The sequence below is a fragment of the Apodemus sylvaticus genome, chromosome 9 (genome assembly GCF_947179515.1).
Source record: "Apodemus sylvaticus chromosome 9, mApoSyl1.1, whole genome shotgun sequence".
Lineage (NCBI taxonomy): Eukaryota > Metazoa > Chordata > Mammalia > Rodentia > Muridae > Apodemus > Apodemus sylvaticus.
Window position 1 is genome coordinate 50,116,813 of NC_067480.1, and position 144,179 is coordinate 50,260,991.

General features: G+C 43.5%; 1 protein-coding gene, 1 long non-coding RNA gene and 2 pseudogenes across 10 annotated transcripts; 1 reads left to right on the top strand and 3 right to left on the bottom strand.

Annotated features, from left to right (window-relative positions):
- Positions 1-16,580: 16,580 nt before the first annotated feature.
- Positions 16,581-21,270, bottom strand: LOC127692035 (uncharacterized). Its single transcript, XR_007979408.1, has 2 exons — positions 18,123-21,270; positions 16,581-16,753 (listed from the first exon to the last, which is right to left on the bottom strand). It is a non-coding gene; the product is annotated as an uncharacterized LOC127692035 (long non-coding RNA).
- Positions 21,271-25,229: 3,959 nt separating this feature from the next.
- On the top strand, positions 25,230-86,873 carry Ino80d (INO80 complex subunit D). 9 transcript variants are annotated; one of them, XM_052191915.1, is made up of 13 exons: positions 25,651-25,710; positions 33,349-33,455; positions 33,872-33,975; positions 44,650-44,741; positions 44,849-45,095; positions 52,350-53,080; positions 59,118-59,226; positions 63,678-63,902; positions 70,301-70,410; positions 73,033-73,166; positions 78,084-78,301; positions 79,142-79,299; positions 82,017-86,873. In XM_052191915.1, exons 5-13 carry the CDS (start codon positions 44,878-44,880, stop codon positions 83,177-83,179), a joined length of 3,066 nt encoding a protein of 1,021 aa, XP_052047875.1. In that variant the 5' UTR covers positions 25,651-25,710; positions 33,349-33,455; positions 33,872-33,975; positions 44,650-44,741; positions 44,849-44,877; the 3' UTR covers positions 83,180-86,873. The 9 variants fall into 9 exon arrangements, with proteins under 9 accessions (XP_052047874.1, XP_052047877.1, XP_052047881.1 ...); XM_052191914.1 differs by lacking the exons at positions 25,651-25,710; positions 33,349-33,455 and adding an exon at positions 25,230-25,315; XM_052191913.1 differs by lacking the exon at positions 33,349-33,455 and having other exon boundaries at positions 25,621-25,710.
- Positions 86,874-103,439: 16,566 nt separating this feature from the next.
- Positions 103,440-111,049, bottom strand: LOC127692697 (40S ribosomal protein S13-like; annotated as a pseudogene).
- A 4,186-nt stretch (positions 111,050-115,235) lies between these two features.
- On the bottom strand, positions 115,236-115,351 carry LOC127693159 (uncharacterized; annotated as a pseudogene).
- Positions 115,352-144,179: the final 28,828 nt, after the last annotated feature.

The window sequence follows — 144,179 nt, forward strand, 5'->3', positions numbered from 1 at the left end:
CTACGCGCATGCCAAGGCCTGTGCTTAGACACACATAAGCACAGATACATTAATTTTAAAAAGTATAAGATGTCAATATGGAGCAGGTATGGCACATGCCTGACACTTAAGGAGAAGGTGGGATGATCCTGTGTTCAAGGCCATCCTGGAACACCACAATAAGAAAAGAATGTCACTGTGGACAGTTCTTCCCATAAACATGTAACATGTACCACAGTTAAGCAGGTAGATGAAAAGAATATGGATTATAAAATGAAATATTTTCAATTTAGCTCCTGTAAATATTTTCTTATTATATACTAAACTTCATTGTTCTTGTGTCTAGTATATAAAATCTACAAATTCCCACGTGAGTATAGGATAAGGTTGAGGCCACTCTTGGTTTTTAAAAAATATTTTGTTAGCATATAGTACTTATATATAATGAGTTTTACTGTGACATTTTCATACTGTACGTAATGTACCTTAATCATAATTTCTATTACCCTGTCTTGACCTCTTACACTCCCATTGACCTTCTCTCTAACTAGATCCTCTTCTATTTTTATGGTACTAGCATACGTGCTTGTGTGGTGTGTGTGTGTGTGTGTTTGGGGGTTGTATGCACACCTTTGTTCAAAGAGGCCAGAGGAGATATCAGGCTTTGTAAGTGTGTAGTTTAAAAAAAAAAAAAAAAAAAAAAAAAAGGACCCAGGCTAAGTCTGGCTGTGTGCCTACCTAGGTGGTGTCTGTTCCTAGCCCAGCCAATGCCTCTCCCACAAGGCGGGAGTGGGAGGAGGCAGGATGTAGACTGGATCTATTAGACCCGTTTGCGACCTCCACCACTGGAAGATTTCCAACATAGAATTGAAGAATTTAGTATGATAGATTCTGCACGCAGCAGTTGTGTCATCTGTTGATTTTAAACTAAGATTGTCTGGCGTTTTCCATTTGCAGCAACTCAGGTGGGCAGGAAGGAAAGAACAGCCAGGATAGAATTTGGCCAGGCTTTGGAACGGGAAGATTGGGTAAAGGACTGACTTGAGGGGAAAGGTGTCCACAGCAGAGTGCAGCTGGCGAGAGCACACCCGCAGTTGGCCATGATGTGTGGACTGGCAAGAGAGCGATCTTGGAGCTCTGGAGAGGCAGAGCCAGTGTATGTGGGAGAGGCATTGGCTAGGAGAAACACCCGGTCTTGGGCTGTGCACTAGGGTAGGATTAGACAGAGACGCTGATGTTGGCACATAGCCTGATTTATGTGGGTTCATTTTTTAAAGCTACGTTCTATAAGGCGTCCTCTCATACACTTTATCTAGTTCCTTTGAGGCAGAGACTCTTCCCAAAGCAGAAGCGCATCTGGGCTGCCATCCATCAAGCCCCATCAGTTCTTTGTCTCCACTGCACAGCACTGAGCTTTGGACATCCGTTCAGGGTCCCATGGCTGTGCAGCAAGCACTCTCAACACTGAGCCATCGCAACAGTCTTTTTTTTTTTTAAGATTTATTTATTTTTTATGTATATGGATACACCATTGCTCTCTTCAGACACACCAGAAGAGGGCACCAGATCCCATTCTAGATGGTTGTGAGCTACCATGTGGTTGCTGGGAATTGAACTCAGGACCTCTAGAAGAGCAGTTATCTTTCCAGCCCCATCTCTCTAGTCTTTTAAATAGATCTAAAGGAAAACGTGTTTGTTTTTATTTTTTTTTTCCCAAAGAAAGTCTTGCTTTGTAGCCCAGGCTGCCCTCAAAGTTCCACTCTTTCTGATTTTGTCTCCCAAATGCTGGAGCCACAGGCACCACCACACCTGGCTCAAGTCAACAGCTTTTTAGGAGATGGTTCTCTGATAGGTGTCTTAGGGATTGTGTGATCTGGGTTACTACAAGTCAACATGAATTTCAATTGAAGTAATACTCCTCAAAGAAAATGCTTAACACTTTACAAGAGTGAAGCTGCTCCATCACCATTTTATAGAGCGTAACTGCAGTGCGTGTATTAGACTCTTGGTGGAAGGAGAGAACTGACTCCCGAAAGTTGTCCTGACCTCCATGTGCAGACCATGACACCTGCACACACGTTCTCAAATATGTTTTGTTTTTTGTTTTTTCAAGACAGGGTTTCTCTATATAGCCCTGGCTGTCCTGGAACTCACTCTGTAGACCAGGCTGGCCTTGAACTCATAAATCCGCCTGCCTCTGCCTCCCAGAGTGCTGGGATTAAAGGCTTGTACCACCGCCGCCCGCCTAATATGTTTTGTTTTATTTTGTATTTGTTTTCTTGAGCCAGGGCTCTATGTAGCCTGGTTAATCTGGAACTCATTGTATAGGTCAGGTTGGTCTTGAACTCAGAGATCTACCTCCCTCCATTACCCCAGTGCTGTGATTAAAGGTGTGCACCTACATGTCTGGCTTATAATAAAAAAAGTTTAAGCCTTTTTCTTCCCCAATGCTGGGAGAAAGTTGTTTAGCTGAGGTGTGTCATTGCAATATAAATAATAATAATAATAATAATAGAGCAAGTCACTTCCTGTAGCCTTCCAGGCTATAATAGCCATAAAGCAGACAGTGGACATTTTTTGTTTTCTTAGCAAGAAGTACACAGCCACGCCTTTTTATGGGGTAGGGCTTCTTTTGCATCTGCAAACCTCAGAGAATGGTCAGTTAAGGGATAAAAGTATCCCTGGACAGTATTGTTCCCTTAGGAATTGGGTTTGTTTTTCCGGGTCCTCTATGATACACGCCCTTCATTACTGGCCAAGTATTTGTCCTTACTATATTCAGCCCATCTCTTTTCAAACCTCTGTTCTCTGGAGGGGAGAGGCGTCTTCCTTGTCTCCCCAGCACTGTCTCTGGTTGCTTTCCTCTACTGTGCTTCCCTCACATTTCCCACTCAGTGTTGCCATCTCAAACATTATTTAAGTGATTGTGGCCAGTAGTGGAGGTGCACATCTGTAGTCACAACACTTGAGAGATTGAGGTGAGCTTCTGCATAAATAATAAATAATAAAGCATCTATCTAACATGTACCTTTTCTATTATGTGTTTAACTTAGGTTCAGCTTACAAAATATATTACTCTTTGGTAAAAATAGAATGCGTCCCATGGCATAATCAGGTAGTAGAACAAAGAGCATGATTTTAGGAAAATCTGACATTCTGCATAAATCACTGGGTGCCAAGGGAGATATCTAGTGTTTTGTAAAATTTTTATGTGTATGAGGTTTTTGCCTGTGTGTATGTACTTGTGCCATGTGTATATGCTGCCCAGGGTAGCAGAAAAGGGCCTCAGATCCCTGGGACTGGAGTTACAGGTTGTTGTGAGCCACCATGAACTACCATGTGGATGTTGAGAATTGAACCCGGGCCCTCTGGAAGAGCGACTGCTCTAAACTGTTGAGGCATCTCTAGTGCCCTCTAATTCTTAATATTTGGTGCTGGGTATAAGAGCACACTCTTGTTTGTAATGCCGGCACTCAGGAGGCTAAGACAGGAAGGAAGAGTGTAGAAGTTGGAGGCTTACAGGAACTTTGTAACAAGTTCACAGCCAGCCTGGGATGTATAATAAAACTATCTCAAAGAGCAGCAAAAGCCACCCAAAGAATCCATATCTCATCCCACTGTAAACTTTCTGACTGGACTTGGTTCTTCCACTCATGTCTCTGCTGTAACGTCCACATAAAGTAACGTTCATGTAAGGTACACGTGCCAAAGAAGCTGTCCTGAGAGACTAAATGAGAAACAACCTGCAATGGGACAGAAACCTTTGTGCTAGAACCACCCAAAAGATGCCTAGGGACTTTCACTGCTTCTAATACAACAGCCTGCTATTACCGCCAATAGCTTAAATTGGCCACTAGGTAAGGACTGTGCCAACTCAGGGTTATATTCCAGGAAGTGTCTGGTGTGCTCTTAAATGGGAACAGCTATGCTAACTTTGCTCTTCATGCCTGGTGCCAGTGTTGAATAGAAGGAGCAAAATGCTTACCCCCAGAATAAGGTGATTTCTCCTAGGCATTAAACTGCTGGGTAAGGGACTGAGCAAGGAATTTTAAATAGGCTCTTCTGTCCAGGAAGAGGTCATTCCTCCCTCAGTGAGAACTCTTCCTTCATGCCTTCTGATTCAGCATAGTTACACAAAATTAAGTTGCTAGTCTCTGATACAGGCTAATTTATGTACACATAGCTGGCAAAAAGGATCCATGCATCCATTCCCTATCATTCATTATCTAAGGCCCACAGTTAGTCCTTAGACCTCTTCTGATTCGTCATCAAGCTAATACATCAAAGATGTATTCTTCCCAGTTCATTTTCTTCCCAGTTCCCTTTTCTTCCCAGTTCAAATGGCAAATTCATTATCATCACAACTTCTTGGTTGCTAAGTAGGTTTGACTAAATCAGTGATATTCTTAATTGATTACCTATGTTGTACTTTATTTTTTTTTCCTGGTAAAGCACTTGCCTTGACAGTCAAGGCTCTGGGTTCAATTCCTAGCTTCAGAAAAACAAAACAAAACAGACATGTTTTTCCTCTGGACCAGTTTCCATACTCATTAACTTTCTCCATTCAACCACCGTAATACCCAACCCATGACTCATTTCAACTTGGTGGCTGCTCTGTGAGTCTCATTCAGTTGTTTTTGTTGTGATATTAACTATTAAGTTATACAATGCAATTTTATCATATAACACAATTTCTTGGTTCATTTGAATACTACCTTTGATTTCTTTAGATAACCAAAATTGATAGAAAATCAGTTGTAAGCATTAGCAGCCCAGAGTAAATTATGTATAGTTATATGCTCATAAAAATACTTTCAAGGAGCTGGAGAGATGACTAAGCAGTTAAGAACACTGGCTGCTTCTCCAAAAGACCCAGGTTCAATTCCCAGCATCCACATGGCAGCTCATAGCTGTGACTCCAGTTCTAGGGTGTCTCATCTTCACACAGAATACATGCAGGCAAAACACCAAAACACATAAAATAAAAATAAATCATAAAAATAAAATACTTTTGCTAGGTGGTGGTCATGCACACCTTTAATCCCAGCACTGGGGAGGCAAAGGCAGGTGGATTTTTGTGAGATCAAGGCCAGCCTGGTCTACAGAGTGAGTTCTAGAAACAGTCAGGGCTACACAGAGAAACCCTGTCTTGAAAAACCAGAATTTAAAAAAAAAAACAAAAAAAACAAAACAAAAAAAAAACTAACATCAGCCAGGCATTATGGGAGAGACAAGTCTGTAATCTCAACACTCACATGAGGCCTCTGCTAGTTTCAATTTATTATATAGCAAGACCTTGACTCAAAATGCAAACAAGTAAAAAACCCTACAGACTTGTTTTGAAAGGCTGGGTTGGTGACTCAGTGGGAGGGAACCCTTGCTGAGTAAGTGTGAGAACCTGAATTTGAATCTCAACAGTCACATAACCCAGCCACAAACACCTGTAGCCCTAGTATTGTGTTTAGGAGAGGGGAAGGTTGCTGCTGTACTGCCCATCAGGCTAATTCCAGGGTTAGTGAAAGGTCTTACTTCACATTGAGACAGGAGAGACAACATACCACACCCTCCCATAGCCTTAAGGGTGCACTTGTGAGTGTGTCTCCATATACCACATGCACATATATACACACACAATTTTAATATATTTTTAGATTATGTATATTTTGACTTGAAAGTCATATTTTTGCAGGTTTGCTATTTTCTAAAACTTTTAATTATATTGAGTAATATTCCTTCTTACTATATTTCAAATCTCAAAGACTTCTACAATTATGAATTAAAAAAATTCTTTTTCTTTTCACATTACATGAGGTTTCATTTTGTTATTTTGCAGTGTTTGTTTGTTTGTTTGATTGTGTGACATAGGGTCTCACTTTGCAGACCAGACTAGGCTGGCCTCAAACTCATAAGAAACTTGCTTGCTTTTGTCTGGAGTGCAGCGATTAAGACATTCCATACTGAATTTGGTCTGGGTTTTGTGTTTTATTGTTTGTCTGTTGTTTTGAGACAGGGTCTCATATAGCCCAGCCTGGCTTTGAACTTGCTCTGTAGCCAAAGACAACCTTGAACTTAAGACTGCTGTTTCCATTTTGTAAGTGCTGTTTACAGGCATATCACAGCATATCTGGTTAGGGTCTCTCTTTCTCTCCTTCCTCCTTTTTCTCCTTCTCTTTCTCTTCCCTCCTCCTTCCCCCTCTTCTTCCTTCACTCTTTTCTACTTTTGAAGAAGGTTCACATTATGTAGCTCAAGCTGACCTTGAGTTCTTAGCAATTCTGCCTCAGCTCCTGCATACTCAGATTATAGACAAGTGCCTCCACACCCTTTTCATTCTGCGGGTTTTTTTTTAAAAATGTCGGAGGATTGGGCCTGGGAGATGACTAAGACTTCCACAAAAGGATGAGGACCCCAGTTCAGATCTCCAGAATTCACATAAATGCTGGGTGGTATGGTAGCCACCTGTAACCAGCCTTGGAAAGCTCAAGACAGGATCCCCAGAGCAAACTGCTTAGCAAGGCAGGTCTGGATTTCATTGAGAAACCTGACCTTACTAAACAAGGTAAAAGAGCCCTCACGTCAACGCAGGCCTCCATGTGCGTGCTTATACATACATGTGCTCCCCACCCCTGCACATGTGTGCACACATGTCCATCAAATACAAACACATTAAAAGAAAAATGACATGTAGGACTGGGAGACTTGTTTTAAGAACACAAGGTGTGTGGTAGCTCACACCTTTAGTTTCAGTTCTCCACAGTTAGAAGGATCTCTGAGTTCAAAGCCAGCCTGGTCTCCACAGCAAGTTCCAGGACGTCCAGGCCTACACAGAGGAACCCATGTCTCAAAGGGGGAAAAAATTAAAAAGAGGTAAGAAAGAAAAATAAAACATACCCTTGAGATCCTAGAGTAGGAAAACAAGTTTCTATATGAAAACTGTTCTAGGGTTAGAAGGGTAGCTCAGCTGGTGGCCCTGGGTTCAAACCCTAGCAACTGCTTAAAACTGGGCATGGTAGCTCATATTCCCAACTCTCAGGAGGGTTAAAGTTAACGTGTTCCCCAAGTACAGAGCAAGCTTGAGGCCTGCCTAGGACACGCAACACCCTGTCTCAAAAAGCACCTTCGCATATCAGCAGGATTTTGATGTAAATATAGGTCTGTGCAGCATTTAGTCTATTTCTGAGATTTTCATCCTGTGTATTTTCTGCCTGTTGAAATTACAGTTTTTCAATTCTGACAGAGCTAGGAGAAATCGCTAAGCTGTGAACAGAGTTTGGAGACATTGTGACATCTAGCACTGCTTGCTGGGTGGCAACACTGTGATAGATCCATCATTCATGTGCTCAGAGAGCTGTAGGATCAGTTCTCTAAATGGAAACTCTAGCTCTGTCGTTGATAAGCTACTATCATTTTGTTAGGCTTTTTCATCATTGTGACAAAAAGACCTGAGAAACAACTAAGGAGGAAGATTCAGTTCTGATTTTGTTTCCAGTCCATCGTATCTGGGAGGGTGCAGTAGGGCAGTGCTGTTCCTTCATGACCACCAAGAAGCAGAAGAAATGGCTTCTTTCTCCTCTCCTTTATTCGTCCGGCCCACAGACACTGAGTGGAACCATCCACATTCAAGGCGGGCCCTCTTCCACACTACCTTAGACGTGCTCCTCTGGAAGTGTCCTCACAAAAATGCGCTTTACAAATCTAAGTACATCTAATGTAACCAAGTAGGGTCTAGAGAAGTAGTTCAGATGGCCATGTGTTTTCCAAGCATATGAAAGGCTCTGGAGTCCATCCTTAGTCTTAAGGAAACATCAGCCAGGCTAGGTAGGACAGCAACTATAATTCCAGGTCCTCAGAGTAGGAGAGAGGAGGATCAGAAGGTGGAGGCCTGGCTAAAGAGATGGCCCAGTGGTTAAGAGCACTGGTTACTCTTCCAGAGGACCCAGGTTTGATTCCCAGCATGCCTTGGTGGCTCACAGCCCATCTGTAACTTCAATCTCAGGGGTCTAGTACCGTTTTCTGACCTCCATGGGCACTAGGCATGCACATGGCCTATATACACACAGGCAAAACACTCATGACAGAATAAATAAAATGCTTTAAAAAATACGCAAGGTCATCTCTGGCCACATAGCAAGTTCAAGGTCAGTCTGGGATACAAGAGAACTTGTCTCCAAAAGAAAGTTAACTGTCATGATAATACTCTATTACTATTACCTGTGAAATGGGAATGCCGGGATAACATTGGTAGAGTTAGTAGTTACTGCTCCTTTTTATTTTTGAGACACTCTCGAGACTTGAAAGCCACTGTGTAGCTAAGAGAACTGCAGAACTATTGCTGCCTCAGCCTTCAAGTTGCTGGGAGTATAGGCTCGGCCCACCAAGTGTGATTGCTAGTATCATGCTAAGCATTAAGGAGTTCTAGGACTTCCACATTTATGAACGCGTTGGCTGCCTTTGAGACAGGGCCTCCTGATGTAGCCCAGGCTTTCCTTGAACTTGTGGCACCTCTTTCTCACCCGACTGCAGGAGTGGCACATGAGCACTACCGGGGATGGCGGTAGGAACTCCACTTTAGTTTCCCTTCTCCTTTGGTACTCTTGGGGTACTTTAGTGCCTCTCCCAAACTAGGTATGTGTTCTACCTCTGAGCTCTATCTCCAGCCCTTCTAAAATAATTTTCTCTAACAGGATCTCACTAAGCCTGGCCTGGAATTTAGAACCTTCTTGCCTCATTTCCTGAAGACCTTGGATTACAGAACTAAACCACAAATTCACCCACAACAGTCTGATCTATAAAGAAAGAATGGGAGTGGGGGCTGGAGAGTTGCTCAGTGGAGCACTGGCTGCTGTAGCAGAGAACTCGGGTTCAGTTCCCAGCACCCACATGACAGCTCACAACTGTCTGTAACTCCAGTTCTGGCAGATTTGACAACTTTTTCTGAATCTCCAAGGATACCAGATACTCATGTGGTACACATACGTACATGCAAGCAAAATACCTATACACATAAAAATTTAAAAGAAGTTTCAAAGAATGAAAGTGGACAGTGAGAATCCTGTGGCTATAAAAAAAAAAGTTTGGTTTATTATATGTGCTCTGTCTGCATGCATGTGTACATGCCTAATGCCCTGTGAGTTCAGAAGATGGTACTGGTGCCTAGAACTGGAGTTGTGTGACAGTCGGAAGCTGCCATGTGGGTAATCAGGATTGAACTGGGTCCTCTGCAATAGTACCAAGGGCTGAGCCATCTCTCTAGTCCCAGAGTGATTTCTAATGCAACCAGTGTAAAGGTCAGTACTAAAATAGAAAGCATTAAATAACTTCCTTTGTGTGTGTAAGGGCACACACTACATAGTCCAGGCTATCTTTGAACTCTTTGTAAAAAGATTGATTTATTTTGTTTTTCTCTCCTACATTTATGAACTTCTGTCTATTGGTTTCAGGTATCCAGGCCTGCACAGCAAGCCCTGTTACTTACTGAGAGCCCCTATTGTTTTTGAGACAGTCACCTGTCCTCTAGGCTGGCCTTGGGGTCCTCCTGGTCCTCATCTCTCACTGCCCACCACCACACCCATCGGCACACAGTGCTTTTATACCACATACCTTATTTCTAGTCAGTTGAAACAATGAGGGGGAAACTTCACGTTTAAAACTGTTCATAGGAAGATTACTTTATCGCCTCCGATGATCCCGAGATTAAGCTACTAAAAGCAGCTTTTCTGTATTTTAAATTATGACTTATTACAACTTACTGTTTGTCACCAGTATTTACCACAGTGCTTTCCAAAGTCAGATCTTCAATAAACATTTACTTAATAAATAAGTGAGGAAACAATAAAACGCATCATAGCCAAGAGTGATGAGAACATTTATTTATTTTTAAATGTTTTCCTGTTGAGATAGGATCTTACCATGTCTTGCCTCGTCTGACTTGGAAATCTTCAGCTTCCGTGAACCTCCTGTGCTGGCTTCCCGGGTCAGTGCAGCTACCTGCTTGCATGACTATGCCTGGCTTAGATCTTTCTTCTTCTTTTTTTAATGTGGCGCTAATGATGTAATTCCCAGCCAGAGATGTGTGTGAGGCTTATAAACCACTCTTTATACAGCGGAGTAGCACACTGGAGTGGGTGAGAATCATCGCTTTTACAACTGGATGAAAACCTGTGCCGCTGGTACAAACATGAAAGAGAGGCACAGACAGATGGGTCGACAGGTTTCACTGTTGCTGGAGGACAGAATCGAAACCAGTGTCCTGGCCAGGGAAACTAATGACTTTTATTAAGGATTTAGACAAATGTACAAATACAGTTTATTAAAAGCACCAGGCATGGTCATGACTAATGTATGTAATCATAGTACTTGACTAGCTGAGGCAGGATTACTGTGAATTTGAAGCCATTGTGAGTTCCAGTGTAGCCTGGACTAGGGTGAGAACCTGTCTCCAAACAAAACACAACAAACAAGATAGAGTTGCTCTGCAGAGCGTTTGCCTTGTGCGTGTGAAGCCCGAGGCCCGGTTCCCAGCACCACAGACCTGGGGCATGCCAGCATGTGCCCCTCCTAGCACTTGGGAGATGGAAACAGATGACTAGGAAGCCAAGGTCAGCCCTACAGAGACCCTATTTATAGGAAAACAAGCAAAAGAGTGTGGAGCCTCTCCTCAGTGTAGAGTGCTTCTTACCATGTAGGAGTCCCTGGTTTAATCTACAATACCAACGACATCATTTTCTGAACAGGGCATGAGGACGCACTGCCAGCTTGAGCTTAGAACGAAACAGCTTTATGTTGGAGTGATCAGTTATCTCGTCAGAGCAAATGTGTTCATGTGGGAAGGAGAAGGGTGTCATGCTTGCTTAGACCTGTGAACAAGCCTGCATAGGAAAAGACATTTTGTACATGTTAACACATTACATTTGTTAAAATGGGGGACATGACCCTGTATTATCCAGGTGAGCCTAACAGAACCAGTCCTTAGAGCAAGCCGTCTAGATCAGAGTCAGATCTGCTGCTGCTGCTGTCTGTCACGATGAAGATGGGAAGGCTGCTGAGGAAAGGCTGTGGATAATCCCCGCTGCCTCTGGGGACAGTGGGGCCTTTCCACGATCTTCTGTTATTGTTTGCTTGTTTTGAGATGGAGCCTAACTATGTAGTCTGTCTGGCTAGAACTAGCTGTTGTGTAGACTGGGATAGCCTCCTGCCAAGTGCCAGGATAAACTGTGTGCATTAGTAGAGCATGCACGGAGGCTGGAGGTCATCACACCTCTTACTAGCATCGTAATTTTAGCCAAGTAAATACTATTTTTGGAGTTTTGTTTCCAGAATGACAAGATAATACATTTGTGTTGGCTTAGGCCATTAATTAAGCTTGTGTAATTTAAGCCAAATGTAGAGACACCTACTTGTAATCTCAGCATTTGGGAGGCTGACAACAGACCGAGCATTAGAGGCGAGCCTGAGACAGAGCAAGACTCCACGACAAAGCAGAACACACAATTAACACGTAGAAGAAAGGAACATAACAGTGAGACCATATAAGAAAAGAGACAAAACACAACATTTGCATAGACAAAAATATCTCCCTCAGAAAACTTAATTGTGCAAGAACCCCAAGATTAAACACAAAATGTAGTTAGTAAAGTGTAAAGCTCTGAGCTAGAGAGATGGCTCAGCAGTTTAGAGCACTGACTGCTCTGGCAGAGGTCCTGAGTTCAATTCCCAACATCCACATGGTGGCTCACAACCATCTGTAATGAGATCCAATGCCCTCTTCTGGTGTGTCTGAAGACAGCTACAGTATACTCACATACATAGAAATAAATCTTTTTTTAAAAGTGTAAAGCCAGCCGGGCAGTGGTGGGGCACGCCTGTAATCCCAGCACTCTGGGAGGCACAGCCAGGCGGATTTCTGAGTTTGAGGTCAGCCTGGTCTATAGAGTGAGCTCCAGGACAGCCAGGGCTATACAGAGAAACCCTGTCTCAAAAAGAATCCAAAAACAAACAAACAAACAAAAAACAAAAAACTATAAAGTACTAAGCAAAGGCCCTTCTCTAGGCCATTGTAACTGTATAGAAGTCCACCAAAGTGTATAGTTTGGGACCGGGCAGGTGCTTAAGTGGCTTCTTCTAACCAGCTGTGTAATGTTTTTTGTGACTTAATTAGAATAAAGTGATCCTGCTTAATGTACATCCTTGCCTGAATAGATATTCTATATATACCAAGTACATGCCTGGTGCCCAGGGATGTCAGAAGAGGGTGTCGGGTCTAACAGAATTGGGATTACAGATGGTTGTGAGCCTTATATGGGGTCAGAGGAATGGGCAACCAAAATGTTACCAACCTTGCTAAGTGATGATAACATTGACCACTAGTTAAAATGTTCCTTTCTGGATTTCTCCACTACTAACTTGGTTTTTTCCATTTATGATTAACAGGTTTATTTAAAAAAATAAAATAAAACCATGGCAGCGATGGCTCAGTGGTGTGTGTTCTGCTCTTGCAGACACGCAGGTTCAGTTTCCAGCACGCTGGATGGCTTCCCAGCACCAGTGAAAACCACTCTAGGGGAGACAACCATTCCCCTCCCTTCCTCTTTCCCCATCCTCTTCCTTTCTTTGAAACAGGGTCTCACACTGTGGTCTCAGTTTGTACTCCAGGTTGGACTCAAATTTGCAGCAGCCCTAAACTCCAGGCTTCCTTCCAGGCAGGGGATGGCAGGAATGCGCCGCATGCCCAACGTTCTGCATCATTTCAAACTTGAGTCTAGAAGCGGAGAAAGTGTAAGGACTGTTGGAGGGACAGCTGCCGCCTTTGTAGATGGGGTCATGTGACACTTGCATAGAAATTTCTAGTGAGTCTCACCTGCCAGCCAACAAGACAACCATTCAGCATCTGACCTCAAGGACAAGACAAGTACCTCACCAGGATGAGAAGGCTGACCAGCCAGCCCACAGAGGGACTTTAGCATTGTGATTTCTAGGTAGATGCAGAAGTTACTCATAGTTCTGAGTAACTTGAAGCTGACATGATAAATGGGTGTTGCTTTCAGACGCTAAATCTGTGGTAACTTGTTAGGGATGCAATAGAAAATGATATAATTATTAATAATGCAGTGACATCATCTACAGGTCATTACATCTGAGAATTCTTGCAAAAAATATACCAACCCTCCGCTAATCACAAAAACAAACAAAAAACACTGGAAAAAAACACAAAGTAAGAGACATTCTACCAAATTAAGAGCAGTACTCTTCCAGAGTGATGAGGTCAGGAAAGACAAGGACTGAGGAACTAGGAAAGCATAGAGCAGCGTGAAACTGAGGAGCTCTGAGGAGAGACTAACAAAGCACAGAAAACACCAGTTAGATCCTCTTAGCCTAGGGAGGGGCAATATGACTTACACCATCCACATGCTAGAATTGTTATCTTTCAATTGTTTCATTACTCTCTAAACTCCTGTGTGCCTGTGTGTGTGTGTGTGTGTATATATACACATCATGGCACACAAGTGGAGGTCAGATGACAATTTTTAGGAGTTGTTTTTCTTTCTGCCATGCAGATTTCAGGGATTAAACTCAGGTTGTTGGCTTGGTAACGGGGTGGGGGTGGGGTGGAGGGGAGGTGGGGGGTGTCTACCTGCTGAGTTATCTTGCCGGTCCTTCCAGTTGTTAAGATGAAAAGTATGTATAGGTGCTGGAGAGATGGCTCAGTGGTTAAAAGTACGCACTGCTCTTGCAGAGGACTCATCTGGTCCCAGCACCCACACAGGGCAGCTCCCAATCACCTGTAATTCCAGGTCCAGGGGACTCTGGTCCTTGAGGGCACCTTCATTCACCTGCACATACCTATTACCTGTAACTAAAAATAAAGGTTTCTTTTTTTTTCTTTCTTTCTTTTTTTTTTTTTTTTTTTTTTTTTTTTTTGTAGCCTTGGCTAGCCTGGAAGTCACTAGACTAGGCTGGCCTCAAACTCATAGAGATCTAACTACCTCTGCCTCTGAGCTATAGATTAAGTGTATGCCACTAGGTATACACAGTAAAAGATTTCCTTTTTCTTTCTCCCCCCCCCCCCCCCCCCCCCCCCGAGACAGGGTTTCTCTGTATAGCCCTGGCTGTCCTGGAACTCACTCTGTAGACCAGGCTGTCCTGGAACTCAGAAATCCGCCTGCCTCTGCCTCCCAGAGTGCTGGGATTACAGGTGTGCACCACCACCGCCCAGCTAAGAATTTCCTTCTTAAAACAAAGAGTGCGTTGAAACACTCTTAGCCGACAGCTGGAGAGATGGCTCAGCGAGGAGAGACACCTCGCCACCTGAATGTGACCCCCATGTGGAAAACAATGACTCCTTAAAGTTGCCCTTTGACCTCCACATCCATGCCATGGCCCAAGTAAACATACACACATAAACATAAAAATAAAATTGAAAAAATAATCCAGAGACAATGTCCTCTTGTTTACTATGTGTTTGTTAATGTCCTAGTTTCATTTTCTACAGCTTAATCTTTTTTCTTATTTTGCACGTTTGTTTTGTTTCATGTTGCTCAGGCTGGCTTTAAACGCTGAGTGTTGCTGGGAATCACCATGAACGCATCCTCCTGCCTCCATTTGCCAAAGGCTGGGATTATGGGGACACAGCTGCTCTGTCCAGCAGGGTAGTTTGATTTTGAAAGAGTTGGTGTGCTTCAAAAGACAGCATATACTGGGCGTGTCAGGGCCCTCCGCAGCATTCGGGAGCAGAGACAGCCTAGTTCAACAGTGTTAACTATAGATTATTGTATAATCTATACAATAGTATAGATTAAGAAGAGTATCTGTTAATAAGAATAATCCAAAGGTGAAGAAGAGGGCATTATCTTATACATTTGTATTAATTTACAAATTAATATATTTGAAAAGGATTTTTTAAAAAGCTTTACTAAGCTGTGTGGTGGTGGCGCACACCTGTAATCCCAGCACTCTGGGAGGTAGAGGCAGGCAGATTTCTGAGTTTGAGGCCAGCCTGGTCTACAGAGTGAGTTCCAGGACAGCCAGGGCTATACAGAGAAACCCTGAATCAAAAAAAAAAAAAAGTATCACCATTGTGTTTCCTGTGTCCCCTCTTCCCCCCAGGCCCATCTACCCACAGAAATCAGAAGAACTCAGAGCCTCTGGAACTAGGGTTACCGATAGCCTCCATGTGGTGCTGGGAACTGAACCTAGACTCTTAACTACGGAGCCATCTCTCCAGCCCCGGCGCTAGATGACTTCGTGCTTTGTTTCAAAATAAAGTTAGTGTGTATGTACTGTATAAGAAACGTATACATGCCCGTTATCCTTGCTTCCTGACACAAAGCTACTATGCCCTGCATAACTTCCAGATGACAGATGTGTGCACCTCCTGTGCTGATATTTGGCCATTGTCCCTGGTCCACTGAGCTCTGAAAGCTCTTGGAATTCCTGGGTCAAAAGAATATCTATCTAATGAGTGACTCTTGACCTGCCCCCAAACAATTTAGGAGTAAGTGGAGACCAGAAACACCAAACCTTGATGAGAGGCCTGGAAACTTTCTTACCCCATGGCCCCAGAGAAGGAAGAGGGGCAGGAGATGGAGTTAATAAGTAAGCATGTCTACGTGCCTGGCCATCAGTATTGCACATGCCGGGGTGTGGAAGCTTCCAGGATGGAGAACATACATCTGAGCTCAGAGACTGATGTGTCCAGAGAGGCCACTGAAACCCCGTGCCTCTCCAGCACCTCCACAGTGTCCTGGCCATCTTATTCTTCTATTTGGCTATTCTAGGAGCAATAAGCCAGGAGTGTTGCTGTTTGTATAATCAGTTCTAGCAAATCATCAATCTAGAGGTTGTAGGACAACTTGACATCCCCTGGCCACGTGGGATGGAAATGGGGGTAGCCTAGGACCTGATGCTTGGCCTAGCATCTGAAAGTGAGGGTTGTCTTGTGGGACTGAGCCACTAAATCTGTGGGACCTGAAGAAAACTCTTGGTAACTGGCGTCCCAGTGTCACTTTTGATTGAGCTGTAGGACACTGTTATATCCAGAGACTTGGGAGAATTGGTTGAAATGAGAAAACCCCGCCAGAATGTATTTTTTGTGTGTGTGTGTGTGTTTTTGTTTTTGTTTTGAGACAGGGTTTTTCTATGTAGCCCTGGCTGTCCTGGAACTCACTCTGTAGACCAGGCTGGCCTCGAACTCAGAAATCTCCTGCCTCTGCCTCCCAATTGCTGGGACTAAAGGCATGCGCCACCTCTGCCCAGCGCTTTCACTTTTTCTTACCCTCTGGTGGAAGAAGGACCCAGTTTCTTTCCTGGCACATACATGTTGGCTTACAAGGACTCTAACTCCAGACTCAGGGTCCAGCGCCAGCACTTTTGGCTTCTAAGGGCAATTGCATTTACATACATGTAGATAAAACACTCGGACACATAAAATAAATATATCTTTAAAGAATCTTAAGTTTTTCTCATCTCAGCTAAGATATTCTCAAAAGAGAACAGTAGTATACTGTTCCATAGCTGCCTGCAGCTATTACGAAGTGGGTTTCTGGAACAGAAGCTGAGGGATAAATAGGGAAGGGAAGGGGCGAAAAGAAGTATGGCTAAGACAATATTCACTGATCAAAGCCAGAAACTTTAATGGCGCCAGACCTTTTAACAGTTTGGGCAAACCCTTCCCCCCAGACTCCAGGCTGAGTTCCGGTGGAAGTTGTCTAGCTTCTCTTGGAGGTCCTCGTCTTGACTGCTCAGGCAGCTGGGTGGGTCACCTGCTTAATTCAGGAATTCCTAGACCACGAGGAACAATGAACTTAACCTTTACTTGAGCACTCCACCCTAGGTGGAGCAGGATCCTGGCAATCTGGGAGAAGTTAACCTTGACCAAAGTCAAACTCTGACCTGTGCACGACTGCCCCAATATGGCTCTGTACAGTATACTACTCCAGCAGAAAACAAAGATTCCATATTGGAATACATATGTACACTATATATGTATACACACATATGTGTTTGATCTGAAGAACACAGAAATTTCCTTCTAACAGTAGCAAGGAAGACAAATGAAGGCCAGGCAGTGGTAGCCCACACCTTTAATCCCAGCACTTGGGAGGCAGAGGCAAAGGCAGATGGATTTCTGAGTTCGAGGCCAGCCTGGTCTACAGAGTGAGTTCCAGGACAGCCAGGGCTACACAGAGAAACCCTGACTGGGAAAATCAATCAATCAAACAAACAAAAAAGACAAATGGCCCACAAGAACAGTTACATGGTATTTCTTAGAATGGTAGGGGCCATTCTATTTCCCTTCTCCCATGCCCAACCCCACATGGTTTGGGAAAGTCTCTGGGTGTGTCTGGTGAAGACCTTGAATTTTAGATCTTCTTGCCTTTATCTGCTGGGATTAAAGGTGGAGATTGCTACACGGTTTTTACAGTGCTAGGGACTGAACCCTGGGCTTTTTGCATGCTAAGTAAACATACTGTCAAGAGAACTACCCTATGCCAGCCAAGCTGGTCTTGAACTTCTGAACTCCCAGTCTTACCTGCCTGTGTACTACCAGGGCTGCCATGAACTGTTTTGTTAGTTTCTCTCAGTGGTAGGCATCCTTACTTGTGATAACTTATCTGACCACTAGTAACTACAGTTGTATAGAGCACTCAGATTTACTGCTCTTAAGTTTTATTTATATTTTATGAATATGGGTGTTTTTCACACATGTAGGTCTGTGTACCACATGCTTGCCTGGTGCCCACACAGGCCGGAAGAAGGTGTAGGATCCCTTAGAACTAGAGTTATAGATGGTCATTCGACACTGTGTGAGTGCTTGGAATTGAACCCAGGTCCTTTGGTGTGCTCTTAACGGCTGGGCTCCCTCTCCAGTCCTGCTCTTGGGCACAGGGGTACTTGCCTCTGATTCCAGTGTTAGTCAAGTTAAGATGGGAGGGTTACTGTGATTTTGTAGCCTGCGTGGGGTACATAGTATCAGGCTACCCAGAGCTGCCATGAACTGTTTTGTTAGTTTCTCTCAGTGGTAGGCATCCTTACTTGTGATAACTTATCTGACCACTAGTAACTACTATATAGTGTGATATATAGCTATATAGTGTGATAATGTCTGAAAACCAGAAACAAATAAATTTTAAGAAACAGTTCTCCCTACCTCCTCAATACAGAAACGGTGGCTACCATTTGGCTCCAGGCTGGCCCAACGGCCATCTCTGAGGTTGATGTTAACATCGTCCTGGGCTGGGCAACAGGAAGCACCTGTGTGTCCTACCACAAACGGAGGTGACCCATTGTTGCAACATCTGAAGGATAAATTCTGTTGGTAGTAAATTACATAATTGCTCCTAATACATTTAGAATAGATATACAACTCCTGTGGAAACAGAAATGGTTTATGACTATAGGAAGATTTACTTTATTTTCCCAGTTGAAAGATTGGGTCCCCACCACGTGTTGTCGCCTGCCAGCCCTAAACACCCAATGATTTGAAAGGAAACTTGTATAAGGAAAGACATTCTTTTTTTTTTTTTTTTTTGGTTTTTTTGAGACAGGGTTCCTCTGTGTAGCCCTGGCTGTCCTGGAACTCACTTTGTAGACCAGGCTGGCCTCGAACTCAGAAATCTGTCTGCCTCTGCCTCCCAAGTGCTGGGATTAAAGGCGTGCGCCACCACTGGCCAGCTAAGGAAAGACATTCTTACGAAATTTTTGTTATGTTTCAGAGCCATCTATAGTGATAGCAAAACTAGGGAAAGAAAAAAAAAGTTACCCTTTGAATCAAATTCCACTTGTACCAATATTTAAAATAAGCTATGAACAACTGGGGCTTACTGTGTGAGAAGTACTCCTCTTGGGGCTGAGGAGATAGCTTGACTGGGAACAGCAAAGTTCTCATGGGGCAGGCACGAGGCCCAGAGTCCTATCATTGGCCCTGCATCACCGGGCATGTTGGTCCACGCCAGTAACACCAGGATTCTATACATGGAGGCCAAAGGATCAAAACTTCAAGGCTAACCTTGGCTACAAATAGAGTTTTAGGCCATTGTGGGCTGTATGAGCCTGTCTCAAAATACAGCAAAGACAACGTCAACAAAACCCCCCTGACACCTTTTGTTCCTCCTTCCCTCTCTGCAGCACCTCCTTCCTTCTTTCTTTCTTAAACATTTCTCTTTAGATCCAAGCATTCTTTTTGACTCATAGGTAAACAATGTTTAGAATCTTCTTTCATGGACTTTAGGATCAACCCAGTTGTGTTTAGACTTCCTTTGATTTGCCAAATTCCAGAAACAATTGAAAAGGTAGGCAGATTTATTTTGGCTCACTGTCTCAGAGGTGTCTAGGCCATAGTGAGGTAGAGCATCATGGTAGATGGGTGTACGGGTAAAGCTGCTTATATCCAGGCAGCCAGGAACTGGGGACAAGATACATATCCTCTTGGCAGTCTGTCAGTGGCCCGCTGCTTCCAATCTGAACTCAATAATGCTATCAGATTATGAACAACCAGTGGATCAATCCACCTACAAAGTCTGAACCCTTATCATCTAATCACTTCCTACAAGGTTATCAGTGGGCAAAAAAAGCCCAGTAAGTATGATAGCGTGTGGTGTGGCATTTCGGTTAAACCACAACACCTTTTTTTTTGTTGTTGTTGTTGTTTTTTGGTTTTTTGAATTTGGGTTTTTCCGAGACAGGGTTTCTTGGTATAGCCCTGGCTGTCCTGGAACTCACTCTGTAGACCAGGCTGGCCTCGAACTCAGAAATCCGCCTGCTTCTGCCTCCCAGAGTGCTGGGATTACAGGCGTGCGCCACCACCCCCCCACCCCCAGCTGGTTTTAAGTCTTTAAAAAAAACAAACAAACAAAAAACAGCTAGACATGATGGTTAATGAATGCCGGTAATAACACTTGGGAGTCTGGGACTCAAGGATTGCCAGTTTCCAGGCCAGTCTGATTGACAGAGTTAATCCCAGGCTAGTCCGAGACCGTTTTTCTCTTACTAGAGCAAAACAAAACTAAATGGGCTGGAGAGATGGCTCAGGGGTTAAGAGCACTGACTGCTCTTCCAGAGGTCATGAGTTCGAATCCCAGCAACCACATGGTGGCTCACAACCATCTGTAATGAGATCAGATGCACTCTTCTGGAGTATAAAGATAGCTACAGTGTACTCATCACATATATAAAATAAATAAAATCTTAAAAGAAAAACTAAATAAAACAAACCACAAATATCTATAATATCACGTGACACCCAGGAGCTGCACTACATACAGAATAAAGGTGAATGGTCTCATTTGAGTCGCAGAGGTTTCCCTTTCCTCTGTACTACAATCGTTTCTGTCTTTGGCAGTCTTCTCCTCTGAGCTATGGTCAGAGTTAATCTTCATTTTACCCACAGGAGTGGATTTACCCCATCTCCCCTTACTACTGAACTTTGGCCATCTATCAAAATGGAGTGATGGGGACTCTGGAGCACAGGAGTCTAAACTTATTAGTTGCCGTGTTCCACAACATCTCTAAATTACTTGTCTGGAACCTGGAATTTATTTTCCCATGGAAATAGTGGTTACATTCCCAGCGGGTCTACAAAAGCTTGTTTAGCCAGAAATGTCACAGAAATGAACAGTGTCACCTTCCTGCTCACCCCTGCTTATTATCCTGAGGTCTCAATGGATTTCTCTCCTTACTACAGTATTTAACTAACCATCACTTTGGGGACACTTTTTTTTTCTCATTATAAATTACAGAAAAGACTGTCATTGCTAATTCTACTTAAATTCAATCTTTCATCTTGCTTTGAGGCTTTAATAAAAAAAAAAAAAAAATAAAACAAAAAACACCCAATGATCACTTAAGATGTGACTTCTGCTAGAGAGTTATTTTCTTAACATCAGGAGAAAGGATGTCGCATTCTCTGCCTGTGGATTGAAAAGGGCCTGCTGTTAGCACAGCCACTGGCCACCCAGTTCCGGAAGGGCACCTGCTGAGCTCTGAGGAGACTAAAGAACCCAGCAGGGCTCCCAGCAACTCTCAGACCTCTTTCTTATTTAGCATAAGATTAGGTAACAGTTCTCAGGTCTGAGTGGTCCTGGATAAGGGTTAGAATTTAGATTAATCTGTACTTTGACTACATTTGAATCAGAGATAGCTATATCAATCTACCTACCTACCTAAGTAGAATGAGGGTTTCACTAAGAACTCCTGTATATAAACCAGGCTGGCCTTGAACTTGAAGACATCCATCTGCCTCTGCCTACCCAGTTGCTGGTTTTGAGGATGTGTACCATCATGTTTACCTTAACATGTGTGTGTGTGTGTATTTCACACTGAAGTAATCTAAAGCCATCACCTGTCTGTCTGCTCTATTCAATGCTTATACCTCTTACAAGACCCAGTAACCACAATAAAACCCAAATCTTTGTTTTAGGTAGAAACACTACCAATGGCCATTTCTAAAACAGAAAGGCTTAGAGTGAAAGCGGCTATGGTCATGTTAATGTAGAATTTAGGCACACTACCTGCCACTTATTCACCTCAGGGCTTTTGGGGTTGGCTGCCTAGGCTGGGGTGCAGTGGATACTGATAGGCACAGCCCCTCTCCTGCAGTCATGGTGGGGAGATTACCACATAGAGCATGAACTTAGTACAGACACCAGGTCTGTGTGGTGCACCACAGTGGCCAGGCCAGCACAGGGCTTGGCACATGCTGCCCAGCCTCTGAAGTAACTGCAACTCTGTGCTTGGATGATGCCCATCCATCCATTCAACCAAGGTCTCTGGAACTTTCCATCCTCCTGCCTCAGCCTCCTGCTACTGAGAGCACAGGCATGAGTGTGGAGTCTGCTTTTAGAAGAGTTTAAATATGCTAGATGTGACACCTCATATTGGGAAGGTGAGAGGGAGTCCAGACCAGACATCTGGTCAACCTGTGTGTCCAGAAGAAAGAAGAGAGAGCAATGGTGGTAAACATCAATGATCCTAGCACTTCAAAGGTAGAGACAAGAGGATCGGCTAAATACAGGTTAAGGCTAGCCTAGGGTTCTTGAGACCCCATCTCAAGAAAGAAAACAGCACAACCCCCAAAACAAGCTCCCGCAAAACAAAAATCTCAGTAAACCTGAATAACAATTTCTATTGTCAGTGGTTTCTTTCTTTTTTTTCTTTTTCTTTTTTTTCAAGACAAGGTTTCTCTGTGTAGCCCTGGCTGTCCTGGAACTCACTCTAGACCAGGCTGGCCTTGAACTCAGAAATCCACCTGCCTCTGCCTCCCAAGTGCTAGGATTAAAGGCCTGCACCACCACTGCCTGGCCTAAAAGAGATCTTTTAAAGACAGAATATAATTCTCATTTTCTTAATAACTTCACTATAATATTCACAATGAAGTACTCTGTTTTTACAATACTAAAACCACTAGTAGCAAGAAGTAGATCTAACAAGATGCCATGGTGCATGTAATTATAACACTTGAGAGGTTATGGCAGAAGGGTTGGATTATGAACACAAGACTTCTTTGGGCCACAAAGGGAGTTCAAGGCCAGCCTGGACTCTAGAGAAGGTGCTTCCTCAAATAAATAAATAAATAAATAAATAAATAAATAAATAAAATAAAAAAAGGGTGGGGGAGATATAGTACTATATACTTTTAATTCCAGCACCCAGGCAGTAGAAGCAAGGGGATCTTTGTAAATTCAAGGCCATCCTAGTCCACATAGTGAGTTCCAGACCAGTCAGGCTTACATAGTAGGACTGACTCAAGCCAAACAGAACCAGAAGAGAGAATAAAATAACACATACATTAAAGTGTCTAGCTAGTCGGAAGGCAGAGAGGGAAGATAGAGCTCTGGGTTCGAGGCCAGTCTGGTCTACAGAGTAAGCGCCAGGCCAGCCAGGGCTACACAGAGAAACTCTCAACCCCATCCCCCTCCCGGCTGTATAAAGTAAGACACACGGAAGGACAACCCGCTCCAACATGCATGCGCCTTAGGTCTGCCGTGGTCTGAAATGGACACTTATTTTCTTGTTATGAGCACTGTGCTTTATGTCCAAGTGTGACAGAATAATGCTGGTCTGGGCGGTGTGGTGTGACTGATACTGGCACCTGAGAGGCAGAAGGCTATGAGTCCCTGAACTACATGAAGTCCAGGGCCACTTGGGTTATATAGCAAGTTCCTTTCTCCAAACCGAACTAAACCAAACCAACAACAAAACGGTAAATATCACACAACCTTACAAGTAAGGTTTCCAAGGTGAGAAGAACTAGTTCATTTTTAATGCCTACAGTTTTTTCCATCAATGAAGGAGGAAAAACTCAAAGAAGATTTTGTACTCAAATTTAGATGATAAAGTTCCTCAGACAAATACTATCTGAATTCATCTTAAAGTCATAACTCAGAAATAGGCATTTTAAACATCAATTACTCCTAAAATGCTTTGCAGTGAATTTTAAATGAAAATTCCTTATTCCCTTGCAGCATACAAAAAGCCTGCCAGGCCCTTCCTTCTCCCTCTAACCTTTGCCAGAGACTGTCCACTGCAGTTCCGTCAGTCTGTAGCAGTCCCAGGCTGCCTGCCTCCGCGCAGTCCCCGGCTGCCTCCCGGGGCCCAGAGCAGTTTTACTTTGATCCTGTTTATGTGCTAAAGTTCGATCATTAAAACAAAACAAAAATAAAAACAAAAAGGGGGAAGGGATTCTGGGGCTGGACAAATGGCTCAGTGGTTAAGAGCGCTGGCCGCTCGCCCAGAGGACCCAACTTCAAGTCCTACACGGCAGGTCTCACAACTGTCTGTAACTCCAGTTCCTGTGGACCCCAAATCCTCGCACAGACATACATGCAGGCAAAACACCAATGCACATAAAATAAAATATCATTTAAAAAAAAAGTAAACCTATGACATCTTTGCAGTGTATAAAGTTGCTCAACAGGCTGACACTACACTGGAAATTCTTAACATTTCAACACTAGGGCAAAGAAACACACCCCTCAAATTCTGTGTTCCAAGAAGCCGGCAGCAAAATATGCAGTGCACCAAAGACCTAAACATTAAATAATCTACGCAAACTAAAAGAAATTCTTTAGATATAATTTTTAATAAATAATTTTACTTGAAGAAAATTCAAGGCCTCTTTCAATCCGTTGCTAGGGTTACAGGAGTTATCTTCCTTCGTGGGCCGATAGATTAACAGGCCTGCTCAGCTGTACTGAGGGTTTAAATACACAGCACTTCTATTTGCACCGGGAAAAATAAACAGCTGTATTACCCCTTTCTGGGCAGTCAATAGATTTTACTTACATTGCTTTGAGAGAAGACAAAAGCCATCTCTTCACAATTGATTCGCAGCAGCCTCAGTTCCTCGGATACCCAAACCGCAAAATCTTAACTCTAACCCATGAAGACATAAGTACGAATACATACAACATAAACGAGCATTAAATAAGGACAATATAGTGACCTCTAAGTCCCTGAAGTGCCAATTTACAGACTGGCCACCAGATACAGAACTTGGACCTACCATAGAGAAAAGTCATTATTAGCCCGAAAAATAAAAAAGCTGCCATTGTCACCCTCGTGGAAAACGTTAACATGGAAAACAATAATATCGTAAAACCTGTGTCTTGTAAAGATTTCTTTCCATCAGAAGGTGCAGAAACATTCCCCACCACGGAGTACATGACCTCGTTTCTGTTTCTTCCCTGCATTTCCTCAAGTATGGACTTTTTCCAGAGATGAGAGGTAGACATTTGTACTTTATCCGGAGCCGGTGCACTTCTCCTCTTGGCCCCTCTCTCCTCTGCCTCCAAGATGGTAGGAAAGTTGTCGTTTCGGAGGGCAGAGGAACTGCTCTGTGGTGTTATGTCCTCGCAGTGCCTGTAGTGGTGCTGTAGGAGGCTGCTGCCTCTTCTAGTGCAGGCGGGCAGCCCTGCCTTCTTGGCTGGAGAGTATATTCAGGGATTTCCCCTTAATGATCACCGACCCTGGGAGCACTTTCTAGTTTCCAAAATAAAAATATGATCCTCACCCCTCTTGTTAGACAGGGAAAGACTCTTGCTGAAGCCCAGGGAAGGAGCAGTACCATCCGAGCTTCCTAAGTCCACTGCCAGCGCCTCTCTGATCTGTCAGCCTAGCAGAGGGAGGGGGTGGGGGAGGAAGGAGGAAAAAAAAAAATCAAAAAAAAAAAAAAAAAAAAAAAAAAGCAGCTGAAAGGTAAGCAGAGGCGGCCCCAGGCCCGGCCCACATCCCCGGGCTCCCGTAGGGCGGCGGGCTGGGCCGCGCAGGCAGGGCGGGCGGCGAGCGCGCTTACGTGAGGCCGGGGATTCGCCGGCCCACGCCAGGCCGCGGGCGGAGAATGAAAGGGTGAGTGGGGCCGGCGCTGGGGTGGCGGGGGATGGGACACCGGGGGCCTCGGGGACGCCCGCGGGCCGCGACGGCGGGGGTTCCGGCGGCGGACTGAGCGCGGCGAGCGGCGCGGCCTGCGCGGGCCAGGACCTGGGAGTGCTGCGGAAGGGGGGCGCCCTAGGCCTCGGGCCCCGCGGCGGCCGCGCCCTGCCCCCGCGCCACAGGCCTCCCGCGCCCCTGGGGTCCCCCGGGGCCTCGGGGCGGGCGGGCGGGCTGCATCCTGCGCCGGCCCCAGGCTCTCCCGCGGGACGGAAGGCTGGGCGGCGGGGACCGGGGCGGCGGGGCCTTGGAGTGGGGACTGTGTGGCAGCACCCCGTCCCTGGGCATCACGCTGACGGGGCCCCCGGATTCCGGTAACTGTTGGGTTTATTTATCTCCCGCTCCACGGCGCTCCGGGCGGCCTGGCCGGGGCGGGGCGGGCGGCCTGGCGGGCGTGGGGGTGGAGGGACGGCGAGGAGTCAGGTGCAGCCGCGGCCCGGAAAGTTTGCTTTTAGGCCCGAATTGGGGGCTGCCTTCTCTCCGGGGAGCCCCGGTCCTAGCGCCCGGGACCCCCGAGGGCGTGGGGGAGAGCACTCGGCTGGCTCGAAACTCTTTGCCAGTTCCTGTCCGTTCAAGGTACTCCGCCCCTGCACCCCTCGCCCGCGCCCCACCCCACTCCCCACGATCCCCGACGGGGCTGCCAACTCCAGCCCATTCCCCAAGAGCTCCGGGGCCCGGGGAGAAGCCTTCTCTTCCGGTTTGGAAAAGTTTTCAAGGGATTTTTCTTAGCTGTATTAGTTAGTGACTGGGCTTTCGGGGGTGGGAAAGGGAGGAGGTAAATTCAGGTGCTGTTTCTATTGCAAAGTCTGTGTCCATCGGCCTCCCCTCTTTTTTTTTTTCTTTCTTTCTTTCTTTTTTTTTTTAATCCGGTACCCCACCAAAGAGCCGTGCGGGTGCATTTATCACCTCCACCTTTCCTCCCGGACTCCTTTGGGTCCTCAGTCTCCCTGTCTGGACAGCTCCGGCTGGAAGGTAGTAAGTAGTAAGTAGAGAGCAGACTGTCAGGGAGAGGGGCAGGACCAGGCAGGCTTCCGGAGCAGTCCCCTGCCCTCAGTTGTAGGACTTTACCCCTCTTAGTTGGTCACTTGTCCGGTTAAAACCGACTGAAGCCTTGGGGGAGACCTCGGCTGACAGGCGGTTGTAAGCATTCAAAGTCGGGAGGAAGGACCTGGAGGGCTGGGCGGCTTGCAGCCAGGTCTACCTGCAGTTTAAGGAGCAATGGCTAGCTAATTCGTTCAGATACTGCTGATCGATTTATGTGATGTCCTTAGCTGTCACTCTAGAGTAGAAACCATGGGGTTTTGTGGAAACTTAAAGTTATTGCTACAGCCGGGGGTGGGGGGACGACTGTGGAGGAGTCTGAACATAGTTTGGCTTTGGCCTATCCTGTAAACGAACTCAAGTTTTGGTTCTGTTTTGGTGCCATCAGCTCTAAAACTTTTTGTTTTCTCTTTTTCTTTCGTGTAGTAAACTTAAGTTTCCAAATCAGGGACTTCTTTCTTTTCAAGGATAGGCTGTTTCTTGAGGCCACAACTGACCCCACCTGGGTGTTGTTTTATGTTGAAATTGCTGTGTGGCCCTGCCACCTCCAACCCCAGTGTGGGCATGTGTGGAGAGTTCATTTGACTTCTTTTATTAGTTCTTTTTTTTTTTCCACACTTCTTTCAGACCTTGGGGCTGTGTGTGTGTGTGTGTGTGTGTGCGCGCGCGTGCGAATGCATTCGTGCACTGGTGCTCCTGTGCCCTGCCTGGTCGCAGGTTGGAGGCTGCTGGCAGAGGTGGTCCAGTCTACAGAGCAGTTAGTGAAGAGCTACCCGCAGTTGCAGAGCAACGGGGTAATCCGGTGACTTGGTCAGCACTGGCTTCTGTCAGCCGTCACGCCGAGGCTCCTTCTTACCAAGGGTCCCTTGCTTTTGTCTGGCTAAAATAGAGCTCTGTTTTTAGATATCCAGTCATTTATAATTGTGCCTAAGAAAGTCTTGATATTTGAAGATGGTATGGATTTGGTATCAAAATGCAAATGACTTGTAATGGTTGTTTTATCATTATTGATTAATTGAAATTGCTTATTGACTAGGGTGTTTTTGTGTATGTGTGTAGCAAAAACCATTATTTCTGTTATCACTGGCCTTTATTCTTAAAGCAAACTGAATAGAAGACAAATCATTCTGAGTCCTTCCCCAGCATATTTTAAAAGTTGAAAGAAACCTTGCTATTTTGTAATATGTTTAATGCTTATCATCAGCTTCATGTTCTTAGAGTTTCAAAAATTGTATATGTAAAAGTGCTGAAAGTGTTATGACTCCCCATCCTGTCCTAAACCTTTTAATTCTGTGCTGTAATACACTTGTGAGCTATTTTATTCCTGAAGAGATGGTAAATTTGATATTTTAAAATTTAACTTCAAATTAATAAGACTTTATGAGAACATACTGAATTAGTTTTAAATTGAAAGAAAATGTCTATTTCACTATGAGTTGTTTTGTTTAAAAAGTAGATGTTAGGACTGGCAGTGAAGGCACACCTCTTTAATCCAGCATTCAAGGAGACAGAAGCAGAGGCAGAAGCAGAGGCAGGCGGATCTCAAAGAGTTCGAGGCCAGCCTGGTCTACAGAGATAGTTACAGAGCAGCTAGGACTACACTGAGAAAGCCTGTCTCAAGAAAACAAGAAAAGAAAAGAAAAAGTAAATGTTTAATTTATAAGTCTGAAATAATCAACTTTTCTCTGAAAGATTTTATGAAGAAAATTGTTTTTCCTATCTCCACTGTTCTTTTTCCAGAAAATTATATTGCTGCCATTTAAAAATTTTTATGTGTGTGTGTGTGTGTGTGTGTGTGTGTCTGCATGGGTGGTACTTTGCCTGCAGGTACCAATGCCTGTATACCATGTGCATGTTATGCCTGAGAAGGCCAGAAGAGCCTGTCAGATTCCCCAGCCACAGTGGTGCTGGGACTGACTGAACTCTGGGTCCTTTGAGAGCAACAAATGCTCTCTACTGAGTCCTCTGTCTGGCTCCTATTGCTGCTAATTTGAAAGGATTGGAAATTTTAGTTTAGATAGACTTAAACTATCTGAAGTCTTAGCACTTAAACCTATCAGTCCAAGCAAATGCTTCATCCTTCCCTGAGATCTTCTGGGCTCAGCTCTGAGTATTGAGGCCTGCAGCAGGGTGTAGATACAGGAAGCCTGGGCATCTGCATCTGGAAACAGCTTCTTCCCACACCTGGGAACCTGTGAAGCCGCAGGTGAGACTGGCTGGGATCTATCCTGAATATAGCTCTGTCTGTTTTCAAAGCCAGCCGCTGCCCCCTGCCTCAGCTGTGGCTGTATCCCAGCGGCCTCCTGTGAAGGCTGACTTTAGACAATGCTCTTGGCCATTTTGAGATTCCTGAGAAACTTAAGTTAAAATTGTTAGGCCTTTTGCTTTTCCTTCCCTGATCCAAGGTGAAGGATGCTTGGTTCTAATTGCTTTGCACGTATGTGATCTGTCTATCTATCTATCTATTTATCCATCCATCTATCTGTCTGTCTATCGAGTTAGAATTATGAGAAAGGGTCTGTTTTGGAGACAGGGTCTCACAACCTGGAACTCCTTTGATTGACAGCCACCTTCCCACTTGTGCCTTCCTAGTGCTGGCCTTCTGGATGGGTACTGCAATTCTCAGCTGGGATTTTTACTCTTAAAACTATTTCTTTGGCAGGGCGGTGGTGGCGCATGCCTGTAATCCCAGCACTCTGGGAGGCAGAGGCAGGTGGATTTCTGAGTTCGAGACCAGCCTGGTCTACAGAGTGAGTTCCAGGATAGCCAGGGCTATACAGAGAAACCCTGTCTCCAAAAAACCAAACCAAACCAAACAAAACTATTTCTTAGCTAGGGATGGCAGTGGATGCCTGGAGTCAAAGGCTAGAGAAGTTGAGACCAGAGGATCTCAAGTTCAAGTCCAGCCTGCCTGTATGACAGTATGACCCTGCTTACCCCTCTTCATCCCCCAACCCCTCTCGTGGAAAACCTACATCTCTTTTGGTAAACTCTTGCTGTCACATGGTTGTACATGATTGGACAGGGCTTTGGGTTGAGCTCTGATCCCTTTTCCTCTTAATCTTTGGTTTCTTTATCAGGAAATGAAAATAAAATTCTTTGCTCTAGGATTAGTGATTTTTCTAACCCACGGACATTCTCTAGTAACACCATCTAAGGAACGCCTTGTTTGTTTGTTATTTTTCTTACTAAAATACATACTCATAGTGTATTTGGAGAACTGAACCATCCATCCCACCCAGGGTGATAACATTCTAGTGCCTTTTGTCCGAATGGTCCATACAGCACAAGCACAATCTTAGAAACTGAAGGAAGGCAGGAGTTGTGTGCTTTCCGACGGTTAAAGTTTGGGCTTTAGTTGAGCAGTGGTGGCACCGCCTGTAATCCCAGCACTTGGGAGGCAGAAATAGGCGGATTTTTGAGTTTGAGGCCAACCTGATCTACAGAGTGAGTTCCAGGACAGCCAGGGCTACACAGAGAACCCCTGTCTTGGAAAAAAAAGTTTGGCCTTTAGAATTAAAGTGGACTTTAATCTTAGTGATGAGACACCTTATAATTAATCTTTTTTAAATGTTACTATATTTTATTTATATGTTTGTGTGTCTGTGTATGCCATAGCATGTATGTGTGTGTGTGTGGTGGTGGGGGGTCAGAGGACAACTGGTGGGAGTCAAGTTTTCTGATTCCACCAGATGGGTCTCAGGAATTGAACTCAAGTTGTCAGGATTGACAGAAAGCACCTTTATCCACTGAACCATCTTGGCAGCCCTAAGACTAACCTTACTATTCAAAATAAAAATAAATCTTAAAAGATTTCTTTTGCTCAGTGTGGTGGCACATGCCTTTAGCCCCAGCACTCTGGAAGCAGAGGCAGGAGGATCTTGGTGAATGTGAAGCCAGCCTGGTATACACAATGAGTTCTAGAGCTTAACAGGAGACCTTATCTAAAATAATAATACTGATATTTATAATTTATATTTATTATAATAATAATTATTATTATTATTAAAGAGGCAGACTGGAGAGATGGCTCAGCAGTTAAGAGCATCTCTTGCTCTTCTACAAAACTAAACTGTGGTTCCCAGCACCCACAGTGGTGCCTCATAAGCTGCCTGAAACGCCAGCTCCAGAAGATCTGATTCTCTGGACTGGAGCACCAGCACTCACACGCTTCTAGCCACACATAGATACAGGCTTGTCCACACAGTAGCCAGAAAGAAGTAAGGTGTTGGAGAGGTGGGTGACAGTGTGAGCTACTCTCCCAGGAGACCCAAGTTCTGTTCCCAGCTCTTGCCTTCCCAGCTCCTGACTGCAACTCTAGACCCTGAGGACCAGACATTACCCTCAAGTATACAACCCCAACACAGACCCACACAGGCTCTTGCGATTTGAAATAAAAAACTATTGATTTTATTAATCTTAACTTCAAGTTAGGAAGCTCGTCTGGAGTCTCAGAACTTGGGAGGCTGCGGCAGGAGTGTGGAGAGTTCACTGTCAGCCTGAACTGGGAGGGGGTTCAGGCCGGCCTGGGCCAGGGGAGACACACTCAGAAAAACCAGTAGTCTGTTTGTCTGACCTGCTGTGTAGCGTGGCTGCGGAAATTGGGCTCTACACCCTCAGAATGGCGAGTGTACTCTGCTCCTTTAATTTTGTGTCTCCTTTTTTTGGTGGCACCAAGTTTTGAACCCAGGGCCTTGAGAGTGCTTTGAATTTGACATTCTCTGCGCCTGTGTCCCTTAAGAATAGAGTTATTTTGTGGCTCTGAAGGCCTGGGTAGCTTGTGGCCATGGTAGGCTGACTCTGGAGTGGCCTGAGAAGGTGACAAGAGTCACTGAAGCAGGTGTTCATTCCTCTAGCAGATCAGCTGCCTTTGCCAGTTCTTAGCCTGACAACAACAAAAACCAAAGCAACCCTCCCTCCCCGAAAAACAAAGAAAACAAAAGGAAAAAAACCAACCATTTTTACTTGTTTTGATATAAAAAGCGAGTATCTAGCAGTAAATATGACCTTGAACCCCTGAACTTGCAGGGTGGAGATTGTAGGCCTGTAATGTTACTCTTGGGTCCCAGGTATTGCTTATTGACCCCAGGGCTTCCAGCGCATCTCTCCAGGTGCCTCCTTTCCCTCATCTCCACTCTAGTTAGGTGAAGAAGACTGAATCTATTTACAACATGGAATGGTGAGGATGGGTTACCCTGGAGTTTTCCTACTCTGGCTGGGGAGGCTTCTACAAGGCCTCACTGCCCGCCCATCCACCCGGATCTGTCCACCTTAAGCAACTGGGAGGAGTTAGGGATTTCGGGAGGTGGGACCTGCAGCTATGAAGAAGTGCCTGGGGACAATAAATAGAGTGTTCTGTGTTGCAAATTGTGGTTCTGCTTGGCCTTGGAGCAAGGGAATGTGGCTTAGTGCAGATTGCAGGCTCGTTTCTCTGCTGGTAAGGAATTTGGGTTTCTGTTAACCTTAACAGTGACCCGGAAGGGCTTTGGCCCAATACATTTACTTAAAATAGAGCAGGTCGTATTTGTAGTTGTATGGAGTAGATAGAATGAAGGAGGGCAGGGCTGCATGCCAGTGAGGGTGAGGCTGGAGACAGTGAAGAGGGTCTGGACTAGGTGACTGAGAGGCGGAGAGCAGGGGGTGGCAGAGGCTGTTCAGGGGTCAGCGGGCCTCAGTGAGTGGAGTGCAGGCTGGGGAGGGGGGCATGATCCGAGGGCAGCTGCAATGGAAGGAAGAGGTAGAGCTGACGTGGTGGATCTCAGGAAATGCAAAGGGGGTTGTGCACCGGACAGTCTGTACATTGGTTTGGAATCTGGAGTCAGATACAAATGAAAAGCGAGATTAACTCCTTAGAAATATCTTGTGTGACTTACACTTTTGTGTGTATAACAGCGATTTTGTAGATGAAACATCATAAAATAACTTTGTCCTGAATGTTTATTTAGAAATTTCAATTAGCCGCTGACCTGAAAACATGAAATTTTGTAAGAAATTTTACATTCTGAAAACTTGGAAGGTCTTGGAGGTTGGGCTAGATTTCAGTTTTTAATTTCTTTCTTTGTGTGTGTGTTGACAGGGTTTATGTAACTGGGTGGTCTTGAACTAGCTTCCCACCTAGCTTCTGGTTTGGTTTGTCTTTCTTTCTTCTTTCTTTCTTTCTTTCTTTCTTTCTTTCTTTCTTTCTTTCTTTCTTTCTTTCTTTCTTTCTTTCTTTCTTTCTTTCTTTCTTTCTTTCTTTTTTTTGAGACAGTATCTCAACACTAGTTCTATCTGGCCTGAGTGAATTCATAGACTCAAGTTCACAACAATGCTCCTGCCTCAACCTCCCTAGAGCTGAGAGTGTAGTGGTGATGAGCCACCATACCTGTGAGGTCTGCTTTTTTTTTTTTTTTTTATTCACTAACTTGCTGAAACTTGTTTGAGTTGGAGCCTTCAGAAGCGCAGCATTTGCTGAAGTCTGCCTGTGGTCCACCTCTGCCCCATCATAGGCCTTTCATCTTGTGCCGCGCGCCCGCGCTATACAGTGAAATTAAAAGACGCTTGGCCAGCATTGTGGCTGAGTGTGGAGGCAAGGGAAGGGAGGCCTAGGGCCCAGATGCTCCAGAGAACCACGAAGGAGAAAGAAAAGGTTCCTAGAACAAGAGAATCTGAGTTTAGTCACAACTTTCTCCTTAGTGGTCTTGCAGTGTAGGATTTCTGCAACAGTTGTGACATGGGCAGGGATTCAGGAAGCATTTGTTGTAAAGAATTATTAACTGGAGCTGATGACTGTTCTAACCAAAACAGTCGTGTGTGTGTGTGTGTGTGTGTGTGTGTGTGTGTGTGTGTGTGTGCACGCGCGCGCGTGCGCGCGCGCCTGGCACCAAACATTGTTCCAATATTTTTTTTTCTTTTTTTTCTTTTTGAGACAGGGTCTCACTATGTAGCCCTGGCTGTCCTGGAACTTACCATGTAGACCAGGCTGGCCTCCCATTCACAGAAATGCACCTGCTCCTGCTTCTCAAGTGCTGGGGGAAAGGTGTGTGTCTCCAAGCCTGGCTGCTGCTAGTGTTTTCTCTCAGAAGGAAATCTATACCTAAGTGCTCTTTACAAAGCTAGAAACATTCTTTAGATGTAGATTTTAAGTGTGGAGCACAGGAGAAACTTCTCAGTGCATTCTGTAACTCCAGCCCCAAGAAGGTAGGAGGGCGGGAAGTAGGGAGAATTACACTGTACCATTAGGGAACCACTAGCAGCCGAGAGAGGGCAGTTCAGCCCTGTAGATGGGAGATGAAGCGATAGTACTAATAAACTAGTACTTACTGCTGCTGATAGTAGGTAATGGTGAGTGATTACTGTGTGCTGGGCACCTTGCTAAACACGTATTCTTGAACTACCTAATTTAATTCTGCTAAGCAACTCAATGAGGTACATACAGTTATCTTCCCTTTACAGATGAGAACATTGACCAGATTGGGGCCCCATCCCTGATTCCTCCCAGAGGCAATGAGTGATCTCTCTGCTGCATAAACTACCCTTAACCCTTTCAAATAAATCAGGTAAGGGCATTTAATTAATTTAAATTTATTTGAATACAACATAACAGATATTTGATAAGCATTTATTTTTAATCATTTTGGCATGAGTTTGATCATGACTTCATATTTTTGGGAGATGGGCAGGTTTCTCTTTTAGTCCTAGCTGTTGATATATTTTCCTCTTCAGTCAATTTTTATTACATTTTACATTAATGTATGGGTATTTTGGTTTAAGAATTAGTATATTTAGCTACTTTATTTCTCTTTTCTGGATCAAATTACACTCATTCACTGTAAAAAGATCAAGTAAAATAAAATCTTATAGCTTAAAGTCTATAAGTAGGAGACTGTAATTTTAGCATTGGCCACTCTTGGATAATATTGCTGCCATCTGCACAGATTTTGTTAGAAAACAAACCTCCCAAGAGTTTACATTCATCCCATTAAGAGAGTAGCTGTGCATTGTTGGACCTGTGCTTTAAAGGTGACAGAACAGAAAGTCGCAGTGGCAGTTAGAGATGTAGCAGTAACAGGGATGGCTCCACACAGACAGGACACGGTGGTCAAAGGGAACTGTGCTCAGATCTTGTCACAGTGTTTTATGGTGCTTTCCCTGAGGTTTGCCCTCCTCGTGGCCAGGGCCTGTTCTCCTCCATGTTGCAAAGATAGAAACCCTAACAGTACGTTGTTTCACAGTTAATTTCAGAATATAGCTTCAAGGAGGACTTTTATGTTGTTTTGAGACTGTCCTACATATAGCCCTGGCTGGCCAGGAACTCAGCCTCAGTCTCCTGAGCAGTGGGATTAGAAGTGTGCGCTGCCATGTCTGCCCTGCCTGCAGCCTTTTTAGGAAGTGGGTTTTGTTTTTGTTTTTTGTTGTTTTTTTGTTTGTTTGTTTGTTTGTTTGTTTTTTGTCTTATATTAAACAGTAGAGCTTAGTTTTAGCTTTTTTGCCATCATGAATTAGAAAATCTAATAGCATTTACTTCCCAACCCCCCACCCCTCTTGTAACGCTGGAATTGAACTCAGGGCTCCAAATAACTCAAGCAAACCAATGTCAAAAAGTTTGAAGCTTCCAGTTTATACAGCTGTCTCTTTGTATTTGGCAATGGCTGTAAGAAATCATGCAGACTTTGTGAAGTACCAGTTTGGTGTTTTTAAGAATTATTTTAAGGCCCATATAGGTTAACATTACTATCTTGGCCTAGCATAGATGAAGTCCCAGACTCAAGCCTCAGACACAAGGAGGGGCTACTTAATAATTGCAGTACATGTGACACCCTTGGAATAGACAACATGGAATTAAGAGTTACTGTTTGTGGGCTGAAGAGATTAGAATCCTGAACATTGTCCTCTGACTCTACAGTGCATGACGTGGCACACACACACACCCTTCCCCCAAAATGTGGTGAAAAATAAAAATTATTATTTATTTAGATCCTATTTAGATTAATTCAGTTTCTAGTAAGAGTCTGTGTTGGGGGCTGGGAAGATGACCTAGGAAGTACAAACCTGATCCAAGTTCAGGTTCCTGGAACCCATGTTAAATACAGTCATAGCATGTGTCTGTAGTCCAAGTTCTACAAGGGGAGAGGGAGGTGTAGGTGGGACTCTCCTGGCAACTTGCAGGTCAGCTGGCCTGGAGCATGAAGTGCTGTGGAGGGTGAGGACGGATGCCAGACCTGTCCTCTGACCTCCATACACAGCCGTGACAAATATCTACAGAATAAATAGTTTATAGAACTCTGTGTGCTGAGCATGCGCCATTATGATCTGCTGATGCTTCAAAACTGTTGGCTCTGTGGAGCTTGTCTCCTAGCAAGGAAGATGGCAGGGTGTCTGGTCACCACCACAGTGTCATGGAAGTCTAAGCAGAGCCGTGCCAGAGGACCTCAGAGGAGTGGGACAGACGCAGCTGTAGGCAGGCTGTGAGGCGACTACTGAGGGGTTCGTTTGTTTATGTTTGAGACAGAGTCTTACTATGTAGTCCTTGCTTTCCCACAAGTCCCAATGTAGACAAGGCTGGCCTCCAACTCACAGAAATCCTTTGCCCTTGCCTCCTGGGTGCTGACAATAAAGGCATGTGACACCATATTTGGTGCCTGATTGTATTTTAAAGATGGACTAGTGGGACAAAGAAGTGGCTCAGCAGCTAGGAGCATGGAGCAGTGTTCTTGCAGGAGCAAGTTTGGTTTTCAGTATGATGCTGGGCTTACACCTGCCCATAACTGCAGCTACACCAGCTCCAAGGCCTTTGCTCTCCACAGACACTTGTACTCTCATGTGAAATATAATTAAAAAAAAATGGATGAGGGCTGACCAGAGAAAAGGGCACCACAGAGAAGTAAATGGGGAGACCTGGTCTATTATTCTGCATAGATGAAGCTGTCTGTTCTGGGTCTTGGTGAGCGCACAGGGGCCCTAGGTGTCCAGAGTTGTAACAGCTCACCTGAAGTATCTGGTTCTTTTGAACATATCTCATGTGTGGGTTATAATCTTCTAAAGGAAGAAGGCATGCTCTTACTGTTACAGTCGCCTTAGCTACTGGAGAGCTGGCCTTTTCATGAGGGCTTAATAGTCAGTTCTTGCCATTGAGTCTAAAAACATGAGAATTTCTTTAATAATATGTTGATTATTTAAAATTAGAAAATAGGGACTCAAGCCTCACTATGTAGCTAAGAGGGAGAAGGCACTCGCTGCAAAGCCTTGTGAACTGAGTTTAATTCCCAGAACCCACATAGAGGGTAGAAGAAAACTGACTTACAAAAGTTCTCTGACCTCAACATGAAACTTTTTTGGTATTCACATGTGTGTGAGCTTGTCTACATACACACACACACACACACACACACACACACACACACGCACGCATATGCACAGAGAGAGAGAGAGAGAGGTGAGGTAGGTGGGGGAGAGAGACAGAGGGACACACATAGAGACATACACAGAGACACAGAGATAGACACACACATACAGAGACATACACAGAGACACAGAGATAGACACACACATACAGAGACATACACAGAGACACAGAGATAGACACACACATATAGAGACACACACCCATACACAGAGACACATACACGGACATACACAGAGAGACAGACACAGGTACACACATACATAGAGAGGGAGGGAGAGGCATGATGTCACACACTGAGGTCCCAACACTTGGAAAGTAGACTTAGGAGGATGAGAAGTTCAAGATCATCCTTGGTTACATAGAGACTTCCAGGCCACATTGAGTTGTGATCTTCTCTTAAAAAGCAAAAAAAAAAAAAAAAAAAGATAAAATTAGAAAGAGATATTTATTATAAAAGTAATTGTGTTGTAAACAAATAGCGTGATGAATATTTTATTATTTTGATTGTTATTATAGGATATTAAAATATTTTAAAAGCATATTTGTTTGTGTGTGTGGTCCTGGGGATTGACTGAAGTCAGGCTTGGCAGTACTTTTTAAAAAGTAGCAAGTACTTTTTACCTGCTGAGCCAACAACTCACTGTTCCTGTTAAAGTATATTTTACTACACAGAATTTTTTTTTTTTTTTTTTTTTTTTTTGGTTTTTTTGAGACAGGGTTTCTCAGATACTCGCCTGCCTCTGCCTCCCAGAGTGCTGGGATTACAGGCGTGTGCCACCACTGTCTGACCACAGAATATTTTTTTTAAGTGGGGCCTTACTACATAGCCCTGGCTGGCCTGGAACTTGCTATGTGCATCAGGCAGTACTCAAACTCATAGAGACTGTCTACTTCTGGGTTAACCATGGTAATACACTTAAATCTGTGTTTCCCTCCTCTAAAGCAACCCAAGAAACCAAATAGAAACTCCGTGACTGCACAGCATCATAGCCAGGCAGTGAGAGTGAGTGGTCTCAAGTGTAGTGATCTTGAGGGAGTGTCAGAGTGACCGCCTCCTCCGGCACAGTAGGGGAATGGCTCTCCCCCAAGGAGCTGGTGCAGCCTGAGGGCAGACCCTGCACTCCGCGCTTGGAATGGAAGTCTGGCCTGTGGTGGACTTTCAGGTGGGCGGAGGAGGGGGATCTTAGTTGAGTCATTTTACAAGACATTGAGAATAGAGGAAGGAGAAACTGGTAGCTAGGAGCTAACAGTTGATGATTTTTGTCACTTGAAGAAAAAAATAAAGCCTAAGATTTCCTTTCCCCTGCCTCTGTCATGTGGGTGCGTGCTGTGGGAACTAGCCAGCCAGTCTCAAGGGAGGAGTATTTGTGATGAGCACTTCCAGAAACTGCAGAAAGGTGAAAATTATCATCCGGTCGCTCTCCATGGTAGGAGGTAGACGTGAGATGTTGCTCTTCTGAGGATGGAGAAAAGATGGGATAAAAAGCCCAAGAACTAATGTGAAGGCAGCAGGCATTAAAGATGGGCTGGTGCCTGAGAGTTCAATCTCCCCAGCCGGGCGGTGGTTGTGCACGCCTGTAATCCCAGCACTCTGGGAGGCAGAGGCAGGCGGATTTCTGAATTCGAGGCCAGCCTGGTCTATAGAGTGAGCTCCAGGACAGCTAGGGCTACACAGAGAAACCCTGTCTCGAAAAAACCAAAATCCAAAGAAACCAAAAAATAAAAATCTCCCCATTATACAAACAAAAAGTCACCTTTTTGTTACTGTTTTGTCAAGACAGTGTCTCTCTTGAGCCATGGCTGTCTTGGCACTTACTTTGTAGGCCAGGTTAGTCACAAACTCATGAATATCCGCCTCCCTCTGCCTCCCAAAGTACTGTGGATTCTACATGTGGTCATGAAGGTCACTTTCAAAGCAGTGGGTGATAGGGACAAACTAAGAAAACTAAGAAAGGCTAGAGAACCAAGCGTGGTGGCTCATCTGGTGATCCTAGAACATGGGAGGCTGAGGCAGGAGGATTGCATGAGTGTGAAGCCACTGCCCTGGCCTATAGGTCCATCCAGACGGAGGATGAGAGACTGGGATCTGAAGTAGAAACTTAATGGCTCTTTAGAAAGTTGGTTGGCTCGGATGGTGTTTTGCTGGTATAAACAGTTGAAAGAACATTTTGCTGAAACAGACACAGGTGAAAAGATGTTCTGCTAAAACAGATATGTAAAAGGACACCTGATGAAGGATTCTTTGGTAAAGACACCCATGCATTGGTCTGCCTTACACTGCATAGTTGAGCTGCATTTGTCGGGACTCCATAGAGAGAAACACCAAAAAACTTCCGGCAGTGTCCTGGCAACTTCTTGCCACTTGGACTGATTGACCAAGTGATGTCGACTAAGACAAACACACGTGCTGAGATGACATGGGTGAGAAAAGACCTGTAAAGAACACACAGTGTTTGGAGGCAGTGAGGTTGGTGAGGACGGTAATGGAGACTGAGCTTGGCTTGCTTACACAGCTATACAGCACTTGTTGGCCTGAGGAAGGCTTCACTGGTCTTTACTCTGCTGAGAGCTTCTCTTGTCAGCCCTCTGCCTCTTCTGCTGCCTCTCGCAGAGGTGGAGGCCTGTGGCTCTGTTAGGTAATGTCACCGATGATCCATGGTTGCTCTCCCGACTCTACTGGATTGGACTGCTGGTGAATTCCTGAAGTATTTGCAAGTGGATTGAGCTGCTGCTACTGACCTGTAAACTAAACTGCCTTTTTCCAGACAACACAGATGAGAGTTGCTCCAAAGAACTGTATCTAAACAGGTCCACTTCCCCCGTATCCGTTCTTTTCTACTACCTCTGATGGGTGGTGGGCTAGAAGGGAGGTTAAAACGTTTAAGAACCATCATTAAAAATAAGCTTTAAAAAAATTAAAGTTACAGGGACCCTAGAAACCTAGTTGATTAATAAGTGAAGGTGTCGACAGAATAAACAAGGTACAAAAACTTCAAAAAAGAAAACAAAAAGGGTTTTGAAGGCTGGAGAGATGGCTCAGTAGTTCAGAGCACTTATTGCTCTTGCAGAGGAGCCTGGTCCAGTTCCCAACACCCACATAGTGCTTCACGCCATAGTCAGCTGTAACTTAAGGTTCATCGGAGCTGACACCCTCTTCTGACCCCCGTGGGCATGCGCATGGTGCACAAACATGGATGCTGGTGAAAACTTCATATACATAAAATGAATACATCTGACAGAGAAAAGGGTTTCTTCATGTCGAGGCCTTGCTCACTATGCAGCACAGACTGGCTTTGGCTTTTGGCAATCCTGCTTTCCCTGGTGCTGGAAATACAGGTCTGCACTACCACACCTGGCTAGAAAGGTTTTCAAAGGGAAGTGGGGTGTCATGGCTCAGGCCTGTTTATTTTTTCTTTGTGCTGTGTGCATGTAGATGTAGACAGTCTTGTGTATACATTCACATGAGTGAACTCAGGTGCATGCTCCGGGAACAGATGACCACAGGGTAGGTCTTCACCTTCTGCCTAATTTGAGACAGGGTCTCTTGTGTGTTTGTTGGTTTTTTGTTTTTCTTTCTTGCTGCCCTTGCTAGGATAATGACTTGAGAGCTTCAAGGGCCCCCTCCCCCCTTGTCTGTGCCTCCCATCTTCTGGTAGGAGTGCTGTGATTACAGATATGTGCTTCTGCATGTGGATTTTCGAGTATTCTGGGGATTCGAACTCAGGTCTTCAGATTCGTATAGTAGGTGCTTTACCCACTGAACCATCATCTTGGCCATGTAAATAACTTAAAAAAAATCTTACATGTAAGATAATTTTTAATTAAATTATTTAATTAAATTTTAAAAATTACATTTATGGTGTATGTATGTGCACACATTTATGCCACCGCACAAATGTGGATGCCAGAACAGAACTTGCCAGAGCCTGCTCTTTCCCTCTGTGGTGTGAGTTCCAGGGATGGAGCTCAGGTGCTTAGGCTTGGTGACTAGTATCTCTTCCCACTGAACCATCTCAACAGCCCCGAGGGTGACTTTTTAAGAAACCGGTAGATCTTCAGCTGGACTTGAATTTGAGAGTTTGGTGGTGGATGGATGGCATGGACGTGAGCATTCTAGTCATTTGTTGACCTGCTTTCACTTACCCTGTCTTCAGTACCCAGACTTTAGGGCAAGGAGAATTTGTTTTGAGACAGTATCTCTTGTATGCCAGGCTAGTCTGTAAGCGACTGTATAGCTGGGGATGCTCTTGAATTTCAGATCCTTCCACCTCTGCCTCGTGAGTGCTAGGAATACAGGTGTGTACCAGCAGCATCTGGTTTGGGCAATTCTGGGGATAGAGCCCAGGGGTTTGTGTAATAGGCAAGACCTCTACCTCCTCAGTCCAGCCTCTAAAATTGATTGACACCCCCTCCCCCACACACTTTGCTAGGGATTTCTGGGGCCTGGAGGATGCTGTGGCCCAGCTTCCTAGCCATGTGGCACAGCTCCAACTCTGTGGAGCCTTCGAGCTTCTTGGACTACATCCTCATTCTAGAGACAGCAAAACTCACTTTAGTTCAGTTCGTCTTTCTTTCGCCCTAATAAGGTGAAAGAGAAAGCTCTTACTTTTGCTCTGCATTTGTGCATGGCTAGGTCTATTAGCCTATGTGTTTTATTAACTACACTAACAGTTTGGGATTTGCTTTGTCTTTGTGAAGTCTGAGACCCTGACTCTGCAAAATAGGCTCATTTTATTGTTACAGACTGTACGGTGCTGTGTAATCTGCATTTTATCTTCTGTGTAGTGAATGTTCTTTCTCTAGGAGCATATAGTGTCCCTTGTTCTCACTGGCAGATGGAAAGACAGTAGCTCATGCCATACAGTTAACATTTGTGAATAGTTTCTGTTTCTCCAGAGCTTAGCATGTGTTAACCATGATCCTTAGCTCAGTCCCTGTATTACCATTGGATCCTTAGAACCTAGAGATGATAGTGCTACTGCTATCCCTGCTTTGTGGATGAGAAATCCGAGATTCTGAGAGGTTAAATGTTCAAGCTAACAGTAAGTGGCAGATTTTGGACTCAAACATCCATATCTTCTGGCGCAGTCATTTGTGTGTTATCCTGTTCATTGGTGTGAGGCATTTCTGGGTAGTTAGTGTCCCCTAACTCTGCCCTTTCTTCCCTCTTGTAGCGTGGGTTTTTGTAGTACCGGGAATTAGATTCCAACTTCGCACATGCTGAGCATCTCCCACCACTGTGCTGGACTGGCAGGAACAGAGTTTGTTTCTTTTTTTCTTTTGAGACAGGATCTCATGGCCCTGAACTTTTGATCCCCTGTCGGTGTTCATCTTCAGAGTGCTGATTTTAGGCCTAGGCCTGACTGTCTCACCGTACTCTCTCATGTAGTGCTAGGATTAGACCCTGGGCTGGGTGCTAGGTCAGCATTCTGCCACCTGAACTTCATCTGCAGTCCCGGATCAAGTGCTTTATTTTTCTCCCCAAGGTAGGGGGATTTTTCAACGTAATCCTAGCTAGCTGTCCTGAACTCACTTTGTAGACCAGGCTGGTCTCGAACTCACAAACATCTGACTGCCTCTGCCTCCCCTGTACTAGGATTAAAAGCTTGTGATAGCATGCCCGACCTCATATGGTTTTAAAGGGAGAGATAAATTTGAAGTCTAAGCTGTCATCCACCATCTGGGTGACTTCCAGAAGAGTTGACGTTCTGTTACCTCACTGATGGTTGGACCTCATAAATTAGGTTCAGCTTGTTGCTATAGACTGTAGTGTTATATAAGTGCTACATTTGGTCTTTTTGTGTGTCCTAGTGTAGCAGATACTGTGTAATTTCTCTTTCATTTTCTTAGGGAGTATTGGGTTAGAAGATCTAAACCGTGATTAGTCCTTTTATTTATTTAACTGGCTAAGAGCACTGGACCAACTGGTGTGAATGTGGTCGACTAACTCAAACTTGGATGAAACTGGAAGAGTTCAGGTTTGGATGTGATGGCTATGGCACACAGAACACTAGAAAAGCAATAGCAGTGCATTGTTTTACATGTATGTATGTATGTATGTGTGTGTGTGTTCTCCCAAGAATGCCATGGTGGGTGGGCATAGGTCAGAGGATCACTGTCAGGCGCTGGTTCGCTCCTCCCACTGTGTGGATCCTTGGGATTGAACTGAGATTCAGGCTTGGTGGCAGACTTGATCAGAGTCATCTTGTCGGCCCAGAAATAGCACCTTTTAAAAACAAAATTTGTTCTACTTTATGTGCATATGTGTGTATGTATGTGTATATTTTAATTTTTCTTTTAGGCATGTGTGGTGTGTGTGTGTGTGTGTGTGTGTGTGTGTGTGTGTGTGTGAGTTCATTGTGCCTCAGTATGCAAGCCTAAGGCTGATGTCAGAAGTTTCCCTCAATTGATCTCCACCTTACATGTTGAGGCAGGGTCTTAGTCTTAGGTACACTGCTGGTCTCACTAGCCAGTTTTCTTGGGGATCCCCTGTGTCTGCCATAGGAATCACAAGAGGTCATCACATTCACCTGGTATTTTATGGGTTCTAGACAGCTGAACTTTTGTCCTCATGTTTCTATAGCAAGTGCCACTGAGCCAAATCCCCAGCCTGTCCACCCTTTTGAAAATACCCGTGTAGTCTATATTGGCCTCCAACTCCTGCTCTTCTACTGCACAAGAGCTGGAATTTTACAGATGAATACTGTCGTGTCTGACTTAAAGTTTTTATTTTATCCTGTCTATGTGTGTGCTATGTGTGTGGGCATGTGTGTTATAGTGTGTACATGGAGGTCAGAACAACGTGTGGGGAGTCAGTTGAGTCCTCCCGCATTGATGTGGTTTCCAAGGGTAGACCTGAGGGAACCAGGCTTGTGCTGCAAGCCATCTCACACCTGCTCTCTCTTTGTCCTCTTCTTCCTTTATTTTATTGCTTTTATTTCTTTATTTTTTTGTGTGCTTGTGCATGCATACATGCCATGGGTGCCTTTACTTGAAACTAGTTTGTTTCGTTGTAAATATGCTTTTCCTGTGTACCCCTGGATGGCATGGCCAGAACTCTATCTAGAACAGGCTGGCCTTGAGTTAGAAGTAATCCTCCTGCTTCGTCTTCCCAAATGCTGGCATATTAGGTATCTGACACCATAACCAACTCTGTTTTGTATTTCATACAAATATTTTTTAACAAATTGCTAAATATTTTGTCAATTTAACAAAAAATGTAACGCTTTGGAAGAAACTATTTTTGAAAATTTGTATTTTTTGTTTGTGTATGGGTGGGTATTGTGACTGCATGCGTGCCTGTATACCGCATGGGCACCTGGTGCCCTTGGAGGCCCTGGTACTGCAGATACAGATCATTGTGAGTTCTGTGGAATGAGCCCAGGTTCTCTGGAAAAACAGCCAGTGTACTTAACTGCCAAGCCTTCTGTCCAGCTCCCACTCTTTCCCCTCACTTGATACTGAGTCTTACTTAGACCAGGATGGCTCAAACTTACCGTATAGCTGAGGATGACCCGGAATTCTGGTCTTTCTACCAGCATCTCCTAAGTGATTATAGGTGTAGATCATCGTGGAATTAACTTGATAGAAGAGGCCCTAGCTTTGAGCCACCTTGAGCTAGTCACAGAATGATATGATTTGGTTTAATTTTGGAGAGTGACATAACACATTTTATAAAGCCCCCTTTTCCTGTTGGATCTGATCCTTGGAATACTAGATTCTAATCTGTCTACCAAGCTAGGAATGGTGGCGGCATGGAAATATTTTGTGTTCTGGTTGAGCTGGTTTTGTTCATGTCTGTGTTAATGAGGCCTTTGATATTTTGTAGACAATCTGCTTCTTCTTGATTGAGCAGCATTCCAAACTGTGGTACCCCTGGGCTCTCTTCACGTTGCTGTGGTGCAGAAGATTTAAAATCAGGTATGGCTGAGAGGTCACAAGCCCCTCAGTGAAATTCTCCACCTGAGTCTGCCGTACACTCTCTGATTTGTTTATCATCTGGGTTTCTTTTTGTGGTGGCCTTTTAGCTGATGTTCACAAGGAATAGAGTCACGTGATGTATGAAGGGAAACATATACACTTCTCTGAGGTTGACAATAAGCCCTTGTGCTCATATAGCCCCAAACTGTGCAAGCAGCGGCGACTCAACGGCTACGCTTTCTGTATCAGACACGTTCTGGAAGACAAGACTGCCCCCTTCAAGCAATGTGAATATGTGGCCAAGTATAACAGCCAACGCTGCACCAACCCCATTCCCAAGTCAGAGGATCGCAGGTAAGGGCTGGAGCGGACCACTCGGGTGCGCTGCCTGCCAGTCTCTCCCTTTGTCTGATACTGGGTCTTTTCAGTTCTTTTCAGGGGGTTAAATTTCAGTGATTAATCCTGGGGCTGTTCCAAAAAACTTTGGAATACTTCTGGGGTTAAGAAAGCAGTTGTTGTTGTTGTTGTTGTTGTTGTTGTTTTTGTTTGTTTTTAATAAAGCAGGACACTTTATTTTAAGTATGTTTAAATATTTTCTTCTTTTATTGATTTCATACATTTCTAGACTTTGTTTGTTTGTTTGTTTGTTTTTTTGAGACAGGGTTTCTCTGTGTAGTCCTGGCTGTTCTGGAACTCACTCTGTAGACCAGGCTGGTCTCAGATGCACAGAGATCTACCTGCTTCTTCTGCCTGTCTTTTAGATATTTAAGAAACAATTTTTTTTCCTAAAAGTTTCTGCTCACCCGTGCGGTGTCGGTCTGTCTGGTGTGTGGCCACAGGATAGGAACTAGCTAAGTGCTACTGTTAGCATTAATTTGGATTTTGGAGGGAAAATGCCTGAATGAAGGGTAATAAAAGATGTATTAGTTGGAAAAGAATTTAAAATAATGAAACCATGACACATGTCTAAGTTGTGTTTGGCATTGTTTTCTCATGTGGCCTTTTATGGTTAAAAAGAATCCCACATATATTATGTTTATGAAACTGTATTTTCACTTTTTAAAAAAGAATTATCCTCTTTATATTTTTCTTGCATTTTCATATTTAATTTAAAAAATTATTTTTAGTCAGAAAAAAGCTAATCCTTTCTGGTTTACAGGTCACCAAATAATGTCACAGACTGTCAGGGAGCAAAAATACTGCAGAGGCCTGGAAGTCATTTAGTCAGTGTGAGGAGGGAATCACGTTCTTAAGCTGGCACTGTCCACTGTGGCAAACATCTCTCATGGGTGGTTGCTCCCTCTCAAAGCTGAGCACTCGGCCTTAGCAAAGTGTTCCACAGCTGCAGGAGAGCGTGCGTGCGTGCGTGCGTGCGTGCGTGCGTGCGTGCGTGCGTTCGTGCGTGGCTCCCTTCTGCATGGCTGTGCATTACAGAACCATTCTAGTATCACTGAAAGTTATCTGAGACAGCACTGTCCTAAACATTCTGTCTCAGGGCTGAGAGCCCCTGCCCTCTTCAGTTGGCACCTCTTCCTGTCTTCATATGCTAGCTGTAGACTGCAGTCTGTCTGCATCCCCAACCTAGGGAGAAGTACAGGGGCCACATTCAGTATGTGGAAATTTCTTGGCAGATGTGCAGATACTGACCACAGAGCTAAACCTAGGGTTTAAGACTTTAAAAAGGAGCTCAGCCGCCTGAGGGAGAAGTGACCAGCTCACCAGATGAGCCAGGCTCAAGCCAGCTCTGGGAATGGGGCAGGTTCTAGGATTGCTGTGTTCTCAGCCCTCAGCAGGCGGAACTGCTGGAGCAGGGTGTGTCAAGGCCTGTGTCTGAGAAAGGGCAATTATGGGCATCACACCTTCCATTAAGGATCTTGGCTGCTTTGCTTTGTGTCTTAGCAAATGAACCCTTTTCCAAACCTCAGTGGAAGCCAGACTCAAATCTTTTTCTTCTCCTTGTCCATTCCCACACCATAGCGATGGAGAACTCCTCAGGGGTGCAAGCCGCAGGAGACTAGGGTAAGGGCTTTGGCTTTGGGAAACCTTTCCTGGGGTCATTATTACAGAATAATGATGAAAATCTGGCTGAGCGGGTGGTGCTGGAGTCATCCTGAGGGGAAGCAAGAGACCCACTTGAAGTTAGAGGAATACCTCGGAGGTCCTTACTGGCAGGGCAACGGGAAGGGCGTGTCCGGAAGCAGCCAGGCTTCACCTAGAGTCAGGCTGGCTTCTTAGGAGAGTGCCACGGTTACAGAAAGTAAGGCTGGAAGGGGCATGGACATCCTGGGACTTTAAAGGCTGCACCCTGGCAGCGCTGGCAGTGCTGGCCTTTGGGGAGGCGGGCGCTTAGTGATCGCCCGCCTGGCTCTGCGCCTGCTCCTAGACAATCCATTGCCCCCCTCGCCAGCTGGATTTATACTTTAAGGGCAGACTTATCACAAAATCTGTGAATTTATACTTTAAAAACATTGTGCTATTTCTTAATTTATATTTATTCATTCATTATTTATTTATTTAGGGGTTTTTTGTTGTTGTTTTTTTTTTCCTTTCTTTTTGAAACAGTGTTCCTCTGTGTAGTTCTGGCTGTCCTGGAACTCACTCTGTAGACCAGGCTGGTCTCAAAATCAGAGATTCTCTTTTTTCTGTCTCCTGAGCACTGGGATTAAAGGTGTACGCCACCACCACCTGGCTTCATTGTGCTATTTTTAAGAAATGAGTTGTACTTGGTTATCGTTTATATTCCTAGGAAAAATACTTCCATGTACAGTCTCTTCATACTCTTTTTCATTCTCTAGATCAGTGATTTTTTTAAAGATTTATTTATTATGTATAAAGTGTTCTGGCTGTATGTGTGCCTGCATGCCAGGAGAGGGCACCAGATCCCATTACAGGCGGTTGTGAGCCACCATGTGGTTGCTGGGAATTGAACTCAGAACCTTTGGAGTAGTCAGTACTCTTAACCTCTGAGCTGTTACACACACACACACACACACACACACACACACACCCGTCCACAGTGATCATTCTTGAACACAGTTTTAGATACTATGTTAGGACAGAAAGTTTAAACACGCACCCTCCTTCCGTGTGCTTGCCCACATTCTTTAAAGTAAGCATATGTCAACCTGCATAAATGGCCAAAAAAGAACGGCGCCTTCTTTATGTTGAGTATTTGTCGGTTTTAGTGTGAAATGGATGATCCCCATAGATAGAGAGCCTACCAAAATGAGCACACATTTGGGGTTTGGGGGTTTGGGAATTTCTGTGAGCACATGTGGCTCCGTTTATAGTGCCTGAAAGTCAGAAACATGGTTAGCAGAGCGAAGAAGAAAACGTTAACTCAGGAGTGCAAGGGACCTGTGCATGGAGCACGCAGCGCTTGGCTCCCGGGACCGAAGCTAGTCCCTTTCCCTGCCCATGCTGGGACTGCTTAGCTTGGCCACTTAGCTGCGGTGCCACAGCAACTTGACTTCAAGGCAGGCTTACTGCCTGGACCGCCTCCTGGGCCACTGCGCTGCGCCCGCCCGCTGTGCTCCTGGAGAGCCCAAGAGTTTCTGAAGCATCTATTTCACCTGACAGACTTCTTTTTTTCTTCTCAGAACAAGATAAGAAGGGGAAGGGGTTTTACATTTCTATATTGAGAGAATTAGTACTAAGTGTACATCCTATTTCAAAACTATTCCATGACTGTAACTGCAAAAAAGACTTTTATTGTTTGTTGTTGAAATACTTAATTCCGACTACACCACCTTAGACCATTTAGTTCCCTGATAAAAACCACACACAACCTTTATATTTCCAATAATATAAAGAACTGGGCAGCTGCCTGCCATCTATGTTGGAATCTACTTTCCCATCACTAACTCTGAGCTTCACTTTCTGGGCTTCTTCTGGGCTGCTCCTAACTCCAGCCCTCGGGGCCACTGCTTTTTCTTCACCCCTTCTTCCTCCTGCCTTCTTCCCCTCGTGGCTCCTCTCCCCCAAGCTCCCAAAACCTCGCCCACCTCTGTCTGTTCCGCCCTGCCATGGCGTCTTTATTCATTCAGCATTTTACGTGCAGACTCTCTTCTATGGTACAACCATTAAAATACAAGTAGCATTAGGCCAGCCCACTATAGTTGGTAGTGTTATTTGCAAATAAGCTAAATAAGAATTAGAAAGAGGTTAATACCCTGTTGTTTCAAAAATCCAGGTTGAATTCATGTAATAATATGTTTAATTTCTATATAAATGTTACTAGTTAAATCATAATTATTTGGAAAAATTAATCATTTGAAAATAAGAATTTATTTTTGTTAATACAATCATTCTTTGAAGACTGAAGAATTTGAGGTGTTCTTATTTACTATCCTACAAAACAACAAGCTTTAGCTGACAGAGTCAGCTAGGCATGTTAACAGCTCACTCCAACAGTCCCAGTACTCAGGAAGGAGAAAGAGCAAGGCCAGTCTGTCCACACAGCCTCCTTCCCTCTGGTCACTGGGAAAGTGAGTGCTGTCATATCCTATAATCTCTTCTTTCTAGAGGCTGCTGAGATGAGGCACTGCTAGTAAAGGCACTGAGGACCTAGGATCAGTCCTTGGGAAATCACATGGTAGAAGGAAAAAAACAACTCTCCAAAGTTTCTTCTGACTCTGTCGGTGGACCATGGCATGCCTGTGTGTGTCCACACAAACAAACACACACAAATTAAAATGTAATTTAAAAGTTATTTTTTAAAAAGTGAAAAAATGTTCCTTCAAGGTCTGGTGGCTCATGCATGCATAAACCTAGGACTCAGGAGACTGTGAGGGTATCACACGTTCTCCATCAGCAAGCCTTTGCACACACGCACGCATGCACGCACACGCACACAGGACAATATAGCAAGCTGACAATAAGCACTTAAGCTGCTTCTCTTAAAGAGGGAAGATTCTTCCTAACTGAACTAGAATGTTTACTTAGTTCTGCACAGCATTTAACATAAATATATAAAATGAATTTGCCACCTTGTCTGGAGGGAATGATTAATTGATTAGGCTTTTATGAGCTGCCCAGCATTGGTGTTGGGAATCCAAACTCTGGTCCTCATGATTGAGTAGCAAGCATTCTTAACCACCAAGCCATCTCTCTCGCCCTGACTTCTAACTTAGAATACAAAATTCTGCCTTACTGTTCTTTGGTGAGAAACTAATGTTTTCATCAAATGCTGAAAACCATTTGTTTTATTGTTTTTTGATGCTGTATACTGAACTCAGACTCTTGTTCTATCAGTGGCCACCTATCCTAGCCCTTTTTTAGTTGAGATAAAACCATCCCTATGTGGCCCAGGCTGGCCTCAAACTTGTTATCCTCCTGGCTTGATATTCTGAGTAGCTGGACTTGTGTGTGCCACTGTGTGTGACTACTCTGTTTTCCTCTTGATTGTTGGGTTTTGATCCCATGTTTTAAGTAGCCCAGCTTGGCCGTGGACTCCCTCCCTGTACAGGAAGGAAACTGAACTCCTGATGGCCTTGCCTCTACCTCCTGAGTGCTGGGGTTAAAGGCTGGAGCATACCCAGTACTACTGCTGCTGCTTTTTCCTCCTTCCTTCCTTCCTTCTTTCCTTCCTTCCTTCCTTCCTTCCTTCCTTCCTTCCTTCCTTCCTTCCTTCCTTCCTTCCTCCCTTCCTCCCTTCCTCCCTTCCTCCCTTCCTTCCTTCCTTCCTTCTTTCTTCCTTTCCTTCCTCCTTCCCTCCCTCCCTCCCTTCCTTTCTTCCTTTCTTCCTGCCCCTTCCCCTGACTCCTCCTCCTCCTCCTCCTCCTCCTCCTCCTCCTTCTCCTCTTCTTAGTTATTAGCTTTTCCTACCCAACACCATTTTTCCTTACTGCCCTCAGTTTAGGACTCTTTTGTTTAGGATGTGTGTGGGGTCTGGCAGAGTTGCCAGGTCTGCTCAGTTCTGTGGAGATATTGCTTGTTTGCTGCAACAATTGGTTTTGTCTTCAGATAGCTTTGGGACACCCTGACAGATGGGTACATCTCCCTTGGAACTTGATAATCACATTATTATATATAATGCTTTGAAAAGTTTTTTCAGCAGAAACAAGCAACAACAAAATCATTATGTAATTTGGGTTAAGCCGTAATTTTCCAAATTGACATGAGCGTGGAGTACTATTTTTATGGCGCACTTGTTAGCATGCTGTGGGAACAATGTAAAGAATATGGAGTGGAGACTATTCTGTTTCACAAAGCTTGACAGGTTTTCAGAATGGTTAACTGTCATAACAGGTACTTACTTTCTCCGTAGGTATTCTAGTCTTCATGGTGTTTAAGTTACAAAGGTAGCCTGCCTGTTACTGACAGGGTCATCTTTGCGTTTAGCACCTATCTCCATTTGGTCACTTTTCTCTTGGAAAGTAGTTTTGGGCAAATTCACTTTTGTAAATGTAGTGAAGTTGTCTGAATGGAGGCCATTATTTCAGTGCCTACTTCGGCTTAGTACTGGAGGAGACAGTGCTTGCTCTTACTTTTGCCTATGGAGAAGCTCAGTCCACTAACTAACTAACGCTCAGTTCCCTCCACATGGTGCATGCATCTCATGGCACAAGTCAGAACTTTGTTAGCGGATTTTGGTGACTCTCCAGGAATTTATTAGTTCCCACCCTGTGTGTGTGTTTGTGTGTGTGTCTCATGCTATAAGATCTTAGTGAAACTCCAGGAACTTAAGTGGTGTTGGATTTTTTTTTTGTTTGTTTTGGTTTTGTTTTGTTTTGTTTTGTTTTTCAAGATAGGGTTTCTCTGTATAGCCCTAGACATCCTGGAACTCACTCTGTAGACCAGGTTGGCCTCAACTCAAATCTGCCTGCCTCTGCCTCCCAAGTCCTGGGATTAAAGGCATACACCACCACTGCCCAGCTTCGTTAGAGACTTTTAAGTGATCTTCAGACTTGTGATGAATTACTTTGTTTGCTGTGAATAGAAAAACAAAGCCATGTCAGACAGTGCACGCCGCTCACCAGTGGACAGACCTGATTTTGCCTGGCTGCATCTATACTTGAGCAGTTCACTTATGTGCCTTATCAAAATTACAGACTTCAATGACAATTAGTTTTTTCCATTTTATTTTTTTGAAATAGGGTCTTGCTGGGTAGCTCAGGCTAATCTTGTATTGTGGTCCTCCTAAGTGCTGGCATTACAGGCTTGTGCTACCGTATTTCCAGCTGGCTGTCACTTTTGTTTGTTAGCTTCTTTGTTTGTGTCTGTTTTCAAGATAGGGTTTCTCTGAATAGCCTTGGCCACCCTGGAACTTGATCTGTAGTCCAAGGCTTGCTCTTATAGCTATGAACTCAGAGATCCACCTGCCCCTGCCTCCCGAGTGCTGGGATTAAAATCATGTGCCACCATTGCCTGGCTGGCTATAATTTTTTCAATATGGTTTTTAAAGGTAAGAGTCTACATGCTAGCTTTGAACGGCTGCCCCTCCTGCTTCCACCTCTCAAGTGCTCGGATGACAGGCCTGTGCCACCACCCGTGGCCTTGGCCATTCAGTTGTTAGTGTCTTTGGAGCCACATTTTGTCATTTGTACTTATGTTCTGCTTTGTGTATATGTGAAGAACTTCTTCCCATGTTTGTGTGCACTGTTGCAGGTACTGCAACAGCCACCTGCAGGTACTCGGCTTTATCCCGAAAAAAGAGAGGAAGAAAAAGAATGACCCGGTAGACGAGGTGAAGGCCAGGCCCCAGATGGACGCCATGGCCTTTAGCCTGACGGTGCCCACCCTGGCCTTGAAGATGCCCAATGGACTGGACGGCATGTCCCTCTCTCCACCTGGGGCAAGGGTTCCTCTCCACTACCTGGACACTGAGTTGGAAGACCCCTTTGCTTTCAACGAGGAAGACGATGACCTAAAGAAAGGAGTGACTGTGAGAAAAAAGTTGCAGAGCAAGTTGGCTCAGAACCGGCAACGCCAGAGAGAGACAGAGCTTTTAAAAGTTCGGCAAGAGCACTTTAGCACCCCTCCCACACCTCCACAGCAGCACGCCCACCTGTCACCTCTATCTACTTCTTTAAAACCTCCAGCGCCACCACAGGGTTCAGTCTGCAAGTCACCTCAACCTCAGAACACCAGCCTACCAATGCAGGGAGTGGCCCCCACCACACACTCTATAGCACAAACACGGCAGGCCTCTCACAAGAGGCCTCTGCCCCTCCTTTCCTCCAGCCGAGCTCCCATCTCAGACGCCCCCAGGACTGACCGAATCCTCATGAAAGCCACCGCCTTCTCTCCACACTTCTCTTGTATAAGCCGGCTGCAGAGACTGGTGAAACTGTGCACCCAGAAGCATCAGCTGCACGCGGACCTGTTTCCTCACTTAGGTGAGTTGGCCTACCTGTAACTAATGGCTGCCGTGAAATGTGTCTGACCACTCCCAGTAAACATGGTTTTGGATACTTGGTTAAGTAGCTACAGTTCCAAATTGACCATTTAGAATTTTTGTTATAGCTTTTGAAAATTAAATTCTTGAAATTTTAAGTTGTTTTTGACAGTTTCATATACACACGAAAGTATTTTCATTATATTTAATCCCCCCTTGCCTTTTCTTGTCCCTCTATTCCAGTGAATCGTTCTTTCTTTCTTACAAGTCCCTTTTCTACTTCATATTGTTTATGTTTTTGTTTTGTTGGTGTTGCACTAAGTTTAATTAGCTTTGCTTCCCTAGCATGTAGACAGTCGTAGCTTTCATTAATGGTTATAGCAGTATATAAAAAGGGTGGTTGTGTTTGCTTATAGCCTCTGTGTGTTAATTGAAGTTCTGAGTATCTTAGAGAGGGCCTTGATATGCTGCATAGGCTAGCCACTTCTTAGCTCAGGGGACGCCCCTCCCTCAGCCTCTGTGTACTTTGTTATACTATGTGGGCATTGGACACTGTGTCATTGCCCCGGTGTGGCCGCATCATTGCTGTCTGCTCATGGGTTGTCTTTTACACTCGTGGATAGCCGGGTGCAGGGCCATATAACTATTATCTGATCACTCGGGAGGCAGAGGCAGGCGGTTGTCCCAAGTTTGAGCCAGCCTGTTCCAGGAGTTCTAGGACAGCCAGAGTTTGGTAGTGAAACCCAAAAAAGTTAAAACCTGAAACCCTAAAAAAGTTAAAACCTAAAATTTCTCATTGTAGTTCATATTCAGGATTGAAAAATAAGAAAATATAAACAAAACTTATTATTTTATTTTTTAATTCAATTTATTATTTCTGTGTTTGAGTGTGTGTGTGTGTGTGTGTTTTGTAAGTATTAGTGTGTGTAGAGTTCAGAAGAAAGGCTTTTCAAGTCAGGTGGTTTTTTGGTTGGTTTGTTTGTTTTGTTTTTTTGGATTTGGTTTTTTAGAGATAGGGTTTCTCTGTGTAGCCCTGGTTGTCATGGAACTCACTCTGTAGACCAGGCTGGCCTCGAACTCAGGAATCCGCCTGCCTCTGCCTCCCAGAGTGCTGGGATTACAGGCGTGTGCCACCACCACCCGGCTCAAGTCAGGTTTTATGATAAATCTTTTACCATTAAGTCAGATAAAATTCTGATTTTTTTGTTTGTTTATGGTTTTTGTTTGTTTTTGAGACAGCTTTTCTGTGTAGCCCTGGCTGTGCTAGCACCTGCTCCATAGACCAGGCTAGCCATGAACTCAGAGATCCTACCTCTGTCTTCTGAGTATGTGATTAAAGGTGCTCTACCACTGCCTTTTGCTAGAATCCACACACACACACAATTTATTTTGTTTTTAATTATATATGTCCCTCTGAGTTTATTCACACTTGACTTCAGAGTGCCGAGAAGAATGGTGACCCTTGGAGCTGGAGTTATAGAATGCTGGGAACTGAACTCAGGTCTTCTGTAAGAGCAGTGTATGCTCTTAACTACTGAGCCACATCTTCAGCCCCTAGAGCATACTTTTGGATGTGCTGTAAGCTAAAATTCTACCTAGTAGGAAACATTCCTTATTTCCTTTATATGGTATCACTAGAAAGCCAAGTAAAGGGTATGAGTAGGAGGAGAAACGTGAGTGGTCAGCGGGCCAGTGAGAACATTAATTCCCACAATAGATTGGAAATACAGCAGTGACAAAATCTTGTGAGTAAACATGTATTATTATCCATTGCTGGTGACTAGTGTGACTATCATCTAATTACAGAATAATCATTTGGGGGCTTCTGACTCATACCTGTAATGCAGCACTTGGGAGGCTGAGGCATGAGTTTGAGGCTAGGCCAGGTTATAGAGTGAGAACCTGTTTCGTTAAAACAATACAGGGGGCAGAGAGATGGCTCAGCAGTTAAAAACACTTGCCTTTCTTGTAGGATACCTGAGTTTGGGAGACTCACAATCACCTGTAACTCCAGGTCCTAAGGACCTAGTCCCCTCTTCTGGTCTCCAAGAGGATCACACACGAGATGTGCCATACTCTTATATATATACGTACATTAAAAATTTTTATTTTAAATAAGACTATATGGAGAGAATCTGGGTTTGATTCTCATCATCCACATGGTGGCTCACAGCCATCTGTAACTCTTCCTACAGAGAATAGCCTGCACAGATATATTTCAACAAATACTGCTAGGATGGAATCCCAAAATTGAGCTTTATAAATATATTTAAGATTATATATAAACTATAAATAACACATATACTATATGTGTATTTGTATAGTTTTGTGAGGTTTTGTCTGCATGTATGTCTACGTACATACCTACTAGCCATGGAAAGTGGGAAAGAGCATCAGAATCTGAATAAAAGTTCTGGATTTTAGTAAGCAAAAATAATAAAATAATCCCAAACCTATTAAATACCCATTTGTTATGACCTTGGTAAATTCTTTAAAGTAAGTTAAATTAAGTTCCAATTATACATACTTACTCATTACCTCTTTTAAAATTTTGTATAACATGTATTTGCAAGTTAATAAATAATTTTGTCATATACAGCATAATTTATCATGGCTAAATTATTTCCAGTTTGTATTTGTTACCTTAAACTATTGTAGATGCATAGCTTTGCAGCAAAGTAATTACTGTCGCATCTTTAATTTTTTTCTTAAAATAACAAAAAATCTATTTGCATGAATCATGTGGAGGGAAGGGGAGCAGGCCAGACAGCTGGTGTATTCGTGGCCATCAGAGGACAGCGGGCAGAGTCTGTCTCTCCCACCTCCACTTGGGTTCTGAACTTGTTCATCAGGCTTGTGCAAAAAATGGCTTTAACCTCTGAGCAATCTCAGCTGTGTTTTTCTTTTTCTCTATTTAGAAAAGTGTATGTATGTATAACCGTGGACTTTACCCATGCCCCAGTTCCTGAAATAATGACTCCGAGATTAATTATATATGAATGAATGCCTAGGCCGTCCGTGATCTTGGGCTTGTCTCCCGACTATCTTGTAGCTTGATTAATCCATTTATTCTATGAGTGCCACATGGCTGGTTACCTCTTCTCAGTTTTATGCATCTATCGCCTCAGAGTTTGGGGGTGAAATCTCTTTCCGCCCTAACTATCCCAGGGTTCCTCTCTCCCTACTGGAACTACCACCTCCTATTTCTTGTCTCAGCTCATTGGCCAATAAGCCTTTTATTGATAGGTGATGCTTCCACACAGTACAGAAGAGATTCTCTCTTCGTGTATGTGTATACATGTATATGCATGCACATGATTGTAGAAGCCAGGTCTATATTGGGTGTCTACTAGCATTCATTCATTCAAACATATATACACATATACATACACATACACACACTCATATCAGTGAAAACAATTAAAAGAAAGAAAGCAAATGCTATTGAGGGGTGTAGACGTAGATGCTTGTAGCATGCATGAGACCTGTGCATGGGTTTGATTCCCAGTATTGTATAAACCTGATGTAGAGTAATACCTGTAATCCCAGTACTTGGGAGATGGACGCAGGAGGATCAAGAGTTTAATTCATCTTTTACTACATAGTGCGTTCATGACCAGCCAAGGCTACACGAGAGTTTGCCTCAAAACTAAAGTAATGTAAGCTAAACTAAATTCAATGAAGCAAAAGCATTTTATTCATGTTGCACCCAAAACTATCATCAGCCTTTCTTCACACAGCAGAGGAGCTTCATGCACAAGTCCTGTTTGGTCATACAGTATGCTAGATGGTACTCAGGGCTGAGCTGTAATAAAGCAAATCATGTTGGAGAGATAAGAATGCCTTAAGTACAACTTCCGTCTGTGTACTGCACCCTTCCTGCCCTTCCTGCACCTGTCTCACTCTGAGAGCCTCTCCATGCCATGGTTCATGAGAAGACGTAGTGGCTACCACCATGGCACCCACACCGTTGCTGTCAGCAGTCCACAGGCCTCAGTGCCAGCAGTACCTTCCTCAGATTGAGAAAGTAGTGTTGATGTGTAGACTCTGGGATGTACTGACAATATTTAGCAATATAGCTGAATGTTTCTTTATATGTTTTAAAAAAGATTTATTTCACGTATATGAGTACACTATAGCTGTCTTCAGACATACCAGAAGAGGGCATCAGATCCTGTTACATTTGGTTGTGAGCCACCATGTGGTTGCTGGGAATTGAACTGAGAGACCTCTAGAAGAGTAGTCAGTGCTCTTAACAGCTGAGCAGCCTCTCCAGCCCTTATTTATATGTTTTATGAAGCAATATTTATCTTGCATGTATTTATTTGCCTTTTCATTTTTATTGGCCCTTTTACTGATTGCTAGAGCTGTTAGCACATAACTCGTATTTATGTAAACCCCCTTCGTCAATATCTGTTCCAAATATCTGCAAGACTGTTTTTTTGAATACATTTATTTATTTATTTATTTATTTATTTATTTATTTATTTTGTGTGTGTGTGTGTGTGTGTGTGTGTGTGTGTGTGTGTGTGTGTGCTGAGTACCATGGAATATGTACAGAGGTCAGAGTACAGTTTGGAGAGTTGCTCCTTTCCTTCCATGTGGGTTCTGGAGACTGAATTCACATGAGTCTTGGCTGCATTTGCCCTCACTTCTTCAGCTCCCTGCCCACTCCTGATTGTTTTATCCTTGAATTCAGAGTGTCCTTTCTCAGTCTTCTGAGTGCTGTGCTTTACAGTCTATGAGCTACCACACCTGGTGTGTGTGTGTGTGTGTCTGTGTGTGTAAATCCAAGCATATTAGAGATCTAAGGCTCTTTGGAGAAATCAGACATTGTAGTGTTCTCAGGGTACCATTTGTAGTCCACATTCAAGTCAGTGAGAACACATTAAGAAAACTCCATTCTGTGGTTCACTCTATGGCTGCTCAGGGCTAGTCCTAAAGGCCTGCTTGACACTGACAGTTGCTTTCAAGGAGGAGAAACACATCTACCCTTTATACTGCTGACCGACCACATAGACACTCACTTTTTCTTGCCAGGCGACATTAGTTACTTTTTTCACTCCTCCCCTTTATCTCCTGAGATAGGACTTCTCTTTGTGTAGCCTGACTGGCCTGGAACTCAATTGTAGATCAGACTGGCCTCATACCCACAGAGATCCACCTGCCTCTGTCTGCCTCAGCCTCCCCAGTGTCGAGATGAGGGGCACGAGCCCAGTCGGTTTTTTCTTATCCTGTTTTCCTTTTTCCTGGTTTGTGTCGGTTTGCTTTTGGTTTTTTTTTTTTTTTTTTTTTTGAGTCAGGGGCTCCCGAATCTCAGGCTGTCCTTGAACTCCTGAGCTGAGGATAACTTTGAACTTGTGATCCTCCCACCTCCCATCTTTCAAGCACTGGGATCACAGGCATGTGGCACCATGCTTGGTTTCAGGTCCTGTTGGGGATTATGCCTAGTGCTTTGTGCATTCTAGCCAAGTGCTCCCACAGAGTAAGCCACAGCACCAGCTGTGACTTTGATGTTGTGCTTCCAATGTTTTAGTGTTAGTGTATGACGTATTGATATTTGAATGATTTTATATATTAGGAGCTCTGTCTCTTTGCTCCTGTTGTTTCTAAATGATTAAAAAGTGTATTATGAAGCCCATTCTTGAAATATAGCATAGCCTTACTGTTAAAATGTTGTAGTTTCAAGCTGAGTGTATATCAGATTCTTTTGTAAGGACAGAGGTTCGTTGGTAGCCGCCAAGTGCACTGTGGTAGAAGTGCTCTAGGTATTGCTTATATATTTTAGACAGTGTTTTTGTCAGGATTTTATTGTTTTAAAATTTTATTGCATACATTTTTTTATTGATGGGGGGAATGTGTGCCACTGCACATATGTGGTCAGAAGACAATGCGTGGAAGTTGGTGCTGTCCTACATTGTGGCTCCCTGGGATTGAACTCAGGTAGTGAGTGCCTTGTTACTATCTTGCCAGTCTTTGTGTAAATCTTAAATAAATTAGTGTTTGGTCTAACCTGTCATCTGCACTGTCTGCTGCAGGGTTGGACTGGTCTGAGGAAAGCGGAGAGGAATTGGAGGACTCAGATCAGGCTTCGCCATATCAGGTCGCATGGTCCATCCGAGAAACCCTCAGACACGAAAGACACACGTAAGCTGTCCTTAGTAATTTGCCTTTTTCCTGTCTGTTCCAATGTTGTTGTTTTGTTTTGTTTTGTTTTTTAAATTTTACTATGCTATAGGTAGGTTTAGTTAGTCAAACTTAATTCAACTTGGGAATCAATGGATTGTATTGTTCTAGCAAAGTTAACTTTGATGTTTTCTTGCTAAATATCTTTCCCTATCTTTCCCACTTGCTGATGTTTAATATAACAGAATTGAAAGGAATCTTGAAGATTATTTGATGTAATTTCATCTTATAAAAGTGGAAACCATATCCAGGAAGCTAAGGCACTTGATTGCGGTCATGCTGAGGGTTGGCTGGAGTTCCGCCATGCTGGAACTTGATCAGGGTCACTCTGAGGGTCGCCCTGAGTCCGCCATGCTTTATACCCCATGCCTGTGATAGCTAGAAATAGTGCTTTCTATTTTACTCCTCTTGTGCTAAGTGCTCTGAAGGTAACTCCTCTTAGTTGAACTTCGCTTATCAAATGCTGGTTCAGAATTCTTAAGAGGCCCACATCAGTGTTTTTCCCAGTGTCCTTTGTAAAGGAGTTATTGGTCAGAGGTCTGCAGATGATGGGTGTGTGTCTTCTTAGTGACTGCTTTAGCAATACAAAGAAAACAGTTGGTGCACTGTGAGCAAACAGAATGTCCTCTTTGGTGGTGGGGCTGGAAGATGATTGCTCTTAGACTGAGCTAATCCTTTATTTAAAGACTTGGGGTCTACATAAAAACCCAATGAAATAGAGACCAGCACATTTGATATCTGATACAGATCCATCCCTGGAAGTTCACAGCCTCCTAGTATGGACATAGAGTTTATCTTATGCCCCTTGAATTTGTAAGAACGTGATAGATTAGTACAACAGGAAATGGAAAATGATTTTGTAGAGACTGGTTATAAACCAAGACTACATGGAAGCAAATTATAGTCAAAAGCTTATTTGCACTTGGAACTGGAGCAAAGGGAGTTAGTTGGGTTTTATTAATAGGCAATGACAAGAGGTTGCAGTAGCATATGCATTCATTCCTGCTCTTGGGTTTGATTCCCAGCACAGTATTCTGAGACACTTAGCCCAGAGAGAGTGTTGAGAGCTGCAATTCCATTTCATGCTTCAGGATGGCTGCCTCCTACTTCTGTGCTCTTTGAGCTAAAACATACAATAGGGTTGTCATGCTTAGCTTCGTAGGTACAGACCCATCAGGTACACATCATGTCCACTGACTTGACTTCAGAGGTTTGAGGTCAGTGCTACAAATGGTGGATTAACCAACGGAGCACCCACCTAGTACTTGAGATAAATGACAGCAGATAGAAGCCATTTATTTCTACTTTAATTCTTGGGCCAGCCTGGGTGTCAGTTGGGGTGGATTGCTCAGTGGAAGCAGTGTGTGTTCTGTCTTTGCCTTTTTCTCTTACAGAATTGTTGAGAGACAGTGCCCTTGTTGTTTGAGGCTCACACATTCCTCAGCTCTCTCCCTTGAGACAGGGTTTCTCTGTGTAGCCCTGGCTGTCCTGGAACTCACTCTGTAGACCAGGCTGTCCTCGAACTCAGAAATCTGCCTGCCCCTGCCTCCCAAGTGCTGGGATTAAAGGCGTGTGCCACCACCGCCTGTCTTAAACTATCTTCTTACTACTTGCCCAGCTTTAGTGTAGTGTGTGTGTGTGTGTGTGTGTGTGTGTGTGTGTGTTGTGTGTACATGCATTGGCCTACTCTGGCTCGCTCTGTCTTATTCCTTTCAGATCAGGTTTCTCGATGAACCTAATGCTAGTCTGGTTGTCACCAAGACTGCTAGCAGTCCCCATGCCCACCTATTAGGGTTATAGGTGTGTGCACCACGCCCCCACCCCTTTTTGTTAGATTAATTTATTTTATTGTATGAGTTTTCATCCTGCCTCACTACATATATCCCTGGTACCCAGGAAGATAAGAGTGGGGCCTTGATACCCTGCAACTGGATGTTGAGAGCCACCCTGGGGGACTGGGAATGAAAACCAGGTACTCTAAGAATAACACACTTGTTAATCCCCGAGCCATCTCTTCCCCTCTTCACTCCCATCCTCACATGGCATGGGTTCTGGGCATCCACACTCAGACCCTCACACATACACAGCGCCTGTTCTTACCCGCTGAGCACTTGCCACCTTTTTCTTTATTTTTTTGGTTGCTGAGACAGGTTTCTGTACAAAGCCCTGGCTATTCTAGAACTCTCAATGTAGACAAAGCTGGCCTCAAACTTAGAGATCCTCCTGTGTCTCTGACTGCTGGCGTTAAAGGCAAGCACTACCATGTCTGGCTGTTATCCATTTCTGTAAATGCCTATAAAGATTCTCCTCATCTTTGAAATTAAGTTCACCTCTCCTTCAGCCTCCCCTCTTGGGAACTGAGCCTCTTGACCACTGGATGAGTGCTCTTCTGCTGAGCTGTGTGACAGCCCTTTTTGTTTCTTAATTTGGGGACAGGGTCATGCCAAGTTGCTCAGGGTGGACCAGAATTCACCCTACAGGTCCACATGGTCTTTAACTTGGGAACCTTCTGCCTCAGCCTCCTGAGCAGCTGGAAATACAGGCTGGTGCCACCAGGCCTGGCACTAAACTCTTAACTTGGCATTTAGATTTAGAAACTTGAGCTGTCCTTCCTCCCTCCATTCTGTCCCTTCTTAACTCAGTACTTACCACGTGCACTTCCCGTCCTGTCTCCAGTGCTCCATCTGTGGGAGGTCTCCTGATGTCTGTCCTCAGTATGGATACTTTCCTCAAGGCTAGCGCTCCTGCTCCTTTGCAGCTCGAGCCTTTCATTCAGCAGCGAGCCCCAGTGACTCCTTTCCATACCTCTGCCTCCAGCTTACAGTTTGTCATATTCATCGATAGGACATTCATAGCACCCATTGGCCCTGCTAGAACTCTGCAGTGTGGACCTCAGTGAGACTCTGAGGAATAACTGGAACATAAGCTCCTTCTTAGCCTCTCAGCAGGGGATCTTCCTGAAGGCCTGGGAACCTGACCTTTGAAGACACTCCTAGATTTTCCCTCCCAGACACACTCTGGCTAACCGGGAACTCACTGTGTAGTCTGAGCTAGCAGTGAATTTGGGATTGCAAACTTGTGCCACTGTACTTGGCTGGACAGCCCCCTCCCACCATGCCCCCCCCCCAATCTTAGTTTTCTGTTTTGTTGATTTTGTTTTTGTTTTTGTTTTTTTTTCAATAAAGGCTCACCATGAATACAAACTTAGCCCTGATTTCAAGGCAATCCTCCTGCCTCTGTCTCCTGAATATGTCACCAAGCCCTGAGATATTTTTTCTGTCCTGTGTTAGAGACTTGAGCCTCTAACACAAGGTCTCTCTGCCCCACTCCCTGTGTTAATTACTGGTTCTGGCCTCTTTTGCGTGATTCCGTTTGGGAATGGATTTCTCTTGTGTAAATCTCATGGCAAACTCTTTTCTGTTTGGTTCTCCTGTGGTGGTTACCATAATAGACAGACACACAGTAGATGTTCAGTAAATGAAAAGATAGAGGTATGAGCCTTAAATTTCTGTATTTATAGTAGAAACTATACTATAAAGGACATGTTTCTAGGAGATATTCTAAACAGATGTTTATACAATAGCACGCTGTGGGCTGATATGGAGTCAGCTGCCACCCTGTAACAAAATAAAAACAAATACTGAGCCGCAGGAGACAGGCAGTGTTAATGCCCTTTCTCTGGGGGTGCCAGTGTAGTGCTTATTTATAATAGAAGATAAAGACGATCATGTGACAGCAGTGTTCCAGTAAAGTGCAGTGTTCGTAACAATAAAAAATGAGGTCAAATCTGTCCTATACAAAAGTTGCCATTTTGCCCTCGATGCTGGTTGGCAATACTGTGCAAGCACAGCACAGCACTGTTGGCTTAGAAGGACGGACCCTCCGCATCCTTTCCGGAAAATACTTAAATTGGGATCAGTAGTCGGTCACATTAGCAAGGTAGGAAACTCACCCTGGCCTGTGATAACAGTGTAGATGTCTCCCCCGTCGTCGCTCCACGGCAGTTCCACGGTTCTGTGCTATACATTCTCCAAGTGAGAAGAGATGCCATAAACCAGAACATGTAAAGTGTAGCGCTTAGTGAGTGCTATTGGAAGTGACTGCTCGGTTTCTGCGGTGTCAGTTTTCATGAAGGTACAATGTCTGTATCCTCTAAGTGAGCAGGGGTAGAGAAGTGATTGGCCTTCCTGCGCCCACCGCCCGCCCTGGTGTGGTAGAGCCAGGCCTGCCAGGATGAGCACCGACTTGTGCCTGTTGTCAGCGCGCCTAGAATTTCTCCTGGTTTCCTAAGTTTGCGTTGTCATGCCACAGAAGTGCTGACCTTGTGTATTCACCCCCTTGTTTGTTTTTACGCCCCCTTTCTTACACGAACCTTCCATGTAATCAGTTTCCCCTTCACCCGCACTTTCCAGGTCAGATGACGACGACGTGGAGAGCAGGAGCTCCAGGGTGACCCAACTTTGCACTTACTTTCAGCAGAAATACAAGCACCTCTGCCGCCTGGAGCGGGCAGAGGCTCGACAAAAGAAATGCCGGCATACATTTAGGAAGGCGCTGCTGCAGGCGGCCAGTAAGGAGCCCGAGTGCACTGGTCAGCTGATCCAAGAACTGCGGAGAGCGGCGTGCAGCCGAGCCAGGTTAGCGAGCAAGCGCACGGAGGCAGGGCCTCCCTTCCCTTCTCAGGCCGTGGCTCCCACTTTGCCTTATTCACCTTTGAGGGATAGCTGGGGCACTGTGTGAGGTGAGCACTTAAGTCCCAGTAGTTGAGGGCCGTGCAGTGTTTGGTTTTGTTGTTCAGAAGGAGTGCTACCTCGGAGGTAGGTAGGGTAGCACAGTCTTGAACTGACAAATGAAAGCATTTACTAGTTCTTTGATTCCGCGAGTTGCATTAGAATTATTCATTGAAGAGATTTGAGAATGTTATTTCTCTTGCTTTTGTTAGCTTTGTGACTCTGTTTCATCCAGGCCTGCTTCTAACTCTGGATCCTCCTGCCTCTGCCTCCGCCTCCTGAGTACTGAGATTAGAGCAGACACTACTTCATCTGACTGACAATGTTAGCTATCTTAAAAAAATAAACAAAAGCAAGATATTGCAATGCTTAAATTTTTCCTGTTATTTAAATTAATAATTATTATTTTTAAAAAATCAATCTTTTAACTATAACCTAGTAGTTTTACTTTATAATAAAACACCTTTTATTATAGAAGGTATGTTAGAATGTTCTGTATTATATAGAAGTTGTGTTAGCTCTGCCTTCTTTTAATATGCATATTACCTTGTGTTCATAAGAGTTGTTGTTGCTGGTTTTGGTTTTTTGTTTTTGTTTTTGTTTTTGTTTTATTTTTGTGTTTTTCGAGACAGGGTTTCTCTTTTGTAGCCCTGGCTGTCCTGGAACTCATTCTTTTGACAAGGCTGGCCTTGAACTCAGAAATCCACCTGTCTCTGCTTCCCAAGTGCTGAGATTAAAGGCGTGCGCCACCACCACCTGGTGGTTGTTTCTTTTTGTTCTTTCTGTCTCTCTGGCTCAATGTATAAATACATACGTACATACTCAGGCCCATCTTAAACTTGTGCTTCCTGTTCTCTGTCTCAGAAGTACTGGGATTCCAGGCATGTGCCACCAAACCTAGGAAAACAATTTTTAGTGACTGTGTAATATAGAGATCATTCTTTAGACTTTTTCTCTTTTATGTATTTAAGTTAAAATTGACCTGTATTGTTGAAAAGGTCATTGTTGGTCTGTTTTTCCACCAGTGTCCCAGTTCCCCAATAATAGCTTGGACGCTTGTTATTTAATTAAAAAATGCCTACGCCATAAGCTAGGCCTGTTCCCACTAGGTTGTAAGTTATATTAACTTAACCATTTAACTATTCTATGTCTGGCATGTGGCTAGTTACCTCTCCTTAGTTTCATATATCCAACTTCCTCAAGTCCAGGTCTGTAGTCTTCTGTACCCGACTATCCCAGAGTTCCTCTCTCTTTCTGTGGGATGGTCCACCTTCTAATCCTGCTCAGCTTATTGGCCATTAGATTTTTATTGACAGGTGATGCTTCTATACACTACACAAGAGATTCCTCCTACATCATATACCTGTAATTCCAACACTGTGTGTGTCGGGAACAGAAGGCATGAACTCAACTCCAGCTAGCTGGTTGAAACTACATCCTAAACAAATAAACACCACCACCCCCAGCACAAAACATAAAGATCTGTATCCAGTTTTTCTTCTTAGAAATATATGATGACCATTCTCCTAAATTCATTTGAAAATACAGTTTAATAGCATTTATATAATATGTTAAAAAAATCTGAATATTAGAAATTATTTTTATGCTATTTTGATGTAGGAAATTTTATAATAATTAAGTTATGTATTTTTTAAAAAAGATAGTTTGTGTTTATAACCTAAAATTGTAATTTAAATTTTATATTCTCATTTATACAGGATTCTAAAATATATATATTTATTATAGTTATAACTATTAATTGGTTTTACCTGAAATACATATTTAAAGCATTGAGTTAAACATTTCTTAACATCTCACTTTAAGGAAATGTCTTTTTTTTCCATTTCTTTTGTCAGGAAACAGTCTTGTCATGTTAACTTGACTGTCTTAGAACTTGATTTACAGCCAGGCAGTGGTGGCACACGCCTGTAATCCCAGCACTTTGGGAGGCAGAGGCAGGTGGATATCTGAGTTCGAGGCCAGCCTGGTCTACAGAGTGAGTTCCAGGACAGCCAGGGCTATACAGAGAAACCCTGTCTTGAAAAACAAAAACAAAACAAAAAAAACCCCAACCAACTAACCAAATGAACAAACAAACAAAAAAACAAAACAAAACAAAAAACCAAGAACTTGATATACAGCCCAGGCTGGCCTCAAACTTAAAGTAATACCACCTCTGCTTTCAAGTGCTAGAATTACAGCACATGCCCTCCTGCCCAGCTAAGGAGCCAGTTTTCAGACTTAGAATATCAAGCTCTGATTTAAAAAAAATTATTATTTTTAGTTTGTATCATTTTAGGTGGAAACTTTGTGTGTGTGTGTGTGTGTGTGTGTGAGAGAGAGAGAGAGAGAGAGAGAGAGAGAGAGAAATAAGTTTACATACAAAAAGATGTTACTGATTTAACTATTGAATATTGAAAAATATTAGTCTATATACTCTTAATTTTTCTATTTTAGTCATGAGTCACTTGAATAAGTTTCCCACTCCACACAGTAATTTCTGTGAATACAGAAGCAATGTCATATGTTTCATTCTGAGATCTTCAGTTGATTCAGAGATGAATAGAATTTTAACATGTGGCAGTCTATTCTCTATTTGATAGTTTACTCAGTTCAACCGTTTTTTTCCTAATGCTTTAGAAGTCTGTTCACTGTATAATATCAGTAGGAATTATATCTGCAGCATAACACAGTTATGCGCGTAGGCATTGCATCCCCCAGTTGGTTCTAATTTATAATAATGATCGTATCCAAGATATAAGGGTCTGTACAGTGAGTTTGAGGCAATCTGGTACCGTAAAAAGCTGTATCTGACTTTTTCCTTGTGGGTAGTTATGTGGGCTTTAACCCGGGATCACAGTGCACTGGGGACCATCCCTCCAGCTTTTTCTCTGACTCATAAGTTGCTTTCAGAACACCTCCCAAACCAGCTTCAGTGTTTTGTTTTGTTTTTTAATTAATGATGTGTTACCAGATAATAAAATATCAAGTTGGACTGCTGGGCGATGCAGCTTAGTGGTTGAGTATTTGGATCAGGAAGTGTGAGGTTTTTTTTTTGGATTTGTTTTTTTTTCGAGACAGGGTTTCTCTGTATAGCCCACTGTCCTGGAACTCAGAAATCCGCCTGCCTCTGCCTTCCAAGTGCTGGGATTACAGGCGTGCGCTACCACCGCCCGGCTGAGCGAGAGGTTCTCAGTTCCAGTCTCGGTACTGGTACACAAAACAGACAAACAAACCAAAGGGTCTATAGCTCCCTACAGCCTCCACACTGCTTATGCCATTTGTCTTTAGTTACTTCACCCATGATTAATGACACAGGAATTCTCTGTGTTTGATTAGCACTATTTTGGTAATATTGTATTTAATACCATAGTGATTGTAGCATGTTCATAGAGATAATGAAATTCTGACTTTGGATTTATGAGACAGATGGGTAAACTGAGAGAAGGAGAGGGAGAGAGATAGATGCAAATTTGTAACCCCAGAATTTAGGAAGTAAGCTCAGGAATTCAGTCATTCTTAGCAACTTAGAGCTTACCTAAGACCAGCCTGAGTGGCATGAGACTGTTTTGTTTGTTTGTTTTAATAAAAGAAAAGAGAGAAGCAAGGAAATATATTACACATATTGGGTTTGGTAGATAGCTCAGTAGATTATTAAAGTGTTCAGTGAAATTATCTGTTTTATATTGAGTACCATGTGGTATAAAAATCTAGACCAAGCAATTTGGGGCATAGCTGCTAATATAATACAGCTTTCCTTATGGAAAATTGTGCATTTTTTATAGGCTAACATTAATAGTATAAACACCTTTTCTAGGAGTAGCGGGAAGCACACTGTCAGCACGAGCTGCAGTTGCGTGTTGCTCATTGAGGTTGTCTGTATGTCGTGGTGTTCAGCATCAATCCCAGCACCAACAGAAAAAGAAAAGAAATTTAATATTCTGTTCGTTTGTTTGTTTTGAGACAGGGTCTCACTATGTAGCTTTGGCTGACCTGGAATTCTCTATATAAACCAGACTGGCTTCAAATTAAGGACCAGCAAGATGGTTTAGTAGGTAATCGCCTGCTTCTGCCTTCTGAGTCCTGGATTAAAGGCCTGTGCCACTCTTCCCAGGAAGACATTAGATATTCCAGCCGTCCACTTTTCTACCTTTTTAAAGTCTTTTTCTACTCTAAAATTTGCACTCTAGTGCGTGTATATATGTGTGTGTGTGGGGGGGGGGGAGGGCGAGGGAGCAAATAGCAGGTTTGAGTTCTCTTCTTTTACCATGTATGTTTTGGAGACCAAACTCAGATTCTAGATTTGAGGCAAGCACACTTTTACCTAATTGAGCCATTTTGCTGGTCCTTAGAAGTCTTTGTTTTTTGGAGAGTCTCATAGCCAGAGCTGCACTGAGCTCCTGCTTCTCCTGCCTCTAGCACCTTCCTAGTGCTACCGCTGTAGCCTTGCCTCCCAGTGTCTGCTTTCGGTAGAGCCTAATTCAGACATTGCTTACAGATGAGATAGAAGTTTAAATGCTTATATAACAAGTGATTTAAGTTAAGATAGTATTCAAATAATGAATCATGGAATTGTAAGCCTTATAAGTATTTCAAAGTAAGCACATTTTGAAGGATATATGAGGAATGTATGAAGGATATATGAAACTTAAACCATTTCAGAATATTCACATCCCCTTTCCCATTTGACACTAAGGTGTTTGTAAAAATAACTTTTACCTGATGTAATTGCTGTCTCCAAGGCTTATTGCCTCTGTCTGCTAACCTAGGCCTAGTCCTGGAAGCTGCTAGCCTCTGTATAATCTTATCTAGACCTAGAATGTTTTCAACTCTGAGACTTACTGCTGAATAAACTTAAACTTTCTAGTTCTCTCTGAACTCTAGCAGGGTGGTTCAACTCAGCTGTCTGGCTCAAAACTCTTCTCAAACTGATTCAAAAAGGCTTCTCAGCTTCTGACTGAATTGTTCTGCTTGGCCTCATACTAACTTTGACAATCTCTTCTAAACTTCTGGCTCCTTCTCATTCTCTGGCTTGTTGTGTCTTCACCTGTGTCTAACTTGTCCTCTTCAGCCTGTCTCAAAACCTACCCTCTCTTCTTCCTGTTCTCTGTTAAGCAGCCTCTCTTTTCTCTCTGCTCTTGTGAGATCAGATCCTATTCTGTCAAATATTTTTCTGATTCTTCAGTTAGCCTGCCACTCAATTAGATAACACTTTCAAATATGGATGCTTCCTTCTACAAACTAACTTTACATTCATTGTTTGGGATTAAAGGTATGTACTAAGGGTGTGTCCGTATTCTAGCCATGTTGCTAGATTAAAATCCCTGTATGGGTGTCTTTGTAGATTTACTGTTCATTAGCACTAGGTGACCAAATAGTCCTGATTGTAAAAGTAGAGACTGTAACTAACTCAGCTGATTACTGTGCAGCCCTCCCCACTCTTCCTGAATGGTAAGGTGTGTCGGGTCTCTGCTCAGGCAGTCCTTCCTGCTAAAGGTGCTTACTGTCTCTGCTTCCAAAGTGAGGAAGTCAGTGAAACTTAAGAGCATCTGTGTAAGCTGTCACGTAGTGAAGAGGGTCTGTCTGCTTCAGGGGCTTCATCGACCCAAAAGCTGCGCATATGGCTTGTCCTTGTGATCCCATCACTGGGGAGTTTGAAGCAGGATTGCTATGAGTTTGAGACCAGTCTGTGTTGGATAGTGAGTGCTTTCTAGGTTAGCCTGAGCTACATAAGGAGACACTTTTCCCTAAAAGCCAAAATAACAAAAGCCAAAACAAAACAAAAATCCTAGATAGGTCTAATCCCAGCATTCAGGAGGTAAGTGGAGTAAGCCAAGTGTATGCTACAGAGGAAGACCCTGTCTCAGAAAACGAGATGAGCAGATAGGTGTATTTGAGAACCACTCTGATATCACTGCTTGCCTTGAATGTTAGTTGGTCAGTAAAGTAACACATTTGACAATTGTAATACCTGCTGACTTTACTGCATACTTGTGTTTTAGTGACTGTGTATAGTAAAGATAGTTAGAGTGAGCATGTTCAAGAAGCTTTATCCTGGGGGCCATGGAGATGGGCAGTGGGCGGTGGTGCTTGCCGTCCAACCCAGTGACCTGTGTTTGATCCCCAGAGCCTGCTTGGAAGAGGAGAGAACCAGCTCCCTGGAGTTGCTCTGACTTCCGCAGGTTTGCTGTGCTTATGGTCATGGGTGCACACACATATAAATAAGATAGTGAGATCAACATTTAAACCCAGTACCCTGATTTATTAGAGCATTTAAAATGAATTTTGTATTTTTCTGTCTTTAGCCTCAGCCAGACCAAGGTGAAGGAGGTGGAGCCAGCAGCATGCAGTGGAACAGTGAAGGGTGAGCAGTGCACAAACCAGGCCCTTCCCTTCACCAGACATTGTTTCCAGCGTATCCTTTTACCTGCAGTGATGAGCCACCGAAGCTAGTAAGCCCTTGGGGGCTGTGTGCTGGTTTTGTTTTGTTTTGCTTTGTTTTTTCGAGACATAGGATTTCACTGTCTAGCCCTAGCCATCTTAGAACTCAATCTTAAGCCAAGCTGGCGTAGAACTCGCAGAGATCCACCTACTTCTGTCCTGCACCACTACTGCCAGGCTGTGTACATTTAATCCCAGTGATTCTGGGAGTAGAACAGTCTTCTTCATGCTAGGCAAATGCTCTCCCCGGTGGTCATTGTAAAATCAAGTGGGAGCTCCCTGCCCCCGTTCTTTTTGAAGTAGGACTTCAGTATATACTTGAGGTTGGTCTCAAACTCACGATTCTCCTGCCTCAGTGTCCTCACTGTTGAGATTCCTGGTATACACCACCACCATGTCTGGCCATAAAAACTTGTAACCTAAAAGCTATTTCATGTTCAGAATAATTTTTACATAATTTCTAATTTCATATAGTCTGGAATCAGTTCCTGATTATGTCATTGTATATTTTATTTTCATTACACTGAGTTTGGAAAGGAGAGACTTGTGGGCACATCAACGTGTGTTCTTTTGCTCTTTCACCAATGGAGCAGGGACAGGCATCTAATTCTAGTTGAGGATTTGCCAGAGTGAGAGACTGGACTATTATGCAGAGCAGCAAAGTGGGTGCTCTTAATAGCTGACATGGAAATGCTTCTCACTGAAGGGGGGTGCTGGGTCTTTAGGTGCTTCCAGCTTGTAACTGCAGTGAATATTGAAGGAAAAGCAAATAGCTTTTTTTGTTGTTTTTTAGGCAGGGTTTCTCTGTGTAGTCCTGGCTGTCCTGGAACTCTCTTCATAGACATGGCTGGCCTTGAACCATGGATCCGCCTGCCTCTGCCTCCTAAGTGGTGGGATGAGGGGCTAATGCCACCAGGCCTGGCACTTTGTTATTTATCTATTTGACAGGGTTTAGTAGCCCCAGCTGTCCTTTCACTCGCTGTGTGAAGTCATTCTTTGTTCTCACCTCTGCATGTGCTTGCAGAGAAAGCTCCCCACCCCCGAGCCACCTCACTGGGTCACTGCTCTCCCAGTAGCATCGAAAATGCTCAGTTTGGTTTTCATCAGACAGCTCTTGCTCTGCAGCTCTGGTTGCCCATAAACTGGCGGCGGTCATTCCCCACTCTCCTGCGTGCTGAACTCTAACAGGCTTGTGTCATCATGCCCAGCTGGGATGGTTTATATTAGCAGTCTCTCTGATTTGCAGTCTTCATTCTGTATTTATTTATTTGAGATATAGTAAAATAGGTTACAACCCTACTATGTCACTATGCAACCCTGGGTGGCCTGAAACTTGATTCGCCCTCCCAAATATTGGAATTACAAGTCTGTAATAGTGTTTCAGGATGAATGTGTTTCTCCTTCCTTCCTTCCTTCCTTCCTTCCTTCCTTCCTTCCTTCCTTCCTTCCTTCCTTCCTTCCTTCCTTCCTTCCTTCCTTCCTTCCTCGAGCAGGGTCTCCTCACGTTTCGAGGTTGGCTTCCTGCTCTGAGGCTGGGTGGCCGCTGACCCTGTCGCAGCAGTCCTACACTTGGATTTCTGCCCTCCCTTCTGGCTTCTCGCTGAGTCTTCCCAGGCTCCCTGTAACAGTTTATATATAACGAGTCTAAGCCAGAAAGAGAAACCCAAGTGTGTTTTTTAAATATGACATAAATCTTGTATGTGTGTGTGTTTGTGTGTTGTACTGGAAATTGGATGGAAGGGCTCATACTTGCTGCTTACATGCTTGCTGACAAGCCCCGCCCTCAGCCCAGAGGTCAAACTGGAACAGTCTGGAGGAAAGGTGAATCTTTCTTTGTCTTTTTTTTTGGTTGGTCTTTTGAGGTGGTCTTACTCTATAGTCACGAGTTTTAGGCTAGCTTAGGCTACATAGCAAGACCCTGTCTATAAAACAACAAAATAAAAGGCCCTAGACATTTCAATTTTCAGTAGGGCTTTCAAGTTAATTTTTGTCATTAATTTGTGAGTTTTATTTTGGTTCTGTAAATGTGAATGAAAAATTCAACCTTGGACAGGTGGATTTTTAATTTAAATTTTCATTCTCCTTGGTGAGTATTCTAAGAGAAAGTTTTCTTTTTAAATGCTGATTTTCGGAGCTGGAGAGGTAGCTCATCTGTTAAAAGCACTTGTCCCTGCTATTCAGAAGGTCCCGACTTCCATTCCCAGAACTCACACTTACAACCATCATCCCAGTGTGGTTGATATACTTGGTGTTCATATGAACATCCAGGCAGAACACGCATACATAGTTAAAATACCTAAAAGAAAAAAAAATCAGCTGCTGATTTTAGAACAGTCTTTTTAGCAGGGATTTCAGGATGGTGTTAACAAGAAAATGATAATGCTTATTCACATTACAGAAGTTTATTCAGAATGACCATAAAGGAAATTTGCCTGAGAGCCTGTTAGCTAGATAGACTCCATCAGAATTTTTCCCTGTTGATTAGGTATAGACAGTGTAGTTTTTGCTTGTAAAACACAAGGAGAGTAACAGATTTTATTGAGACATAAAGAGTTAAACGATTTGAGTGTGTTTTCTTCCTGACTGCAAACCCCAGACATCCTCTTGAACCGCTCTCAGCAGCTGTTCTCCAGCTGCACTGCCAAGTTTGCAGACGGACAGCAGTGTTCCGTGCCAGTGTTTGACATCACACACCAGACGCCCCTGTGTGAAGAACATGCCAAAAAGATGGTAAGTTTAGCCTTTACGCCCTGCAGTTGGGGCTTTCAAACTGCCGATGACAATTTCTACTAAGAAATAAGACACTAATGAAGTTCTGTACAAACAGTGGTTTCAGTATTGCCTTTGACTAAAAATTTTCAAAATGTTGTGTTGACCCCTTGAATTTGAGGCCCTTTCATAACAAAAGCCAGACCCCCAGTGTTTCAAAGAGTACTTAGTACAGTTTGAATATCTCTAATCCAAAAACCCAAAATCTATGAGGTTCTAAGATGTAATGACGCTCAAAAAGTATATGTTTTGGAGCCTTCCAGATTCTGCTTTCTAGATCTTTGGGGTAAGGAGATCTTTTATTTTATTTTGAATATTTGTAAGTTATATGCAAATATTCAAAGCCCTCAAAACACTGTTGGTCCCTCAGTGTTTCAGATAAGAAATGCCAAACCTGTTATTACGTCGATAAGATGCTTTTTAAAAGTCATCTATACATACCCTTTCTGTCTCATTCATAAGCACACAGCAGTACAAGGCATTTTCTGATACACAGCAAGTTTTGTGAACTCCATCTTCGTCTTCAGTTTTGATTTTTTTTATATGCAGTTCTGGGAATGATATAGATATTAAATAAAGTTTAGGCAAAATACCAAGCCTAAATAATAATAAATGATAAACAAAAAATAATAATTTTGTTGAACTTAATTATTGCTTTCGTTAATGTTGGTCTCATGAACCCTAATTAATTTAGAATAATTTGGAGGAGAGACACATTTGAATTAGTCAAATGTTTGATTTGGGGTGAAGCTGTAGCTTAGCAGCAGAGTACTTGCCTGTCATGAATGAGATTCTGGGTTTGATGGGAAACAAACTCCTCAGACCTGAGCTATATTTTCATTTATCAAGTAGATGTCACAAGATACTGTGCTGTGTACCTTCTGGACCACAAGGCCAAGGAAGGCAAGGTGCAAGGTGTTCTCTGAGCACGGTGCAGTTTGAGCTTGCATGGGTGTCACTGACCGGGCAGCTGGTGTGCAGCTCTGGCTTTGCCATTAGCTAAGGGTACGGATAGGCAGAGAGGCTGACTTTCTGCTCTTTCCTTGTTAACAGTTACTCTGGTCTTACCAAGGACTTTTTTGGTTAGTTCATTTTTAGGATTATGTTTTGAAAAATTTGAATACTGTCTCAATTAGGGTTTTACTGCTGTGAACAGGCACCATGACCAAGGCGACTCTTATAAGAACAACATTCAATTGGGGCTGGCTTACAGGTTTGGAGGTTCATTCCATTATCACCAAGGTGGGAGCATGGCAGCATCCAGGCAGGCATGGTATAGGAGGAGCTGAGAGTTCTACATCTTCATCTGAAGCCTGCCACCAGTATATTGGCTTCCAGGCAGCTAGGAGTAGGGTCTTAAAGCTCACAGTGACACACCCACTCCAACAAGGCCACACCTCCCAACAGTGCCACACCCCGGGCCCAGCAAACCATCACAAATAGGAAACTTCATATAGAAAGGTTGGATTTATTTTTCTTCTAGTTTTTCAAGACTAGAGTTTCTCTGTGCAGTCCTGGGTGTCCTAGAACTCAATCTTTAGACTAGGCTGGCCTCGAACTCACAGAGATCCCCCTGCCTCTGACTCCCAAGTACTTATTTTTCTATGTAATTAAAATACATTTAAAATGAGGGCATTTTTCTTAGTTTATTCAGGCTTTATAAAAATGCAGAATAGTTTTCTGAGTTTTGTTGTTTTTATTTTGAGGCAGGGTTTCACTCTAGCCTCATAAATTATGTGCCTTAGCTACCCTGAATGTTAAGATTATCGGTGTGAGAGTCACCACACCGGCTTTCTGTCCGCTTTTGTGTATATATGTTCATGTGTATGTGCTCTTGCACGTGCAGATGCCAGGTTTGAGTTGCCATCTCTCTTAGGTCTTCTCACCCTTATTTTTGAGACAGCTTCTCCTGCTGGATCTGGAGCTCACTGATTGGCTTACCTGGCTGCTCAGCCACCTTGAGAAATATGCATGTCTCTGCTGCCCCAGTGCTGCGGACATGCATGCCTGGTGCTGTGTGTGGCTCTGTGTGTGGATCCTTGCTGTCTGATGCCTGAGCAACACCAGCTGGGCCATTGCCCTGGGCCTCTGCGTGCTTTTGAACCCTTGTGTAGACCCTGATTGATGACTCTATAGGTCCTTGTTGATGAGAGCCCAGCAGCTTTCAAAGCAGTGTAGGGCTCAGCTCATTATGTTGCTGTTATTCTGTTATTCCCGCATACATGCAAGACCGGGATCTGTTTTAGTGATTTCACAGGAATGAATGTGGGCCTCTGTTCCCTGTTGGTAGTGGGTTTGAGATCGGATCTTCTGTACCCAGGTTAGCCTTGATCTTGGTATCCAGCTGAGGATAACAACAGTGGTGGGAAGACAGGCACACAGCATCCTGCCCTGGTGTTCTGTGCGCTCAGCAGGCATTCAGCTTCTGAGCAGGCATCCTCAGCCCTGGCTTGAAAGAGTAAATCTGTGACTTCAGAGTCTATGCTTATGTTTACATGACTTACTCCTTTCAGAAGTCTTGATTTTTGTGCTTTCCTTGCCTTCCCTGATTTAAATTTGATCTAATGATATTCATTTCCAAGCACTGCTGTCTGTGGTCTTCTTAGCTTTTTAGTTAAGAGTTGTCTCAGGGTTCACAGAATATAAAGAGTGGTGTTGACGATTTAGACACTGTATTACATGTCACCAGGAAAAGGTGTTATCTTATATATCACCAGAGAAAAAATGTTATCTTAGATATCACTAGGGAAAAAATGTTGCCAGTTGTAATGGTTTTTGATAAGTAGGATAAGTTTTTGTTCTATAGCTATTAAAAGAGTGTATTAAAAGGCTGTTTAGATACAGATTTAAAATTTTCTTCCTCCTAGTCTCAGCTATATTAGTTGACATGCAAAAAAGGCAGTGTTTTCTTTGTTCTGAGGCTATAATACAACTTAATCTGCTTTGTTTTGTTGCTTTACTGGGTTGTTACTTTGAGCACACAGCTTGTTGTGGTTCATTCTTGAGTCAAAATGTCTGTCTCGCCATCATGGGTTCCATTCCCTGATGCTCTGCGTCTTTCTGATACACTGCGTGTGTGTGCATAAGGTGTACCAACAGTGTGCATAGCTGAATTCAGACAGTGGCAGCATGAGCTGTAACTATGTTTGATATGTATGTATGTAATGCCATATGACCCTCATCTCATTGATAGCCACTCACTGTCAGCAGTCACAAATACTCTTCAGTTGCAGGGTATCAAATGTATGTTGCTAGAATACAGTGTCTTGAGCGGGCAGGAGCTGTCACAGAATTCTGAAGACTGGCTGGCTTATCAACAAGAGAAATGTAGATCACACGCTTAGGGATGCTGGAACTCTAAGGATAGGAATGGAGTTTGGTTACCAGCACCCACATGACAGGCTGGGCATCTCACATGCCTGTAACCCCAGCTCTTAGAGACCCAGTACTCTCTTCTGACCTTGGTATGTGTGTGCACCATGTATACTTGTACATGCAATCATACAGACATACACATAAATAGGTAAACAATGGAATAAACCTTTTTTAAAAAAGAATTTCAGCTTGATGAGCCCTTTGCTTTTTATTTATGTTATTGAATGCTGAGATGGCCTCTGAAGGGCATTTTGCTGCCCCTACATATCACCTTGCATTTGACTTTGAGATGGAACCTTGTTTCCCTGTTCTGAAGGAGCATTGATGTCCACCCATTCATCCCTCTACATTGTTGGCAGGCTGGCTGTCTCTTAACACGTTTGTGTCATTTTCCTCCTTAAAAGGAAATGGAAAAAAAAAAAGAAGGAAAAGTCTTACTGCCTATTAAAGTTTAAAACCAGCATGTATTGAGAATCTGGTTCCAAGCCCCTCCACCAGTTAACTTGTCAGTTTGTCCTTGTTTCTGCCATTTCTTTTGGCCTAGGGTGGCCTTCTCCCTTATCTGCTGTCATGTCTTTAGAATCTGTCACTCACTTTCTGAGTGTTGTATTTATGTGTCCCTTTCTTGATGCTTCTCTATGGAAAGAGTACGTTCTTGGAGAACATAAGCTATTAGAGTGTCTTGTTTGTTTGTTGACTTTGCTGGAGATCAACCCTAAACTTGCACATTCTAGCTGGTGTTCTGCTGTCGCAGTATAGCTGGGGGTGGGGCAGGGGGAGAGAATAATGTGAATTGTGAATTAAGTTAAAAGTTTTGTTTAGTTATTATATATAGTTTTATGTATTATATAAAGTATTAAGAGAAAATTTTTGATAGTTAAGTTTTTCCCACATAATCTTAGGGGTTTAGATAATTATTTAACTTTATTTTATGTATATGAGTGTTTTCCCACACATACATATATAGACTACATGAGTGCTTCATGCCTATAAATATTAGAAGAGGGTGTCAATTCCCTTGGGACTGGAGTTACAGGCAGGTGTGAGTTGCCTTGTGGGTACTGGGAATGGGACCCTGGTTCTCTGGAAGAGCAGCCAGTGCTCTTAACCACTGAGACTTACTATCTTCAGCTATCTAGATAAATTTATTTTGACTGGTACACAAAAATTATCATTAGAATAAATAACTTTCTCTCTCTCTCTCTCTTTTGAGACAGGGTCTTGTGTAGCCCAGGTTGACCTTCTGTTGGCACCTTGTGGTACATGGCCTAGGTTACCGGCTTTTACCACCACACCTAAGGTGCTGGGGCTCCAGCTCAGGGCCCTGCACATGCTAGGCAGACAGTGCACATACAGCCCCAAATCCTCATTTCTTCGTAGTAAAAAATTTAATCTTTCTTCTGATCTTGAAGTATATAGAGGATTGACATCCATCAGTGCACTAAGGTACCAGGAATTAGGGGTGGACTAATGGTTTTTAAAAATGTTTTATTCATTTCAAAGGATAATTTCCTAAGAGGAGATAACTCCCGTAAAGTTCAGCACCAGCAACAGAGGAAACCTAGGAAAAAAACGAAGCCCCCTGCACTTACCAAAAAACACAAGAAGAAGAGACGGCGTGGGCCACGTCGGCCCCAGAAACCCATCCCCCCTGCAGTGCCCCAAGGGAACCTCAGCATGCCCACCAGCGTCTCACTGCCAGTGGAGGCCTCACACATGCGGTCAGTGGTGGCCGTGCGTTGCTTCTCCCTTGCATGGTCTGCTCTCAGAACTTCTGCCCCCGTGTGCTCATGATGCTACTAACCAACCATAGCCCCTGGGCATCTCAGCTAAAACCCTTTGAACAGTGTCATGTGCAGATTTTACTAGGGTCTTATTAAGTTTGTGCTACACATTAACCAATGTTAGTGTCTTATTATAGCAAAGAAAATAGATGCTGAAATTGATAATTTAATTTTATTCACTAAGGTTCTTCTGTTTTAACTAAAATTATACTAAAAGTTAAAAATAGAAGTATTTAATTAGGAATATGAGTTTTTAAAATTTTGGCAGACTTAAACATTTTGATTGAATGAATTTAAGTTAACTCTTGTCCATTTATTTCGTTTTTAAAGTTATTATCTTGATCAGATTTGTTTTACTAAAACATAGATACACTAAATAGTGATTCATTTTATAATTTGAAGTGGAAGTATAATCTAGTAATGATGTCTTAATCATGAGTAAAGGCTGTAGGAATTCGTGGCTACAGATAGTGAGGTGTGTCTTTCTGCAATGTCCTGCCTTCAGATTTCCCTCTCATAAAGTGAGGGGAAAAAATTTTTTTTTGAGACAGAGTCCTGTGTATTCCTAGACATCCTCACCTCACTGAGAGGTTGAGGGTGAGCTAAACTGCCAACTCTAGCCTTCACTTCCCACTCCCGTGGGGTCACAGGCATGTGTCACTACCAGCTTGGAAGGCGTGGCCACTCCTGTTTGTACTGAACACTTAGAGCGGCATCTGAGGGACGTTCGCTGAGGGCTATGTGGGAGTCTGGAGACCAGCTACACTGTCTTTACAGAAGCCCTTCCACACCAGAGCTGAGTGCTGACGAGTTGCCGGACGACATTGCCAACGAGATCACTGACATTCCGCACGACTTGGAATTGAACCAGGAAGACTTTGCAGATGTCCTGCCGCGGCTGCCGGATGATTTACAAGACTTTGATTTTTTTGAAGGTATGGTCAGCGTGTTGCTTAAGGAACTGATTTAGACATGGTTCATGAGAAGAGAAATGAATTTTATTTTATTTTTAGGTTTTTAAAGATAGGCTCTTTCCACATAATTCAGGCTAAACTTGAACTCCCAGTTTTCCTGTCTCAACTCTGGCATACTGTGATTATGCCAGTGTCACCGAACTCATCCTAGAAATAATAGTGATAACCGGTATGCACAACAATAGTAATTGTGCACAAGCTTGCACGAATGTGGAGAGTAGGGGACAGCTCCCTCCTCCCATCCTACGTGGGCTCCAGGGTTACACTCAGACTGTTAGGCCCCTGTGGCATGTTCCTTCACCTGCTTGCCCATCTTACTGGCCATTTTATTGTTATTATTTTTAATAAAATAACCTTTTGCAGCATATTTGAAATGTTTTCCCGGACATATAAATAGAAGAAACAAATATCCCTTAAGCTGTTTTCTTTTCAGAAGGTGGGCAATATGGAATTTAGTTAATCATACTAGATACTAAGTATATTTATACTTTAATAGCTATTGAATTTTATTACATTAAAATGAGTAATTTTCCTTAATATTTTGACAGTGCTTATCAATATATCTTTTTTTTTTTTTTTTTTTTTTTTGGTTTTTCCGAGACCATATCTTTTTGTTGTTGTTGTTGTTTTGTGTAAACCTGGCTGTCCTGGAACTCACTCTGTAGACCAGGCTGGCCTCGAACTCAGCAATCTGCCTGCCTCTGCCTCCTAAGTGCTGGGATTAAGGATGTGCGCCACCACTGCCCAGCAATCAATATATCTTTTATTTGTAAAGAAAAGTTTATTAAGAGTCTTTCTATAGCTTGACCTGTCTTTGGAGCCTGGCATGGTGACACAAATCTGTAACCCATCAAGTGCTGGGATTAAAGGTGTTCCCACCATGTCTGGCCAAGGAGGACACAGGAGGAAACCCAGCATACTTGTAAGGTAACTCCTGGGACTGGAGAGATGGCTAAGAGCAGGTGCCTGTTGTCTGGGACCCTTTTGGTTGTCCTTATCAGGCTGCTCACTCTCAGGGCTCTGATACCCTCTCCTGGACACCACAGACATTGCACCCACTTGTCAACAAGCATACCCAGATCATATACACATAATTAAAAAAGTAAATCTTAGAAAAGAAGAAGGGGCTGGAAAGATGTCACGGCGGTTAAGAGCACTTAACTGCTCTTCTGAAGGTCCTGAGTTCAAATCCCAGCAACCACATGGTGGCTCACAACCATCCTTAACGAGATCTGATGCCCTCTTCTGGGGTATCTGAAGACAGCTACAGTGTACTCACATATAATAAATAAATAAATCTTTAAAAAAAAAAAAAGAAAAAGAAAGAAAAGAAGAAGAAGAAGAAGAAGCCGGGTGGTGGTGGCGCCTGCCTGTAATCCCAGCACTCTGGGAGGCAGAGGCAGGCAGATTTCTGAGTTCAAGTCCAGCCTGGTCTACAGAGTGAGTTCCAGGACAGCCAGGGCTATGCAGAGAGAAACCCTGTCTCTAAAAAACCAAAAAAAAAAAGAGAAGAGAAGAAGAAAGTTAACTTATGAAAGAGACTGAGCATTTACCATTACTTTTTGTCCTCATCTCCAGTTGGAAGAATCTAGGTGCAGACAAAGTAATATATACCTTTCTTTTGTTGTTGTTGTTGTTTTGTTTTGGTTTTTTTTTTTTTTTGGATTTGGTTTTTTCAAGACAGGGTTTCTCTGTGTAGCCCTGGCTATCCTGGAGCTCACTCTGTAGACCAGGCTGGCCTTGAACTCAGAAATCTGCCTGCTGCCTCCCAGAGTGCTGGGATTACAGGCGTGGGCTACCACGGCCTGGCTAATATATACCTTTCTTGTTCTCTACAACCTTCATTTCTTTATGTCAAAGATACTAATATCATTTTAGGTGAAAAAGTATGTATAATCAAGTGGACATTGAGCTTTTAATTGACAGCCTTTTAGACTTCCTAAGAAATGAAGGCTCTGAGGGCTGGTCGGGCATCTCAGTTGAGTGGTTGCACTCCCAGAGGACCCAAGCTCAGCTCCTAGCACCCATATTGTCAACTCACTACTGTTTGTACCTCCAGCCCCAAGATCAACACCTGGGCCTCCATGGCACCTATGCATGTGTTACCAAAGTTCACACAGAAAGACTTATTCATAAATAAACAAAAGAACTTAACAGAGCCAGGCATGGTAGCACACGCCTTTAATCTCTGCACTTGGTCGGCAGAGACAGGCAAATCTCTATGTGTTTGAGGCCAGCCAAGGTTACATAATAAAATTGTGTCTGAAAACAAACAAGCAAAATAAGACATTTCACATGGTAGCTTTCTAGACATAAGTAAGATGGTAATTAAAATCCCAGGAGAGTTTAATGAATCAATATTTCATTGTCCTGTAGATCAGTTATTTCATTTTTTTCTAATCCCATCTCAAACGTTTCTTTTCACAAAGGATTCTCTTTCTCCTGTGGAGACAGGGTCTCACTATGGAGCCCTGGCTGGCCCAGAGCTCACTCTGTAGACCAGGCTGACCTGGAACTCAGAGATCCACCTGCTCTGGCCTCCTAAGTGCTGGTATTACAGGTGCGCGTCACCAAGCCTGGCACGACGGACCCTTGTGATAGTGTAAGGTACTCAGATGTGTGACTAGCTGTATAAGCTAGCTGTGAGCTCTACTGACTCATGGCTTTGGTTGATGCAGGAAAGAATGGAGACCTCCTCCCGACCACCGAAGAAGCCGAAGAGCTTGAGCGGGCCTTGCAAGCTGTAACGTCTCTCGAGTGCCTGAGTACAATTGGGGTACTTTCCCAGTCAGATGGTGTGCCCATTCAGGGGTTGTCAGATAGAGGAATGGGGGTGTTCTCCACAGGTACTGATGCTTCGGGAATCCAGTCCTTGAGTCGAGAAGTAAACACGGACCTGGGGGAGCTCCTGAACGGACGCATCGTGCACGATAGCTTTTCTAGCCTAGAGCTGGACGAGAACCTGCTCCATCCTGCCGCTCTGTCTAACCCACCCACACCCCTGGCAGGGCAGATCCAGGGGCAGTTCTCTGCCCCAGCCAGCGTTGGCCTTACTTCCGCCACTCTGCTCAGCCAGAGTGCACTTGGGGAGAGAGCCTTCCCAGGACAGTTTCATGGACTTCATGATGGCAGCCATGCCTCCCAGAGGCCACATCCTGCCCAGCTGCTGAGCAAGGCAGACGACCTTATCACCTCACGACAGCAATACAGCAGTGATCATTCACACTCCTCACCCCATGGAAGCCATTATGATAGCGAGCACGTGCCGTCGCCCTACAGTGACCATATCACCTCTCCCCACACATCTTACTCTGGTGATAATATGGCAGCTACCTTTTCAGCAGAGATGCCCATCATGGCGCAGCACTTGCTCCCCACCCAGCTTGAGGTGCCACTTGGAGGAGTGGTCAACCCCAGAACTCACTGGGGGAACCTCCCTGTCAACCTTGGCGATCCCTCTGCATTTAGCAGCCTCCTTGGCGCGGATGGACACCTTCTCTCCACTTCCCTCTCCACGCCACCCACCACATCCAACTCAGAGACCACACAGCCTGCCTTCGCCACCGTTACCCCAAGCAGTTCCAGTGTGCTTCCGGGGTTACCACAGACCAGCTTCAGTGGCATGGGGCCTTCTGCTGAACTAATGGCCTCCACCTCTCCCAAGCAGCAACTCCCGCAGTTCAGTGCAGCCTTCGGCCACCAGCTGAGTTCTCACAGTGGCATTCCTAAGGACCTGCAGCCCAGCCACAGCTCCATAGCCCCTCCCACAGGCTTCACAGTAACAGGTGCCACGGCTACAAGTACCAACAATGCATCTCCCCCGTTCCCCGCCCCTAACTGAGCAGTCTGTACCTGCAGGCAAGTGTAGCTCGGGTTTTCTATCTTTGTTTCCTCTTTTGCCCCTCTCCCCTGTTCCTACAGAAGATTTAAAAATGACAGCGGGGATTAGAGGGATGCCCTTCCCGGTTCAGTGGACCTGGCGTCCGTGTTCACGCGTGCTCCTTAGCACTGGTGCTCATTCCCTCCTGGCGGGTCCGCCGGCCTTGCGGGTCGCTCGGCCTGGCAGGCGTTTTGGTGGCTCAGCACGGTGACTGGGTAGGATTGACTATTTTATTTTTTATTTTATTTTATTTTATTTTTTTATTTCAGCAAGTCCTAGAAGTGGAAGATACCTCAGATTACCAGTGCCCTTTACTGTCTCCTAGTGTTGAGATAATGCTTCCCATTCTCTAGCCAGGTTGTCCATAGCTGTTCTGGATGGACTGGTCCTGTTGAGCCCCTGTGTAGCCGGTGGTGTGTGGCCATACATCGAAGCTCTGACTTAGCACCAGTGGCCAAACACCACAGGGAGGTTAGGATGCCCTTCCTAATTATGATGTTAGCTGAAAAGAACACGCTCTCTTAACTGCCTGTGCCTGCTTATTCACCCTGTGTGTGTTGTGTGCAGCACAGCAGCTCTCTCCTTGTGGCTGTCTTTCCTCGCTCCCCGAATGAGCGTAAGGCTCTTCCCCCTCCTTCCCTCTCATACCTAGCAAGGTTCGTCCTTCTTTCCTACTGAGTTGACTAAAGCATTCTGAACAGAGAGGGGTGGTCTCAGAGTGGTAGCACCTTGCTGAGATGAGCCTGTGAGGAAAGGGGCCCCAAAAAGCTGAGTTCACATCAGTAATAGGGAGTGTCGTCACCCCAACCCTACCCCTCTTCTTCCTTATGCATTTGTTTCAGAATTCCCCTCTCATGGAACACATTTGTAGGTAGCAATGAAAGAAAATGTTTTGGTGTGCAAAAGCAGGCTAAACCAGATAGATTTGAAAGATGGCGCCTAGGCCTGTTTGGTCCATCATTGGCTCCTAGTTTTTACATGTTTACAGTTGTGATTCTTTGGTGAGATTTGTGAACTGTGGAGGACACGTGTAGAATCCATGTACCAGTTGTGAAGTGATGTGTAATATGGGAAGAACACACAGTTCTTTCAAAGCAGAATTTGGAAATTAGATGTAATTTGACTTACCTTAGGTACTTTTAAAATAAGTACTTAGGATGAAGTAAAATTGGAAATTTTTTAGCGTGCCAAGGTTTTAGGGTAAAAATGTTACTGGGTAGTGCAGTTGGTGACTGGAGTGATGTGAGGGGCTCCCTCCTGCCCGCCTTCCCCTCCCAGAGCAGGTGGAGCTTCGCCTTCTGCTTTGCTTTGCTGATAGTTCACTGTCCCTGCAGACACCAGTAGGTGTTCGTACCTGAGCTCAGCCTCGTTCACATAGCTCTAAACTTGTGGTACGATAATTCTTTTTTCAGGGACGGTCTGATCCTAATTCCTTCCTACTAGGTAAAGGTCGGACATGTTTTCCTACTTCTGACGTGTGTGTTCTTCACGCCATGCTACTTCTAACCAGGCCCTTCTGCTGAAGGCTTCTTGTTCTCGCCTTGCGAAGGAATGATGGTGACAGCAGGCACTCTGCAGATCTACATGCCTGATGAGCTTTGGGAGGGAAAGTGTCACATGACCATGTGAAATCATGTGAGATGCCCTATTTTGTATTTACTGAAGTTGGAGAGGCAAAATATGTTTGTATTTACTTTTTTTTCCCTCAAAAATCATGTTAATTAATTGGGACATTTATTTTTAATAGCTTTGGTTTTTTTGCAGATTGAGAAATTCCTAAATTATAAATTATGCCACAAAGCAAAATTATATGTGGTATCAACATGATCTTCCCTCCTGAACTGTGAGAACAACTTTTTGACTGTTTCACCTGTGAACCATTGTTAGTAGCTTTTTTACTTTAGTGCGTTGTAATGGGGTGAGAGTAACTACCTCACCTCAAAAGTGTCATTTCATTTGCTAGCCTGTTCTCACGACCTACTAGAATCATCACTAGGTAACTGTGCATTCCCAGAAAATGCATTTTGTCTCCAGTGTGCACCAACTGAAGACTGTAGCATAGCCGCACTCAGACTTCTCCTCATCAGCTCCTCTTTGCCAGGGAGAGGAAAGTCATGAGTAGTCAATTTGAACTGTTACTGGCTATTTGTCCCTATATTAGCTGCTGAAAATTGTTTAGTTGTCAAAACTGAGTTTGCAGTAGGTTGCACCTTTTATTGTTTGCAGTTTTCTGTTTTATGTGCATTTAAAAGCCCTTCTTTGCTTTCGAGTAAGGAGAGATGAAGTGATCAGGAATGTTGCCAGTTACAGCTTCACGCCAAAAATATTGAGTTAGCTCCCTTTTGTTTAGATGCCCATGATGGGTGCTGAAGGGAGGGCAGTCTTAGGAATGCTGGTGCCAGACTGAATGACTAGCAGAAGCACACGTTCCTTCTGGTTACGAACCAACATCCAAGCCTATCATTTACTTTTCTCTTGCTTTTTTGTGAGCCCCCTGTGGGAAGATTATCTGTCTCTGAGCCTAGAGGTGTCTGTCCACTTTGTCACCATTCTGGTTGTTGAAGCAATTCTAGTCTCTCAATAGTAGGTGGATATGAATATGCAAAGAAAAAAATTCAGCATCTTTTCTAATGCTTATATGAAAACAGCACTTATAAGCAATACTGGAATAAAAAACCAACCCTACACAGGTCCTGATGGGGTAGAAGCTGGTTTTAGTGTAGTGTTCAGTACGCAGAGACAGTAACAAAAAGGCTCCCTCTGTCTCTGCAGGTTCTGGGACCATTTACAAAGGCCAGTTCATTGTGTTACTGTGATTTACCTTGTGAAGTTGTTGCAGTTAATGACCACATATGTGCTCTGGGGACATGAATGTCAGCAACTGTGATCTCTGGTGCCTGAAGGGAAGGAAGATGGGCTTTCTCGCCTTTAACTGTTAATGTTATTTTAGTAAAAGTACTCAAAACACTGTTTTTTTCTTCTGTAAAAATGGCTTAGCAATTTTCACACCTGGGTAGGTTACACAGCTCGGGAACAATTCAGGATAGTAAATGACAGTTACAGGTGGTCCACCAAATGACAGACTATGCAATGGACACATCTTGTGGTTATCATCACACAGCTGAAAAGCAAAGGTGCTTTTCTCTAGTGAGTCTACTGTGTGAGGTGTTCCTGCTTATAAATGACAGCAGTGCCCTGTTGGCAGGCAATGTGGTCTAATAATGCCCCCTCTGTGAGAAGATTATGGTTTGATGAGAAGCAGATAGTCATTGGAGATGGAGTTGGGAAGTGATCATTTTATATTGTCAAATAACTATTTATAAGTTTAATCTTTCAAAGTAAACCAGATTGTCACCTGAAGGTTAGGGAATCATCCCCTTCTGCAAGTCACACTAAAACTCATCCGAAGCTCATCCTCAGTCCACACTCACAGTCCACATGGCAAAGTCAGTTCTTTGTTTAGGAAGGGCGCCATGTCCATGCTAGATATGGGCATCCTGAGTGGCGAGTTTCTTGTGTATGAAAGAAGAGTTTTCTTTTGGCTTGTTGCATGGCTTCTTATAAGCTGGCATTAGAGTTGAGTCACACAGAGGTGAAACCCGTACAATGTGTTCCTTGAGCCTGGCCTGCCACTGTGTTCTGGCATCTGGGTGGCGGTGGGTGGGTGGGTGGGTGGGTAGGTGGGTGTGGGCGGGCTTCCTCTGCAGTGACTGTCTGAAATCTGCCTTCCTCTAGCGCAGTTCTGAACATTGCTGTGCATCGTTTTCACATTGCAGAGTGGGAGTGAGGATATTAACACTAAGCTATTATTAAATAATGGAGTTCATTACAATTTTAAAGTATTTACTTTTTAGTCTCCTTTTTAGACTTAAAAAGATTAAATTCTATTCTTTATCTGACATGTGTAGAATAATTTAATACAGTGGTTTGTTGAGTGGTCAACACAACTCTGCAGTGTAATGAGGAAACTTAGAAACACCTTTGGAAGAGAATTTAGTCGGTGTGAATGAATGTTCTCTTGGTTTTTTCCTTTACTGTTACCCACATTGGTCTATGGATTCTTCATGTCAAAATTGTCTCACGGGAGGTAGCCACTCATGAAAAGGCATATTGTTATTTCCCTTTTCAACAAAGGAAAAAAAAAAAAAAACCGACTCTTCCTTGAAATTCAGTTAAAAAAAAAACAACAAAAAAAATGACTTCTTAATATTTTGGCTTCTTTAAGCTTTCCTATGTTAATTATATTCTTGTGGGAATCAAAATCACACTTTAAAGTAGTATTTTAAATGCAGTCTTTCAAAATGTTTATAGTACAGTTTCTGTGAAAAACAGAGGCAGATGTTCCCACTGGCCAGTGAGTTAGGAAGAACATTTCTGGGTATTAGTTCCACCTCTTGTAACGCCCAGTGCGGTGGATGCTGCAGTTGTATGTAAATGTAGGAGCCTGTGGTTTTTCACTCCAGTCTTTATTCTGGCTAGCTTCCCCTCTGCACTGTGGTAAGGAGCAAGTAAAAGAGCTGTGACACTTCAGAGATTTGTCCCGACTTTATTTACCCTGTGTTCCTGAGTCTCAGGAATGTTTTGAGTGGTTTGAAGAGCAGAGCCAACATGATCTTTGGCTAACCTAAAGTTAGTCTGAAAAGCGCTCTTCTAAGATAAAGCTGCTGACTCTTGGCGGCCAGCGGGGCAGCGTGTCCTCTTCTCTCCCGCCCTCTGCCTTTTGCACGCTCATCCCCAGTGTTGCAGTGTGCAGTGCACACACATGAGCCACACTCATCTTGGCCCAAGAGTGGTAGGATCTTCTTTCATTGGTTTTCATTGTTCTTCTGTGTTTTTTTTTTTTTTGTCTGTTTGCTTTTCAAGCTGGGGACCACTGACCTAACTCTAAATGCACCCCACCTTCTCCATGGAAAACGTCTCACCAAGCAGGACGGAAGGCCCCATACAGCTCGAGGCCACACCGTCTCTTTCCTTGGGGACTTAGGCTGATTTGCCCCAAATTGACTCCAGCCTGTATCGTTTAATACAGGCGGCTCCAGCGGGTTAGTGCTTGGTGTTAGCGGGTGGAGAGCTTGACACCCGCTGACAGCGTGTGCCTCTGTTCCAAAGGGTTGAATCCGTTCTTCTCCACGGTGATAGCTCTTCTCACTGTCTAGTGTTGAGTATGTCTCAGGGATTCCTTGCGGAAATTAGGGCAGTTTTTAAAATAAGAAAATAGTTTTAAAAGAAACTAAAGGGGACTCCTCATTGATGAGAGCTCCAGAAAGAGAAAGCATTTGGTCTAAAGCCCCGTGGTGTCTCGCCGAGGACGTCCTTTCTGCTTCAGGCTCTCATCTCAGCTTCAGCATACAGAACCCTTTCCCATCATGCACAGCTTTAAAACTTTTATTTAAAAGCTTCCTTCCCCAATGAGCTTTCAGAATACTTATTGTAGATTTTAAGAGAAAAGGTATATTAATTTATGCTATTAACATCACCTCATAAATTATAAGTTTTATACTAAAGCTGTATTGAGTGTAATGAATTATGTTGCCTATGTGTTTTAATAGCTTAAAATTATATATGAGCTTTTTATTTTTATTTTTTTGACAAAACAAACTAGTGACGCACCTTTTTACACTGGATCTCTGCCGTGTCAAGGTGTATAGCTGTCCTTTGCTACCTTGCAGATATATAAAGAAAAGGATAACCTGGGGCCTCAAAATGTAGAACACCCTTAGACCATTTATTATCATTCATGTAGAGCTGTTGGGAATCATGTTCTGTAGCACATGATCTGTGGTTTACACTTAAGATGGCTGGACACTTAGTTACAGGGTAAATAGAAGCAAATAGAGCAAGTAAAACCCCACTACCGTAGCTGGAATTTGTAAACTCAAGTTTTTAAGACCTCTTTTATTTCCTATGGATTTATTTTATAATTTACAGTTTATTCTGTAAGTTCAGAGGTAAAATAGAAAAATTAATGAATCTAGATGTTCTCAGTGTCTCATTCAGGAACGTTTTTACCCCCTCCTCACTAAAGAATTCCCACTGTGACTTAAAAATAGAGATAAATTACTTGTCTGCATGTATGTGTCTGTTGTTATTACACACATGCAAAACTATACGTGGGAGGGGCACGTGTGAGATATGAATGTGTGCTTGTATAAAATAGAAAGGTAAACGAATGTATTATAGAGATATGATTTATTTAGCTGAGGGTATTAGAGTTATTTTCCCATTGTTTCTATTTTATAAACATGCCATATTCTTTGCTATATTATGTTCAAAGGCTAGCTCTGATATCACGTGCATTTTCTATTAACCTTTGGATTAACTTATGTTGTTTTTAAAGTGACAGGAGAAAAAAAGCAGATTCTAAGACCAGCCTTGTAGTTATAAGCATAAAAATGAGAGAGAGAGAGAGAGAGAGAGAGAGAGAGAGAGAGAGAGAGAGAGAAAGAGAGAGAGAGAAACAGACCTAGATAGATAACATCTCATTTTTCTTTTGAAGTGGTGGGACCAGAGATTTGTTGAAACATTATGTCTAGTAAATTTTCTTCATATTCCAAGTAATAAAGTAATGTTTTCTTGGTCAAGTTCAGAAAACATAGGCTTTGATAAGGAAGCGTTGAAGGGGCTGCTTGTTTAAGGAGTTGGTGGGCTCATTTCACCATGTATATTTCAAAGCTGATATGATTTCAGTTATTTGCAAAATATTTTTTGAAACTGAATTGTGCCATTGGTCGTGGAGCGGAGCAGCCCAGCTCCATCCTCTGGCTGTGGGAAAATTACGCTACCTTCAGTGCTTGCCTGAGTGGTGCAGAACTAAAAGGAAAGACACATTCCTGTGCTGGGAGCTTTGCCACTCCCTGTGCACTCATCCCTGGAGCACCTGGCGATCAGAGAGTCACGAGAGCCAAGTGCTGCATCACTCTTGGTTTATCTGAAAGCTCCAGACTGGGATACGCCAGAACAGCTCCCAGGGCACTCTTGAATTGGCAGTTGTCTTAGGGCCTCAGTTACTTCATCTTAGATTCAGACAAAACCCAGGAAAGCTCTCCATGTTGTTTTTTACACTTGTGTTTTTGTAGCATCTCCCTGTTCCATTTACTCTTGCTTTCAGATTTTAAGAAATCTGCATATTTCTTGTACATATGCATGCAAACGAAAGAAGGGAGTGTGTACTGATGCCATTTCTCCCTTCAGTTGCTGGTTAATGGAATTTGCTAGAATCCATGCCCCCTTATTGAAGGGTGAAAACAGACCCTTTGTTTATATCTGTACAGAGATGTGTATATGGGATGTGGTGGCACTTTGCTGAATGTGAACTTGCCTTGTCAATGGAAAGATTGAAAAGTATTATGTTTATTTATACATTTGTATAAATCTATATATACACGTATGTATATGTGTGTGTATAGATAAAGCTATATACATATATTTCCCTAAAAATGTGTGTGTATAATAGATTAACAGCCTTTGCTAAGCAAGATTATGCATCTGTGGGAAATTGTGGGTTCTTCGCAAGCCAGTGGAATGACAGCAGTGTGGAGTGCATCATCATGCACACGGAAGTGGGAATTCTTTGGATTACAGTCACAATTACAGATTATAGTTGTCACAAACGAATCTTGTCTGAACTCTTCTTTCTCAGATTTTTGCTAGCTATTCTCTCATTACTTAACAATCACACATCTTTGCCAAGTTGTCTGTTGTCCCAGCGCTGGAGATTGACTCCTGAGGGTGGCTTGTGCCAGGCGTGCGAGGAGCCACGTCCCAGCCAATGTTTCCTTTCTCCTATTTAGTTCTCTCACTAGACACCTTGGCCTGAATATCTCAGCTGTCACTCACTAGCCCTCTCAACATTTCCCTACAGTACACAGCTTTCAGTAATGCTTTCTCTTAAGAATTGGGTAGTCATCAAAAATAAAAAGCCAATATTCAAACAGGTAATTTTCAATTTTTTAATCTACATAACTTTGGAGTATTTTACTTACATTGAAAAAAACAGTAATTATGACTTTATGATTGATATTAGTGTTAGGTGCATTTCCACACTTATTATCATTTAAAGAGTTTGATTTGCTTTGTGTTTTAAATATAAATTTACCATTTGAATTTTGACAAAGTATACAGAGTCACATAGAAGCCTCTTGAATTCTATAAGTGACTCATGTTTCTCATGATGACATGCTCTAATGAGTTCTTGTGTAATGAATTCTGCTAGATTTCCTTTTGACTTTTCTCACAGTGTGACATTCAGTTTTAACTCGCTGCAGCTCTCTAGAAAACTTACACCCTTATATATCGTGCCTTTAAAGCTCTTATGCACACACAGATAGAAGTGTATCTATACATGCCAGTGCATGTGTACATACACTGTGGTATATACTCACACAGTATGTCCCCCGGATATATTGTGGGAGTGGACATAGAGATATTCAAAGGCAATGAAATATTGCTCTCTAGATATATATGTATATAAATAGTGTTGATATAACTGTACATACACGTGTATATGTATGAGTTCTAAATGGCAATCTTTTACATTTAGCAAAATGCTGCCCTACTGGAATATCGCCACTGCAATGGCACTTGTATGTAATGATTTAAAAGACATTATCAAAATTATTTAAAGAACATTAAAGGTCTCATCTAAAGACAGCCACACACTATTTATTTAGCTTCCTATTCCTTTGATTGTTGTGTCTGTATAACTGTAAGGGAGACTGTCATTTTAAATCACCACCCATGCAGGAGATGAGATTCACTCGGGGTGCTTTGTATCCCTCTCTCTCTGAAACAGTGCTGTACCACACTCCAGCTTGTGTATCTCAGTTTTAAAGCAGTCCTAGTGTTGCCACTGGTGTGTGTCACCCACCGTGGCCTTGATCAACTTAACTCACCAATTTGCCTCTTCCTTTCATTAATAATGATCATTTCGATCATTTTGCCTGGGGGAAGCTAACTCCTCTCTTGCTGCAGGGAAATAGATCATCTAGCCGGGTGTTCTGCCTTGTTCCAAATTCACCATGGAAAGAAGGTTGTCCTCATAACGCTGTCTTATAGTTTATTTTGCATTTATTTAAAGATCTTACTTTTTTTTTTGAAAGAACTCATAAGTTGCACATACTTGGCACATATTTCACACCCACTGCCCTTCCCCACAGGATACTTTTTCATTAGTCCATTAGTTTTCCATACCAAATGCAAAAACTTCAAGACAAAATGTTAAATACTGTCATTGTTTATGAGGAGCTGGCAGCAGATTACACCTGGAGAATTTAGAGGGAGAGAAAGGTAGCCGGATAATCCTGAAGCCTACGGTGTGGAGAGTGGAGTAAGGGTTCATTTCACAGAGCAGCTCGCTGGAAACTGATATCAGAATCAGCCTTTAACAGAAAGCCTCTTGGCAGAGGGATGGTACTCAGTAACAAGCATGCCCAAGTGTGAACTGAAATCAAGTTGCAGTGGGAAATCAAAGGTGGGAAGTAGCCATTGGAAACCAGGAGGGGCAGGCAGGCTGGACAGCCTAAAACATTTTTAACAAAGTAACTGCACGGTAGCAAGGACTAGCGGGTCACATTCTCATCCACCTTGGCACACTGTATGCTCCATACCCCATACATTCAGGACATAGGCAGGAGGACAGCTGCTTAAAGGGGACTGACAAACCAAGCACCTTCTCTGTGTCTGTCATGGCGGCCTCTCAGTTCCAGGCTTGTATGCCGGGAGCACTGGTTTCTGCAGAATACAAGAGGAGGCTGGCAGGCTTTGGAAAGGCCTGTCCAAGACATTGCCTGTGGTTTCGGTGGGGACGACACATTTGGGGAGATGACTGGGCTTTTGGTTTGTGATTTCCCTTTAAACAGGAAGAGATGGTTCACATTTTCCATATATATATCTCAATGAATGTACTGTATTACTGTTTTAAAAATTTGATGAAATAATAATGGATTGGTCTCCTTTTGTTATCTGGTCTTTGTTTAATTTGTTTAAGGGTTTTTGTATACAAAAGTTTACATTTTTATGTATATTTTTCTTGTGTAAAAACTGATGTAATATGTGTATAAAACACTTGTATGTATTATCTGTATATAGTGTGACAAAATGATTTTTCTTTCTTTCTTTTGGATGTATTAATAAATCTTGCTGTGAAGTAACCTTGCTTTCACTAATTATTTTCTTTACCAGGGTAAGTACTTCTCCCTGTTTGTTTCTGGTCTCTGAGACAGGGTCCCTCTGCATCCCAGACTGGCCTACAACACAGTGTGTGGTCTAGGTTCTCTTCCCTCGGCCTCCCCGGTCCAGGGTGACAGGAATAAGCCACTGTGCTCACCTAGGGTTTGTGTTTCTGACACTAAAGTTTTACCATGAACCTCTGGATGGCCTGAAACAATATATTCAAGTGGGCCTCTGACTCTGTCACCCAAGTCCAGGGATTATAGATATATATGCCATTATACCCAGCTTCCTGTTCTAAGGCAGAGCCTCTGTGTAGCCCTGGCTATCCTGGAACTCACTGTGTAGACCAGGCTGACCTCAAACTCGCAGAGATCCGCCTGCCTCTGCCTCCCAAGTGCTGGGATTAAAAGCCTGTGCAACCATTGCCTGGCTACTTTTTCTTAAATATGTTTTTAATCTATTTTATCAACAATTCTAGGAGATATAGTAATGATCTTTATGGCTAGCCTAACAAATTACTATCAAATTGGCTTAAGCTATACTATTTAAGCTTGAAATTGTATTGAAACCACTGTATCCTACAGTGGGATTATTATAGTCAAAGTTTATTTCATTTAGTCAGAAGCAGTTTCTCTCTCTTTTCCTTTTTTTCCCCCCTTGGTCATTTATGTGTCCCAGGTCAACTGGAACTCACACTGACTCTCAGGTCAGTCCCTGTTTTGCTCTCTGCTCCCTGTCCCTTACACTCAGCACTACGATGTTCAAGTATATGGGTTCAAGGCACCATGAACAGAGAGCCTTCTAAAACCACGAGTAAAATAGTTCATCTTTACAACAGCAATGTAAAAGTAAGACAGAAAATTGATCATCAGAGTGTTTGTTGCTGTGACTTCCTGATTAGTTTCTAAGCCTTTAAAATTGTTCTGGGGAGGAATTTGAAAGAACGTGGAGGAGTGGGCTGTGAAAAGCCTAGGCTGCTGTAAGCTGAGCCTGGTGGTTCATGTTGGAACCCAGAAGTTTAAAAGGCTGATAATAGTGTGGACAACAGCAAAGTTCTTAGGAGATTTTGTATACAAATAAGGTTCTACTGCTACTTGGATTAGAGGTTATCCATGCTAGATTCTAGCAAAGAATACATATACATATCTCCATCCAGCCATGTATATGTCCAAGCCCCAGGCTAAAGCTAAATTTAAAATAAAGGACTTATTTTGCAACCTTTTTTTTTTAAGAGAATTACTCATTTTTTTATGAGTACACTGTAGTGGTCTTCAGACACCCCAGAAGAACGCATCGGATCTCATTACAGATGGTTGTGAGCCACCTTGTGGTTGCTGGGAATTGAGCTCAGGACCTCTGGAAGGGCAGTCAGTGCTTTTAACTGCTGAGCCATCTCTCTAGCTTGGAAAGAGTATTTTTAAGACAGTAACATTTAGGTCCTTGCCTGGGTATTGGTGACTGATTTCAGCCAGGTTTACAGTGAAAACTGATAGAAAAAGAAGAGCAAAAGACTTGGAAACTGTAGTTGGATCTGAAAAGAGGAGTAGGTTGTAGGGAGAGAAAATGTGGTCATTAAAACAAATTGGTAACATTAAAAATGAATAAAAACAAATCTAGCTAACTTCTTAAGCTTGGAAACATTAATTCATACTCATTTAGTACACTAATTTTCTTTTTTCTGAGTGTGTATTTGAAAGCTTTCTTCAACTTCCTTATTGATGACTACACAACCCAGGTCAGTTTTCTCTCACATGTGACATTCGTTACTAGTCCCATGTTTTATGTCTTTCAAATACTCGAGAATGGCTCTGCCAATACTATTCATATCTGAAATTGTAAGCTGAAAAAGCCTTTGACTTTATTCATGATGACTATTTCAAAAATTAATCACCCCATGCTAGCAAGTAAAACTCCAGTACTAGGAATAGGATACCTTTTTTGGAGCTGTTGGCCAGTAGGGTCACGTACACCCCCAAGTGTTACAAGATATTGCCAATACTCTTGGTTACCCTCTAGGACTTTTCTATTAGTTTCAGTGTGTCTGGTTCTTAAGGTACCATAAACTTGAGTCACAGAACATGGAGCACTCATGCTGGTATCCACCTCAAAGTTTCATCGCTACTGGCTAGTTCTCCTGGTGCCAGAAGGTGCTGTGCAGGCTGCTGGAAGAGAAAAGCAATCCTTAATTTCACCCAGCTGTGAACCATGAAAACTACCACAATGATGGACAAAATAGGCCAACTGGCACAATAGTGGCATGAACTTTGTGGATGTAACTAACCATTTTCTTAGATCTAAGGCCAGGTTCACGAGATTGTGATTCATACCTGACACTGTTACCTCAATACTATTACCCTGCTAAATAGACATAGTATTAAAATGACTTAATGATTTATTCCTATGACCATAGATCAGAGCATCTCTCAGGTTTTATCAGAGAAGCTGCTCCTTACATAATGTTGCAATTAACACTGAAACTCTTTTTTCCCTTTTTTTTCACTATAAGTTTTTTTTTAATTCAATATATTCTTTATTTACATTTCAAATGATTTCCCCTTTAGTGGATCCCTCTCTCCCGAAAGTCCCATAAGCCCTCATCCCTTCCCCTGTTCCCCAACCAAACCCTTCCCGCTTCCCTGTCTTGATATTCCCCTACACTACTGCACTGAGCCTTTCCAGGACCAGGGGCCTCTCCTTCCTTCTTCTTGGGCATCACTTGATATGTGAATTGTTTCTTGGGGATTCCGAGCTTCTAGGCTAATATCCACTTATCAGTGAGTGCTTACCATGTATGTTCTTTTGTGATTGGGTCACCTCACTCAGGATGACATTCTCCAGTTCCACCCTAAATTTGCCCAAGAATTTCATGAGTTCATTGTTTTTAATAGCTCAGTAGTATTCCATAGTGTAAATATACCACATTTTCTGTATCCATTCCTCCATTGAGGGACATCTGGGTTCTGGCTATTATAAATTATTATAAATAGGGCTACTGTGAACATAGTGGAGCATGTGTTCTTATTACATGCTGGAGCATCCTCTGGGTATATCCCCAGGAGTGGTATAACGGGGTCCTCCAGTAGTATCATGTCCAGTTTCCTGAGGAACCACCAGACTGATTTCCAGAGTGGTTGTACCAGCTTGCAATCCCACCAGCAGTGGAGGAATGTTCCTCTTTCTCCACATTCTTGCCAGCACCTGTTTTCTCCTGAGTTTTTGATCTTAGCCATTCTGACTGGTGTGAGGTGAAATCTCAGGGTTGTTTTGATTTGCAGTTCCCTGATGACTAAGGATGCTGAACATGTCTTTATGTGCTTCTCAGCCATTCAATATTCCTCAGGTGAAAATTCTTTGTTTAGCTCTGTACCCCATTTTTTAATAGGGTTATCTGGCTCTCTGGAGTCTACTTCTTGAGTTCTTTGCATATCTTGGATATTAGCCCTCTGTCGGATATAGGGTTGGTAAAGATCTTTTCCTAATTTATTCGTTGCCATTGGTACAGTGGCAGGCAGGTAGATCAATGGAATAGAAGAAGACCCAGAAATGAACCCACACACCTATGGTCACTTGATCTTTGACAAAGGAGCTACAACCATCCAGTGGAACAAAGGTAGCCTTTTCAACAAATGGTGCTGGTTCAACTGGAGGTCAGCATGCAGAAGAATGCAAATCGATCCGTTCTTATCTCCTTGTACTAAGCTCAAGTCCAAGTGGATCAAGGACCTCTACATAGAACCAGACACACTGAAACTAATAGAAAAGAAACTGGAGAAGAGCCTTGAACACATGGGCACAGGGGAAAATTTCCTGAACAGAACACCAATAGCTTATGCTCTAAGATCAAGGATTGACAAATGGCCTTTAATCCCAGCACTTGGGAGGCAGAGGCAGGTGGATTTCTGAGTAAGAGACCAGCCAGATCTACAGAGTGAGTTGCAGGACAGCCAGGGCTACACAGAGAAACCCTGTCTAAAAATAAAAAGAATTGACAAATGGGACCTCATAAAATTACAAAGTTTCTGTAAGGCAAAGAACACTGAAATTCTTGTGATGTTTGAATGGGAAAGGCCTGCCGTAGTCACAGACATTTGAACACTTTGCCCTTGGTAGCTCTGTTTGGGGAGGTTTAGGTGGAGCAGACTTACCAGAGGAAGTACATCACTGGGGGTGGGATTTGAGCTTAACACAGTCCTACTACTTCAGTTTTCTCTGTTTACTTCATGCTTGTAGTTCAAGTTGTGAGCTCTCAGCTTCATACTCCAACTCTAGCTGTCATAACTGCTGCTCGTTACTACTACTCTGCCAAGACAGGCTCTTCCCCTCTGGAGCTGTAAAGTACAAATAAACTCTCGATAGATAGATAGATAGATAGATAGATAGATAGATAGATAGATAGATAGATGATAGATAGATAGATTGATTGATAGATTGATAGATTGATAGATTGATAGATTGATAGATAGATAGATAGATTGATAGATAGATTGATAGATTGATAGATAGATAGCATTCATATATAGAAAAGAACTAGGCTTAGGGTCTGCAGTTTATAATCCCAGCACTTGAGAGATCAAGACAGGGAGGTCAAGAGTTCAAGATCAGTCTCAGTTGTGAATAGCAAATTTAAAGCAGCCTGGATTATATGAGACCCAAGCAAAAAAACCCTCAGAGTCTTCATTGAGAGAGGGGGGGTTAGGGATACCATGCTCACATAAGGCTATCTAGAAAATTGTTACCCCAGGATTAATTCCATTATGCTCAGCTGCCCAAAGACCTGGAGACCATTGCAGCTCATGGTTCAAAGGTTCTGGGCCGGAGGCAGGCCTTGGCATCATCTATGTGTTCCTAGCTTTCTGTAAAATTCAAGAGCATGGAGCTCTTTGAGTTCCCGTCAGATTTCTTGGAATGACAGACTGCAGTCCAGCTAATCAAAAAATTTCATTGTGAATGGAAAGTCCAGTAGTTGGTCAGTCTACCATGCTGGATGTCTCAGCTGGTATAAAGTATCTTCTAGAATCTCCAAACTGTAGGCTCTAGTGCCAGGAAAGAAGTAGATGTGCTAGCAAGGTGAGGGCAAGCAGACTAAGAGCACAAGCCTCCTTCTTCCATGTCTTAGATTGGCTTCCAGCAGAAGGTGTGCCTCAGATTGATGTCTTCCTGCCTCAAGATCTGGATCAGAGGTGTATGTTTTCCTACCTCAAAGGTCTGGACTAGAAATGGATTCGCCCACTTCAAACCAAGCAAAAAATCTCATAGGTGTGTCTCCATTTCTGGATTGTAGTTCATTCAGATACAGTCAAGTGGACAACCAGGAATCACCGTCACCCATTGGCTTGTCCTTCCTCACTCTTCTCTCATTCCTTGCTTTTAGGATGGGGAAGACTTGCCCTGTGCCATAGTATATTAGAGATAATGGAACTTTTTTTTTTTACTTTTACAGGGGCTCACAACTAAGAGTTGACCTTGAATTTCAGAAGAGTCTTTGAATTTGGATTTTTGAACAGTGTTGGCACTTTTCTCCTGTCTTGGTTTGTGACCACTGTTGATTGAACTAGTGGGTCACTTCATAGCTTTCCACGTTCCAAAACTCTCTTCCTTAAATCCCTTAGGAGTCCCCATTAGAACAATCCCTTCAGGTGGGTGTTGGTGGCGCACGCCTGTAATCCCAGCACTCTGGGAGGTAGAGGCAGGCGGATTTCTAAGTTCGAGGCCAGCCTGGTCTACAGAGTGAGTTCCAGGACAGCCAGGGCTACACAGAGAAACACTGTCTCGAAAAAAACCAAATCAAAACAAACAAACAAACAAAAACAACAACAACAACAAAACAATCCCTTCAAGGCAGTCCAAAATGGGTCAAAAAACTAACTTTGTGATTTTTGATCTGAGCCTCCATTAATCCTGTATTCATTCTCTTTCTGTTGCTCTGTCATAAGGTCTTTTCTTTCTCTCTTCCTTTCTGCTTCCTCCCTTCCTCCCTTCCCCCTTCCTTTTTTCTTACAGGGTCTCACAGAGGTTGCCTGCCTTCTGGTGTATGGTATGGTTTTCAAAGCAGTCCAAACTCCTATAATGCCTCTTACCATCTCTTTGAACAAGATTTCTTTGTGTGATAATCAGCAAATGTGCTTCCCCTCACAGTCCTGTCTTCCAGTCACACTTTCCTGCATGCACTTCTGAGTACACACTGCCCGCACTCTGTGGAGCTGGGATGAACACTGCAACTTGAGAATGGCTTCCCTGTGCGTATGCAATGACACCTTTATTCAGCCCTCTTCATCATACTGTAAGAGCATATTCCCTCACCGGAAAAGCTCTCAGTCACATTTCTGTAGCAGTGTTCACTCCAATTCATTGTCTCTGAGAGTTTATGTTTGTGAGAGTTTTCCTTCTCTTTATGTAGGATTCCTGTAAGCAGCTTCTGCAATGCTGCAATGGGTGGGATATGCAGACTTTAATTTAGATTTCTCTTGTAAGTTTATCTCCTCACTGACTTTTTAAAAAATTTAAAACATACAGGTAACAGAGATTGAACAGGGTATTTAAGAATGTAATATATATATATATGTATCAATGATTAGTAAATGAAGAGGCCATGAATTTGAGCAAGGAGGGGTATATGGGAAGGTCTGGTGAGAAGAAAAGGAAGGAGAAAGTTATGTAATTATATTGCAATCTCAAAAAATTAAACAAGTTTTGAAATATTGGATGTAATTCATAAAATTTATCCATGTTTTCAATGTACAATATAACTCAGTGATTTTTAATATTATAGTAATATTTAAGTTGTAAGTATATTATCTTAGCTATTACTCATTCAAGTATGTATTATACATCAAGCATATCCCAACTGGTCAACTCCCCTCTTTCCTCCAGCCTACCCTCCCATCAGCTCTCTGTGTTTCCCTGAAGGTTGTATCTCTGCTTTCATGGCATATGTGTGTGTGTGTGTGTGTGTGTGTGTGTGTGTGTGTTTTATTCTATATTTCCATGTATATAAAATCTAGCAATCTCAACGTAGTGGTGGCATATATCTTTAATCCCAGCACTCTGGAGGCAAAGGCAGGCAGATCAGAAGCCCAGCCTGTCCTACAGAGTGAGTTCCAGGACATCCAGGGTACACAGAGAAACCTTCTCTTAATTAGATAGGTAGATAGATAGATAGATAGATAGATAGATAGATAGATAGATGGATGGATGGATAGATGGATAGATGGATAGATAGGTAGATAGATAGATAGATAGATAGATAGATAGATAGATAGATAGATAGACAAGCAAAAAATAGTCTAGCACTCTCAAGTGAGAATAGTAGAAAATATAAGTTCTCCTTTTTTTCCTGAGACTGGACTAGACTAGTTTGCTCAATTTTCTTATCTCTAGCTACACCCATTTTCCTGAAAATGATATAACTCTATTCTTCTTTATAACTATTTTGTTTGATTTTGAGACAAAGTATCCCTTTGTACCTTAGGATGGCCTGCAACTTACTGTTTAACACAAGCTAGCTATCTTAGTTTGGGCTTTATTTGCTATGAAAACACACCATGGCCAGGGTAACTCTTAATAAAGGACAACATTTAATTGGGGCTGGCTTATAGTTTCAGAGAATTAGTCCATTATCATCATGGTGAGAGACATGGCAGAGTACAGACAGACATGGTGCTGGAGGAGTCGGGAGTTCTACGTCTTGATCCACAGGCAACAAAAGGAGAAGGTGTACAACATTTGAATATAGGAAACCTCAAAGCCTGCCCCCATAGTGACACACTTCCTCCAGTAATCCAACAAGGCTACACCTCCCAACAGTGCCACTTTCTATGGGTCTATGGGGACCAATTATACTCAAACTACACCACCAGCCTTGAACACAGGCTTTCCGTCCTTATCAGTGCATGACCACACTAAACTTCCATTGTCTATAGACACACTTCCTTTATCCCTTTCTTCTGTTGCTGGACACAACAACAATGTTGGTTTATTGATGTGCAATTATCTCTGAGATGTTAACTCAGACCCCTTTGGGTACATGCCCAAGAGTAGTATAGTTGGGGAAAATGGTAGATGTATTTTTAGTTTCTAAGAAAACCTCCATACAAGCTTCTATAGTGACTGTGCTAGTCTATACTTCCATCAGCAGTATATGAGTTACTTTCTGTCCTCATTTGTTTTTTTTTTTTAATATTTTTTAATTCCTTGGCTTTCTTACATGCATACAATGTATTTTAATCACTCAACTCTCTACTCCTCCCCCTAACTTTTCTTGGACCCACCCCCCCTCATATACCTCCAACTTCATGTCCTCTTCATTTAAAAAATAATAATCCTCTGAACCAACCTGTGCTGCCACATGAGTGTGGAGCCATCTATGGAGCATGGTCAACCTACCAGGGAACACACCTTTAAAGAAATCTGACTCTCCTTCCTGTAGCAACCGTCAGTTGCTAGTATTTCCTCAGCTTGAGATAGGGCTTGTGAGCCCCTCCCCTTCCATGCTAGAATGTTGACTGACTTTATCTTATGTAGGTTTTGTACAAATAACCAAAGCTGCTATGTGTTTATGAATGCAGTGGTTGTATCCAGAAAGCACTAGTTTGTCCTGGTCTTCCCCCAGCCTCTGGCTGTTCTTTAATGTTTCTGAGCCTTAGGGTAGGGAGTATGATGTGGACATGTCTTTCATGGATGAACCCTTTACAGACACCTATTCCATGCATTTTGATGTGTTGTGAGTTTCTGTGCTAGCCACCATTCACCATACAACATAACTTCTCTGATGAAGGCTGAGGGCTGCACTAGTCTATGGGTTGAGGGATGTGTATTTATAGGGCAATTTTATACTACATCCATTTGTGAAATAATAGTAGTGGGTTCAACCCTAGAGTTTATGATTTCCATGGCCATAAGTTCTTGGCCAGATTTCTTCCTGTAGAGTAAGCCTAAATCCAATCAGAAAGCAGTTGACTATGCCCATAACATTTGTGCCACTGTGCATGCTGGGGCATATCTTTGCCATATTGTTGTTATTATAACTCACAGGGTTCACAGCTGGGTAAAAGTGTAGATGATTTTCCCCCCTAGAGTCCTTCATAGCATCTCTGATGCTGTGAAAACTAGCCAACAGAGAAGAAGCTTCCTAGTCAGTACCAACTGATTTCTTCCTGTTCTGTGACCAAAGTCTATTGTGCCTTTAGCCATAGAAGGGGCAATAAAAGCAATAGCAATACTGTATTGTTTGGAGGGGGGTCTCCAGGTCTCCATTCATCCTAGGGCAGCAACTTGAGAGTTGGTTTCTCATGCCTAGCACTAAGCTTTTACTTGACACCTGCCACTGCATTTTTTGCTTTGCTTTTTTTTTTTTTTTAAATATGTATGGGTGTTTTACTTGCATTTATTTCTGTACACACTGTATATATAGCACCCAGAGAGGGCAGAAGAAGGAATCAGATCTTATGAGCTACATGAGCTACCATGTGGGTGCAGGGATCAAAACCCAGGTCATCTTGCAGAGCAGCCAGTGTTCCTAACTTCTGAACCATCTCTCTAGCCCAGTGTTGATCGGGCTTTTTATTTGGAAACCTATGACTTGTGGGAGGACAAATAATTATCCCCTTTGTAGGATAACTCCAATTTAACACTTTTATATGTATTAATTGATTGATTGATTAATTAGCTTTTGTTTTTTCAAGATGGGGTTTCTTTGAGTAGCCCTGGCTGTCCTGGAACTCATTCTGTAGACCAGGCTAGCCTCACACTTACAGAGATCCACCTGCCTCTGCCTTCCGGGTACTGGGATTAAAGGCATGCACTACCACCGCCTAGCTTTATATGTATTATATATAAACTATGCATTATATGCAGCTAATAAAATAGTAGGGTTCCATATGACTTGTTCAAATACCCTTAATGTTAATATCCCTCCTGTCCTAGTTAGGGTTTTCATTGCTGTGAAGAGACACCATGACCAATGCAACTCTTTTTTTTTAAAAAAAATAAATTAAATTTTATTTTATTTTATCTTTACTCAAAGTGATTTTATTGCTTGTATACACAACAGCGTTTATGCCACTAGAGCAGAGGCTGTGGATAACTCATATTACCAATTGGGTGGAAGTACCTGCTTAGTCTTATAGTATCGAGCCAACTGGTGAATTCTGTTCTCTATCAGAATCAGGTGGAATTTAGCATCTTTATCCTTTCTGTTCCTCTTGTTGTGTCCAGGTCACATTGCAATTTCCAGGAGAAGGCTAAGAACTGCTGACCCGATCTAGTGAAACAAGAGAGTCTTTATTAAGACTTTATTAAGTCAGACTTGGGTCACAAACCTTCCCACTGCACAGGACAGGAGTACAACCCACACCTAGGGGTTTGATGTTTTTATATAAGCATAATCAGGGATTTTTTGGATTTTAGGATGACAGGGAGGTGATGAGGGAAATCATCTTTCAAACACAGCATTGTTTGTTCAGGCAGCAGCAGGGTAGAATCGCACAACTGGGAGGGGAACTCTTCTGACCTGAGAAGAAGCATTATAGTGCTATCAGGAACTAGAGTGCTTTTACAACTAGCTACAGCTGTCTTGATCATCCCCTTCTCATGGCCCAAACGTGGGACTTTTATCTCTTCAAGGATGTTTGGTCTTCAATCTTCCCAAGGACAGGCACCAGCCATCTATGAGTGAGAGTTCTAGCCTGGAAGACTGGGGGACTAGGGAGGTTGCCCTTTGTCTATTCTCAAGCCAGCATCTGTTGCTTCCCTAGGGGAGGGGTTTCATTAAGGAGTGCCTCTATGAAAACGGGGATAGCAATTGTTGGTACTGAGACCTGCAAGGCCTGTGACATCATATAGGCGACAATTAGAACTATAGGCCTGTTGCCAAAACAACAGCTGCCATATACCCAGAATTCAATGGCCCACCTTTACCTGTAATTTACGTCATCACCCGTATATAACTGGGTAGCATTTCTCCCCCTCTCCCCTTTTTCTTTTCCTTCCTTCTTCCCACCCGCTAGCCCTTTCCCCATCTTAAAGTCCCACGTGGAACTGTTTGGCCTGGTGTATCTCATTGCGGCCCATGTCTCCACCCCATCCCCACTGCCCATGCAGCGGGCAGACAGGTGACCTGTGCTGGGGTGTAGGCAGTCCTGCGTAGACAAACCAACAGCAATATTCTGGCACCAGATGGGGTCCTCTCTGAAAGGCTGGGAGCCCTGTGTTAGCTGTGGGAAAGAGCAGGGGGGAGGGGAAGTTCTGCGAGTGGCTAGAAAGCACAGAGGCTGGCTGCCTGCCTGTGTTTCTTCATTTCCCTCTCTCTCTGTTAGTGACTTCAGAGGCCAATCTTGGACTACAAACTTAGATTGTCTGTGCTGGTTAGTTGATATTGGGACCTCATCACCATCGGTTGAATGGTCCTCAGTCTCTGCTTCATATACTACAAAAGTTTATTAATTATGCATGTTCCAAAAGTGAGTAACAGTAAAATAATAATCAAGGGTCCTGTGATTGTGGAGATGAGGGTAGTTAGCCAGGGGGAAGTATCGAACAGGGAATAATACCAACTTTTAGAGTTCTCCTGTTCCCTTTGGTGCCTATCTATGCTTTCTCTAAGTAACTCCCTAATAACTTCAGAATGGTTGACAGAAATAGCATTCTTCACACAAGGCAGCTCATTATCCTCCCTGTTGTAGGAACACTAAGTCCAACTCTCGCCTGTTCTGCAGCACCACCTCAGCCAGAGAGTCTACATTGTGCAAGAAAGATTTTTCCAGGTGTTGGATGTTCTCATCTATGTCTGTTTTAAACTGTCGTAATTCTTTTTCTGCAGTGTCAGTGCAGCCATCCCAGTACCTGCTCCAGCTAACCTTGCCCCTAGAATTACATCTAAAGTCAGGTTCCCTGTTCTGCCTTATGAGGTCCCTCTGACATGCCCTTCTAGGCTTTTCAGCACTACATCTTTTGAATAATAGGTTATGTGTGATATTAACTGGACTAGAATACAGACCTTTTTTTGTGGTAGAGGAATTAAGGACCTCTCCATGCACATGTGGGGTTAGAACTGTTGAATAAGCCCACCATGCCTACTTGGGGTGGGGGTGGGGATAATCCATTTGGAATGAACAGTGGGTGTTGTTGATTGCAGAGGTGCTGATGTGACAAGGGAACCTTCCCTAGGCAGGTGCCCTGTCCTGATATGGTCTGTAGAGTTAAGGCTGGGCCTTCCTGGGACCACATGCATGTAGTATCCTTCTTAGACTCCTCACATCTGGATATTAGTCCGATACCCTCATAAAAAGGTTGCCTAGCATTATAACATAACCAACAAGAAGTGGTTAGCTCTGGCTGGGAGCCAATCAGATTTGGAAGGTCTTTAACATCTAGAGATGAAGACTCCTGCTGGGGCTGAGGAGAAGACTGGGAGAAAGGTGGCCACCAGTCTAAGGACTGGCATTGGCACAGGTTTTCACTGCAGGGCCTCTCCATTCAGTTTTAGGGTTTGTCAAAATCTGGTTTGGCCCTACAGCTACCGGCAGGGGGTTCACAATTGGTTTTATCAGCTGTCTAACTGTAAAAATTAGTCTGGGACTAACTCCTCTGATGATGTGGAGCCAGAGCCCCAAGATTTCCCAGCTTCCTGTCCCTTTGCTTGTGAACCTCAGTAAAACTTTGGAGCTGTCCCCCTGCTGGGCGACTATGATAAGGTCTTCCTTTGACACCCTCCATGTCCTGATCTCCGTGACCAATGTCTCACATCCCCAAGAAGCACAGTAAAATTGTTCTGGACCTCCACATATAACACTCCTTCCCCCTCCCCCATCCCCCGGAACATATATAAAAAGTCCCCCGTTGACATTGGGGCTATGAAAGTTGTAAAGTCTCTCTAGTGTCAGGCCATGAGTTATCAGCCAGCAGGCACAGTCGGGGAACTAGAGGGTCCTAAGTGGCTTTTTTGTATGAGCCAGTTGGGCATAATAACCAGTCTCAGGATTCTCAATTGTCCAAATCAAGTCATAAGGCTGACGTGGTTTTCTGGTCTCGGAATGGAGGCATGGGCTGGGGGCAGTAGTACACAGTTAGCAAAAACAGTGAGCTTAAGACTGGGTTAATTTCCGCTTGAAAAGATTGGTGCCTCTTTGAATTTTCTATTCCAGCAGGCAATCTTCTGGAGAGAGGGAATTGACTGGTCTCACGTGAGTGCAGGAACTGACTGTAGGGTCTGTCAAAAGCCCTTTGATGATCTTGAGTCCAAACAAAGTCTTGGACTTCTTTGGTGGATTCATATAAAGGTTTGGCTCTTTCAGAGAAACCTGGAATCCACAGTCTGCAAAAGCCTGCAGAACCCAAGAATTCTTTTAGCAGTCTTGGGTTCTGGGGGGAGGATATGCTGAGAACAGTTCCTTTTCTTGCTGTGGGAAGCCATCACTGGCCCTCCTTTAGAATGTAGCCGAGATAGGTGACCTCAGCTTCACAGAGCCTTTTTGGCAGATGCCCCACATTCCATGTCCCCCAGAGCCTGTAGGGGATTCTGGGTCCCTTTCTTGCACCCTTCTGCTACAATTAGAAGGTCATCTACATACTGCACAAGGATTATATCTGGGATATTCACTGTACTCACCCAGGTCCTCATGTAAAGCTTCATCAAAAATAATGAGTGAATCCTTGTAGCCTTGAGGCAGGCGGGTCCAGGTGAGTTGCCCATTAATGCCTCTTTCAGGATCATGTTACCCAAAGGAAAAGTATTTCTGGCTTTTGGGAGCCCAGGGTAAGCTGAAGAAAGCATGCTAGGACCAGAACAGAATACTATTTCCGATCTGGAGGTAGAGAGCTCAACAGGGTGTAAGGGTTAGGTACTGTGGGGTGTATGTCCATCACCCTGCAGTTAACTTCCTGTATGTCATGGATGGGGTGACAGTCATTGGACTTTGGCATCTTCACAGGCAATAATGGGGTATTCCAGACTGACTGGCATGGCCTAAGGGCTCCCAAGGTCAACAGTTTCTAGATATGGGGAATGATCCCCTTCCGTGCCTCTTGGGACATGGCATATTGGCAGACCCGTGCTGGGTCTGTCCCGGCTTGAGCTCTACAAATATAGGGGGTGGATGTTGTGCCTCCAGTTTCTGCCCACACATGGGGAAACTCTGTCAGTCAGGCATCTAGGTCTTATTTGGGGGTGGCTAGTGATTCGTACAGTCTGTTCTCTGTTTCAGAGGCCAGGTCAAGCAATGGCACCTGAATTGGATTGCCGTTCCAGTCTGTTAGCTGGATTTCCCCAGGGTCAAAATGAATCTGGGCTCTCATTTTGGCTAGTAGATCTCTTCCCAGTAAGGGGTATGGGCACTCAGGAATAACTATGGAGGAACGAGACACTTGTCCCATTCCTAAGCCCACTGGTCTTTGAGTAGTCCATGAATTTTTTTGATGCCTGTGGCATCAATACTCCTTGGATCCAGTATTTCTTATTAGACAATGGCCCTTCAGCCTTCATGAGCACTGAGTGGTAGGCTCCAATATCCACCAGGAATTCTAGAGGCTCCCTCCCTCCCCTACCCTAAGGGTTGCCTTGGGCTCAGGGGAGGGGATCCAAGACATGACTCTCTCATTTCTCTTTTACCTCAATGACCATAGTCTTGTTTTGGGACCATTTCTTTGGGCATTCTCTGGCCCAGTCCTTCCTCCTTACAATAGGTGCATTGGTTCTTACCTAAGGCTGGTCGATGGACTTCTCTAAGCCCCAGCTGGTGGCCTTCTCTAGGCTCTCTCCCCTCTGTGATGTTCCAGAGCTGGTGCTTCTCTGGTTTGGGTTACCATTGGCTAGCAGAACTTTGGCTAGATTTCTGTTTAATATCTTCCCTGTCTTAATCTTCTTTTCATTTTTAGTTTCCCTTTTATGGTACACTTTCTCTGCAACCTCTACTAAATCTCTCAATTACTTCCCCCCTAGTATTTCTAGTTTCTGTAACTTCCTTCTAATATCTGGTGCTGACTGATTTATAAATGGCAGCACCACTATGTTAAAATTCTGTTTCTTTGGGGTCTAAGTGTGTATAATGGCAGAAAGTGTCCATAATCCACTTGAGGAACTTTGCTGGATTTTCATTATATTTCTGCCTGACATCATAAACCTTGGCTAGATTCGTGGGCCACTTGGCAGATGCCCTGAGACCCACCATTAGAGACTGGCAATAGACCCGGTGATGCTTCTTACCTATACCCGTATTATAATCCCAAGCTGGACTCCTGAGAGGAAACCCCTTTATCAATATCGGCTTGATTCTGAGTTGGTGTGCCACTGGATCCTGTAACATTTTTCTGGTCCTCCAGGATGATGCACCCTCTTTCCCCTGTTGTGAAGAGAATCTGCAACAATTGCTGACAAACATCCCAAGTGGACTGATGGGTAAAAAGGATGGTGTCTAAGAAACCAATGAGCTCTTTAGGTTTGTCAGAGAACCTAGCATGCTCTCTTCTCCAATTGAAAAGATTGGCACTAGCTAAAGGCCAGTACTGATGGGGCTGGTTTCCCTGTTCATCAACTGACCCTGTTGCTCTCAGGGGTAAGATAGTGGAATCTGCCTCTGATTCTACATCCTGGGGTGGTGCCACAGCACACTTGCTCCTAGTCCCTTGAGCCAGACCTCTCTCCATCCTCAACCTGAGGCACTCTCTCTGGGGAAAATACATGGGCGGGAATAGAGCCAGTGTAGGGACCCACTGGCTCTGTTAGGGAAATCTGCTGGGGTGAAAACGCATGTGGAAGTCCCCTGGTCAAAGGCACGAGTCGGGGTGAGTTCCCAGCTGAGGCAGGAGCTACTGCCTTGGCCAGAACTGGTGTCTGAATGTAAGGCAGTGGGAAAATGACTTCTTCTGGAGTACTGTTCTGTAACATGGGATAGAGGGGCTTTGACGACTTGGAGACTTCCCACTTTTTCAGGGGACGTGTTCTAGATACTCCCACACCTTCTAAAACTCTTTGTTTCCCGCAGCTAGCACTGTGGGGAGATGGTGGCCATCCTATTTCAAAGGTAGGCCACTCCAAGCTGCAATACCTGTGCATTTTCTTTTTGTTTACAATCACCGAGAGATTGTGACCTGTGGTACTCACTTCCTAAGAGTGAGCTAAAACAATGCTAAGAGGGTGAGAGGGAAGAGAGTGAGAGGTAACTTGTCCCATTGTGTCCATCACTGTCCAGTATAACATGAGACTAAACACTACCAGAAACACCACTGATGAAATAGTCATATAGTGACTGGAAACAAAAGTAAATCTAAGCACTAGCACTCACAGACTCTCACCTTGGAAAGTGGAAGCAAGGTGGATACGGGAAGCAGATTGTGCCGAAGTTTCTCCTTGAATACTTTCAACCAATGGGTAGGTACCTCATCCACCCTGGACCTGGGGTCAGGAACGTCTTCCTGTCCCCTGAGGCCGCGTGACTCTCTAGCACATCCACTTTAGCCACTTCTTGCCATTTACACAGTTACCTCAAGGCTCCACCCATCCCCCACATGCCCAAATGCAACCAGAAATAACAGATGTGAACAATACAGAAACACTGACACTCACCACACTTGCTCGCCAACTTCACACTCTCTGGACAGCAGATTCCAGAGATCCACTGGGGAATCCCAGACAAGCCCCCAGATGTGTCCAGGTCACCGGATCCCCAGGATAAGGCTAAGAATCGCCAACTTGATGTAGTGAAATGAGAGTGTTTATTAATTCGAGTCAGATTTGGATCACAAGCCTTCCCATTGTTCAGGACAGGAGTACAACCCTGTCGTGCCTAGGGGTTTGGCATTTTTTAATACAAGTATAATCAGGGATTCTTTGGATTTTAGGGTGACGGGGAGGTGACAAGGGAAGTCATCTTTCAAACACAACATAGTTTGTTCAGGCATGGGGCAGAATCGTGCAACTGGGAGGTGGCACTCTTCTGACCATCAGGAAATAGTGTGTTTTTACAACTAGCCCCAGCTGTCTGTGTACACTTGATCACCCTCCTTTCATGGCCCAAACGTGGGACCCTTATCTCTTCAAGGATGTTTGGTCTTCACTTTTCCCAAGGACAGGCGTCAGTCAGCTGCACTGGGAATTGCTTAGCCATCTATCAGTGAGTGTGCCAGCCTCAGTTACATGGGGGCCAAAGGAGGTTGCTGATCATCTATTCCCAAGTTGGCATCTGTTGCTCCCCAGGAAAAGGGGGTTCTTTAGGGGGTACCTCTATGAAAATGGGGATAGCAAAATTCTGGCACCAGATCAGGTCCTCTCTAAAAGGCCAGGGAGGGGAAGGGAGCCCTTTGTTAACTGTGGGAAAGAGTAGGGGGGAGGGGAAGTTCTGCAAGTGGCAAGAAAGAGCAGAGGCCAGCTGCCTGAGTCTCTTCACTCTCAAGGTTCTTTCAGACAGCAACCACTTTCTTAATCAAATGGTAGAGATCCTCAGGGAGATCAGGGGCAAGGCCTTTAGACCTAAGGATTCTCAAGATTTTATTTCCAGTCATGAAATGGACCTGTGTCACACCCTGTGAAGTCCCTCAGGATTGCACCTATATGGGAAGGAGTCATGCTTTTCTTGGACAATTTGTAAATCTGTTCATGTCACATGGGACGCTATGGTGGTAGAGCAGTGCCAACTGGGACAGGCCCTTCCAGGGAGTGTGCATGTAACCCATGTTGGCGGAGGTCTGGCAGCAAAGAGAGAATGAGGTAGGAAACAGTACCCCAAGGCAACTCTTATAAACAACATTTACTAGAAGCTGGCTTAGTCTCAGAGGTTCAGTCCACTATCATTTTGGCAGGAAACATGGCAACATCTAGGCAGACATGGTGCTGAGAAGGAGCTGAGTTCTATATTTTGTTTCAAAGGCAGGCAGAAGGAGGTTCTCTTCTGAAGGCAGCCAAGAGGAGGGTCTCATCTACACTATGCAGAGCTTGAGCACAGGAGTCTCAAAGTCCACCTCCATAGTGACACTTCCTATAGCAAGGCCACACCTTCTAACAGGGCTGCTTTCCATGGGCCAAGTGTATTCAAACCACCACACCCCTCCCACCTTCTCTTCTACTCTCTACCCCTGCTGTTATTTACTTTTTCATTCTTTTGTGTGTGTGTTAGTTACTTTGTTTTGTTTTATTCTATAGAGAGTTTCTTTGTGTAGCCTTGGCTATCAACCAGGCTAACCTTGAATTCAGAGATCCACCTGCCTCTGCCTCCTGAGTACTGGAATTAAAGACATTCATCACTCCTCTCCTTCCCCCAAACTACTGCTTATTATTTTATTTATTTATTTATTTATTTATTTATTTATTTATTTATTTATTTATTTATTTATTTATTGTATATGAGTACACTCTAGCTGTTTTCAGACACACCAGAAGGGGGTATCAGATATCATTATAGATAGTTGTGAGCCACCATGTGGTTAATGGGAATTGAACTCAGAACTTCTGGAAGAGCAGTCAGTGTTCTTGGTCACTGAGCCATCTCCCCAGCCTCTATTGTTATTTTCTTAATGACTGTTGTTCTTACTGGGGTGAGGTGTAATCTTATCTTCATTGATTTTTAAAAGGAGTTTTTTTTTTTTTTTCTAGGTTCTTAGTTTGAAGTTACTTATTCTCAGGGTTTAAAATACATTATTCCATACTTTTGTGGTGTTTAGGTTTTCTGTTAAGTGAGATCCGATGTTACTATGGTGAATTGGACTTTGTAAGTAAATTGGCATTTTTCTCTTGAAACATTTAACATAATTGTTTTTTGTTGTTGTTGTGCAGTATATACAGTTGGAAGCCCATATGACATCAATATTTTTTCTAGTCCTATCTACTTAGAATTCTTGTACATGGATGTTTATTTTTTTTTCAGGATTCAGGGAAACTGGGGCTCTTGTTTTTATTGAATAGATTTTCTGTGTCTTTAGTCTTTCCTATGAGTTCTTAGGCTTGCTCTTTTGATCATGTCCTTAAAGCGTTTTTTGATTGTTTGTTTTTTTTTTTGTTTTTTGTTTTTTGTTTTAAGTTCGGTCATGATTGTTTATCTATCAGTTTTCTTATTGTGACTCTGTGTGTGTATGTATGTGAGTGTGTGTGTGTGTATGTGTGTGTGTAGTATGTTCACATGTATATGTTTGGGGGTCAGAGGTGGAGAACTTACAGGAGTCAGTTCTTTCTTTTCACTATTCATAATTTGTGTGTTCAACTAAGGTTGTTAGTCCTGGTAGCGAGCACCTTAACCTGATGAGCCATTTTGCAAGCCCTATTTCTTTCCTTAATTGCTGTTGAATATATTTCCTCAGCCTTATCCTTAATCCCTGTTATTCCTTCTCCTGCTTGATGCAGCTTATTGGTGACACTTTCCACCATGTTTTTATAATTTGATTTACTGAGTTTTTAATATCCGGTATTATTGAGACACCTTGACCCTAGTTTTAATTTTTTCATTGAATTTATCACCCACAGTTTGGACTCATGTTCAAATGCTGCACTGCTTTATTTCATTCATCTACTTATTTGAACTCTCTTTGAGGTCACTAATCATTTTTAGGATTTTTTAAATTTTATTTTGTGTGTATGAGTGCTTTTCCTGCATGTATGTCTCTGTACCTCCTGAATGCTTGGTACACATAGAGGCAAGAAGAAAGTATTGGATATCTAGGGACTAGGGCCACAGACATTTATGAACTGACATATGGACCCTGGGAATTGAGCCTGGGTCCTCTGAAGAATAGTCTGTGCTTTCAAGCACTGATCCATTTCTCCATCCCCTCATTAGTCATTTTTTGTTTTCTTTAGATTCAGCAAGGGGCTCTTGCTTCTGGGGTTGTTCTATTGCCTTACTTTTTCATAGTTCTCATATTTCTGCTCCAATTGTGGACATTTTGTGAAGAATGTATCTTTCACGACATATCTTGTTTTTTCTTTTCTCCACTTGTTTTATGAGTTCTCACTATGGGCCAGGTTCTCCTGGGGTTATGATCCCCATAACCACTTTGAGGGGAAGAATCAGACGACAGTAACAGAAAATACTATCTGACAGCAAACATGGTGAAACATAATGAAATGACCCCAGCATCTGTGACCATTACAGGCCAGCATGAGCTGCATAGGGAAAGTGTCTCAAACACAAACAAGTGAACCAAACAAACAAACCAAATAAGCCAAAGGCCTAGGGAAAGGAAGAGAGAGGAAGCAAGATAGTAAGGAGAAAATAAAATAAAAGCCATAGAGACAGTAATGAGGGAGAACAGACTAATAGTAAATATAAGGGAAGACACAACATCCTAAAGTCAAACCAAACTAAACAAAACCTCATCTATCGTTCCTCCCAGCTAAGGAGAGCTGGCTTTATCTTAGGCTTATCTTTTGGAGATTACTGCGAGGGTAGTATGGATGCATACTTTTAGGAGACCAAACAAGTCAGACTAGAAATGGCTGTTTGCAGCTGGACTCATCTTCTGTTTCTTTTCAGCAGCTACCTTCAAATTTCTCATGCCAACTGAGCAGAAATGTGCCCAGTCTCGAAGCTCAGATCACCTCACCATCTCTGTGCCTGTCAGTCCCTTTTGACCCTAGCTGGTGAGTTGAACATGTGCCTGATACCTGTGTTCAGGATCCTCAGAGTCCCTGTACATACTAGCATTCACAGTGGACCTCTCTTCTATTCCCGTAGTTTGTGCTGTTGTAAACACCACTCACTGGTTTTGCTCTGCTGCTGTGTGGGCAGCTAGCAGTCTCCACACATACAGCTACATCCACAAGTCTGACCCCACATCATCACCGTGTTCTTGGGGTCAAGAGGAAGGAAGTCTCTGTGGCTTTGGGATAAAAAAACAAACAAACAAACAAACAAAAAGCAAAACAACAACAAAAACCCCAAAACACTAGCAACAGGATCTCTTACAGTCTGTAGTTAAGAGGTTTGATTACAAAACGTATACCAGGATTGCCTCAAACTTTTGGTGGTCACCTTATAGGCTGGGTTATAGGTGAAAGCTACCATATCTGGATACTCTGAAAATAAACACACACACACACACACACACACACACACACACGTGTATATATATTCTGTGTGCATGAAATTGAACTCATGTTCTATGTTTGCAAGGCAAGAACTTTATCATTTGAGCCATATCCCCAGCCCTTCTTTTTTCTTTTAGTTTTAAGACAGTGCCTCACTATGTAGCTTGAATGAATTGAAACTCTATGTAGAACCAGGATGGCCTTTCCCTTTTAATTAATTATTAATTAACTAATAATTAATTTTGAGGTAGGGTCTCTTCTAGCTCAGGTTGGCATTGAACTAGCTACAAGACTGAAAATATCCTGAAAGTCCTAATCTTTCTGCTTCTGTGTCCTAAATGCTGGGATTACAGGTGTGTGCCACCAATGTGTGACTCATATCATCTTAAGAGATTATAAGAACACTGTGTTATCATTTAAATGTCCTTGTTTAGAAGAGCTCAATCCGTTCTTCGTTCTGCTTGGAGTCTCACTGTTCAGGCCATGCTCCCAGCTCCACATGTTGGAGAGTCTCCAGACTCTTCTGCTCTGTTGAAGTCCTTCTGAGTCAGCCCTCAGTCCATGATAGATTTCCCCATCATTTCCGTTCAGTGTTTGCTTTGGCACAAACATGTGATCCAGCTACTGGTTGTCATCAGGAAAGTGTTTGGATTGGTTTAATACTACGAGAACATTTGGAGCCCAAGCTAGTCAATTATTAGCAGGATAAATAAAACTTCAAGTGATGCTATGGGCCTGAATTACTTTAGTCTCCAGCTTGCTCCCCACTCTGGGAGCCCATCAGGGTCCACTTGGGTGGCCAGACTGGTGCTCATCACCAGTCTTGCCCACTGGTGATGAACTGGTGTTAGCCTACCAATCATTCAGATGGTCATAGGTTTGAACACAGAACATGGACATAGCCTCTCTCCTCTCTGGTGGAGACTAGAAGAGCCCTGCCTGGGACCATGGACACCAGGCAGGAGTGAGCAGCAAGTCTGAGACAACCACCAGACCAGGGCCATGGGCTCAGACAGAGAGCTAGCCTTAGATGACCACCAGTCTGGCACCATAATGCACTAGTGGGCCATAACACTCATGAGATGACCCCAGACACAGAGACACCAGCGCCACTAAGAGGAACAAGTAAGTGGTAGAGAAATAGAAGAGAAAGAATCAGAAGGATGTGTGCACAATAAGGAGGCAGAACTGAAGAGTTGAGGTAGTAAGAAACCTGATATGAGTAGCAAGCGAGGCCACCTGGGATCATGGTGGGGGTCCTGGCCTGTGCTGCCACTGGGGGCCACATCTGGGCCTGTGGCCGGCAGCAGCAGAGGTCTGTTACCACCAAAGGCCAGGTGGACATCTCTGGTCTGGACTGTGGCCTGGGGATATATTGATGTCTGAGGGCTGTGTAGAACTTGCCCCACCCCTCACCTGAGCATTGTGGGAGAGCTGACCATGTGGGCATGAGTACAGAAGCACTGCCCTTGCCCCTAGCCAGTTGCAATACTTGAGAGTGCTGCCCACTCATTATGAAAGTCACATGTGAGCTGCCCCAAGGATACAGACTTGGGAGAGCTGACTCGACCACTCATCTCCTGTAAGGTGGCATGGATGAAGGTGAGATACCTTCTTCCCCATCACCCCTCGCCATGACCTGTGGCAGGTGGGAGACCTGGCCCTGGCCCTCATCGGCTGCAGCACTTGGGAGAGCAGGCCCTGTGCCTCACCTGGGCAGCACAGTAGATCTGTCCCTGGATGTGGGGGCTGCTGGTGAGTCAGCCCCAAGGGGCCAGCCAGCTGCAGTTCTTTGTGTAGGGTTAAGGCCTCATGGGTTTTTCCTCATCTATTCGGGCCTGTTCATTGCTTTGATGCTTGGGAAGTCATGTTGCATAGACTTTATGGGTGTGGCACGAGACATTTTAATAGGAGGCACAATCTCACAGCAAGCTTGCTGATCCTCTGACTCTTACATTCTCTTCACCCCTCTTCTGCAATGGACAGTGAGTGTGGGAGAGCTGTCCCTCTCTCTTGTCTACTGTACAGTGATGCCACTGAGGGAGAGATTCCTCTTCCCTCCCCTTTTTCCCTTACCACTAGTGGTTGGGAGAGTTGGCTCTGATAGCATTATGAGAACAGGAGAGCTAGCCCTGCCCCTCACCTGCTGCAGCACTTGGGAAAACAGGTGCTGCACAGGAGCACAGGGGAACCAGCCCCAGGGGTGTGAGCATGAGAGAATTAGCCCCACAGCTTGTCTGCCAGGCAGCAGCAGGGGCAAGGGAGATATGTCCTTCCCCATATTCACCCCAGGCCACCCTATGGTGGCCCTATGGCAGGTGGGAGATCTGGCCCTGGGGACATGAGAGACGGAGACTGTCCCTGACCCTTACCTGCTGCAGCATTCAGGAGAGCAGGCCCTTCACCTTGCTTCTTACATGGCAGTCAGGGGAAGGACTTGTGTAAGGAGATACATCTGTTTTCATTGCACTTAGGAGGCTGAAGCAGGAAGATCCTGATTCTGAGTCCATCTCCATACACAAAAGACCTTGTCTGGGCTATACCCACAGGTAAGTGTGGTTCTTACCCCTCATGAAGGAAGCTTCTCTTTGTAACAGATGAAAACCACTGCAGATAATCATAGTCAATCGGGATGCTTAGCTATGGATCCCATCCCAATGGATCAGTTTACAAAATGCTCCCACAGCTAAGGCTCAGGGAACATTGCAGAAGAGGGGTGAAGAGAATGTAAGAGTCAGAGGATCAGCAAGCTTGCTGTGAGATTGGGCCTCCTATTAAAATGTCTCGTGCCACACCCATAAAGTCTATGCAACATGACTTCCCAAGCATCAAAGCAATGAACAGGCCCGAATGGATGAGGAAAAACCCATGAGGCCTTAACCCTACACAAAGAATTGCAGGCAATTGAGGAGAAGCTGAGAGTGGCAGAGGTGGCCCTCTCTACAGAAGACCATGCCTATTGGTTTTCCAGTGCCAAATGGTCAGCCCTGAAAATATACATATAAACAAAATTTTATAGACTCAATAGATTATATTTAGGTATATATATGTATACACATTGATATATGCATGAAATAACAATTAGTGGAAAGATGGCATGAATTTGAAGGAGAGTAGCAAGGGGGGCTAGGGGTACATAGGGAAGAGAGAAATATTGTTATTAAATATTAATCTGTAGTGGTTTGAAAAGGTTTGGTCCGCAGAGACTCATGTGTTTGAATATGCTTGACTCAGGGAGTAGCACTATTAGGAGGAGTAGCTTTGTTGGAGGAAATGTGTCACTGTAGGGGTGGGCTTTGAGACTCTTCTATCTACCTGGAAGACAGTCTTCTCCTGGTTGCCTTCAGAACAAGATGCAGAACTCTTAGTTTCTCCAGCACCATGTCTACCTGCACGCTGCCATGCTTCCCACCAAGATGATAATGGACTAAACCTCCGAACCTGTAAGCCAGCACCAATTAAATTATCCTTTATAGGAGTTGTCTTGGTCATGATGTCTCTTCATAGCAATGGAAACCCTATCTAAGACATAATCTTACAAGCTTTAAAAAAAAAAAGAAAACAGCCAGGCGGTGGTAACACACCTTTAATCCTAGCGCTTGGGGGGCAGAGGCAGGCAGATTTCTGAATTCGAGGCCAGCCTGGTCTATAGAGTGAGTTCCAGGACAGCCAGGGCTATACAGAGAAACCTTGTCTTGAAAAAAACAAAACAAAACAAAACTAATAAATAAATAAAAAATAAAAAGAAAATAAAAAAAAGAAAACAAAAACAAAATACTCAACCAGCCAGGTTGGTAGAATACACTTTTAATCCTGGCACTGGGAAGTACAGAGTTGAGGAGATATAACTTTAATTTTTTTCAAAATCTTATATTTAATGATGGTTCTTAAATGCTTTAACCTTCCCGTTAGCCTACCACCCACCAGAGGTAGTAGGAAAGGATATAGGGGAGGTGGACCTGTTTAGAAATATTTTTTGGAGCAACTCCTGTCTGTGTTGTCTGGAAATCAGCAGTTCAGTTCACAGGTCAGCAGCGGCAGCTTGATCCACTTGCAAACATGTCATGGATAGACCAGCAGTCCAGTTTGGAAGAGTCAGGATAGCAAACACCAATTAGCAGTGGTGACTCTACCTAGCAGAGACAGCCAGGCCCCAGCCTCAGCTCAAGTCAGCAGGAGGGACACATAGGGATGCCAGGAGAAGCTCTCTGCTGTGCCTCTCAGTGAAACTCAGTGAAGACTTGAGACCCACAAGCATTGCACAGCTAGCTCTATAAGCAAGCCTAGCTCGGCTCCCGACACTGTCTGTTGAGTCCTGTTTATATCCTCCAGACATCACGTGTCCTCCACAGGCCTTGCCTCAGCATGGTCTTGCCTCACCTGACATCACTCTGCCAATCAGCCAGAGTCTTTGGAAGTAGCAAGAAGCTGAGGCACACCACCAGAAGATTTTTGGTGTCTTTCTCTCTAAGAAGTCCCGACAAATGCAGCTCAACTCTGCAATGTAAGGCAGACCAATGCACGTGTTTGCAAAGAATCCTTCGTCACGTGTCCTTTCGCATCTTGTTTTAGCAGAGCATCCTTTCACTTTATGTCTGCTTCAGGAAATGTTTCTTCTGCCTTAGCCCTTTACCCGTGCCTACTTCAGGACACTCCTTCATGTGTTTTGGCTCAGCAAAACACCATCCAACCCAACTGACTGTCCAAAGAACCCTTAAGTTTCCACTTCAGACGAGGGCTGAAGCAGGCAGATCTCTGTGAGTTTGGGGCCAGACTGATCTTCCTTGGGAGTTCCACTTCAGCCAAGGTTACATAGCGAGACTCTGTCTCAAACAACAGTAACAAGTCTCCCCACGAAAGTGTATATTGTCTAATGTCTCCTCCTCATACTTCTTCCTAGAACCTAACCTCCTATCCAATCTTCACCATTAACACATGCCCTTCCTTTCTGTTTCACTTAAAAATTAAATCAAAGGCAACTTCTATTATCTCTTACCATAGTTCTACTCATTGGCCAATGCACATGTTCCCATTGACTCTGTTGTGCCCGGTTAGTGTTCACAAACTCCAGAAGACCACCAAGGAGCTGACTCCAATGCAATCACACTAGAGACTATTCAAGCTCAAGTTTGGGCCACATTGCCATCTCTGACACAGCAGTACAGGATAGTGAAGTCCTGAGCTCCTAGCTGGACAAAGTTTTATAGGAAATGGCAAGCAATTGAGGGGGTTTGTAGCCTGGCACACATCTGATGGGGGTGTGTATTATGGAATTTTGTTGCCTTTTAAAATACTTGGTTGGTGCTGGGAGATAAATCATAAACTTAATTTCTACTTTCCTCCTTTGGTGGTTGTTAGTAAGTGAAGTGCCAGGGGCAGGCTTGTAACCTGGAGGTGCACGTTTGTTGAAGAATAACCTGGAGAGTGGTACCAGACTCAGGTTTGTTGGGGAGTAACCTGGAGACTGGTGCTAGAGAGTTCAACTTTAGGTCAGGTTCTCTAAGATGGAGTGTGAACCCCAGATTTGGTTGAGATGCCAAATCTTTTAAGTTCAGACTCCATTTTAGAGAACCTGATCTAAGTTTGAACTCAGGTCAACTAACAGGCTGGTACCTAACATTAGCTTCCAAGTTGCCCCCCAACCAAACCCAAGTCTATCTCCAGTCTCTAGGCTAATCCCCATCAAGACCAGTGTCTCCAGGTTATTCTCCCAACAAACGTGCACCCCCAGTTACAAACCCACTCCCTGACTAACGACCGCCAATGGAGAGGGGAACAGAAATTAAGTTTATGATATGACTCCAAGCACCAGCCAATTATGTTAAAGGTCACAGTAATTTTCCAATTAGGTGCTTGCACACGTACTCCCTGCTTGCTGCTTACTATAAAGCCTTGCCCCATAGACATTTAGGGCTCCCCTACTACCAAAACCATCCTTCATGATGGTGGTGAATTGTGTGTGTGTGTGTGTGTGTGTGTGTGCATTTGTGTGTGTGTGGTGGGGACTGAGGTAGCTCTAACAGAATAAAGACTGCTGTGAGTTGAATCAGATTGACTCCTGTCTGTCTTTTGGGGGGACCACTAACATTTCCCTGGTACTACATGGTCTCTCAACTCCATTTTCCTTCTCTTTCTGTAGCCCAGGCTAGCACTGAAATCACCAAGCTTCAGTCTCCCATGTGCTAGGACTACAGATGTGACCCCCTGCACTGCTTTTCCCTTTGCCCTTGAGCTCAGTCCTATGGTGCCCCTCCCTGGAGCCCAGCAGAGCTGCTCATGTCTGGTTACCTCCGGTCTTGTGGCACTGGTTCTGGAGGTCAGTCCTCTTTTCCTTGTCCTAGCCCAGTGTTTAGTGCATCTGCTTCACCTTGGAACATGTTTTACTTGGATCTTTAGGACACTGTATTGCCCTCGTATTTTTCCTACCTCACTGGCTGCTATACTCAGTCTATTATCTCCTGTGAATGGATTATCATCTGTCAACAATTCCTAATTTATCTCTATCCAGTATCTTTCATCTTATCGATATCTGTCCTTTTATCCTCTCTACTTGGTTGTCTAGGAGATTTTCAAATTATATGCTCAGAGTTGCTCTTCTGGCCTCTGCTCTGTTTCCCTCATCTCATGCAGTACTGATACATCATTTTAGTTGCTCTGGTCTTGGACCTTTTTATTGTTTAACACTTTCTCCCTGCGATTGAATAGAACTTGATATTGGGGAGTTTGGGAGTCCCCTTGGGGGTGTTTCTTGGTGGCACTTTCAGGGTTTCCTCCGTGTCTCTTGCTGATCTACTTTCATTATTCCAGTACTGGCTTTTGCTACACCTTCTGTGGGTACTCAAGGCCTGAGCCTTCTGGATTATTTGTAGAAAAAAAAGAACATTGTTTCTATGAATGACTTGCCTAAATCCCTTTTCAAATGACCTTGCTTATCACAATTAAAACATCTGCCATTTTTTACTTCTTAAGACTTTTAGAAATTACTTCTCTTATCAGGTTATCATCATAAACGCGAGATCCAATATCAGCTGTATCTTTAATCCATTCCTCTATTGGAGCTGACTTTTGAAGTTCTAATCATCCTTCTTCATTCTGAATTAGCATTTTCAAAAGCCAACGATTCAATCAGTATTTTTCTGACTTCTGAATCTGATACTATTCTATTTACAGCTAAATTCAATCTTTGCAAAGAATCAGTGAAGGCTTCTCTTGGACCTTGTATAATTTTAATAAATGACTTAGACTTCTTTCCTGATTCTTCAACCTTGTCCCCAAGCTTTTAAATCTGCTAAATGACATTGCGCCAAGGTGTGATCATCAAATTCAAGTTTCCTTTGTAATTTAGTATATTGGCTTTCACATAGAAATCTTGGGAAATTTCAATGCTTCCACTTCTTTTTCATTGTTCCAAGCTTCTAGCTTTCTCTTTCCATCATGGTCACCATTGTTTCCAGCATCACCAAATCTTTCCAGTTGTGGGGGATAATTCTGAGTTGTCCATGAATTTAATGTTTGCTTCACATAGGATGAATGCACATCATAGGAAAGGACTGATTCCTTAAATCTCAAATCTAATATGTCTATAGGATTCCATTTAATTTCATTATAACCTTGAGGTCACTTACTGTCTGATGGGGTGTCTTGTGTAGTAACTGGATAAACCAAGGTTGATTTTCTAACAACCGTGGGCCACTCCCTTTCAGCTTCATGATGCATGGTAACCTCTGGTCTAAATTCCTCTGTCTGTATCTGACTATTTTTCTTTGGTCTTTCTAAGGCTTGTCTAAATTCCTCCATCTGTGTCTGAGTATTTTTCTTATTTTTGTTTAAAATTATCTCTAATTTTCCTTCTAAAGCCTGGGTGGCTCAGTCGGTAGAGAATGGGACTCCTAATCCCATCTGGGTTTAGGGCTCCCGTTGGGTGCCAAACTATTGTTTTTTAAAAAACAAAAATCCCAGCCAATTGATTTTATCAATGATGGCTCAAGGGCCAGACGCTGTGGTGAAAGTCTGCTCACTCAGAGAGCAGAGAAAGCACCCAGCTGACCTTCCCACTCCACTGACATCCCAGAAGGAAAGGTTTTCCTCCTCCATGTTGTCCTAAATGCCCTTTGTTCCTCGAAGATGCTCCTGTCTGTTTCCTCACCTTCACTCCCTGGGGGCTTCGTTGCTTGCTCCACCTCTTGACCTAGGTTTGTCTTTATTTAGCTTTTGGAAAAAAGGTATGTGCTAGGGCTGAACCACTCTACTGTGGAAAGCCATAATGGACCCTCACCAACAGCCTGGAGGGCTGGCAGGGTAACGGTCCCGAGATAAACAAAGAAGAGCCTCTCCCACGAACTGCGGGTTACAGGAAGTTCTGAGATAAACCGCTGGATATTCCAGTCTGTACAAACACCAGAAGTCTCCACTGGACGACCCTTATCTCTTCCTGCTGAAACTGCCAAGAACGCCTTTGCCCCTCCCTTCTTTGTTCTTGCCTTGAGGCAAGCTCCTCCTCTGAAAGCCTTAAAACCTGTGAACCCTGGTGCATTAAACGAGACCTCGACAATTGAACCCTGCCTGGTCTCCTTCTTTCTCTCCCCCCTTTTGACCCTCAGGTAGCACCTCTTTGGAACCCTGAATAACTGGACCTGCTGGACGGGTCACACTACAAAAATTTTTTCCAGTTCATAATCTTGGGGTTTACACTATGAATGAATATTGTGCAGCATGTAATGGTTTGAATAGGAAATCTCCTTTGTAGTCTTGCGCATTTGAGTATTTGGTCTCCAGTTGATGGCCCTGTTTGGTGAAGTTCATAAGGGATGGCCTTGTTGGAGAAGTAAGTCGATGAAGGCAGGATTGAGAGAGTATAAAGAATGGAGCTATTTCAGCTGACTCTATGCTGCCTGTGGTTTGAAGATATGAGCCCTCAGCTACCTGCTTCTATGCCTTCAATCCACCAACCTGGACTCTAACTCTCTGGCACTGTTAGCCCAAATAAACCCTTCCTTCTGTACATTGCACTGGTCATGGTATTTTATCACAGCAATAAAAAAGTAACTAAGACATTCTTTTTCTGCTTCATCCACCATGTCGGTTTATCCACTCTACTTTCAAAATATACTCTACCTGCAATACCAGCACATGAGAGACTGAGGCAAGAGAATTGCTGTGTATGTTTGAGATCAATCTGGACAACATACATAATGCATTCTAGCCTAGGCTACAAAATGAGACCCTATATCAGAAAAAAAAAGATAAACAACACCCATACACACTCCCACATGCAGGTACCCATTCACGTATACTGTAATCACTAGTGACTGGCTGACTCTATTTAACTGGTTACCACATTAGTTCAAGCTACTGTCATTTCTCATTTGGATTATTACGGTGGCCATCTGCGTACCTTGCTCTTGTCTTGGCCTTGACACAATCCAAGTCTGTTCTCAGTACAACAGCCAGAGCGATTTTGCTAAACCTATATCAGATCATGTGAGTCCTTCATTAAAGAAGTCCCATGGGCTTGGGCTTCCTCTTCAGTGGTGTATATTTGGTTTTCATTTATCCTTTCATCTTGTCTCCTTCAGGCACCTTCTCACTGGAACATACACACTACATACCAGGCCCACAAGGCTTTCTGATATTTCTAGATCATGAGTCTTGTTTTTGCCTCAGGGGGTTTATCCTTTACGGGCTGGTTGGACTGCTCTTTCCTTGAGAACCAGGTGTGGCTTGGCCTTGTGCCTACCTTAGGATCTTTACTTACAGTGCTCAGCCTTCCTCAGTATTCCAGTCTTTTCCCTTTTCTTCTTACCATTTTCTCTACTAATATGCTAGAGTGTACTTGTTTCTTGGTTTTTTTAATTTTTTCTCTCCTTCATCTCCAGTTCTACCTTTCTGTTCTTGAAATTGGAGCAACTACCTTGCATATCCTGCACAAGCATATCTCTACTACCATTTCCTACTTATTTTTGCATATAGGTGTGTGAGGGTGCATATGCACATATGTGTAAAAGCCAGCCTTTTTGGTTTTCCTTAAGAATGCTATGTTTTGAGACATGTCTCTCATTGGCTTGGTGTTCAACAATCTGGTTAAACTGGCTGGCCTGTGAGCCTCAGAGACCCTTCTTCTATCCAGTGCTAGGAAATAAAGTATGCTACAGGACTTGGAGAGATGATTCAAATGTTGGAAGACCCTTGCTTCTTTTTTTTTTATTTTATCTTTTAAATTTTCTATATTCTTTGTTTACATTCCGAATGCTTTCCACCCATTTCCCAATCACCCCCTCCCATTTCTCTGTCCTGGTACGCCCCTACAATGCTGGATCAAGTCTTTTCAGAACCAGGGCCCTCTTCTTCCTTCTTCTAGGGTATCATTTGATATGCTAATTGTGTCTTGAGAATTCAGATCTTTTGGGCTAATTAATATCCACTTATCAGTGACTGCATTCCATGTGTATTATTTTGTGATTGGGTTACCTCACTTAGGATGATATTTTCCAATTCCAACCATTTGCCTAAGAATTTAACGAATTCATTGTTTTTTAATTGCTGAGTAGTATTCCATTGTGTAAATATACCACATTTTTGTATCCATTCCTCCACTGAGGGACATCTGGGTTCTTTCCAGCTTCTGGCTATTATAAATAAGACTGCTATGAACATAGTGGAGCATGTGTCTTTATTGCATGCTGGGGAATCCTCTGGGTATATGCCTAGGAGAGGTATAGCAGGGTCCTTCGGAATTGTCATATCCAGTTTTCTGAGGTACCGAGAGACTGATTTCCAGAGTGGTTGTACCATCTTGCAATCCCACCAGCAATGGAGGAGTGTTCCTCTTTCTCTACATCCTCGCCAACACCTGCTGTCTCCTGAGTTTTTAACCTTAGCTATTCTGACTGGTGTAAGGTGAAATCTCAGGGTTGTTTTTATTTGCATTTCCCTAATGATTAATGATGTTGAACATTTCTTAAGGTGCTTCTTAGCCATCCGAAGTTCTTCAGGTGAAAATTCTTTGTTTAGCTCTCTACCACATTTGTTAATAGGGTTATTTGGTTCTCTGGGGTCTAACTTCTTGAGTTCTTTGTATATATTGGATATTAGCCCTCTGTTGGATTTAGGGTTGGTGAAGATCCTTTCCCAATTTGTTGGTTGCTGTTTTGTTCTTTTGACGGTGTCCTTTGCCTTACATAAACTTTGTAATTTTATGAGGTCCCATTTGTCAATTCTTGATCTTAGAGCATAAGCTATTGGTGTTCTGTTCAGGAACTTTTCCCCTGTGCCCATGTCCTCAAGGGTCTTGCCCAGTTTCTTTTCTATTAGTTTCAGTGTGTCAGGTTTTATGTGGAGGACCTTGATCCACTTGGAGTTGAGCTTAGTACAAGGAGATAAGAATGGATCAATTCGAATTCTTCTGCATGCTGACCTCCAATTGAACCAGCACCATTTGTTGAAGAGGCTATCTGTTTTCCACTGGATGGTTATAGCTCCTTTATCAAAGATCAAGTGACCATATTTCTAAGGGTTCATTTCCAGACCTTCAATTCTATTCCATTGATCTACTTGCCGGTCACTGTACCAATACCATGCAGTTTTTAACACAATTGCTGTGTAGTACTGCTTGAGATCGAGGATACTGATTCCCCCAGAAGTTCTTTTACTGTTGAGAATAGTTTTAGCTATCTTGGGTTTTTTGTTATTCTGGATGAATTTGAGAATTGCTCTTTTTAAGTCTATGAAGAATTGAGTTGGGATTTTGATGGGGATTGCATTGAATCTGTAGATTTGGCAAGATGACCTGTTTTACTATATTAACCATGCCAATCCAAGAGCAAAAAAATTTTTTCCATCTTCTGAGGTCTTCTTTGATTTCTTTCTTCAAAGACTTGAAGTTTCTGTCATATAGATCTTTCACTTGTTTGGTTAGAGTCACACCAAGATACTTTATATTGTTTGTGGCTATTGTGAAGGGTGTCATTTCCCTAATTTCTTTCTCAGCCTGTTTATACTCGAGAACCTTGCTTTTAATGCCAGCACCCACTAAGCAACTCACAACCATTTCTAATTCTAGTTCTAGAGGATAGGGTTTTGCCTTTGGCCTCCATGGCCACTGCACACACCATGGTGCATGGATATATATACATACATGCAGGCAAAACACCCATACACATAAAAAATAATGAAATAAAAAAAGCTTTCAAAAGTGTATGACACGCCAAGCGGTGGTAGTGCACACCTTTAATCCCAGCACTTAGGAGGCAGAGGCAGGCAAATTTCTGAGTTCCAGGCCAGCCTGGTCTAGAAAGTAAGTTCCAGGACAGCCAGGGTTACACAGAGAAACCCTGTCTCGAAACAACCAAAAAAAAAAAAGTGTATGACACACACCGTGGGCATAGGGTGTTGAAAGAACTGAGTTTTCCTGAAAGCCTCCTTCTTGAGGACTAGCTCTCACAGTATCCAAAGGTGCTGTGCAAACTTCTAAGAGAGAGAGAGAGAGAGAGAGAGAGAGAGAGAGAGAGAGAGAGAGAGAGAGAGAGAGAGAGAGAGAGAAGAGAGAGAGAATAGTCCTACCCAGCTATAAAACCAACAAACTACAACAATGACTGGACTGAGACCAGCAAGATGCCCCCAATAGTACAACAGTGTTACTTTTATCTTGCAGGTAACCAACAGCTATTTAATTGAACTTAAGACCCTCAAAGTAGCAGGGGTGGGAGTGTTGGGAGGATTTCATACTTGGTACTGTAAACCTAGCCAACTTCCCTCTGAGTAGATGTCATAGAACCCAGAGGAGAAACCTACAGTTCTAAACCAATGCAATTTTTGACTCTTTGCTAAACACTTATCCTTATATCCACAGACAAGTGCAGTTCTTACTACCCCAACCCCCATCAAAGAAACTTCTTTTTACAACGTGTGGAGACTACTATAGAGATCCACAACTAGTCAAAGTACAAAATATAACTGTTGGGTAAAGTGGAAACTTAAGGGCTCTTTGGAAAGCCGATTGTGTTGGATGGTGTTTTGCTGGCAAACACATGAGGGACTGTTTTCCTGAAGTGGACACAGGTGAAAGACTAAGGCAGACTCATGAAGGAACATTTAGCTAAAGCAGACACTGAGAAAGGATGTTCTGCTAAAGCAAACACGTGAAAGGACATGTGATGAAGGATTCTTCACTAACACCACACATGTATTGGTCTGCCTTACATTGTGTATTTGAGCTGCATTTGTCAGAACTCCATAGACAGAAAGACACCAAAAAAACTTCTGGTGGTGTGCTGCAGCTTCTTGCTGCTTCCGAGGACTCTGGCTGATTGGCAGAGTGATGTAAGCTGAGACAGATGCACTTGCTAAGGCAAGACCCGTGGAGGACACATGATGTTTGGAGGGAGTATAAACAGGACTTGATGGACAGTGATGGAAACAGAGCTCGGCTTGCTTATAGAGCTCGCTGTGCAATGCTTGTGGGTCTTGAGTCTTTGCTGATCTTTACTTCGTTGAGAGAGGCACAGAGGAGAACTTCTGGCATCCCTCCAAGTCCCTTCTGCTGACTTGGGCTGAGGCTGAGGCTGAGGCTGAGGCTGGGGCTGGGGCTGGGGCTGAGGCCTGGCTGTCTCTGCTAGGTAATGACACTACTGCTAATTCATGTTTGCTATCCTGAACCTATTGAACTGGACTGCTGCTGTATTCATGAAGTGTTTGCAAGTAGATCGAGCTGCCACTGCTGACCTATGAACTGAACTGCCAATTTCCAGGCAACACAGGTGGGACTTGCCCCAAAGAACCTTTCTAAATAGGCCCACTTCCTCTGTATCCTTTCTTTCCTACTACCTCTGGTGGGTGGTGGACTAAAGGGGAAGTTAAAGTGTTTAGGAACCATCATTAAAAATAGGTTTTGGAAAAAAATTAAAGTTATAATTAGGTGTCTAGCCCCAGATAATGTATCACAGAGCCTACACCTAAGGCTCAGGGAACATAGAAGGAGAGGGAATGGGAAGATTCTAACAGCAGAAAGATTAAGATGCCTGCTGCACGATGCTGTCCTCTAGACATGACTGGCAAGCTGTATCTGTGAAATCTCAACAAGATGGCTGCCTAAACAAGACCTGCATATGGATAACAACAGTTGACATGACATGCAATGTGGTTGCAGGACATTTTGAAAAGTTCCACCTTTAGATAATGAACTATAGGTAATCAAAGGCTAGAGAGAGAGAGAGAGAGAGAGAGAGAGAGAGAGAGAGAGAGAGAGAGAGAGAGAATCAGTTCCTGCCCCCTGGGACAAGCCCACAGTAGATTATTCAATCCCAAATGGTCAGCCCTAAACACATGCACATATGAACAATACTAAATGGACTCAGTATGTTGTGTGGCATGTGTATGTATGTATGTATGTATGTATGTATGTATGTATGCATATAAGTAGAATGGATCACGGATTTGACAGCAAGGGGGGCATGGAAGGAGTTGGACTTGGGGAGAATAAGAGGTAGAAATGTAAATTAGTACTTATGGATGAATAAAATTCTCAGAAAAATATAAATAAATAAAAAGTGTGCCATCATTCTCAGCTTGACATGTGTGTGTGTGTGTGCGCGCGCGCGCGTGCGCGCGCGCACACACACACACACACACACACACACACACACACACGCGTGCATGCACACACAAAATCAGCTCACAAAGTAACTTGCTTCCACGTGGGATTTTCATTTTGGTTGATCATCCCTCCCCTCCCCTCTCCTCTTTCTGCTTCTCCTTTCTCTACTGTTCCCTTTCATCCCCATGATCCCTAAGTCCACTTCTATTCCATTGTACTCCATTCTCTCCACCCCCCCATTTCCCTAACACACCCAGATTTCAAATCAAGTTGGAGATTGAACTTGGATTCTCATGTTTGCAAAGCAATCAATTTACACCGAGTTGGTTGTCTCCCTAGCCCAGCTTTTGCTATGAAACCTAGGCTGGTCTTGAACTTGTAGTCCTCTTCCTCCTGCCTCTGCCTTCTAAATTCTGGGATTATAGGCATGCATCTTTACTGCCTCCCCCCTTTAGATAGGCTCTCATTTAGCCAAAGAAGACCTTGAATTTCTAATCCCTTGCCTCCATCACCCAAATGCCAGAATTACAGAGAAGTAATATTATGCCTGGTTTATGCAGAGGTGAGGATCCAATTCAGGGATTTGTCCCTGACGGGTAAAAATACTCTACCAACTGAGATATAGCCCCAATACGTCTATTGCCTTACTTCAGATTTCTATTGCAGCGATAAGCACCATGGTCAAACTTAGAGTGGATTTTATTATTTGCCTTACACTTCAGGTCATAGTTCATCATTGAAAGAAATCAGGACAGAAACTTGAACAGGGCAGGAGCCCGGAGGCAGGAGCTGATGCAGAGGTCACACAGGGGTGCTGCCTAGGTTTGCTCCCCATGGCTTGCTCAGTCTGATTTATTATAGAATCCAGGACCCAGGGGTGAGAAGAGCTGAGAGTTCTACATCTTCATCTGAAGGTTGCTAGCAGAATACTGACTTCCAGGCAGCTAGGATAAGAGTCTTAAAGCCCCCACCACAGTGACACGCCTACTCCCACAAGGCCACACCTAGTCCAACAGGGCCATACTTTCTAATAATACCACTCCTGGGCCAAGCATATACCACATTCTACTCCCTGGTGCCCATAGGTTTGTTCAAACATATGAGTCTATACATTTAGCCTAACTTCAAAATTCTCCATAGTCTCTCAACAATGTTAAAAATTCCAAAGTTCATGGGCTCTTCTGAGATTTATCTAATCACTTAACTGTAATCCCCAAAACAAGACAGGAAACCAACTGGGCAAACTGCAAACTCTGCATGTCCATGTCTTCAGATCTCCAATTCCTTTTTCATCTTTGTTGATTGCAACAACTTCTTTCTCTTGGGTTGTTAGCAGCTTTCCTCAGCAGATAGCCCATGGCTCTGGCATCTCGAACATCCTGGTGTCTCCAAGGCAACTTTAATGTTACAGCTTCTTGTTTCCGTGTCTGGGATCCACACATGATCTTCTGGGCTCCTCCAAAGGGCTGGTGTCACTTCTCCAGCTCTGCACTCTGTAGCATTCTAAGCTCAGATTGATCCTCTTCACTGCTGCTACTGTTCTTGGTGGTCATCTCATGGTACTGGCATCTTCAATACACTGGGGTCTTCTGCCTCTCATAGGCTTTCTTCATAGTGCCTAGCCTCAACTCCTTTGCATGACCCCTTCAGCCCTGGGCCATCAACTGTAACTGAGGCAGCACCTTCACCAATGGCCTTCCATTACCTCTCACAATGCCAAGCCTCAGCTGCTCTTCAGGACTCGTTCATGCCTTCAAAACCAGTTCTACCTGGGTGACTCTTACACATTACCATGTACAGCCGCAACAGGAGTGCAACCTTGACTGTCTCTGGAGCTCTTTTTTTGTGCTCTCAGAAAACACTTCCCAGAAGATTTCACTTCAGTGATGCTGGTCTCTTCTAAATCACCACTAATTTCTTAGCTCCAGCTAACCAGCATCAATTGTCCCAGTAGTCCCTTCTATTTTTCACTCTAAAGCTAGAGCCACATGGCTGAAGCAGTGGAGTTCCGCTGCTTGCTGGGGCTGGAACATGGTCCCCTTGTTCTATTACATTATCACCAGCTTTCTGTTTTCCAACTCCTTCATTGCCTAAGCTTGGCTGTCCTGGCTTTGAACTCAGAAAGCTGCATGCCTGTCTCTTAAACACTGGGATTAAAGGTGTGGTCCACCAAGCCTGGATTTAAGTTTTTCCTCACCTAGAATTTGCTCTGCTCTAGGCTGGCCTTGAACTCAGAGATTTGCTTGTCTTTGCCTCTTGGGATTAAAGGCTTTTACTGTCATGCTTGAACCTAAATTTAGCTGGGTGGGATCTTGCCCCAAGATCACTACTCCCTTAATCCAATTTAATATTCTTGAATACAGGATTTAGCTCCATTTCACTTCCTGGTGCTCTTTTAAAATTCAAACCATATATTTTATATTTTTTCTTTCTCAGCTTGCTATGCTTGTTTAAAATGCTCTTTATCAGATTTAACCAGAGAACAAAGTCTCTGTTGGGTTTTTTTTTGAGATATCCTTTGTCGATGCAATTAATATAAATCTCTTTAGCCTCAGGCAGTCTCTTTAGACAAAGGAAAAAAGCAGCCATGTTTTTTTACCAAAACATCACAAAAACAGTCTCTCCACCACTTATTAAAGTTTTCCACTGAAACCTCTTGGGCCAGCAGGCCTACACAATTCAAATGACCCTCAGCACCACGGTCTTCAGAATGCCCATTAAGCCCCACTTAAAATGTTCCATTGCTTTCCAAATTCAAAGTCCCCAAATTCACATTATTCCAAACAAAAGCTTGGTCAGGCCTATCACAGCAATATGCCAACCCCTGGTACCAACTTAAATCTTAGGATTTTATTGCTGTCAATAGATACCATGATCTAGGCAACTCTTATAAGGACAACATTTAATTGAGGCTGACTTACAGGTTCAGAGGTTCAGTCCATTATCATCAGAATAGGAGTATGGCAGCATCTAGCAGGCATGGTACAAGAAGAGCTGAGAGTTCTACATCTTCATCTAAAGGCTGCTACGAGAAGATTTACTTCCAGGCAACTAGGGTGAGGGTCTTAAAGCCCATACCCATAGTGACACACCTACTCCAACAAAGCTAGACCTTCTCCACCAGGGCCACACCCTCTAATAGTGCCACTTCTTGGGCTGATACAAACCATCACACAAATATATATATGGAAGATGGAACAGAGCCCCCAAAAGACTCAATTTATTTCTTTTCTCTGGAAGTTTAGACAAAAGTTCTTTATAAAATTACCTCATATATAAAATGTTACACACAAGAGGAGTAACAGAAGTCTATTAAGTTCAAAGTAGTGTTTTATTCTATAAGCTCATTATAAGTTCAAAGCAACAGTTTCACATGGCCTTGCTTTATCATAGTGCACACCTATGGCTTCATCCTTGGGCCTGACCTAGAATGAGTGTTCTTCCTTGATCACAAATTTGTTCCAACCCTGATTTCTTATCCTAGTGCAATTTTATGTGACACATAAAAGTTACAGAGCTGTATTTGTAGCTTTGTTCTATAGAGGGTTTGAAATTACTTGTATAAATTCAGGAATTCTATAAAATCATTTTCAGGAATTATGAAATCATCAACTTGTCTACACAGCTTTACCCTATGAAAGCACATCTTCATTTTGATTCTGCAGAAAATCTGCCCAAAAGGGTTGGCTAATGCCCAGGAATCATTAGGCTATGCAATAGTGACAGGAAAGTCATGTCAGCAGCAAGAAGCAGTCCTGGAATGAAATCTCTGGTGATCTTGCATCTCAGAGTTTACCCATCACAGGCCATGCAAAACAGTGGGCCACCTCCAGAAAACCCATCCCTACGCATACGTCTTATATAGATGGCTTCTGACAAAGGATCTAGTGTAGACATCCTGGCCAGCTGTCTTCAATTATTGAACTAATAGGAATGACATGAATTTTGCCTGATTCTGGAAAATTGGTTTAGTTGAGTGGATGAACATTAAATACAGGTAAAATTTAACTTCCTAGAAGCAACATTGCAATATTTCTTAAAAATAGACAAGGATTTCTTGTTGGGAGAGTGATTTCTTTCTAGAAGTTTTTAAGGAAGACTGGTGTCCTTATTTTAGAAGGAAGTGCAACTCTGAAAAATTTACAAGGAAATCTATTGCATTCAAAAGATAATTTTTAGAAGAGTTCAGTAATACTGTCATGCTGGCTTCTTGGAACTGAACACTGTGACTTCAAGCTTCCTCGTGTCTCCAGACTAAGGCAAGGGACTCAAGTTCTCACACTTCATCTCCTGTAACGCTTGAGAATAGAGAATCAGGAGGTAAGAAAGCAGACCTTAAATGTTAGCAATAACTGTCCTTTCTTCTTATTCTTTCCTTTTAAAACTTATGCTTGGTTAATATGCATTAATTAATACTCATTAATTAAATAAATAATTAGTTAATGAGTCCCTTGTCCCTTTGCTTCTCTGTTTTCATTTTAATTACTTTTATCCTTTTCTTTCACTCTCTCACCTAATTGCTGGTACCAAATTCAGGTTTCATGATTGGTGAGTTTTGGTAGGGATGCTGTGAGGACTCAGGCCAGGCAAGTTTTTAAATGGCTCTAAGGATCTTCCTGCTCTCCTACCCCAAGATTGGCCACCCTCACTTTCAAATGGATCCTTCTTCCTTTTCAAGTCTTGCCTCTGGTAATTAGAAAGCCACAATCCCTTCCTGGGCTTTCAAAGACCTTTTGGGAGACTCCACAGGAATGAACCAGGAAAACAAGCATAATCTTCTTTGTGTTGGGTGCTCTGCTTGGGGTGTGACTCTCGGGGTGTGACTCTATAGCGACGCTGGGGTCACTAAGGAAGCACAGAGCTGAGTCATGCTGTGAGAGCCGCTGCTGTTGGGAGATAATTGAGCAATGGAGTGTGGCTTGTTGGAATCCAGTTGCAATCTAAGGTAAAAAATATGCCAGATTTCAAATGATTAATATAAAAAAATAGCTGAAAGAAACCCACAAATAACATTTTGAACATAAATGAAAAACATGGACCAGTAGCAGAGTGCCTGCCTTATACACGTGAGGCCCCAGCAATTCTCCAGCACTGCTAGGGATTCTTTTTTTCTTGTTTTTCTCTGTACTTACGTTTTGTTGTTGTTGTTATTGTTGTTATTTTATAAGTATGGGTGTTTTGTCTGCATGTTTATCTGTGAACCACAGGTATGCCTGATGCCCTCAGAGGCCAGAAGAGGTTGTCACCCAGAATGGAAGTTACAGGTAGTTGTGAGCTGCCATGTGGGTGCTGGGAATTGAACCTGGGTCCTCTGGAAAAGCAGCCAGTTTTCTTAACTGCTGAGGTATCTCTATGGCCTTTACTTTTTAAAATGTATGTATGATAAATTTTAAATTGGGGCATTGCTTACACTTTTGCCTTATCCTGTCCTAAGGAACAATACTGCTCAAAAAACAAAACAAAACAAAACAAAACCTTGTTATTTAATGCATGGTCTCTGTACCAGCAGCTACAGTAACATTCCCTGGGGGCTTGTGAGAAATGAGAGTCCAGCAACCTGGGTTGTAGTTCAAAGTCAACTTGTGCTTTAGCAAGGCCTAACACACACACACACACACAAATTTGAACATGTATATATGTGTGTATAACATGTATGTGCAGAGGCCAGAGGCCCTCACTGGGTGACTTCTCTCACTCTTGTCTTAGGTAAGGTTACTGTGAAGAGACTCCATGACCACAACAGCTCTTGCAAAGGAAAACATTTAATTGGGGGCTGGCTTAAAATTCAGAGGTTAAGTCCATCATCATAGCAGGAAGCATGACAGCATGGAGGCAGACTTGGTGCTTGAGGTCCTCCTGGCAGGAGAGAAGAGAGAGAGAGAGAGAGAGAGAGAGAGAGAGAGAGAGAGAGAGAGAGAGAGAGAGAGAGAGAGAGAGAGAAGTCAGAGTCTGGGCTTTACTTGAACATTTGAAACTTTAATTCCAGCTGGGCGGTGGTGGCACACGCCTGTGATCTCAGCACTCTGGGAGGCAGAGTGAGGTGGATTCCTGAGTTTCGAGGCCAGCCTGGTGGTCTACAGAGTGAATTCCAGGACAGCCAGGGCTATACAGAGAAACCCTGTCTCGAAAAAACCAAAATCCAAAAAAAAAAAAACAACAAAAAAACAAAAAGCAAAAAAAAAACAAAAAACAAAAAACAAAACAACAACAACAACAAAAAAAATAAAACCAAAAAAAAAAAAAAAGAAACCTCAATTCCTACCCCCCCCAGTGACATACTTCCTCCAACAAGGCCACACCTCCCAACATTGCAATTCCCTATTTGTTTATTTTATGTACATGAGTACACTGTAGTTGTCTTCAGACATACTAGAAGAGGGCATCAGATCCCATTACAGATGGTTGTGAGCCACCATATGGTTGCTGGGAATTGAACTCAGGACCTCTGGAAGAGCAGTCAGTGCTCTTAATCGCTGAACCATCTCTCCAGCCCCTCCCCATCATATTTTTTGGGATGGGACCTTAAGCTGAACCTGGAGTTTCCTGCTTGAACCTGGAGGTTCTGCTGAACTTAGAGTGTTTGGCCAGAGAGCCTCAAAATTCCTGTTGCTGTTTCTGTCTTCCCAGCACTGGAATTAACAGCAATGCATTGCTGTGTGTGGATTTTTACATGGGCATTAGGGATTTGAGCTAGGTCTTCCTGCTTCATGGCAACACTTCACTGACTGAGGCAACTCCTTAGCCTCCGGATTTGCATTTTAACTAGCTGCCTAGAGTGGCAATGCAGAAGCACCTTTGAGGTGTATCTTAGCTTTCTGTAGGGCTAGAGGCTCTGTCTGCTGACAGGACTGCGTTTGAATATGGTCACTGCATGTGTGTGCCACACAATGTGTAAAGTATTAGCAAAATGTCATTGCCGCAACTGTTTGCCCTCTCCTTGGACCACTTGCTTGACGTCCAGAAGAGCATTGGTGTCTAATAACATTTTACACCTTGGGTTGGGAGGTGGGAGAGGAGGGTGTGTAGTGGGAGATGGAGAAGTGTCTGGAAAAGACAAAGGCCCTGTTTGTGCACTGCAGTTAATGGTTAACAGTGTGTGGACAAAGGAGCCGTTGAGACTGTGGACTTTATGTCTCCCTTTCTCAACAATTATTATTGTTCATGGCTTAATCATCTTCGTGTATAAGAGGATTTGACCCAATAGAGGAAGATCTGGGCTTTTCATTTGGAACATGTTTTTCCCCCTTCTCTGGCTAAGTAGATTAAGACTCCTGAAACCACAGTAGGCTATCCCACCTGTAAAGTATGGATCATGCTTTGAAGACAGTAATAAGTAAACAACTCCAGTAGAATCTTTATCAGCTTCATTTACCTATATTTTGCATGGCATAAAATTTGTCCATTTTAAGTATTTAAGTAGAACTTTTGAAAAATTAAGTTGAAAAGTAATGATTCTTTCTCAGTCGTCCTGTGTGACTAGAGAGCTTGGAGCTGGTGGTGCTTGACTGTTTTTGATTATGGTGTGATTTAGCCATAAAGTGAAATGCTACTTCTCACTGTGCTTTCAGAGAACAGTGGCCCCGAGAATTTTTTGGTTAATGTGAAGTCACTACATATTCTGTGTCTTCCTGTAGAGTAGGATGTAGTCATGGATTAGTTATGTTACATAAAGATGAGTTTGATAATTCTACAAGTCATTTCAAATAACTCCTTGTATATCATCATGTGCTTAACACGAGTAACACATTTTAAAAGTAAATGACTATTCTCTGATAGATATCTTTCCATATTTTTGAAAAAAATTACCAGATCTGAAAAGAACTAGTATCTTGCTATAAGTAGAAATGGTAATTTTGTAAGGAAAATAGACATACATGTAGTAAAAATAAAGAAGAAATAAGAAATAAATGACAGAATTAAATAATAAGCATAAAGTATCAGTCCCACACTCCCACACTTGGACATGCCAGAAAGCATTCCAAATCAAAATGGAAGTGCTTAACATTGCATCTTCTGTGCCTGATTTCTTCCTAATTGAGAAGTTCACACCCAGTGGATACAAGTACTCTATTTATACATATACTTGCATTTTTTATTAGATAGAAATGTCTTTTTCTCACTTTTGTCATTCTTTAGGAAATTGTTTTTGTGCTGGGCAGTGGTGGCACACACCTTTAATCCCAGCACTTGGTGAGCAGAGGCAGGCCGATTTCTGAGTTCGAGGACAGCCTGGTCTACAGAGTGAGTTCCAGGACAGCCAGGGCTACACAGAGAAACCCTGTCTCGAAAAAAAACCAAAAACCAAAAACCAAACAAACAAAAAAAAACAAACAAACAAAAAAGAAATTGTTTTTATTTGTGTGTTCATGTGTGTGTCCCTGTAGGCTTACACATGCCATGATTATGTGGGTCAGAGGACAACTTTGTGGAGTCAGTTTTCTCTGGGCACCTTGTGGGTTGGGAATCAAACTTTGGTTGTTAGCCTGAGTGTAGGCACAACCCACTGAGCATCTCACCTGGCCCTCTCACTGTTTCCCTTCTTTTTTCTTTTTGAGGAAGAGTTTTGCCATGTAGCTGGCCTGGAACTCATTATGTAGACCAGGCTTGTCACATAGAGATCTGTCTGCTGGGATAACAGGTGTGCAGAGCCACCTGGCCTGGCCTTCTAGTCTGTCTGTCTGTCTGTCTGTATTTCTCTGTCTGTCTGTCTCTGTCTCTCTCTGTTTTCAAGACAGAGTTTCTCTATGTTGCCCTGGATCTCCTGGAACTTGCTATGAAGATCAGGCTGGCTTTGAACTCAGGGATCTGCTGTCTCTGCCTCCCACATACTGGGAGTGTAAGTCACCACCATCCGACCTTTTATATTCTTTAACAACCACTGGGAAGAGGGAGAGAGGGAAGGGGAGAATGAATAAAGGAATATTGGCATTGCAGAGATGGCACTGATAAAAGTTCACCCCTGCCCTTCTCTCCAGCCTGTGGATGACAGAAGCGCTGAGAATGTTACTACTCCCTTATCCTGCAAAAGAAACAGGTTCACAGTCCAGCACATACTGCCTGTCAGGTGTGCAAACAAATGAACCACACAGGTGTTTGGAAAGACGGTTGATTGAACCTTTGACCCAAGCAAGCAATGTGAAAGAAAAAAGAAAACAAAACCTCATTCACCCAAGACAGCGAGATGCAAAAATACCCAGACATCATAAGGGGACATTTGTAATCTTGTCCATGGGGGGGAGGCTCAGGAACAGGGAGGGCTCACCGGACTGCAGGACCTTGTTTTCATGTGTCTAGAGACACATTCCTTCTCACCCTTTCTGCTCCCAAACTGCTGTGAATAAAAGAGTGTTGCTTTTACAGTCTCTGGCTGCAGCTGATTGACAGAAAGGAGAACCCCCAGACAGGACACTGAAGAGTCCTAAGATTCCCTTCACAAATGTAAAGAGCAATTCAAATTACCACCTCTCTTACTTCCCCTAAATCAAGCCTAGTGAGCCCCTTACTGCCTGTTGCCTACTGGTCTGAGCTATAGAGGTAGATTTACACTGTAGCTTTTGTGAGCCATTCCCCCTCACCCATCTGGGCATCATTTCCAGGGAAATGGTAAGGGTATGTATGTACACTTATTGTAAAGTTGATAAGGCACATTCATGCACAATAAAGGGGATCCTGCTGTGCTGTTAGCTTTAATGGCTTTGTATCATACATGTTAAATCAGTTGCCTTTCTATTGATTATTGAAAAAGAAAACACGTTTGCAATTTTAAAAAAGCATGACTTAAAAATATGTGGACAGAAAGAAATGTAGTCGGATGGTTGCTATATCTAGAGTCATCTTTGTGTCTCCCTTTCTCTCAGCACACCTTCATTTTCTCCTTCCTAACCAGCCCCTACCCTTTCCTCCGTAGTGTGAACCCAACTGGTCACAGACCTCTATGCATACGTGTACACACATGCACAAGCATGCACACGCAGACTGGATACAGGCGTGTATTTGCCATCTCAGCTGCAGAATGGCACACAGGTATGTGAGGGGAGATCTAAGATGCCATCCACAGTTGAGGTTCTCTCTAAGGTGGGGGGGGGGGAGGCAGGCAGAAACGGTGTGAACACCATTTCCTCTGCAACTGTTCACCTGTGGCGCCTCTCAGGACAAAGCTTGACTTCTGAACTCTCTAATATGCCTGGAGGGAGTTTCAATTATAGATAGGAAAAAAAAAAAAAACTTTTGGCTGGCAGGAAGAACTGGGGATGAGTTCCTTCTCACTTTTGCTGTCTTTGGGTTTTTAAGACTGGGTCTCACTCTGTAGCCTAGCCCAACCTGTGACCTAGGGTAGCCTTGACATTGGGGGTAATCTCTTGTGTCAACCTCTGTAGCCACCTGTGGCTAAGGGAACCAGGGTCTCCTGGAACGAAGTTGGGGATGAAATAGGACAGGCTTGTGAGAGAAATAAAAAGCTGAGACAAAAGGTTTTCTGATCAACAAGGCTCGAAGTTTAATGAGGGGGGGCTCCAAATATAAAAGCGCGCGGGGGGGGAGGGGGGGCGGGGAACCCCTTCCCCCAAAGGCCGGAAACTGTCGCAAAACCCGTTCAGTTGCTCAGCGGGTGTTGGCTCCACTGCTTGCTGGGTTGCCTGCTTAATTCAAGAAATTGTAGATCTGGAATAACAATGGACTTGACCTTGGTGGGGGAGCGCTCTACCCTAGGTGGTGGAGATTGTGGCTAGCTCTGAGGTCTGGAATTCCCACTCAGAAGGCTTGGGGAGGGGGAGGGGGTAGGGAAGGGGCAGGGGAGAGGTGGAGGGGTGGGGGAGTGGAGGGGTGGGGGAGGGGTGGCACAAGCCTCCCAAGAGATGAGATCACATGGATGAGTTATTCTACCCAGCTGGATTACTTTTCTCATTTTGGATTCATTTGGGATTAACTTTTCTTTGGCCAGTAATAAACTGTTCACTTTGCTTTACTTGACACCACCATGGAGTGCTATTAACTAAGTAGAATTAAATATCTGAGTATTTTTATTATTTTTTATTTTCTAGTTTCTTTGGTACCAAGGCATTTCCAATCTTGCCATTGCTTCTGTCAGTCCTCAGATGTCACCACACACGTGTGCATTACCTTCCCAAACACTTGAAACTGCTCTTCCTCTGGAGTATCTTATCCTTACAGGACTGTGCCTCCTCCCAGGTCCCTTTCCTCTTCCCTCTGTAGCTCTCCACAGCCTGTGAGAGTCCTCTTACCCACATCTGCCCTTTCAGAAATTGACATCTCATCTGCTTTGAAGTTGACAACTCAAGATTTGACCAAGGACTCATCACACCCTTTTGACCTTATGTAACTGTGCAAGCTTATCTATCTATCTATCTATCTATCCATCTATCTATCATCTGTCTGTCTGCCGATCTGTCTGCCTATCATCAATCTACTTACCTACCCGAAATAGAATTATGTATGAATACATTTGTGTATTTGCACTTACAAATATTTATATATCTATGTGTTTATTACTAATTACTATGAAAATATCAAAACCTGGCTACTGTGTATTTCCCATGAAGCTCATTTGGGCTAAGCTTAACAGTTGCTGTCTTCTTAGGTGACATGTTCTTTGTCACCATCCCACTAATGGGGCACCCATTGTGGGGAGCTGTCCTTGGCAAGGTTTTATAAGGTTCTTTTAAAGAAACACACCCAAGAGGCATAGAAGGCAGGAAATAGGCAAAATCAGGGTTGAAACCACCAGAATAGAAACAAAGAGAAAGATACAAAGAATCACCAAAACCAAAAGCTGGTTCTTTGAGAAAATCAACAAGATAAATAAAATCTTAGCCAAAAGGCCCAGAGGTAGCAACCAAATTAACAAAATCATAAATGAAAAGGGAGACAACAGAAACTGAGGAAGCTAAAAAAAAAAAAAAAAAAAAAAAAAAAAACCCAACAAAACAACAACAACCCCCCCCCCCCAAAAAAAAACCTATACTCAACACAACTCCCTACTTCCTCTTATGGTGGGTTCAAAACCAGGTGTTTTGCGTTTCATTAAAGAGGCCTTGACAAAGAACACCCCCTTTGTTTGGCCTCGCTCTTCTTTCCGGCCTGTTTCTCTCTTTCAGGCGTGGGTTCCTCTCCGCTCCCCGAATTACTAGGTCCTTCGGGTTGGGACAGACCCTCACCCTAGTTGCCTGAAAGTCAGTCTTCTACTAGCAGCCTTCAGATGGAGATGTTGAACTCTCAGCTCCGCCTGCACCATTTCTGCCTGGATGCTGCCATGTTTCTGCCTTGATGACAATGGACTGAACCTCTGAGCCTGTAAGCCAGCCCCAATTAAATGTTGTCTTTTATAAAACTTGCATTGGTCATGGTGTCTGTTCACAGCAGTAAAACCCTAACTAAGACAGAATTCAAGACGCTAACCACTGGAAAAACCAACAATCCAATTAAAAAAAAATGGCATATAGAACTAAATAGAATTCACAACAAAGGAATCTTGAGTAGCCAAGAAGCACTTAAAGAAATGTTCAAAGTTCCAAGTGATCTGGAAATGCAAATCAAAATGACCCTGCACCTTACACCAAGCAGAATGGCTAAGATCAAAAACTCAGGTGACAGCACGAGTTGGTGAGGATATGGAGAAAGAGGAACACTCCTCCATTTCTGGTGGGATTGTAAACTGGTACAACCACTCTGGAAATAAATCTGGAAGTTCCTCATAAAATTGGAAGTAGATCTACCTGAAGTCCCAGATATACTACTCTTTTACACTTGGGCATATACCCAAAAGATACCCCACCATACTACAGGGGCACGTGTTCCATTATGTTCATAGTGGCCTTATCTGTAATAGCCAGAAGCTGGAAACAACCCAGATGTCCCACAATAGAAGAATGGATACAGAAAGTGCAGTTAATTTACACAATAGAATACTACTAAGGTATTAAGGAGGAGGACATCCTGAGTCTTGCAGGCAAATAGATGGAACTAGAAAATATATTGAGTGAGGTAACTCAGACCTGGAAGGACAAGCATGGTATGTACTCACTAACAAGTGGATATTAGCCAAAAAGTACAGAAACCCAGGATACAATCCATGGAACTCAAGAAGCTAACAAGCCGGAGGGCCTGGGTGGGGAAGCCTCAATTCAGTTTTGGAGGGGGAAGTAAGCAATCACAGGAGGCAGAAGGAGGGAGGGAGGGACCTGGGTAGGAGAGAGGAGAGGAAGAGGAAAGGGGGAACATGAGCAGTTCGTGTGTGTGTGGGGGGGGGGGAGGGGGGCAGGGCAGGAGAGAAACCCTGCGGGCCAGGAGAATAAATGGAAATATGCCACCTTGTGGGTGGGGTAGGAGGTGGGGGACCCTCTAGAAAGTACCAGAGATCTGGGAGGTGAAAGACTCTCAGAACTCAAAAGGAGTCCTTAGATGAGCCCAGCAATGAAGAGAGGGAACTTGAAGAGTCCACTTCCAGTAGAAAGACAGGGCATCGAGTGAGGGATGGGGTTGCCATCCCACAGTCAAAAACTGTCCCAGAATTGTTCCTGATAGAGAAGAGACTGAGGGAAAGGACTTCCAGTGACCAATCCAAATTGGGATTTATCTCAAGGGGAGGCACCAAGGCCTGACACTATTACTGATGCTATGGTGTGCTTACAGACAGGAGCCTAGCATGGCTGTCCTCCGACAGGTCCAACAATTAGCTGACTGAGACAGAAGCAGATACACCCAACCATTGGACTGAACTCGGGGACCCCTGTGGTTGAATTAGGGAAAAGCTGGAAGAAGCTGAGGAGGGTGGGCCCAGCAGTTTCAATTAACCTGGACCCCTAAGATATTTCAGACACTGAGCCACCAACCAGGCAGCATACACCAGCTGATATGAGGCCCCCAACACATATAAAGTAGAGGACTGCCTGGTTTGCCTTGGGAGGAGGAGGAATGGGATGAGGAACTGTGGGAGGGCAGACCAGGAGGAGGGTAACGACTGGACTGTAAAAAATTTAAAGTAATAAAAAAAAGATTTCTTTAATCTTATTATCTCTTATGTGTATGAATATTGTGGCTTTCCTGAGTGGTTTGATTCAGAGAGCAGCACGTTTAGGTTTTCAGACCTGTCTTTAAAGAACTCTTTACATTTCTTCTAATTCAACTTTTATTTTAAAAATATTTATTTATTATATGTAAGTACACTGTAGATGTCTTTAGACACTCCAGAAGAGGGAGTCAGATCTCATTATGGATGGTTGTGAGCCACCATGTGGTTGTGGGATTTGAACTCAGGACCTTCGGAAGAACAGTCAGTGCTCTTAACCATTGAGCCATCTCTCCAGTCCCTAATTCAACTTTTTATTCAAATGCTGTCACACACTGGTGAAAGCATGGCAGGCCCCAAGACCGTGCGCTGTCCCCATTCTCTGTTTTATATTCCTGCCTTACAGTTGAATGGTAGAGAAATGAGGAGGGGCCCCAAAGTGGAAGTGCAGAGTCAGGCAGAGGTGGAGACCTTGCCTTGCGTCCCTGCTGCTGTGTCTCTCTCTCTTCTCCCACAGCCGACTCTGACAGAAGTGGCGCGTCCTATTTAATGTGCAGGTGTGGCAGCCTGGCCTTGCCCAAGCATGTTATTTTGCATGTGTTCAGTTTTAGGAAGATTTTCTACTCCCTGTTTGAAGTTAGATCGGACCCTAATCCCAGCAAATTGATATGCTGAATTATCAGGACTCAGAATAAGCTCTTTTTAGAAAATAGTCATGGGAGTAATTAGTTGAGATGAGATTGAACTGAAGTAGTGTGGGCCTCTTTATTCATTGTGACAGGTGTCCTCTGAAAAAGGGACACATGTTAAGCCCATGTGATAGCACAAACCTGCATTTCCAGGAGAAGCTGGGAGGCAGAGGTAGGAGGATAACTGCATAACTGCAAGTCCAGGACCATCCTGAGCTACATAGCAAGTTCTAGGCCAGCCAGGGCTACAGAATGCTGTCTCAGAAACAGACAAAGCCAGGGAATGAGGCTTGTCTGTACCAGAGCATAGGACTTTGTTAAGGGAGAACAGATGTGGGAATGAACTTCAGAGCATTCTGGAATGGACTGAGATTGGGTTCAACTCACACTGCAGAGTGCATAAGCGGCTCAATAATCATACAGATTGTTTGTTTGTTTGCTTTGTTTTGTTTTTGAGGAGCAAACTCTGCAGAAGGGCCTGCAGT

Bases quoted from the DNA above. Each gene is read 5' to 3' on its own strand.
- Ino80d (XM_052191914.1), top strand. From the start codon at position 44,878: ATGTATGAAGGGAAACATATACACTTCTCTGAGGTTGACAATAAGCCC. The intron at 63,903-70,300 runs GTTAGCGAGCAA...TTCTGTCTTTAG, and splicing joins GCGGCGTGCAGCCGAGCCAG to CCTCAGCCAGACCAAGGTGA. The intron at 70,411-73,032 runs GTATCCTTTTAC...TGCAAACCCCAG, and splicing joins CACCAGACATTGTTTCCAGC to ACATCCTCTTGAACCGCTCT.